General features: G+C 34.9%; 5 protein-coding genes across 6 annotated transcripts; 2 read left to right on the plus strand and 3 right to left on the minus strand.

The window, feature by feature from the left end:
• Positions 1-7812: 7812 nt before the first annotated feature.
• On the minus strand, positions 7813-23880 carry LOC149804915 (uncharacterized). The gene is made up of 2 exons (XM_089945872.1): positions 19296-23880; positions 7813-15127 (listed from the first exon to the last, which is right to left on the minus strand). The coding sequence occupies exon 2, from the start codon at positions 14472-14474 to the stop codon at positions 13377-13379; it is 1098 nt and encodes a 365-aa protein (XP_089801998.1). The 5' UTR covers positions 14475-15127; positions 19296-23880; the 3' UTR covers positions 7813-13376.
• A 149-nt stretch (positions 23881-24029) lies between these two features.
• On the minus strand, positions 24030-48345 carry LOC149804916 (uncharacterized). Of its 2 annotated transcripts, none has more exons than XM_089945855.1 (6): positions 48196-48345; positions 42402-42504; positions 34172-34334; positions 32384-32462; positions 27778-27971; positions 24030-25176 (listed from the first exon to the last, which is right to left on the minus strand). In XM_089945855.1, exons 1-6 carry the CDS (start codon positions 48337-48339, stop codon positions 24087-24089), a joined length of 1773 nt encoding a protein of 590 aa, XP_089801981.1. In that variant the 5' UTR covers positions 48340-48345; the 3' UTR covers positions 24030-24086. The 2 variants fall into 2 exon arrangements, with proteins under 2 accessions (XP_089801981.1, XP_089801989.1); XM_089945863.1 differs by having other exon boundaries at positions 48275-48314.
• Positions 48346-51102: 2757 nt separating this feature from the next.
• LOC149804917 (SRA stem-loop-interacting RNA-binding protein, mitochondrial-like) lies at positions 51103-71858 on the plus strand. The gene is made up of 4 exons (XM_089945896.1): positions 51103-51231; positions 60201-60259; positions 61684-61791; positions 71678-71858. Exons 1-4 carry the CDS (start codon positions 51147-51149, stop codon positions 71780-71782), a joined length of 357 nt encoding a protein of 118 aa, XP_089802022.1. The 5' UTR covers positions 51103-51146; the 3' UTR covers positions 71783-71858.
• A 5589-nt stretch (positions 71859-77447) lies between these two features.
• On the minus strand, positions 77448-95411 carry LOC149804918 (mediator of RNA polymerase II transcription subunit 29-like). The gene is made up of 4 exons (XM_089945892.1): positions 95252-95411; positions 87070-87128; positions 84618-84702; positions 77448-81169 (listed from the first exon to the last, which is right to left on the minus strand). Exons 1-4 carry the CDS (start codon positions 95387-95389, stop codon positions 80957-80959), a joined length of 495 nt encoding a protein of 164 aa, XP_089802018.1. The 5' UTR covers positions 95390-95411; the 3' UTR covers positions 77448-80956.
• Positions 95412-95563: 152 nt separating this feature from the next.
• LOC149804919 (RNA polymerase II-associated factor 1 homolog) lies at positions 95564-120887 on the plus strand. The gene is made up of 13 exons (XM_089945885.1): positions 95564-95720; positions 97948-98040; positions 98758-98879; positions 99956-100022; positions 100884-100985; positions 103160-103265; positions 105406-105474; positions 106917-107020; positions 110804-110920; positions 112096-112221; positions 115538-115643; positions 117287-117380; positions 118427-120887. The coding sequence occupies exons 1-13, from the start codon at positions 95659-95661 to the stop codon at positions 118828-118830; spliced, it is 1572 nt and encodes a 523-aa protein (XP_089802011.1). The 5' UTR covers positions 95564-95658; the 3' UTR covers positions 118831-120887.
• Positions 120888-144179: the final 23292 nt, after the last annotated feature.

The raw sequence follows: 144179 nt of genomic DNA on the forward strand, positions 1-144179 counted from the left end.
AGCTTTGCGAGGGGTCATTAGAAAATTCTCTTCAGACCAGCTTACGGACTACTCTCCTTCCTTTCGAGATAAAAGTCAAGATACTTGCTATATCTGTCAGAAGAAAGGGAATTGGTCTTCAGAGTGTCCAGACCGTCAAAAAAGAACAAAAACAGGGACTAAAAAAGACAAAAGTCAAGATACCTGTTATTATTGTCAAGAAAAAGGACATTGGTCTCCAGATTGCCCAAAAAAGAAACAAGAGGAGTCAGAAGAAAAGAAGGATTCTTCAGAAGAAGAGAGGGATTCTTCGGAAGAAGAGAGGGATTCTTCAGAGGAAGAAGAGGAAGAAAAAAGACAATTCTATTTACAAGAGGCAAAGAAACAGGAGAAGAAGAAAAGAAGAAGGGAAGAAAATGAGGAAAAGACGGTGAAGAAATTCAAAAAACTGAGAGACTAAAAAAGGAGAAAGAAGAAGTCAATGAACTTTTTATTAAAGTGTTGTGTTGTGAATTGTGAATTGGATTGTAAAAAATGGATAAAAGAATAAATGAATGATATAAGGTAAGAGTCTTTTAGTTCTGATTTTAAAATAAGAACGTACACTCACGCACTCATACACAGACACGTACTATAAGGGTAAAATGGGTGGGTTTTTTTTGAGTTATTGGCAAATTGAAATTGTATTTCTTCGAGAAATGTGGGTGGCCCTGAAAAGGGCCTTTTTCTTTATGGTGAAGGGGTGAGTTTAAGCAATCAACTTTAACTGCCTTAAGCCTTTGCCACGGCCAAGGCCTACTTCTGGACTGCGTAATGTTGATGATGATGATAATGATTGGGTTGAAATCACTAAGGGTGGTACGGTAGGCTTAGTCACAGGGTTGACGTGTTTAGCTCGGGAAGGTCGTATTCTCTTCGGTCGTGATAAAGAAGTCTGATACATTTGTTTCAGACTTCTTAACTCCGCTAAAATGTCCAACAGTACCGTGACCGTTTGATTTTCACCCTCTTGTTTCTTTGCTGCTACTTCTTCTTGCTGCTGTTGCTGTTGTTTTTTTCTTACCTCTTCTTCTTGCTGCTGTTGCTGTAGGAGAAAAGCCTGTTCCGCTTCCTTTTGTCGTTGTATAAATTTCTCCAATTCTTCTTTCTGTCTCTGTCTAAAATTCTCCACTTGCGGTAATGAAGAAGGTAACGAAGGTTCCGGAACAAATTCTTGCGAGGAGAGAAAATCCACAAAATCCCAATTCACCTCTTCTGAAAGTAAGTCCGGGTTCCCTTGGGCGGTCTCCCCTGCTGGTGCACCCCATTGGATCGTTTTCTGAGTTTCCGTCATGTTGAATCACTGTCGCATAGATTGACTGCACACAAGCGCTAGCGAATCTATATAGACTACGTGACGTCACAGACTGCTCTCTTCGAATTGGATGCGGGCTGACTGAATTCTGTAACGCGTGTTCGGATTGGTGAATGAACTCAATCCGTTTCAATCCTACCTATGCCTATAAATAAGCGCAGTTCAGTGCATTGATTCACCTGTTCTCGTCGCTTCAAGATGTGGACCACAGTTGAGTCATCCACCCTTGTGTCTTCCATGATGTTTAGGACAGACATGCTCATGTATGTCCGATCCAAGTGGACCGTTGTCCACAGGACAAACACCAGCCTGTGGATACGTAGGATCTACGTTGAAAGACAAGGATGCCTGAAAAGAGTGCTAGTTTACGGGCCAACAGTGAGACGCAGCCTAAGGACAAGAAGAAGACCAATGCGGTGCCCTTTATGTTAATGAATACATTAACATAAACCCAAAGGCCCTTTTCAGGGCCAGCCATATTTCTCGAAAAGAGATAGCCTTTCCATTGCCTACCCCTTTTTTTATTTTATTTTATTTTATTTTTTTTTAAAAAATCCCATGTTCAATTTCCCTTGACGCTATACAGTCCCACCCTGTTTAAATTCCTTTGACGCTATACAGTCCCAATTCCCATGTTCAATTCCTCTTGAGGCTATATCGTCCCACGATTTTTCTCTATGTTAAATTCCCATTGAAGCTATATGTTCCCACGATTTTTCTCTATGTTAAATTCCCATTGAGGCTATATGTTCCCACGATTTTTCTCCATGTTAAATTTCCATTGAGGCTATATGTTCCCAAGGGTGTTTTTAATGCTAATTCCCATTGAGCCTATAGTATCCCACTTCACTACTTACCTGCATTCAGTAATTTGTTTATTAACAAACTCAAATGTACCTGCATAGGGAAGATACAAGTACTCGTTGCGGGTGATTTGAATATCAGAACAAAATTCTTTTTTACACGCTTGAAAGGTGATTAAGTGTAAAAAGAATCTGTTATTTCGCTGTGTGCACATACGAAGATATTGGACAAATAAGAATAGTTCTTCTATTTAGAGTCCGTAGTTTATTTTAAGGGGCGAAGAGTAAGAAATTGACCACATCATTTTGGCCATACATTCTTTGCTATTTAAAAAAATACTGAACAGAATTTACAGAGTAACCTAAGAGGCTCCTAAGGATTGTCCATCAGTGTTATGTATATCTATATTTTTTTGTGCAACTCCTGGATCATGACTTTATATAAATTTTGTAACTTTTATTCCTGGCTGTAAATTGTACATAATATCTTTTCTTAGGTTTTTCCTACGTGCCCTGGGTCTGTTAAGAGCTTAAAATTACATATGTGTTGACAGTTACTTGGATTTTGGATTTTTAAACGTAGTTTTAACAATTTCCAGTCATATTGCTACGACGTCCGCAGTGTGACAGTTTATAGTGATGTCTAGCACTGGAACATGATGCCGCAGACATGTTGCATGATGTCCCACCCAGTCACATTATCCTGACACCAGGCCGACAAGTCCTAACACTAACCTCTTAATGCTGAGCGCCAAGCGAGGCAGCTGTTAATACCATTTTATAAGTCTTTGGTATGACTCGGCCGGGGTTCGATCCCGCGACATCCCGCATCCGAGGCAGACGCTCTAACCGCTCGGCCACCGGAGCGGTCTTGGCAGTTACTAATGATAATCTCAATAATAACACTTAACGACGACTTTGATTTAATTTCTCATTGGCTGATGGGGTTTGGACGGAAGAATTCAGTCGTTCTAGAAGAATTCAGCAACTTCCCATTGGTTAGGCTATGTCACATGAACAGGCAAGTTCGAGAAAAATTGAGTAGTAAGATCTGTCAAGTTGGGTGTGTTGTAAAATATAGTCGTAATAGGTGTGTATAAGGAGAGAACTGAGCAACTAAATTCATTCCGATTTTGATGTCGTCTTCATTTCTTGTGTTCCTGTTGTAAGTCTGCAAATGTATTTTATCTCTGTTATTCGAGAAAACAGTTGCGTGGACTGTGTTCAGTGGAAATGGAAAGTGCACATTATTTGGCATACACTATTAATTTGAAACTTTTTTGAATATTCAAAGGTGTTCTGGACAATGCCATTTTGATGACATGAATTTTTGCGGAGCAGCATATTTCCCGTTTTGAAATTTATCTGGAACTTTTCATTCTTTTGGACTTTCAGAATTATTTTGTATTGACTAAATAATGCTGTAAGTTCCTCTCACAGTTTCATTTTTAACTTTGATAATCAAATTATTTGTTAAGTTTTACAAAACTTGTTGGATTTGCTTCTTTGTTAGTTACTTCATGTCCATAGAGTCGCAACAATCAGGAAATTATCATTTATAATAATTATAGATATGTTTTACTAAAATGTATCTGATACATGTACGTGTTGCATACTGGTAAAAGATGCATGACTTAATAAAAGAAAAATACACATAATTGTACCTTCCTCATTACGCTAAATATCTTATAAAGATTACACGTAAGCTCCCAGCGCTACATGTTTAAAGCAACAGGTATTGTTCAATATATTTATATGGCAAAACATGAAAGTGAGCTATGATGCTAATATCTGTAAGTTCTCTTTTGTTTAAATCAACTTATTTCATGCAAAAAATAGGCACTTGTATCTATATACGTGTGACATAAAATAGGTAAATGAGTGACATCCAAATGTCAGAGAATGCTTGTCACTGCTTGTGTCATTGCTTGTGATGCTACAGTACATAAAAGTCATACCATGAAAATAGAGATAGTTCTCTGTCACGTTTAAATCAATGCCATACAGAATATTGATACAAACTTGTATGCTATGTTTCCAGTATTTTTAAAGTATAAGCTACAAAATAGGCTGTTATGATCTCTAATCACTTTTCATCATAATAAAATTGATTTAACTGAAAAATTTAAAATTAATGTTGCTTGATTAACTATGAAGTATAAACCCAGTAAAGTTGATTTACCTGTCAAAAGTTAGTCTTTTTGATTAACTTTGTAGTAAAAATCCAATAAAGTTGATTTACTAGGCAAAAGTAACAATTTTCTGCGTAACTCCCAAGTAATACCAAATAAAGTTGATTTACCAGGCAAAAGTAACGTCTTCTGCGTAACTCAGATGAAACACCAAATAAAGTTTGTTTACGGGCTACAAGTACCAGTCTTTTGAGTAGCAGTACTTTAGCATACCAGTCTTTTGAGTAGCAGTACTTTAGCATACCAGTCTTTTGAGTAGCAGCAAATTATCACTATTCTAAGCATGGCATATTAACCATAAATAGATGCTACCACCAAAGACTCACTTGTATTTCAATCATTTTTGACCTATCGTGTATTATATAGAAAATCCCGTAGCCCCTGTATGTACTTGATAAGAACCAATAATTTTAATCCGAGAATAAAAGTTGTTTACTTCACTAAAAACTATTTACAAGTCGAGGGTCAAGTATCCAACATGGCCTCTATCTCAACCTTGTTAATCCCACAATAAAAATAAATTAAAAATAACTTGTTCACGTGACTGTTACTAATTCTGAACTAAAGTCGGGAACCAGGTCAGCCTTATGTTGAAAAAAATGAACAGTCAAGGTCAAACTTTTTTTCTGGAAAAAAGTATGAGTTCCTAGTAAACGAAAATACATTATTTGACATATAATGAAATTAAAAAATAAAAAGATTTTAAAGCTTACAAACAATTTGGTCAGATATAAATTAAATCATGTATACACAGCACGTTTTTGTTTGAGTGCTCAACATAAAAGGAAGCCGACGCAGTCAGCAACACTGGGCCAATCGGTTATTAAAGTACATATGAATGGTCTCTTACTTAAACCACTGTCCATCAAGTTGCACCATCAGTACTTTCTGATGATCATGGCTTTAACACAGTGGCTTAAGAGTGGTAAAATTCAACTTAGACTCCCCTCGGTTCCTGGACTTCCTAACCCGTCAGAAACTGCGAACACGGCGCAGGCGCTTGCTTACCAGGCAGCTAATGTTTGTGCCAGCCTCTTGTACAGACCGACTTCAACAAGTAGACTTGACAGTAAATAAAGAGTACCAAAAAAAAATTAAAGTCACACTTCTACGAGTAATATGTTAAACCGGTCATGGACGCCATTACGGAAAAAGATGTTACTGGTGACGATCAGTTCAAAGTATTAGTAAACCTTGCAACCTCAATAATCAAGCCAATTCACACTGAATGGATAATTGCAGCTCACGTGACAATTAATGAAAGATCAGACGTAATTATCAGTGGTTTTGAGAAAGCTGGACTTATTTACATCAGCAATTTGAAGAATATTTACATGAAAAGCATTTGTGAGTACCATGAGACTAGTCCGATAAATCAACACCACAAATCTGTGTTGGTACTGATGGATGATGTTGTGGGTATGATGTCACCTGTTCATTAAAATATACAATTTTGCTGCATTCAGGAAATATAATCTACATGTCACCAAAAGAACCCTTCAGCCGATGGTAGCTGCACAGCCACGAGAAATACCAGTAAGAGTATCAAATATACATCGATGTGTGCAGCCAAATTTTGATGCAGATAACTGCAGCTTTTAATGAATAGGTGTTATCAGCCCCTCGCCGAAAAATCAATATCATCACGGGTGAAGGGCTGATATATCGGCCTACCATGAGACTTGATTGACACGATCTTGATACAGTGGTTTTGTCCAAAAATATGTGAAGTGTGAGTTTTAATACTCTACTGTAATTAGGTTATATACATAGTGTTTCATTAATAATTGTGTTTCAAGAAATAGTTATAGTATTTTACAGGATTGTTGTTATTTGGGATTAAAAATGCATGAACAAAATGAAGTCTGCTTTCAGAAGGATTTATACACATCAACAACAGTTGTACTCGAATGAAGGATCAATTTGAATAAGTATTAAGTTTAATCTTCATATACTGTTATTTTGCATTATTTTTGTCTTTCATTTTCAGTATTACTATTGTTTGAATACCCTATGCTTTATCTCTATTTTTTCTCTATCCTTACTTAGCTCACATATCGATTTAAGGCAGTGGGGGTAAAATTACAGCTATCAGATAATTTATGGAACGTGTGCATTGAAACAATATAAAATGATTTGTAATTCTTGTTTCAAAAGGTTAAAATAAAAAATAAAACACAGGTAAAAGCTAATATTTAATTACCCGATTACAGTACTGACCTTGATTTATCAAATACTATTAGCTGTGTTAATCTCAAGGAATGAAGCACTGTAATAAAACCGGGGGGGGGGGGGGGGGCATCATCCAGCGTGGCTCATTTTTTGTTGGGGATTTAAACTCGTGGTTTGGGGCAACAACAGAAATTGGCCACCCATGAAAACTGATGATACTACAGTATACGTTTGATAATTCTCCAATTAGACCAAAATGTACCCGGTCGTATCCGAGTACAACATCTGAAATAATCTTTAACAGACTATACTCCAGTAGAATGGATTCTTTATTACAATAAAAAAAGGTTACAAAGAATAACGCAATAAAATCGTTTAGATTTTGAATGATTGCATTTAACAAGACATTTGGTGTACATTTTGAAAACACATTTAACTTCATGTAACTCGTAGAAATAATCACTATGATTTGTAATACATTTATTCTAAGACATCGTATATTCAACAATATTCTAACGATAAAAAGATACTTTGTGCCATTTGATGACATTTACTTGCATCATCCAAGCATATTCATTATCATAATCCAGCAAAATCAATTATTCATTATCATCATTCAAGCATATAATTATCATCATTCAATATATACATTAACAACATTCAAGCATATTCATAATCGTCATTCAAGCATATATATATATATATATATATATATATATATATATATATATATATAATCATCATCCAAGCATATATAGTATCATCATTCAAGCATATCCATTATCATCATTCAAGCATATCCATTATCATCATTCAAGCATATATATTATCATCATTCAAGCATATATATTATCATCATTCAAGCATACCCATTATCATCATTCAAGCATATATATTATCATCATTCAAACATATATATTATCATCATTCAAACATATATATTATCATCATTCAAGCATATCCATTATCATCATTCAAGCACATCCATTATCATCATTCAAGCACATTCATTAACATCATTCAAGCATATACATTAACATCATTCAAGCATATCTATTAACATCATTCAAGCATATCTATTATCATCATTCAAGCATATCTATTATCATCATTCAAGCATATATATTATCATCATTCAAGCATATCCATTATCATCATTCAAGCATATCCATTATCATCATTCAAGCATATATATTATCATCATTCAAGCATATATATTATCATCATTCAAGCATATATATTATCATCATTCAAGCATATATATTATCATCATTCAAACGTATATATTATCATCATTCAAACATATATATTATCATCATTCAAGCATATATATTATCATCATTCAAGCATATCCATTATCATCATTCAAGCATATATATTATCATCATTCAAACATATATATTATCATCATTCAAACATATATATTATCATCATTCAAGCATATATATTATCATCATTCAAGCATATATATTATCATCATTCAAGCATATCCATTATCATCATTCAAGCATATATATTATCATCATTCAAATATATATATTATCATCATTCAAACATATATATTATCATCATTCAAGCATATCCATTATCATCATTCAAGCACATTCATTAACATCATTCAAGCACATACATTAACATCATTCAAGCATATCTATTATAATCATTCAAGCATATATATTATCATCATTCAAGCATAAACATTATCATAATCCAAGAATATACATTATCATCAGGCTGCTTCAGTAGCTCAAGTGGTTAGAGTGTCTGACTTAAATGTGACAGGTTGCAGGTTCGAACCCCGACCGAGTCATAACAAAGACTTATAAAAATGGTACTAACAGCTGCCTTGCTAGGCGCTCAGTATTAAGAAGTTGGTGTTAGGACTGGTCGGCCTGGTGTCAGGATAATGTGACTGGATGGGACATAACGTTACATGTCTGTGGCATGATGTGCCAGTGCTTGAGACCATAATAAACTTCCACACTGCAGACATCATAGCTATACCATTAAAACTGTTAAAGCTACATTAAAAATCCAAAAAGCACAAAACACATTACCATCATTCATTGTATTCATTATCATCATTTAAATGTATTCATTATTATCTTATTCATTATCATCATTCAAATAATTATCATCATTGAAATACAGTATATTCACTGTCATCATTCAAGTATAATCATTATCATCATTCAAATATATTCATTATCATCATCCATAAATATTCTTTATTATATGCTCATTTTTTTCTCCATTAACTTTGCATTGCCAGAATCATTCAATATTTTACGATACTGAACTCAAGCGCAACTTCATAATGCACTCATAAAGGAACTAATTTCTATTGTAAACAAAGAATGGATGCAGATGCTAGCACTTTTTTATTATTTGTAAACAAATCATGTACACTCGCATAGTAGGTGCTTTACATTTTGGCTGATTAAATTTGTTTCTGAATGAAGTAAAGCAGATGTTTCATGGACTGCCACATACCAGCTGTTTTGGCACATTCTGGGTTAACTTTTTTGATACAATGTTTCAGATTTGGGCTAGCTATATACAGTAGATGCCAGAAAGGGTCCTTACAAATAACATAACGAGTGACAAGGTATAAACTGTCTTCTTTAGCTGGTAATAAGAATGGCAAAAAATAACTAACAGTTTTTTATCCTGAATTTCCTCAAAATGTACTTTTTTAGTTCTGCAAATCCGAATTACATGAGCCATGTCATAGTTCTCAATTTTGGTTACACCTTTCGAAATTGTACTGTAATTTTGAATATAAGTGCAATTACATTCTCCTTACATCCTCCTTACTGCACTCAAAATCAATCAAGCATTAAATTCCATAGCGTCTTTTTGATAATTGCAATTGAAAGACTTCATATTTTTCGCCAACAATCAATGACAGAAACAGAAACACATTTGCAGATGTCAACACGCTTCTCCCTCACTTCTTCAATCCGATGTATTTCATGTGGAAGTGTCACATATAAATCAAGTCCATAATCACAAAATTTCGTAGAATCGACAAAAATACCAAAATCTATTCATTCCAGATCAAATGGAAAAGTTGTTGCAATGCGCATTCATTCACAATATGACTCCAAATTTTAATTTTTACCTAGACACACAATTTTCTTTCGAAAGTTATGACTAGTGCGCGAGTAAGTTCAAATTTATCTGGGCGGAGTTTCGTGCACAGTAATAATGTTGATGTTGTGTAATCATGAAGCTGCGCTTGTGTATTTAGTTTGGAATAAGGCATACATTCAGTTACTTTGTTTCTTGTAGTGTATTTTGTTAATATAATTAAGCATTAGGTAGAATAAGAAAATGAGCATATAATAAAAAGGTTAATGCATTTGTATGGGGAAATTCTGGATTTTATCACTGTGGTAACAAAGGGACATTCAAGACTCTTGTTACTTAGGGATGTTAAAAGCTGATGGTACTTCAGGACATTCAAAACTGTACATGTCTCTTAAATTTTCACTTTGCAACTAAGAAAAATAAATTATTTGTTGATTTTGCTAAACTTTTTGATTTTGCTTCTTTCTGTTACATAGTTTAAGACCTAGAGTCATAATACGCCTTTCAATTATATTCATTACTGTAATTCACATATACTAATTATTATCATTCTTCATCTTGAGACAGATAATACATAAATAAAATAATACTGTGTTTTATTAGGATCAGGTTCTAATACTAAACTGCAGATATTCTGAAACGGTTTGAATACAATTTCATACACATACAATGAAACTATATACCTGTCTAAACCAGTGAAACTGCAAACTATTTATATTTAAATGCACTGCAAAAGGTATTAAAGTAATTAACAGTTAGTACCCAAATTATTTAAAGAACTGCAACATTCACAATTGCTATAAGTAAGGTACAAGGTTGTGTCTTCCAAATATTCAAGACTCAGTTGGTAAATATACTGTTAGGTTTTGATGAAAAATAATAGGTTCTTGCTATTGATGCAATGGTACAAATGTATTGGAAAGAGAATTTAAACCATTTTATAATAACAAAAAGACTTTTATGTCATTTCTGTGTACTTTACTGAAATCATTTAATACAAAATATATGGAGGGTTTAAAAAATAAAATGGTTTCAAAAAATAATAAAACTATAAGAAAAACTTACATGGGAGACTAATATAAAAAATCGAAACCAGAAATTGTACAAACTGATGATAAACAATACAAGTTGTGAGAGAACTAATATGAAGACAGGGTAGTAAGGTCACACACTGGGCAGTAAGGTCATATATAGGGCAGTAAGGTCATATATAGGGCAGTAAGGTCATATATAGGGCAGTAAGGTCACACTAAGGACAATAAGGTCAGTGGCATGATTAAGCTGCTTACAAAATATAATGGACCTGTTTACAAAGAACCTTAAGTAATATCATGTAAACAAAATAATTTTGTGTAACAAGTGGACAATTAGAACATTGTGAAAATATAAGCAACACTGTGAAAATATAAGCATCATAATATATAATGTTCCAGAGTAACGAACAATTACCTGAAGTAGTTCATTCACTCTTTGTACATCTATGTTATTTACATGTAAATATTAAAGGTTGTATTATTGAGAAAACTTTGTTCGCCGATCTCGCACTAACATACATACATACATGCCTGATGAAAGAAACTGCATACTGTACATGTGACATGATCAAATGGCAGCTATAATATAAAATCAAAAGTAATGTCGAAATGAAGAGAGCTAAAAGGCAGCACAGAAAAATCTGTTGTTACAGAGGACCTTACAGACCAATGACATCCTATGATAAACAAGCTGTTGGAACTTAAGACTGCAAATAAGACTGAATCATTTTGGACCTGTGATTGTAGAATTTGCTACAAGTACATTACTTCTTGTGAAAGAAACGAAGTTAAAGATCCAATTATCATTCTGCACTTCATTCCACTATTCCAATAGTCATTTTGAATAGCAAGATGATACTACAGAGGTATAAACTGTCACCTTTTTCTAGAGTTTAACTTCTCTTTCTTTTCAAACTCTCTCACACTATCTTTCTCTCATTTCTTTAATTAACAAATATATAAGCTAATCATTTATTGGGATCAGTTAACTATGTGTTAAAATGGCCTGAATAAATCTGTGCATATATGTAGAGTTTTATTTTTATTTTGTGATCTTGATATAGTGTATTATTGACAGTCAGAATGGATGGAGTTATTGTCATGGTATTTTACATGAATTCATGTCCAAATTCACTAACTGTTATCCCTATTTTCACTAATTGTGAGCCTGGAAGGTTGGCAGTTATGTAGCAATCATGACACAATGACATTTTTTTACTTTCTAAATGAAGTTAACACAAATGCTAAACACAATGCTTACACCAGACAGAGTAATGATGAGGCAGCTAGAATAGAACCAACTTTGTACTAAAAGGGAGTTGCATTACAATCATACTTAAAGTGAAATCAAAGTCTCATACTTCTGTTTAATGTTAGTTTTGCAGCATTTACATTTCCCTCTAAGTTTTCATCTTCCAACGATTAATCTGATACATTATCCACAAAAGATAGTAACTGCTGCTGTGTGCAAAGTGACAAGCTGGTGTATGCTGACTGTTGTGCAACTCTCAGATCCAATACAATACAATAAGTTTATATCAAGTATTTGCCCTGTGCAACAATATTTCATTTTCAGACACTCTACATCATTAAACAGAAATCAATCTTCTTGAAAGAATTTACACAGGTATGTGCCACAATCAGTTAGATTGCATGATGAACCAATGTTAAGCATTTTAGGATGTGTTTCTAATAAATATTTGGTCACTTCTACATGACCCTTCTTGCATGTGCTGAACTGCAAGATCAATTCCTCAGATGACCTACATCATGGATCTTTTACACAATCAATTAGATAGTGCAATACAGCAATATCACTGATTTGTGAAGCATAACGAGCCGGTGTTCTCTTACAGTTGTCCACCTCGTCAATCATTTTAGGGTAAGTTTTTAACAAATATTTGATCATTTCAAACTGACACTTAGTGCATGCTCTATGTAGCAATGTCTCTTCCTCAGCAGTTCTACACCAAGGAGCTATGCCACGATCAATCAGATAGCACAATACAGTGACACTGCTGCTTTCTGCAGCATTATGAGCCGGTGTTCTCTTCACGTTGTCCACCTCATGGAATATTGTTACAGATAAGTTTGTACCAAGTACTTGCTTATCTCTAACTGACCCTTAATGCATGCAGTGTGCAAAAACATCTCCTCCTCTGAGGTTCTACACCAAGGATCTGTGCCACGATTAATTAGATAGCGTAATACAGTGACATTGCCACTTAAAGCAGCATGATGAGCTGATGTTCTCTTTCTACTATCCACCTCACATAGCATTTTTGGGCAAGTTTCTTTCAAATATTAGGTCATTTCTAACTGACCATTAATGCATGGAAAGCGCATTAATGTTTCTTCCTCAGCGGTTCTACACCATCAATCTGCACCACAATTAATTAGATAGCTTAATACAGCAACATTATCACTTGCTAAAGCATGATGATCCGTTGTCCTCTTATAATCTTCCACCCCATGAAGCAGTCTAGGATATGTTTCTACTAAATATTTTGTCATTTCTAACTAACCTCCTAGGCATGAAATATGCAATAATGTTTCTTGACTTTTTGGTTTTCACATCAGATAGTTTATGATTTTTTTCTATTTTCCTGTCTGTTATGTCATATAGTTTCTTGAACATATAAATATTTCCACTGAATGCAGCACAAAAAAATCTGTCTTTTGTTTTACTGCAGATGAAGTTGGGATATTTGTCCACTAAGCATACGGCCATATCTTTCTTCGCTTCCCATCAAGCATAATGTAGAAGATTCCAACCAGCTGAATCAGTATGGGAGGGATTTAAGCCAAATGGCAAAATATATTTCAGAATCTCTACATTACCCCCAACAGCAATGCAAAAACCAACACTTTGGTTATCATCATCGAAATCATTCACAAGATTTGCATTTATTAAATACAGCAATTTAACAATGTCAAGTCTGCCATGAAGACATGCAAAGTGAACCAGGTTTTCTTCATTTCTGGACTGATGGTTAACATCACCTCCACTCTGCATTGCTTTTACTGATTCATGTTGAATGGTAATTGGAAGAATGCCACTCACATATACACAACCATTTACACATATTTTCTCAAGTAAATATGCATCCTCATGAGTATATAAAGCTTTGGCAGGAAAATGAGCAACTTTTTTCTTTATATCCTCTGGAATATGAACCAATTCATGCAGAAGCTCATTGACAAGATCATGGTTGTTGACATTAGCAGCATCCACCAGAAGCAAATTTTCATTTTTGTCAGCTAAAAAATGTATTTCTTTACACTGGGCAAAAACATCTTTTCTAAAGTCTCCACAAGACCAAACACATGCCTCTGAAACTAGTGTAAAATCCTTTGGATTGCCTCCTCTCAAAGCTGTTATAAATCTATTGATCAAAATGGCTTGATAAGCAGGTTGTAATATTAGCGTGTTGTCTTGTGGTGTTGTCTCGAGATTTTTGGAGTCATACTTGATTGTGCGTTGTCTACGAATAAGTTGCAAGGAACTGTAAAGCAGTGTTTTTTCAGGAAAAAATTCTCCATAGGAAATAAATACAGCCTCCTCAATGGAATCATGGTAAAATGAAAATGATTCCTCATTTGCATCCAGCAAAAGGTATGTACCTTGTAAAGATTTGACAGTGTCTAAGATTTGAATGGGTATTACATCAGGAATACCACATGACCTGAAAACTGAGATGATTATGTTTTCTTTCTTTACACTGTCATATCTAAACTCCCTGACTGATTGCAGGTTTAGTTTTCCTCTGGACAACAGCACAAGAACTAGGCAACCATAGGTCATACTGTCATCCTGGCAGAAGTGCTTCATTTGTTCAAGTATCATTTCTTGAGGTTTAGAAAATTTACCAAATAATCATGACCTTTCTTTAATTATCTCTGTCATTCTGCAGAGCAGGGGAAATCCCACTGGAGGTTCATGTATTTCACATAAATCTGATACTTCAATGTTGTTTAAGCCAAACTCTTTGAGGTAAGTGTTTTCAAATTTCGCTTTTTCAACAAATTTCAATCTAATATTGTCTAAGTTCAGAATAATTTGTGTGGAAAACAGTGAGCAAGATTGTATAGTTGCCAATACTTTCTCATGGAAAAGTATTTCATTATAAGAATTACAACATGTTTTCCATTCTGTATAAGACCTGGCATACTTGCATATTCTTCTCTCCATTTCAATAATTCTCCTTCATTCAAGCAAACTTCCCACACATATCATCAACAATTATCCCATAGCTGATAGAAGAATCTACCAGTGTTTTCCATCGCTCAGCAGTGGACAGAATCATAGGCATATCTGGGTTATCTACGATTTCTTTCACGAGTTGACGGGCTAAGTATGATTTACCATGTCCAGATTTACCAGTTATTATCAGTCTCCTGTGTTGCCATAGAATTTCATTTGCAGCTCTGTATCATTAGTTTCAGTGAAATATTTCTCAGCATGAGATCTATGTTGTTCCAATATCATTTCACTTAAATCTGAAAAAAAGAATAAAGTTATAAATCTATCTAGAAAAATGTACTATACTGGTTATAGCTGATACACATTATACTTTTGTCACCTCTTCTTTTAATAAAAATTGCAGGGAGTATGGTGATATATATATATATATATATATATATATATATATATATATATATATATATATATATATATATATATATATATACGTGAAAATAACATGTCATTTAAAGTGTTGGTATACAGCAAATTAATATACCAATACTATTGGTATATCAAACTGTGATCTGCCCATGGTACAATAATATGAATATATAAACATTCTTTCAACTGAAGGCCTAAAGATCAATGATGAATTTCTATTCATTTATTAATCACAAATGACATGAAAATAACGACAAAAAGTATTAATAGTCCCTGTTTTCTAAATGATATTAAAATGGTACACAATTTCATTGGAATCCTTTCTTTTTTCAATTTCCCTCTCGTGTGTAAATGATAAAATATGTACAAATCTGGTTATTGTTGTTGTTGTTGCTGTTGTTGTAGGGTTTAATGCCATTTTTCAGAACATGATAGGCTATACATGTCGGCCAGTATTAATGGTGGAGGAAGAACCGGGGAAAACCCCAGAAAGAACCACTGACCCACGAGAAGCTACTGGCAAGCTTTCTCACATACCCACATTGGCTGAATCTGAGACTCAAACCCACGCAGACAGAGGTGAGATGGCAGTGATCCATAATGGAGAACGCTTTAGACCACTCGGCCATTATGACTTTACATTGCAGAAAAGCATCATTATTTTAGTTGCCAGTTGTGTGAGACATTCCTGAAAATCTGAATTTCATTATGATGTTAGTTGGCATCAAAAACACACTACACAGTGCCGTTATTTAGGCAGTAAGACCCTGACGGCCAAAATATAAATATCAGCATCGAGGTCTTACATGTAGGGCTAACCTAGTCCGATAAATCAACCCCACAAATTGATACTGTTGGACGATCTTGTAGGTATGATGTCACCTGTTCATTAAAATATGCAATTTTGTTGCATGCAAATCATTCCAGAACAAACCCGCGCACACTTTAGACACATACCGGTAATTGGTAACAGCCATATCAAGCGCAAAATTCAAATGGACCACAGGACAGATGGTTGTACTATTCCAGGTAGAGTTACAAGTCAACAAACATGATTTTTTTCAGGAAAGATAATCAACATAACACCAAAATAACCCTTCAGCCGATGGTAGTTGCACAGCCACGAGAAATACCGGTAAGTGTATAAAATATACACCAATGTATGCAGCCAAATTTGGATGCAGATAATTGAAGCTTTTAATGAATAGGTGATATCAGCTCCTCACCCGAAAATCAATATCATCACGGTTGAAATGGGTGGAGGGCTGATTTATCAGCCTAGGGCTAACCATGAACACTGTTGCATTACTTTCGACCTTGATTACCTACCTATTCATATATGGCAATGCCTCGAAAATTATAAATTTAAGCAGCAGGGAGGCCTCCAACTTACAGAGAGTTTCTTTAATAGGGTTAGTTTATTTTGTTACTTTATCTTTGTTGTTTGTTTTTTTTCTAAATTTGTATAGGCGTGATCAAATACACATCGAGCAGTACTGTGGGAAAATGATTTGGCATTCCTTAAAGGTATTAAGTCAAACTTGAAATGTGGCTTGAAATAACAGTGTTTATTCTTAAATGGGTCGCGTGAGAAAGGAGAGAAGTCTCCTACCTTGAAGTTATTATATAGTACATGTATAACAGGTCAATTTTAAGCAATGATACAAGCATCTGTGACCCTATCTACACCTTGGTGGATCAAATAAATCTATCGGTGCTTTATAGATAGGGTTATCACATTGGAACCTTGGCTAACAAAGATGGAACTTCAGCGACTCTTTGCATTAAAGACTATGTGTGTAAAGATTTAATATGACACTGACATTTTCGAATACTTTCACATCAAACTTTACTGATGCAGTCACAGCAGGAAGGCATATAAAATATATGTGTGACGGATTTTGCATTAAGACCCTTATAAAACTCTGCAAGCTGGATATGAATATACAGATGACTGGGTATAGACGGTGGAGTCCAGTATATAACATAAAGTGATGACTAAATTGATCTAGTCTACTGTAAAAGATAAATCCCTCTAAGTTAAGATTGCAACAGATAAAGATAACTTGTTATATGTCTTATATATCTATATATATATAGCTCCTCCTGTGGAAACACAGTTTCTTTTTGACTTATGTTATTCTTGTAATAGAGTACCACTTGTTTGCAACACGGTACATATCAGCAGATTAATGTATAAGCATCAAACAATAGATATAAATGTATCTATCTTTCTCTCTCAGACCCACACATCCATACAAACACACACACACACATATATGCGTGAAACATTTTACTCAAACAACATAATCTCTCTCTCACACACACAGAGATTAAGTTGGTTGAGTGTATATATATATGTGTGTGTGTGTGTGTGAGAGAGAGAGAGAGAGAGCGATTACGTTGGTTGAGTAAAATGTTTTTCATTTTCCATCAAAAGAAATCATCTGTTAGACCATCAGTTGATTAAGTACCAAACCCATTCTTTTCTCTTTTTAATTTTTAGTTTAGGTCTTGGTCATTGCCACTGGATAATTTATGTTTACATATTTTCCTTCCAAATGATAAAACTATCTAAGACGTTCAGTGTTTTATTTTGTGTCTTCTCTTTATTTCGTCAATATTTAGTAATCATTGAGGGTTCTGTCTTTTTACTTTACTGTAGAGACCGCTCCAGTGGCCTAGTGGTTAGAGCATCCACCTCGGATGTGGGAGGTCGTGGGTTCAATCCCCCAGCTGAGTCATACCAAAGACTTACAGGTTAGTGTTAGGACTGGTCGGCCTGGTGTCAGGATAATGTGACTGGGTGGGACATCATGTAACATGTCTGCGACATGATGCCCCAGTGCTAGGGATCACTATAAACTGCCACACTGCAGACATCACAGTGACATGACTGAAACATTGTTAAAGCTACCTTAAAAATCTAAATCACATACACACACACGCACTTTCCTGTAGCTAGCCAAGTGTTCTAAGGCACCGACTTTTACAAATCACTCACTTTATCTCACCTGTCTGCATGAGTTCGAGTCCAGACTCGACTAACATGGATATGTGGGAAAGCTTACCAGTAGCTTTCCGTGGACTGGGTCTGTGAAATTCACTGGATGCGGCGGCAAGGACAAAGCCATTAAATATCTGATTGATCAACCAAGGCGTAGATAGTGACAATCTGATTATAATCAGATCTCCATTGTTATACATGAAGATCTAACAGCGACCGTTTAGGGTTCATATTGTGGTAACCTATGTTACCATAATTGCTAATTTTATCATGACAATAAAAAAAAAATCAATATTGATATGAAACAAGTTGTGAACATAGAAAAAATGTAGTCTAACGCTATCAGCATAAAATGTTTTCATTTGAGTCATATATATGTTTGTGTGCATAGTGTGAACATTCATATCATTTTCTCTCTTTATACTTTAAGGTTATGAACATTATAAGGTAGATTGTGATATAAAGATTACAATGATACATATTTACCATTTAAGATCAAATGCCACATTCAAAATTTGTTATTCTAGAAAATCAAATAAATGTCTCAGCAGTCATCATTACCATAAAAGAGAGAGAGAGACCTCAAATATTTCATTGTTTTCAAAAATTTGTCAGATGCATGATCATTAATTGTATTTGTGATTTTAAAAAATTGTTATAGCTTTAAATTGCCTATAATTCTTTTATGTCCTAAATTAAGACTGGAAGATTTATTTCCCTTGGCAATTAAAAACCGCGGGGTAGGTGGAATACTGAACTTACTGGATAATTCAACAATGCAGGAATTGTACTAATTTTGTCAGCAAAAACTAGATATAATCATTTTTTTTATTTGATTGCATACATGTATCCTGGGCAGGTGAAGGTGTTGTGAGACAGGCGTGGGGTGTTTTCGGGTAGTCTTGGTGTCTTTGGATTGCCTATTTTGTTTATCACTGCTGCTCTTAAACGGATGGTCACATCATCATGTGGTTTTCACTAAAATATGATTTATGATGGTTATTTGGTCCTAAATTAATATAAATGGTACTAACCTGAAATTCAATATGGATGTCACAGCAGCCATCTTGAAAATGTTGTTTTTGCAAGTCCTCTTTAACGAAAAGTCATATCGACATGGAATTTTCATCATGGCTTTTTCATTGTGTCTAGTATTTCCTCCATCTTGAATATCTTATTACTATTCCTCCTAGAAGGAAAGTATTATTGACATTCGATTTTCACCAGAAGTCTTCATATGATCAAGTATTACTGCCATCTTTAAAATGGTCCTATTGGTAGCACTCCTAAATGTGAAGACATCATAATGGGGTTTTCTCCTAAAATCTATGATATCTAGTTGGTCCTGAATGAAAATTGTGCAGATCCAAACATAAAGATGGCTTCCACAATGAACATATTGAAAAACCTTGACACCATTTTGCCTGAGCAACATGTGGTCACCCAAAATCATGTTCACTTCCAGTATGACTGCCATGCTGGCTAATTTGGTCAGATGTTCAGCAGCACAGTGCCTCGACAACCACACTAGGTCATGAGACTGATGATGATGATGATGATTATGATGATGATGATGATGATTGCTCAAGAATATCAGGCATGTGTGAATACTTAGCAGTTGGAATGAATAAATGGTCTTGTATTCCTGAAAATACTTTTTGGCCAGTAGAGCATAAATCACTTTAAGGAATTCTTGATGAAAAATGGCACGTGTATAGGACGAAAAACTCTTGCAGTCAGGTATTTGTCCAACAGATAGATGAATTAGCCCCTGGTGACTGGCTATGTGATGTCTGCTGCCCTGTCATAATGCTATATAACAGTTAAAAGAACACTACTCTGTAGCGTGAAGAGAAGAAATAAATGTCTTTTTTAAAAAACAACATTCTGACCCATAAAGTATATGTAAAACATCTGGGCCTACATATATACTCAAAGTCAAAATTTCAGCTTTAAAAAGGTGGTGAAATCCTTTTTGAGTTCTATAAACAGCACACAGTAAATATACATATATATCTGCATATCTATGGCTGTTAATGTTGAAGCTGGTGAGTCCATATGAACACAAGTTTGACAAAGACCTTCTTTCCAGATGGAGAAATGTCCTGTGGAAAAACTATTTGTAGAGATGGAATTAGATTGATCATGTTGTTGCTGAATTAGTGTTTACAGCACTGCAATGCAAGCAGGTTATTCAGTGCTGCATCAATTGGAGTAATGTCCCTTGCCCAAAGACACAAATTGGCTGATCTTGGCTGATCCAATGGTAGGATCTGAACCCACACCATTTTGATCACAAGTCTGGCAGGCTGACCACTGCACTAATGCAGCCTCTTAAATCAATCAAAAAGACAGAGAAAGAAAAAAAAGCAGTCATCACAACAAATATAATAGAGCTAGATGGTTCTGCCCTAAGGAAAATGGCGTAAACAATGCTAACAAAACAGAAAAAGGGGAATCTCAAAACAGGAAACTAGGAATGATAGATTATTAAAGATATATTTTATACTTTCAAAACCCAATTTCCAACTGATGCTTGCAGCAACTTTAAATCGCAGTGACAACTTTTATATCCAGGAGTAACAGAGAAATGGATATGCATTCAGTTGGATAGATAAAGTTATTGTTGCTGGAAATAAATGTGGAGAGTGAAGGGAAAGTCATGGAACCTCTCTAATAAGACTTTTAATTGTCTGCATACTTTATCTACAAAACCAGAAACTGCTTTCTAATGCCATTAGCATTGTTTAATTCAGACTGCTCTCTCACTCTTACTTCACAAAATAACGATAAAATTAAATTCATGCATTTTAATGTCAAACATCGGAGAGAGAGATATGTGTAGTAATAAAATATTGTACTGTGCTGTATTACTTCAGACATTTGATACTAAATAAATTAGAATGCCAATAATTTAAACCTAAAAGAAAAGATAGCTTATTCCAAATAGTTAAATTAGAAAGAGAAAAATTCAAAATGTTTTAAGAAAAAAATCATTCATAACTGACAGCAACATCAGAAGATAATGTATGGTTATCACTATTATTATCATTATAGTAAACAAAAAATGTAAAAATTATTACTTTTAAATTGCATTAGAGTTGTTATACTCAACATTTCTTTTTTATGCTTTGTATGTACTTGCAGAGCATCATGCATACATAATGACTTTTACCTTTATTATACCAGTACACTACTACTTTACAATGCCTCCACTGAATTGTTTGTTTCTGTTTGAAAAATACATTTAAATGTGTATTCTTGGAAAGAGGAAAATAATACTTTGCATGAATGTTTGCAAAACAGTGTTCTGTGCAGCATCTCAATATAGACAGCAATTTCAACATCTTTTAAACTTTTCATCCAGTGAGAAGGAATCAAAATTTCTTCTTTCCAACTTCTTTACATTCTGAATCCCTAATACTTTGAGGAACTCTACCATACATCATTCACAATAATAATAAATAATTGTAATTTCTTTGTTACATCTTTCGCACTATCCATCTTTGCCAATAATGCTGAACATTGGTATACTGATGACAGCCCTGATTTCATCTTTACCATCAAAGATATGCAGGGCTTATCATGTGTTATTTTATGTGAGAGAGAGAATGTTACAATATAAACATTCATTTGGTAATACCCTGATATCCCATTACATAACCAATGGCTTATTTTATCTACAGCACTGACTTCATTATGAGATGAGTGGCGACAATACTGCTGTTGGAAGTGATATGAAATAGATCAAAATACTCCAGAGGCATTTACAACAACAGAGCTTGAAAGAGTGCTTTGTAACATCAAATCAAGCAATGCAGCAGGATATGGCAATATTCTGCCAGAGTTTCTGATGCATCTTGGCCCGATGGCAAAGGTATGGCATGCCACATTATACACCTGTGTTGTTAGGAAAAAGTGAATGCTGGCTTTGTGACACCAAAGATTATTGTGATCCCAAAGCTTGGCAAAGATCCTCATAATGAAAAAACTATCTGCCAATCTCCTTTCTTTCTGTCTGTTTCAGGGTATGGAGTGTCAGATTCTCTATCTGCAAAGGATTGGTCTGGACTTGGAGAACATTTAACCGTTGAGCAGGCTGGTTTCAGGTATGGCTGCAGCACTAACAATCATGCAAGGCTGTTGTTACAAATTTCCAGAGTATTGCCACACTGGATAGTTGAGACTATCAAAAACTACTGCTCCACGACAGGTGCTTCAGAGTGCACATCTGAGAGCTGCAGCTCATGGACATTAGACTAATGGACTCCCACAGGGGTCTGTTCTTTCACCAAGTCTGTTCAATGAATGAATTGCCTGAGAATCGGTCATGCAAGTTCATGTTTGCAGATGGTAATACCCTGAGATCCCATTATATAACTAATGGCTTGTCTTATTGACTGCTCTAAAAATATTTCATCCCATTCAAGTAAATGCAAATGCATCAAAGTACACTCTCATGAGGCCTACCTACCACTTGCACCTTAAATTACCATTTTGACCTGACACCTGGCCATATTATGCATATTTGATATGGAAACCCCAAAATAAGTTGAAATTTGGCCTTCATTAAATGTGATTTTCAGCATTTTTGAAAATGAACATTACCAGCTTAATTTTTAAAAAAATTTAACATTCTGAATCAAACAGAACAAATAAGATTTATTTGTAGTGGAGTTTGAGTGATTTGTCTTGAATGTGCTGTTTTTCTGCCCTTACATGGGCCTCTTCTTTTCATCTGGACTCCCAGTTTTTCTGTATGTACCCACTATTTCTGAAGAATGAGAGTTAAAAGTCCAACACTTATTTCTGAATAATACTAAGCTGCTGATGTCATGGTAGTTAAATAACAATGTTGTTGACATTTTTAGAGTAAAAGAAATGCTGCCAGAAAAAGAGGATCTTCACTGAATGTTGTACGGTACCACTGACTGCATGATTTTTACTGACTTTCAATACTGTGAAAGATTTTTGTTCCAGGGGAAAAAATGTTGTTGTTGTTGTTGTGGGGTTTAACGCCATTTTTCAGCACAAGATAGGCTATACATGGCGGCCAGTATTAATGGTGGAGGAAGAACCCGGGAAAACCCCTGGAAGAACCACAACCCACGAGAAGCTACTGGCAAGCTTTCTCACATACACACATAGGCCGAATCTGAGACTCGAATCCACACAGACAGGTGAGATGGCAGTGATCCGTAACGGTGAGCGCTTTAGACCACTCGGGGCCCCCGGGAAAAAATGTTCCTACAGTTAGTATCATTTATTTCCTTTGCAAGTCCTTATTTCCTGCAGAGGGCCAATAATTAAAAAAAACCAATCATATAGTAGCTGGTTCCATGTGTAGAATTATTTGCAGGCCATCTAGGAAAGTTTGCCTGTACATAAAATATATTTTTGCCCAATTATAACCCTATTTTTAAGAAAACAACAACAAAAAAGACAAAATCCAATTTCATCAAAGTAGAGGCACCAGAAGCAACAAAATGTGCTGAATTTCAAAACCAATGGGAAGCCTAGAAGGTAAGAAAAACTCTAAACAGTAGAGTTGTCAGAGTGAATTGAACTGACACCCTATTTTTCATCTGATGGCCCTTAATAACTCTGCTTTACAACCCAAAATTCTTAGTCCAATCTGTCAAAAGTAGGAGACATTTATTTAACAAAATAACAAGAATTTATATGAAATTCTCTAAAATGAACAGCAACTAAAACACTAAAATGATTAGCAAACATAATATAATATTAAAATATATTATCAGACAATGTTGAGATTCAAGTTTATTACAAATATTATCATCTATTCAATGGGGTGATAAAATATTTTATGCTGTCAACTTTCTTCCAAATGTCTGCCCTGGTTTAAAGACCTGTCTGACATTAATGTTGATTCTGGAGGATTGAAGATAGGCCATAAATGGTTCCCAGTCGGATATGGATAAGGTCTGTATTATATTCTCATGTACTTCTTTATACAGATAAGAATTATCTTTACTTTCATCTTCCAAATTTCCATGTAAATGTTCATGAGCTGTGGCCATCTTGATCTGATAACTTGTTTCATCCACTACTGACCGATTTTCTTCAATATTCCAAGATGACCAATTACTGTCCTGGATCTCCTCCTGAGTCCACACTTTTTGGTCAGATTTTGAATTCCTTATGTGCAGTGTAGAATTATTTGCTTTGTTTGCTTGAACTAAAGGATCATCACTAACCAGATCTTGTTCTATGCCTCCTTTAAAATATATCGTATGACTTGTTACTCCACCTCCACAAAAACTTTTCCCTTCTGATAATTGTTTCTCCTCTACACAGGCTCCTTCTTCCAACCTTTCACTAGTATTTTTCTTGGTAATCACATATTTTTCATTCTGTTCACTTGAGCCTTCACCATGAACAGAGGAAATTGTGGAATTTTCAAACATGTCACGTGATTCACAGTTATCTTTCCTTGCATTTGATAATGATACAGTCTCATTTGCATTGTTGCTTTCCACCTCAAGGTTCTTTTTCTTTTCATGATAATTTTGTTTCATCTGCTTTTCTGTGTTCAAAGGCGGCTGGGTCAAAGCCTCTACATTATCATCAGATTTCATAGTCAAATCTCCAAACTGCTGTCTCTGATGAACCTTCAGATAATCAGTTTTCCAAGTTGATTCAGACCTGCTGTCAGAACTATCACCTATTTTTCCACTATCTAATTTCCTTTTCTTGTTTCCAATCTTAACACCTTCCCAAAGGAAACAAGTAGTTAAATAGTCTGCCTCAGCTGGCCATATCCTGGGCACTGCATGATATGCCAGTCTGGCTGCACCACTCATAATACAGATGTCTCCACTGTGAAGAAACAATGCCTTTGGTTTAGTTGCCTTGGTTTGACCACCAATTAGAAATATGGCATCCTGTCCAAGACTGAAAGAAATAAAAAAAATTATGAAAATGCTGAAAATGTTGCTAAAAATTCATAAAGGATTACCTTGTATAAAAGTAGAATATCAATCAATGAAACCTTCAAGGTACTGAGTATGTTCAAGAAATCACCAGCTTGACGAAATGATGTCTAAAATAACAATCGACATTACATAATGAATTACCAGTTCAAGTGATCCAGAGTGTCAGAGTCATCTAGGCTCTACTATATAAAATAAAAGTTATAAGATAAATAAAAATAAAAAACACACTATTTTTCATTCGAGATCATAATTCTAGGGTGCCCGAGTTAGAATTAATCTAATTAGATCTGGCCAGTATCTTATTCATATTAAACCAGAAACAAGAGCTTTCTCGTTCTCAATCTAGAAATTAAAATTTTGAGGGGAAATTCCAATCTCAATTTTTTTTTTAAATGGGTACATTTTCAAAATATCTCATTAGAACATCATGGTAGGGTTTGAAAATAAGAACATTTTGTGTGAAAATTTTGAGAAATTAGTGTGGATTCTGCAATCACACATTTTATAATAGACCCATATTAAAGAGTGATAAATCCTGACAATCACATGATCTATAATAGACCCTGATTAAAGTGTGATAAATCCTGGTATAACATGGTCTATAATAGAACCTGATTATAGAGTGATAAATCCTAACAATCACATGACCTATAATAGACCCTGATTAAAGAGTGATAAATCCTGGTATCATATGATCTATAATAGACCCTGATTAAAGAGTGATAAATCCTGGTATCACATGATCTATAATAGACCCTGATTAAAGAGTGATAAATCCTGACAGTCACATGATCTATAATGGACCCTGATTAAAGTGTGATAAAAACTGGTTTCACATGATCTATAACAGACCCTGATTAAAGAGTAATAAATCCTGATTTACAATTTCAGATGAAAAGCAGTGGTTACATCAGTCTTAATCTTTGAGCACACAGTTACTCATCACTAGTATCAGGTGTGTGTGTGTGTGTGATTTGGACTTTTTAACGTAGCTTTAACAATTTTTCAGTCATATTGCTATAATGTCTGCAGTGTGGCATTTTATAGTGATGTCTAGCACTGGGGCATCATGCCAAAGACACATAGCATGATGTCCCACCCAGTCACATTATCCTGACACCAGGCCGACCAGTCCTAACACTAACCTCTTAATGCTGAGCGCCAAGCGAGGCAGCTGTTAGTACCATTTTTGTAAGTCTTTGGCATGACTCGGTCGAGGATGGAAGCCACGACCCTAGTATCAGGTAGCATCCACAATAACAAGGGTTCCATTCTCAATCTGAATACAACTATTTCAAAACTTTCATCATTTAAGCTATGGTACAGCTAAAGTTAAATCTCATAATCTGTATTTGTCATAATAGAGTCAAGTCACAATGAACCTGACCTTTGACCCCAAATTTACCTAAAATGCAAGCCAGCCATAGAATTTGATATTTGTAGATGATGGACAACTTGATAAATTATACAGAAACAATCTTTTTGGTCATAAAATGTTAGTGTGGCAGACGAACATCATCATAACATGTTCTGCCTTATGTAATGCATACAAAAATTGCAACAGTGCAGAAACTGAACATAGTAATTTTTTGCAAATTTGTAATAATTCAACAATACGGACATTTCCAGCACATGTATTTTGAACAGAAAATCAGTGTTTCAAGTGAAAGCATGAAAAATATGTGATAAAAGATGACTAGGTGTTGAACAACACTGACTCTCACAGTCAGACAAACTATATCAAGGTGCAATTACACAATCATTTAGTTCACATCCTGAAATAAGATTGGTCATCAGTCTGTTAGAACATGCCTGTGATATCTCACTACATGAGACAGAATTTTGCAGTTTCATGCAATCTTACAGTCTCTGTATGTATGGGGGACTCCTCACACAAAAATATATTGGTATACAGAAATTTCTGTTAACAATTTTGCATGTTTACAGTGGAGTGACTAAATAAGAGTATGCTGTAGTTGTTGTAGGGTTTAACGCCATTTTTCAGCACGCAATAGCTTATACATGGTGGCCAGTATTAATGGTGGAGGAAGAACCCGGGAAAACCCTGGAAAGAACCACCGACCCACGAGAAGTTACTGGCAAGCTTTCTCACATACCCACACTGGCTGAATCCAAGACTCAAACCCACGCAGAGGTGAGATGGCAGTGATCCATAATGGAGTGCGCTTTAAACCACTCGGCCACTCGGGGCCCCAAATAAGAGTATGTAAATCTAAGGAAAATCTAATAACCATGCCTTTCAAATGTTTATTCTGCAAGTTGCAGATCATTCTTTGGTTATATAAATGTGTGCTTTACTCCATGTCATATGTAATTTATTCATGTATGGTCAAAATTACTTCAAATAACACCTTTTTTGCATACTGCATCAATGAACATGAAACAGCTTTAAAAACAAATCTCACAAAAAATTGCTCTATTTCACAGAATATTAAACCAAATCTGACAGATGGTGTCTATAAAATATAAAGGAATCTCGGAATTTCAAATATGCAGTGAATGACTGCTGGTCAAAGAGGTGTAGAAATAGCAGCATTACCTGATGGATATAAGAGGTGCTTGGTGGTCCATCTCTGAGTGATCTGTGTGGGCAGCCAGGGTGGAATCCATGTGGTAGTAATTCACAATGGCTGCCTCTGCCTGAAATTCTGGATAACCCAATGCTGTCCCTATACATTTACATAGCAGCCCAAGATCATCAGGGAATGAGGTGTATCTGCCTTCATAGTATTCCTACAACAAAATAAAATATATATAATAAAAAAAAAATATATATCCTCCAATAACCTGTGTATATGTCAGGCATGTATGAGGGTAACAATACTTTGACCAACTCCAAAATTACTCCTGTCAGACATTCCTAGTATTTTTACATTAGCAACTCTAAAATCAAAACATTTCAAATCTCTAATCTGACAAACAAAGTATGGCAAATTTTGTATGACAAGTGTAAAATGGTCCTGAGCATCGATAATAAGCGCTCTTCAATCTTGGCTTTCCACTTGCATCAACAGAGCCAATTAATGTATGAAATGCCAGATCCCAAATATTGTCAAGCATCTCCACCTTAAATTGTTATCATTCTTTTAACAATAAACATTGTTGTTGCTTTGTTTCAAATAAAAATGATTACGCATAAAATGATAGGAAAGTAAAGATCACTCAAGCAAATAGAATACATTTCCAAGTTTGGTTAATTTGTTGTTCAACTGTAAAAAATTGACAATCAAATATGTTTGAATTGCCACTGATTAATATTTAACAATATTTAGTATCATTGGGAACAAACTGCACTGTAACTTTTGCCAGGGTTAGCAGATATAGAATTTTTACAGTGTTTCAAATTTCCAAGTGCCAACCCAAGCTGATCATGCAGGAAGTATTGAACACACACACACACACACACACACACACACATATATATATATATATATATATATATATATATATATATATATATACCAAAAGATGCAACTGAGCCAAAAGCAACCCTCTTATTGCTATGTTCAGTGATGTGCAAGACAAGGTAGATGAAGCTATGACAATGAGACTTTCAAATTCCTATCAATAATGTACCTTTTCTGCATTGAGCATTTGTTGTGAACCACTTACAGTTGCCAGAAGCTCATCATTCTAGAGAGAAAGTCCATGTCACATAGATGCAATACATGAGTCTGACATTTCTTGCATAAAAACAATGAAAACTTTATATCTAAACAATAGATATACAGGAAAACCTATCTGTACTATATAGTATAGATCCAGATACATGTATCTCATCTTTTTCTGAACTTTTCATCATTTATTATCCATAAAGTCCTGTTGATGTAATGATCTTAACTTCAGTTTTTCCAGTCAAAATATGATATTACCTAGTTGTTTGCACATTTATTTTAGCAATTTCTTGGCACCATTACGGATTTAAAAGCTTGCCAAATATATATATATATATATATATATATATATATATATATATATATATATATATATATATAGCAATGGATGCAGGAAACTTTAATATAGTTATGCTAGAGTGCCCTCCTCCCATTATCAATGATCAAATGTTCAATGTCTGTCTGTCTCTCTCTTGAGAGATAGAGGGAATCAGACAGACAGAGACTGACGGAGGTATAAATGTAGCACTGAACAGCACATCATGACTACTGTATGATGCCAATTAAAAGTGAAAGTAAACAAATATAAAGATTAAGAACTGCACAACAAATGAATAAACTCTAAATTCAAAATAGGTATAAACACGGGAAAAAACACACAACATAAAGCATAAATGGTAAAGATGCTAATATTATGTAAAAGATATATATAAAAAACAAAGTTAACGTATAGATAAATCCTTAAAAATGGTCTAGTGAGAAGAATTTGTTTCAGTTAAATAGAAAAATCAATAATATATCCATACTTTAAATCACACAGAAATATTACTGATATTCCAACTTAATGAATAATTGGTTCCTAATTTAGACCACCTACTAATGCTGTCAGGCATTTGATTCTGTTAGGCAATGATGAGGGAATATGGTTATGTAACAAAGCTGGAAAGGAAGTTGAGTTGTGGGGATAGAATCATTCTAGTGAAGTTTCCAGCCACTATTTACTTGTATATCTTTCATACAATGTTTGTAGCTCTTAATCAATGGTAATTTATATCAACTTATTTGATTTACCGATTTTAGTACTGAATAACAAACTAACCAAACTCAAATAGATGCTTTGCTTGCTTCCTTGCTTTACCTCTGCTTTCCTACTTTTCTCTTTGTCATTACTTTCATCTGAAAAAATTGTTATAGCAATGCTGCCGACTTGAAGTGGACATTCTGTTTAATGCACAGCAATATAGACAGAATGACTTGGGTATGTCAGCATGCATAGCAGTACTGACAGAATAAATCAGGCACGTCAGCATGCACAGCAGTACAGACAGAATGACCTAGGCTAAGGCATGTCAGCATGCACAGCAATATCGACAGAATGACTTGGGTATGTCAGCATGCATAGCAGTACTGACAGAATGAATCAGGCACGTCAACATGCACAGCAATATAGACAGAATGACCTAGGCATTTCAGCATGCACAGCAATATCGACAGAATGACTCAGGCATTTCAGCATGCACATCAATATAGACAGAATGACTCGGGTATGTCAGCATGCAGGGCAGTATGGACAGAATAACTTGGCATGTCAACATTCACAGCCATGTAGACAGAATGACTCAGGCATGTCAGCATGCATAGCGGTACAGAGCACAGCAGTACAGAAAGAATGACTTGCACATTCAATATGCCTAATAGTGTAGACAGAATCACTCAGGCATGTCAGCATGTACAGCAATAAAGACATAATGACTTGGGTAGGTCAGCATGCATAGCAGTATAGACAGAATGACTTGCACATTCAATATGCCTAATAGTGTAGACAGAATCACTCAGGCATGTCAGCATGCACAGCAATAAGGACAGAATGACTTAGGTAGGTCAGCATGCATAGCAGTATAGACAGAATGACTTGGCATGTCAGCATACATAGTAGTATAGATGAATGGCTCAGGCATGTCAGCATGCATAATAATACAGACAGAATGACTCAGGCATGTCAGCATACATAGTAGTATAGATGAATCACTTAGGCATGTCAGCATGCATAGTAATACAGACAGAATGACTCAGGCATGTCAGCATACACAACAGTATAGACAGAATGACTCAGGCATGCTAGCATTCACAGCAATATAGATGGAATGACTCAGGCATGTCAACATGCACAGCAGTATAGACAGAATGACTCATGCATGTCAGCATGCACAGCAGTATAGACAGAATGACTCAGGCATGTCAACATGCACATCAATATAGACAAAATGACTCAGGCATGTCAGCATACACAACAGTACAGACAGACTGACTCAGGCATGCTAGCATTCACAGCAATATAGATGGAATGACTCAGGCATGTCAGCATGCACAGCAGTATAGACAGAATGACTCAGGCATGTCAGCGTGCACAGCAATATAGACAGAATGACTCAGGCATGTCAGCATGCACAGCAATATGGACAGAATGGCTAGAGCATGTCAGTGTATATCTTAATCTTTGTTGGTGTAATTATGAAGTCAGGAATAGGAAACAATATGACTGACGCTCAAGGCAGTCTGACACCCGCCATGTCAAGATTTGCCATCCTGTGCTTGTTTTGTCAGGTATGGGGTCTGAAATAGAGGATCTAAAGCATACACCTTAGGAATAGAAATGTTAAAAAAAGGACTGTGTCTGGACAACCAGCTATGAAAATCTCGTTGCCCAGCAAATTTTTCACATGGCCCAGTAAATGACAACAGTTGCCCCATAAACAGCTTTAATCAATTTTATTCAACAACTTACACTGGTAAATGATGAACATTCACTTGTATTGTTTCTTTAAGGGTTCACCCTAAGGGGCTGATTGTATGGACTGTGATTACTTAATCAGAGAATTTGTAGTAGACACATAAATCAGTATGGCCTCTTTCTGACAGCAATAACTCAACACTATGAAATTATAAGGAAATAACCCATACATAGTGTTATAGGTACCCTGATGGACAATTCAATCATCAAACGTTTGTCACTGAAAAATTACAAAATTCCAGTATAATTTTTAATGTGATCATCTTTTAATATTTTCCAGCTGTTCAAATGGGCTTTCACTATGGAAAAAATGGCAGACTGGCAATAAATTTTAGTTGTCCTTGGTTCCCTGGCAATGGAAATTTCTACTCTGACTTTATATTAAAAGATGTGCATTGAAGTATACAACTGTACATGCATTACATTACATTATTTGCATTTATTAGAGAAAAGTCATGGCACATGTAGACAATAAGATTCATGAAGATATTTTAAACAGGTAAAGTTATATGCATGACATTTGATAAATGATTCAATAGCATGTAATTTTCAAGTTTTTTGCATCCAAACAAAAATACCAGTCAGAAAATTTTATAGTTTGTTACATCTGTAATTTTACAAAAGACATTTTTTTAGAAATTTGGTCATAAATATTGTAGTCGATTAAACTGGAGTCAGATAAATTGAGTCAAGTAGATTATCTGTGCATAAATGGAAGTTTGATGGTTAGACTGGTTTACCTTTGTATTCCAGTCATAGTGATATCCTAATGTTGCCCATCTTAGCTTCATCAAATTACTGTCTTTCTTCAAATCTGGACTGTAAAAAAAAAGCACTTCTAATTGCTCAACAATGCAAATTTCCAAGTTTTTCTAATATATATTACACCCCACCCCCATCATACTAATAATAATAATAATAATAATAATAATGTGGACTTAGTACAGTGTTCAATCTTTAGAACATCTAAGCACTGTAAAATAATAGGTAACACAAAAAACATAAACAAAGACAAGATTGCAAAAAACCAACACCATGAAAATTAGAAAATAAAATCATGCTGACAATAATTAAGGAAGTAAACATTACTAAGTCTTTAAGTCCATTCTTAAAGTGAAAACAGTTGAGTTTTGAAAGACTCTTGAATGAGATCAGAGTGTCCTTGCGTCTAAGATCTATGGGCAATTCATTCCACCTGGCTGGGACCTGGAACGCAAAAGAATGTTGCGTATATGACTTCTTTTTAATGGTGGGAACAATGAGATTGCAAGTGTTGGAAGAAGAGTGTGAGTTTCCAGATGGGGTGTACACATGGGTGAAGTCAGATATGCATATTGGATTAAAGATAATAATGAAAATGTAGCATAGTGATCAGATTTTGTGTTTGATTCTGAATAGAACAGGTAGCCAGTGAAGGTTACAGAGCAGGGGGGAGGTGTGCTCAGTTCTTCATACTCTAAAGATGATCAGAGCAGCTGTGTTTTGAACTTTTTGACGTTTTTTATAACAGATACTGAGATTAAACAGATGGAAGTGAATTACAATAGTCTGGTCTTGAAAGTACTAAGGAACATACAAGTGTTGTAGTGGCATCAACTGAAAGTGTGTGTGTGTGTGTGTGTGATTTGGATTTTTAACGTACCTTTAACAATTTTTCAGTCATATCGCTATGATATCTGCAGTGACAGTTTATAGTGATGTCTAGCACTGGGGCATCATGCCGCAGACATGTAACATGATGTCCCACCCAGTCACATTATTCTGACACCATGAAACAAAGACTTACAAAAATGGTACTAACAGCTACCTCGCTTGGCGCTCAGCATTAAGAGGTTAGTGTTAGGACTGGTCGGCCTGGTGTCAGGATAATGAGACTGGGTGGGACATCATGCTACATGTCTGCAGCATGATGCCCCAGTGCTAATATCACTATAAACTGCCACACTGCAGACATCATAGCGATATGACTGAAAAGTTGTTAAAACTACGTTAAAAATCCAATTCATACACACACACACAAACACAAACACACCTACCAAATTACTAATTTATTTGGTATTTGCAAAAAAATTATATAAATTTTTAGTGATCAATCATATTTAATATATGAAATGCATAAAATAACCCATATACATGTGATAATATTAAAAACAATAAATATTTCAGGCATTTTAATACATGTATTGCTATACCATTTGAATGAATTTAGTGGCTTTGGTTTGTTTTGTTTGGCAATGAGAGTAAAGTGTCTCACTGAAGGATACACGATTGCACATAGTCACCCATCCAAGTTAAATGTAGCTTGTTGCCTAAAGGTTTCCAACCTTTCTAAATATAAGAACACACTTCACACTACTTTCTGGGCTATTAGGAGAACCTCAAGTCTACAGACACTCATTACAAGGGACATTTTAAACTACTTTCTGGGTTATGGAAAACCATCAAGTCCAGAGTGTATTTTGAACTCTCTTCAAGTGGTAAGAATTTAGCTCGCTATCTACAAAAAGCAGATAAAGTTTAACGCATACCCTGTTTCTGTTTGAGAGGCCTCCCAGATATTTCCCAGCTGCTCTGTATCCAGGTGTGCATCCAGGTTGGTTATGTTGGGTTTACAGGGGTAACTCTGGAGGCATCTCATCACCCAATACCTCTGATAGCCAGCCTCAAATGGATTTTTAATCACTACCAGACCTAGATATACAATTATAAACTTACATATAAACAGACTCAAGGAAAAAAATGCACAGCAGTACAGAAGTCACTTCTCTGATGATACACTGAAATTTCCTTTAAGTCACATTTATGCTCATTTGCATAAAGAAATTTGTAGTAATGTATCTAAAAAATATGAAATTTCAAACATTTATAACTTTAAGTACAGAAAATCTTTATATTAAAGTAAGACCAATGCAATAGAGTCTGAGTAATTTTTGCTCAGTGTTGATACTGCATTCCCCTCTATATGGCCCTTCATTATAGCACAGTTTCTGTTTTAAGGTGAGTATGGTAATGTATCACTAATTATATGTATTACCTATTTCATTATAATGTTGTCACAGTATAGGGTGACCTACTCTATGGTTCTCACAGACAGTACATATTTTCTATAGGTAATTGTTTGTGATGTCAAGAGCTATTTCTTAGTTGTCTCCCTTACAAAGACAGCCTCATGCAATGGGGTGGATGACTTTATCTGTAAGGTTATAATCACCACAATTTTGGCAGAAATTCAAGTCACTATACATCACACATGTACTTAATTAATCTCCATGAGCATGCTGAAAGTTAATTCTTAAGAAAAGAACTTCAGCAAAGCAATTATGTAATTATTTTCACCATGTACAGCCTATCATGCACTGAAAAATAGCATTAAAACCATAACAACAACATAATTATTTAATGTATAAAAACAGCCAGTTCTGCAAGAAAAAAATCTTTAAAATTCAGTGATGACATGAAGAAAAAAAAAGGAATTAAGTTTTGATCTTGGCCAAAGGAGGGATCACTTTAAAGTACCCAGCAATATAAACTCCCACTTGTCCGACAAACTGACTTACTTCATATACTAGTAAATGAGTCAGATTCCACTGCCAACTGCATAGACCCATATCTGCCGCTGCATGATGTATATATATAGTTTGTTAGAAGCAATCAGTAGAACAAACACTACAGACCATGATCAGACATGGATGAAAATTCTAAACTGGCATACACTGTTACAGTTATAGCACATCAAATGAAATACATTTTACTGCCTAAGAAAAACTGGCAACACAAAAGTTATTTTATAGAATAATTTTAGCTGAAGAGACTTAAAGCATTAAATTAGCTATACAGGTGAAACTATCTAAACACCAATTTAATTGATGTGCTTTCATTTTAAAGCCATTTATAATGTAGAATTAACATTCAGTCTTCTTTCAATTTATACCAATTTTTGACTTGAGCCGTAACCTCAGGAATGTATCTATGGCATAAATTAATATCACCTGTAAATAACTCATAATAAATTACCAAGAATGGGTAAACTTCCATGTGGTTAAATTCTTTAAAATGTGTAAGTAGATATACATCAATGAATCACCATGGCAAATCTCTGTGAGCTTCTCAAGACATTTCTCACACATCCAGATCATGACCCAATAGTCGTAACCAAAAGTCATTCATGAATATGTATCTGCCTCTTACAAATGCATATATAAAGTTTTGTCTGAAAATGTTAAAAATGTCAGTGTAATTGCAGTTCTTGTCTGTTTGACCTTTGATTCCCACTATGTGACCCAAAAAGGTGGCATTCCTCTCACATATGGTCACCTAATAAACAACCTATATACAAAGTTTGGTGAATTTTCAAAAAGAATTTTACGACATGTGGTTAATGACAGATGGTCAGACAGACGATATTGAAACAATCCTGACTACCTGTCAACTTGTATTTTTATAAAGTGCATTTGCACATATCATTAATGTTGGAGATAATTTATAATCTCCATTTATTTTTTACATTCCCTTCATGTTAGAAAGTCGTACCTCTGTTTCCAATGCAAATAATAGTAACTGTAGTATCAGTTTTTGTAATATGACGCCTGGACAAAGGAAAAGTAATTTGATACAATATGTAAATCATATAACAATGATTTGTTTAAATATTTATCATCTGGGTAAATATTTCTGAAGCCCAGTGTGTACATGACAGGATTGTAAACTGTTATCACTTACCTTCTATTTTGTGAGAGAAATAGGTAATTGTATCCATTTTTCTCCAGGATTAAGGTAAGACTCGTATATGTTCATTATTTTTCGTCACCAGTGTCATGAAACCGTTCATCATCAATGTTGAATCTTTGTATAATTTATTGTGAAATAATTGCTATTTTTGTCGTTTACTACTGTGTGTATTGGACGCTCTGCTTTCCACTAGGAGGCGCTCAGGTTAATCTTTCCGAATTCGTCCATATTTAGTCATATTCGTGAAAACTTTGTCATGAATTTCCCGAGTGTGTCCCCAAAACCTATCAATAGGGGTGAGATCTGCCGTTTAGGCAGTTGTGGTTCTACTGGATTCCAGTAAAGGTCTCAAGACCAATCAAAAAGTCTCAACTGATAATTTCAAGCCTTAAAAGCAAGGTAGACTAGTTACTACCGACACATTAAATTTAGTACTCATAATGACTACTATAAAGTTTCTCTGAAATTGCTCATTATATCAGATAAAAACTCCCATAGAGGGATTTAGCTGACGACACTGTCACTGTGTCGTCATCAACACAGCCGTCTGCCATCCACTGGAAATTTAATATTCCGATTGGCATTATCAAATTTCCTACTCAATTTCATGTAACATTTTGAAATCACAAATCACAATCCATTTTGTAGTGGTTGTGTCATTTAGTTGTCGAAATAATATATCCGCCACAATGACACACTGTGTCACTCAAGGTATAACGGTACCAACTGCGCAAGTCCAAGTAGGTGGAGCTTAAGGTGTAGGGAACATTGTATTCAGAATTAAAGAACAACACTAGCTGTGATTGGTGCATTATGTAAGAGTTGTTCTTTCTTTTTGACTTAAAAAAAAGTTGAGCCTCTTGGCAACATGCGAGTTTGTGTTAATTTCTATCTAGATCATATTTTGTATTTTTTATGATTTTTTTAAAATATGGTACACATAGCTGAATATGTGCTTGTTGTGACTAGATAATTCTTACCCCGTCTAGTTCCAGTAGAGTTATCTTTCTTAAATGCAATGGAGTACCTGGTTATGTCATTGTCAAATTGACAATCTAGCATTGTTCTCTATGACAGTGTGTGACATGCATGCTCAAGTAGGATAGAAAGTATATTTATTTCACAAAACATTAGCACTGAGGTATATGGAAAAACAATTGGTACCGTGATACCTCAAAACGACACACATTGTCGCATTCAACTCAAGTGACACACCATTGACATCCGGTTTCAGACTGTGTCGCTCACCAGACTGTGGGGGCGCTCACCAGATAATACGTACTTTTGAGAGAGTGATGTATGTAAGGTGAAGTAGTTCGCATTTAAAACATGCACAATGGAGAGAATGTTGGCATACCTCTATGCTACATTAATGTAATGTGGATGATATTTCTTTTGAATATTGTACTTTTGGAAATTTTACATGATTTAAGCACACTGCTAACTAACATAACTGCTCCCTTGTGTTAAAAAATCAGCCTGAATTAGTCTAAAGTACACTATACATAGCAGCTATTAAAATAGGGAAAATGAATTTTGCCAGACTAGACAATACCAGCTTCTGAAAGTGCAATGAATGAATTACCAAATATATAAAATGTAAAAAAAGTTATTGGCTCTTTTTATACAATTTACCTCTGAAGTTCAGGAAGTGAAAATGACCAAGTAGAGCTAGCACTTTTTTGAAAGGTGCACATCTGAAGTAAGGCCAAGCTATATACTCTATAACCCATAGTACACCCATCAATCATACACTAAAATAAAGGGAATTAAAGGTTCTTTGCATTATACCCAAGATATACAAGGTCTTTTTTAAATAGCCAGTATAACCAGTGAGGAAAGCCGGGGAAATTCTTTTTCTTTAAAATCCTAACTCTATGCAAAATACAAAACTAGAGAGCCACCTTAAAACAAATATAAAAATGTTTGCAATTATTTTTTTTATTTTCATATAATTATGTATGATGTTCTGAATAAAATGGTACATTCATATTGATGTTAAACATGAAAATAAGCTAATTATGATCATTTTGCTCTTGCTTACATAATTTGCCATGAGGTACGTTTGTGTGAGTAGTGACCTTAATTATGGGGAAATTAGAAATCTTAGAATATATGAATAGAGTCAACTTAAATTTAAAACTGTTGCAATAAGTGACAGAAATATATGGTGAAAATGTTTCTTTTCATTGATTTGCAATGAAATAAAAAATAAATGAAGAGAAAGTGAATTCGCTTCTTCCATATTAAACAATAGGCAAATATTTTACACTTTGACCTTTGACCTTTATGAACCTAATGAGTTACCTCCCTTTTCAAATTGTAAAATTCATTGTTGATATCTCAGAAATAATTCTGGCTAGTTTCATGTTCCTGTCATTCTGCATAACATTGGTTGCTATGCTTACAAAATGTAATGTCCATTCTTAAAATAGCTCACTTTTTATTATGGGGGGGGGGGGCTGGACTTGTTAGACACTCTGACACTCATAAATACTGTTCTGTGGGGGGAAAGGCAGGAGAATTATTCAAAATGATTGTTTTGATGCTTGCGACTTAAATGTTTCAGCCATATAAACATAATTAAATCACACAAAAATAATACGTATATCCTCTTTATGGGGGCGCTCACCAGATAATATGTACTTTTGAGAGAGTGACATATGTAAGGTGAAGTAGTTTGCATTTAAAACATGCACAATGGAGAGAATGTTGACATACCTCTATGCTACATTAATGTAATGTGGATGATATTTCTTTTGGATATTGTACTTTTGGAAATTTTACATGATTTAAGCACACTGCTAACTAAAATGACTGCTCCCTTGTGTTAAAAAATCAGCCTGAATTAGTCTAAAGTACACTATACATAGCAGCTATTAAAATAGGGAAAATGAATTTTGCCAGACTAGACAATACCAGCTTCTGAAAGTGCAATGAATGAATTACCAAATATATAAAATGTAAAAAAAGTTATTGGCTCTTTTTATACAATTTACCTCTGAAGTTCAGGAAGTGAAAATGACCAAGTAGAGCTAGCACTTTTTTGAAAGGTGCACATCTGAAGTAAGGCCAAGCTGTATACTCTATAACCCACAGTACACCCATCAATCATACACCAAAATAAAGGGAATTAAAGGTTCTTTGCATTATACCTAAGATATACAAGGTCTTTTTTAAATAGCCAGTAGAACCAGTTAGGAAAGCCAGGGAAATTCTTTTTCTTTAAAATCCTAACCCTAAGCAAAATATGAAACTGTATAGCGCCACCTGTGTCTCAGCCAACAAACGCGACACACTATTAACATCCGGTTACAGACTGTGCCTCTAACATATTTACCACTGGACTCTAAAACACAAACCCGGGTCTGGTTCCGAACCTTGATTGGGTGCACAAAATTACCACTTCGGTGCGTTATATGAACAAATTTTGATATAATTAGTTTCTTTTTCTGTATAAGATTTGTTTGGGAATTGGGATTATCTGAGTTAGAGATGATGTGAATTAGGACAAATGGAACATTTATGCTGATTTTCACATGCAATTTAACACTGAAATTATTGTTGTCATTTCAACATGCTTTATGAAACAACTGTTCTGAAAATTGGCAAATCATATAATTCACTATTCTGAGCACTAGATTTTGTGAGAAAACACATTCAACCCTGGAAGACATATAATAAACTGTGTTGACTATTTATATTTGTTTTGTTCTGTGCTTTTATGACCTATATAAGAACGTTTGTAGTGAACACACATTTCTTGACACTACAATACACTGGAGAGGTCTAGTAACTGAAAAAGGCGTGAGCCGTCCATCTATTCCATTTTATTTGACCTTGACCCTTGGCACATTACAATATATCATAATATCCTTCCTCAAATGTGTGGGAATATTAATTTAACCTCATGAAAAGGAATACAGTACTTGTAAAATTGAAAAATCAAGAAAAGAAAAAAGTAAATAGTTCACACTTTGTCAAAATTATTTAATACTATAAGTTAAATGCTCTTTTGGTTCAAACCAAGTTTCCATTTGCTGAAACCTGAATCAGATCTGAAATAAGATCATCATCTTTCGGATTAATTTTACACTGTTGCCTTTCTGAAAGAAATGACTGAGACTAGTAGAATTTAAATAATATACTGTGTACAGGATATTTTTTCAAGAAAATGAAACAACTTTCTACTGCAATCCTATAGAAAAATCATCCATTATAAAGAAACTCATCTAACTCCACTTAGGTTTCTTTTTCTAATCTGTCACCTAGTTAAAAATCTATATTTTTATCAGCCAATAAAACACCAGGTCTGTAATGATTACCAAGAGAACCATTGATGGTTTGAGTATTAGTGGAAACCATATACAGAATTTGGTAACCAGTCAACCATCAACCACCCAAACCTCATAGCATCAAGCAAAATTCAGTTAGCTGAGAAAAGGTATAAACAAATTGAAAATGTGAAGAAAACCTCTGACTTTCAACCTTTTCTTAAACAGGCAAAGCTTTAAATATCAACCGAAACACAGCAGCACATCTATCCCAGATGCCGCCCAGTACTATATAATGTACCATAATTTTAACTCTAAGATATGATACAAATACATGCTAATACCATCTTTACTTATACTTTCTTATGCTTTGTTTTAACACAAGCAGCATTTAAGTTCAGTGCTTATTATTTTAGTGACCATGACAACTGGCCGGATTAGTACTGATTACTGCATGCAACAGCTGTGCCTAATGATCTGGAGATTGCATGTATTCTTGGAGCTCATGCATAAGGAAGTCTGTCAGCAAAAGTAACACACAAGTTACCATATATACTCACTTATAAGACTAGTCCAACTGCAAACTGCGCAACTCCCATTGGGTCATATGCAGTTTGTTGGGAGTAATCAGTAGAACAAACAACAAAGCAAACTTAACACGTTCTGTTCGTTTAGAAATCCGATCACTTTTATTTAGGCATAATGGGATTGCGAATCGCAAGCAGTACTGACTTACCTCCAAAACTGAAGGGTTTCACAATGAGCAAAATCTAAGCACATCCAAAAATGAAGCTATGAAAATGAAAGTGCTCCAATAAGCGAAAGCAATTTTACACTTTGCAAAAACATACTAACACACTTATTTTAAAGATATGTGCTGCATTTAAAATTACTTCCAAGAGATGTATTAGACTGACTTCAGTAAGTCATGAAAATTAACAAGTAGAGCCACATTTGGAACTAATTTGTTGCTCTTCACAAAGATATGTGACCTCAGAGTTGGTCAGTGTAGGGATAACTGGATAGTAAATTGCTAGATAGAACAACAGCTTATTTAGCGACTATGGGGCAGAGTGACAACACAGACCCTGATCTACAGGCACATCATGCTATGGCAGCTCAAGATATTTTTTGTTTGAAGTTTGACCCAACCTATGAATGCACATGGTACACAAAGTGGAAACTTAGATTATGCTGTAATTCTTACCAGTTCACACTTCATAAACGAAGTGTTCTGAATTTCATTAACTGTCAATGGTCTGTTTATGTATTAAGGTAACTGGGTATGGAAATTACTTACTGTTTAAGCCCTATAAAGTACTGTTTCTTTTCATTCTTTTAAAACCACTTACTACTTACTGACAGGCAATTTGTAAACAATTTATTCCTCTGAAAATAATGATGCAAATACTAAATCACATATGATTTATGATACCAATAATTCTCAATAAGTATAGACATACCTTGAAAACAACACGAACACCTATTTTCTTCCATTGTTTCAAAATATCTAGTGTTGATGCAAGCATTTGAAAACAGCTAATTGTGTAATGTTCCTATATAGATATATCTGTATTCTAGCATGCATTTGAACACAGCTAATTTTGAAAGATTCCTAAGTTTTAAAAAAATGTAGCATTCAAGCAAACATGGGTACAGCAAATTGTGTCCGATTCCATTATGAAAATATCTAGTGCTCTAAAAAATTTTTCAAGATGGTAAATGATCTCTTTATTGTACAGCAGCACACACGTACCTGGCACTTGATCCAAGGCGAATGCTTCCCACTGACAGATTGGTTTCAATCCCAACATGCACTCCACCTCTCTTGAATTTGTCTCGAGTTCAAGCTCTTGAATCTGATAAGAAAGCATTGAAAAGATGGCATGGAAATGGAAGAATATTCAATCAGATACATTCAACAATGAGATAACAACAATACTGATAAAGCATAAATAACAGCAAATTGAATGTAAACAGAAAATGTTTACATATGTTTTAATCTGATTTAAATTTTAATCCCAACATAGCCTTAGGAGTTTTATAGATTAGCTTTATTAACCCACACTTTACAACATCAAGGTTTATGTTCTGCCAACAATTGGAATTCCCCATCCACTTAATTTTAGTAACTTATTGGAGAGTGCTGCACTTCATGTTAGGGATAGTTATCATTAGAAATGGTACGTCCTGAGTTATGTGTTATTTTTATTACTTCATACATGAGTACCTGTAATTTCATTGGTGAATAACAAGGTTAACAAAATATGACCTCATATCAGTGTTTGTTATGCTGGAAATTTGTATTAAATCACACTCGCTCATCAGTATTCAACTACTCAGCAGTTTATTATTAGTGTAGACCTCAGCTCTGTTTGTCAGGGCTATTAAGACCATTTCAAGGTTGCAAGTCCTAACTTTCAAGATCCTAAGTTTTATTAAATCCAGGTATGATTATTTGCCATTTATTTAAAGATAGAACTTAATCTGAAGTAGGATGTATAGGTGCTGGGGGGATTGGTTTCATTTTCTGGAGCTTAATGTCATTTTTCAGCACATGAAACCACTTTACTTCATTCTGTCACAGTGACTTTGAACTTTGACCTTTTGACCCCCAATCAAATGGCTTCATCCTTATCCCAAATTCAAGCCATCCCAAAAACTAGTCCAGATATGTGATGTAGAACTAATATTGTTGTGCCAAAAATATATTTTGACTTTCAGTCAGTAACCTCAAAACTGACAGGTTTCTTCCTTACCCCATATGCAAGCATCCCCCAATGTTCACACCAGGTATGCGATTTATCACCTATTGTGCAGAAAATATTTTCTCTCTTTAAAGTCATAGTGACCTTTGACAGAACTCAGGTTATTATGCAGAAACAAATTTTCTTCTTTCAGTTACAATAACCCTGACCTTTTGAACTAATTCAATAGGGCTCGTCTAAACCCCAATGCAAGCAATCCACAAACTTTGGTATCGATAGAATTTGAAGAACCCAAGATAATGAGCAGAAACAACTTTTCTTCTTTCAGTTAAAATGACCATGATCTTTTGATCCCAATATCTAAAGATTCTTCCTTTCCCCAAGTGAAAGCCATCATATTAATGGAAAATTCAGCAAAGGAGAGAAAACATACATCTGTTTGTATTTCATTATCTCTAGCAATAAAACTTCACATTTTCAGTGCCTTTTTATGAAAATGATTTAATGTGAAACATTATCTTAACTCTAAATCATGATGCAAATGTAAGTAAACTGGATCTAATAATTTTTCATGTAAAAGTATAAAAGGTTCATACTGTGTTTGCTTATGTTTTTTACCCCCTAAGTAAATCCTTTGTAATTTCTACAGGCCCAATATAAATTACATGCATTTACATGATTTAAATTATAAACCTGTTATGTCTAATGAAAATAAGCACTGCATCACCTAAAAACTTTTGGTGTTTGTAAGGAATGCAGTACATGTACAATTTTCTCTCCCTTAAAATTCACCACAAAAAAACAAGAAAACAAATTATGCAGTAATTTACTATATTAGGTGACATTGCAGCTTACTGACTGAACTTTATTCACTACACAACAGAGAATAACTTTTCTATTCATGATAGAGACATCATGGAGGAGGATGACCTGCATGCAAGTGCTCGGGTTAGTAATCTTGTGTATCAGCAGCCCATGAAAGCCAATATTTTGTAATATGATTGGGTTCTGTCCACCTGTCCCTAATGGTAATTCCTGTGACAGCAGAAAAAATATAAGGTCTTTAATTTAAATTAAATCTCCTTTTTGATGCAGAAGAGATGCATACTAATTTATATGTTGACCTCTGACCTGGTTATTACATAACATGGCATAATGTGACTTATCCCATATCAGATTTTAATCAGATCTCCATAGTCTACATGGGGATCTGAAAGCCACCAATAAGAGGTCATGTTCTACTGGCTCACCAATAAAAAATCACAGCTTTCAAATTTCTGTTTAAGTGACATGCATTATTCAAAACATCTTGCTACTAACAATAACTCTCCCAATCAAGAAATGCAATGTTTTATCTGATAGGCTACTAAAAATAAGTGGACTGGGAATTCCAATAGGTCACCACACAAAATTGTTTTATCAGTGTCTGTCAGATCTCCAGGTAGGATTTTGCAAATCTTATTTTAATCTAGTTGGATTTATTTATTTACTGATTTTCAACAGAAAATGTTCATTGACATTTCAACTCATTTGCCAGTTGTTTTAACAGGACTGATCTATTATTGTCATGTTCACATTGGTGCATTCATATGTTAATTTCTATACTATTATTGCAGATTACAACTTCTATAGAAAAGATGTCTCTCATTCTCCAAAAAGAGTGTTATTTACATAAAACCTGATTTATGTTTTACTTTGATAATCAGGGATTGCGCTGGGGTTCGCCAATGTTACAATTTGTTATTTTTTTTCTTATTGGCAACAAAATATATCATCTGGCGATCTTTTTGGTGACAACATTTCTGCCTGTTCAAAATTGTATATACAGTCTTGGGTTTGGAGTGGATAAATTTGAAGACAGGAAGCTGTAAATTTGGATATAAAATTGCACTGGAATCTATTGTTACATAAAAAAAATCCTTTGAATAAAAAACACCCTAACAGTGCATTGTTATATTATAATCTGCTTATGCTGATGTCTGGCCTTAGTACTCTGTGCTGGAATATAACCCAAATAGTCAGGCTACCGGACTAGCTACAATTGACCATCTCTGAAGGCGGGACTGGGAATGACTACAATCTACCAGACATTGTCAATTCTTTTCCCTTTTTGAAAAATGTTGCTGAAACTTCAAAGAAAACTTATTACCTTTGATCATTCTGTATATATACTAAGCAAATTAAACAAAATTTCTGTCTCCATCAATGTTTTACAATTATCTGAAGCTGCAGCAATATGAAACGGACATTTATTTGGTCCTTCAAAGAGTGCCTTTAGCAGTGCCTTTGATAACACATGAACCTTCATCAAAGCAAGCCAAAGACCTTTGATCAAAGAAAGTTAGCAACAAACTTAAATAAAAGCATTGTTTCATTTTTCATAGTGATTGGAACATATTTTTATGACATGAAAGTTTCCTGTTTGTAACAAAAAAGTAAATGCTTAAGATCGCTACCAATGGCAGTTTAAAAATAAAATTAAAGTTCCAATAGTATGAAACAATAGATATCTGGCCATCAAGTTAAATGAAGGTGGGACATCTATGACGAATGTTAAACATTTTAATTTGTTCGTATGTTTTCATTTCCCTACAAAAAGCCTCATCCCCTTGGTAGCCTCTGCATCATGGTGCAGTAGTTGTCTCTGGCTGACCAAAATCTAGGTCAATTTAAGTACATGTACACGATGCATATAAACAACTAGACAACCAAGTGTTACTAGGACAATAAATATCAGAGTGAATTGTTTCTGAAAACATGTTGTTGACAATGAGATATAGATCACCGTTTTCTATATATACATTTTTGTTGTGTTTTCTAACAGGATTTAACTGATACATGAATTTTCTAACATATGATCAAATACTCTAATTCATGGATTTTTCAAATGCATGTATATTATTTAACACATTGTGGAGTGTTCTAAACAAATGTAAGTTGTCAATATACAAGTGTATTTCAGACTAGTTGTCTTCGTTTAATCAAAATTTCCATTTTTCCATTTTTTTTCTTTGCATAAATCATAGTCACTGATGACAGGTCATCTCTTAAAAATTTCTCTTGTGTGTAAAATTTCAATTTATTTTCAGCCCTCCCCCCTTACTTACCTAAACATGTTGACAATATTACCTTGGTCCCGAGGATGTTGAGATAAATGGATAGTACTGTAATATGAAAATGGTGAAAAAAAATTGAAAATTGGCGACAAAATATCGAGGTTGGTGATTTGTTCTGTGGCAACTTTTATAAAGCCAGTGCCATCCCTGAATAATTGTTTAGATTTTTCAGCAATTCTTGTATTATCAAATCACAGCTAACACTTTGCTTCATTCAGTAGAAAGCACTTCCATTTAACAGACCTAGATTAGACCTAGATTTAGAAAGGGATGATGGTAAATGGCTGCGACATAATTATCCTGGCAAATTTGATATTTGGCATGAAAAGCAGTCACAAACGTGAAGATAATATGTTACTGTTGATGATCTGGTATTGTCGCACACACTTTATTGAGACTGCAATAAATCCAAAATGTATAAATTACTCATGGGAAACCAAATATTTCAAAACAGCATTATCCTTACTTCAATAAAGCAATACTTGTTTGGAAAGAACACTGAAATATTGTGTATGTACAAATTTCTGATATTACACAACTTATGGTTCACAGTAACACATGCAGCATGGATAAAAGATCTCAAGAAAAAGCGCAACAAGTCGGGATTCCAAATTGCTTTAGTCCAAGCTGGAGCCCAACATATACAATGCTGTCGGACATTTCTGTGCACTTTAGGTTTTTGTCTCCAATATTGAAGCAAAACACATACCGAATTTGACCGATTGACGAAAATAAAATACAGCAATGTTTACCATTTGAAAGGAGACAATTGTCACCAGAATATTTTGTTCAAAATAATATTAATTTTGGACACAGGGGACACCACCCCCTTGTTTCCCTGACTTGCGATATGTCGGACTATTCGGCGCACAGCTTTGAAAAGATGTAATGTTTATTAATCAGGCAATAGAAATGAAATGCATTACTTTGGACTGTTTCTGTCAGCATTTCAGTCAAGTAATTAGGTCAGGTTTATAGCTACTTTTACAAAATTCATCATAATAATGCCAATAAATAGCAAGATATATTAAGCAAACAAAACAGATCTGATAAAAAAGTTAGTAAAGTTCAACATTTTATTAAAAAATAATCTATTATGTGGAAGAGAAACAACAATGAATAAGATGTAATGTGTTTACAACGTCTTGCTGATGGGGAAAAATTACAAAAGAATTGAGAAACAGACTATATGCTGGTGAATTTCTTGAGAATTTATATTGTAGTGGCAAGTTGACACATTGGGCAGCAGACGATTTTGTACATGTGGGACAACTTCCTGCAAAAATGGAAACTTGGATTAAAAACAAAAATGCAGTATTGTTTTAAGGTATACATTTCCATCGTTTATATAATGTATTTATTTGTATGATTCTAAGATACATAGTAAATCGGATTTTCTGGGTTAACTTTTCAAGAAGGCCATGGAATGGGTCTTCATGTTGACATTTAGAAATCACATTTTCATATGCATTTGGAGTTGAAATGCCGGATATTTTTGTACTTTATGAATATCACATTTCTTAATTAAATTGCGATCGTTCTTTCTTCATACAAAATGGATTTTTGACCCAAAATAATACGTGATTCAATGTTTACAGAAATGACGTATCGTTGCGCAGAATTACATGACGCGCAGAATTGTCCGACATGGTGGTACATCCTTCTTGGAAGTTTAAAACAATTACTGGACAGTACTATCTGAATAAAAAGAGAACATAATTTCTACCCAAAAAGGAATGGCGTTAAAGCAAGCTCTAAGATCTATAACTTCCGTGATATCAGGGGGAGGGAGACGGCGCTTATACTTCTTGAATTCAGCTTTAAAGTTATCTTGGTCGGATGAATTACATATGTTCATGGACGCATCCATATTGAAACGGCAGACTTCCACTTATTATGCAAACGGAACCGGCTTCTACCCAATGAATCGTCATCACTGCAAATATCCGGTACTTTGTCATTTTGGACAGCCTCAAAACTTTATCACAGGATAAAATCTGAAATCTCATAACCTATTGGCTCATTTTATGTGACAAACTTTATATATATAAAGTAGTGTCAATTTTGTAGATGTTCTCAAAACAAATTTTGCCACGATTAGTGTGACACATAACAATAAACTGACTAATGGGCTAAGTACCATATTAATTCACTAGAATGCAGTAGTTTTAACATTCCTGGTTTGGAGCATGACTCATTTTTAACCGGGATAACGGTCAGAGGGATGGAAAAGGCAAGGTGAATTTGGGTTTCAGTAGCAGAAAAAAATGACAAATTGGAGACTATCCAGAGACAATTTTGTTCAATTTTAACTAAGTGTCATAAAGTGAAATTTTCTGAGAATCAGTTTATTTAATAAGTGCAGAATAAAGAATATTTCTAACTTTGATGGGCATGTATTAATTTTTGGTAGTTAGATAAATTGAATTCTGTCTGGCTAAGCTAAATAAGGGTTATGTGTTTCACAAATCAAATTCAATGTTTTAAGTATTTTGCCTAAAAAAATTAGTCAAGTTACGTTTCTACTGGGAGGCAAGAAGTTCTCAGCTCCTGGGGGAGTAGAAAGTACTCTCTTGCTACAAATTATCCAATGAACAGGTGAAAGGAAGTTTGAAGGACATGGAACTTTAAGGTCAGAGAGATTCTGCCACAAAATCTCAAAAGCACAGGGTTTGTCTCTATTTCATGAAATATGTACTTTGAAAAGAGTTGGTAATTATTTTTATAATTTATTTGTTTTCAATTCATACATCGATTTTCCTATGATGAGTTTGGAAGATTATTGTTTGCATTCATTTGTCTTGAATGTCATATGACCCATTTATATTAAGAATTTCATGCATTACTTATTTGATAAGAGTTTGAGAGAATTGTGCGAATTCATGTCTTTAATGATATGAAGCAAATAGGCTAGGAATTGATATTACTATGTCTGGAAATGCAATGCCAGTGAAATGCTAGTTTGCACATATTGTCATTAAGACAGGAAGTGAATTTAATTAATTCTTTGTACAATTAAGATGTGAATTCTGTTAACTGAAAATCAATGATATTAGCAGTAGGAGTGACTGCTGGTTGATATTTAGCTACTTAGTGATTTAAAGTCCACAGCTGGGCATACTAATGGTTTATTAAGAGGTCTAGATTATATCATTGTTCAGTTAAGGATATTTAATATCTGTTAGGGAGATACATCAATCTTCTGTACTATGTTGCTGTTGTTGTAGGATTTAATGCCATTTTCAGCACATGATAGGCTATGCATAGCGGCCAGTATTAATGGTGGAGGAAGAACCTGGGAAGAACCACCATCCCATGAGAAGCTACTGGCAAGCTTTCTCACATACCCACATTGGCCAAATCCTAGAGTTGAACCAACACAGACAGAGGTGAGATGGCAGTGATCCATAACAGAGAGCGCTTTAGACCACTTGGCCACTCAGGGCCCCATCTTCTGTACTAAGGTTTGTGTATCAGCTGTCAGGCTGTGAACTGACCCATATTAGCCTTAGTTTCTGTTGAATTAAAGTAAGATGATATTGGATCTAATGAGAGAGTGGATAATGTTCAATCCCAGAAGAAAAAGTCCTGAAAACTATTTAGGATGTAACTAGTATCTACAGCATGTTTTATAGTTCAAAAAATCTATTTATAAGCATAGGTGAACTACAAGCCTTTTAAGCTCTTGTTCTTATACATGAAAATTAAAGCTTCAGTTTTAGTTTTTGATCTCATGCTTTCTTGTTTCCTGTGTTAAGTAAAATTCCATATTGAACAAATAAGTATTGGTATTATCATTGAAATGAATGTTATGAATACTTGTCTTTTCTTCATTCTTTTCTTTAATGGACATAACACATGAAGATCATAGTGTTGTATTGCACACATTTAGATTATCTAAGCAAATCTCTACTGAGCTGAGCTCATCTCAAGCTCTGCACAATAATAATAATAATAATAATAATGATAATAATAATAATAATAATAATAATAATAATAATAATAATGTGCTGTATGTATAATCATTTATATGATTGTTATGGTGATAAGAACAAAGATAGACACATGTTAACAATGATGATGATATTGATGACAACGATGAGGATGATGATATGAATGAGGATGAGAATGAGGATTAAGTGGCTAAAGTGTTTGTTATTCATCTGATGGTGATTTTACACAAAATAAATTTCTTTGATTAAAAAAGAATTTTAAGTGTAGACATTTGTAATAATAATAACTAGAGTACAAATCATTCTTCTTTCTTTCTTCTTTCTTCTTCTTCATCTTCTTCTTCTTTATTATTATTATTATTATTATTATCATCATCATTATCATCATCATCGTTATTATTATTATTATTATTATTATTATTATTATTATTATTATTATCATTATTATAAATTAAGCAGTTTTAGGAAGTGTTGCATTAAATACATACAAAATCAAAGTATTCAACAGAAGAGGTTTTGAAAATATCTCATATCTCTTTAAATGACTATTTTTGCGCACACGGCTGATACACCTTTATAATATATAATATAAGAAAGTTGGCTTCAGTAGACCATTACATTTACTAAGTGTCACTGTTCTTCAGACCTATCTGCAAATCACGAAACAGCCGGATCTAAATTTCACTTCAGCATTCCATTTGACTATTGGCACGATTGGTTGTTGATGGAAATGGCTTCAATCGCAAGACGGGGCGTTAGAGGATTTTACAAGCTTTATGTCGGGAATCTTCCATGGACAGTATCCAATAGTATGTTCTAAAATACAAGTTTTAAATGTGTACTTTATCATATACTTTACAAGAAAAATCATGGGGTCACAAATTCTTGGTTGACACATTGACCTTGCCGGTCGCATGTATCACATATTTTCGTTATAAATGAGGTGACTGCAACACGTTCCACACGGGGCCCGACGCAAGATTAACGTTAAACATTTTTTTTTTAAAAAAAGGAGCAGCCTGTAGAAAAAATCATACCGAGTGATAAAAGTTCCTCAGATCGTTTTGACACTGAACGAGACCTATCCATAAAGGTCGCAATAAAAAAAAACAGGGTTTTTATGCTTTGTTAGTGTGTATATAACTTTCGATCACTTTATTACTTGCATATGTTAACAGAATCTGATTTGCCAACTATTTGTTTCAACAATAAAATGGACAACATAATCTCAAATGGTTGTATTCATAGCCACTGGATTTTGTAAGTATAACTAGGGTAACTATTGACAATGCCTACTCCCCTTATACCAGTAAAGAGATGTGACTAACTTGAGAAGTTTGAACTGAGACCTCTCACCACATCCTTACAACTTTTCTGTGACTGCTTAATTCAGCCATTCCTAAACTGTATAATAACTGTTTAGTGCTTAGTCAGTGACAGTTTACACCAGCAAACCTATTTTATTGGCTGTTGCTACTAAAAGCAACAAAATAACAAAATTTGGAAAGGTGTTTGGTTGGCTTTATTGAATTTTAGCTGTACTGGCCATAGACCAGAAGAGTTGATGTGGTGGCCTTTTGTCCATTGTCCCATATCTGGTGTCCATCTTCCATTTGCAGAAGTTTGTTTATTGCTGCTGCATCTAAACTACTGGAAGGATTGACCCAACAATTACAAACACATTCTTCCCAAGGTCTGTGTTGTCCAAAAAGTAACAGCCAAGGTAACCAGTTTGAAAATAGGTTATGGCTATTACTCCTGAATAGTCACATTGGCATTTTCAATAAAAGACTTGTATGTCTAGTTGCAGAGGTCTCGGAAATGCTTAATCATGTGTATTTGGATGCCCATTTTTTGTATCTGTGATGCAGAGAAACACTGAGGCAGAAGTCCTTCATACGCATAGAATAGGAGTGCAGCTAAATTCAAAGACTTGCCAGTCCTGCTTCAGCCACCTGCTTTGTGGGAAAATGTGCTGATATTTACAATGACAGAATTCAGAGGCTGAAAGACCCCTTGATGTACATGTTGCCATTATAAGAATACATCAAAAGAACATGATGCAATAGCTGGGCGGCAAGTTCAAAGGCTTTGACTGGCATCTGGGTGGGAAAATGTACTGATATTTAGTGATTGAATTCAGAAGAAGAAAGACCCAGAGATGTGCTTGTTGTCAAATAAACAACTTTAGCTTTATTATTGTGTTCATTTCCGAATGTAGCGCATAGCTTCCAACCCTCACGATTTTGGCACGAATTTCATGACTTTTTCTGTGATTCATGGATTCACGCAGCATGCAGAAACATCACAAATGCACAATTCTCAATTATTTTAAATCTTTAGTAAAATAACTGATTTCCCGTTAAGTGCTAGTAATGATATCAGCTGATGCCGAAATGGCCTGGTACTGCCATTCAGGATATTAGTAGAACTATAGCTGATTGATAACGCTGGCCCAGTAGCAACCATTTTAGCTTATTTTAATCTGTATGTATAAGAATAGTTTTACAAATACTTTTGAGAGAAACTGGAGCCTAACTGGAATTTTGCTTTGCGTGTGTGTCACCAACACTGATTTAAATTACCATTTGGCATTGCATCTTGAAAATGTCTTCACCACCAAGGAAAAAGAAATGTATTGCACAAAAAGTGAAGTTTAGTTTGAAATATACCAAAATTGGCTGTGCATTCAGCCATCAAACACTGATATACATGATGCTTTTTGCACACCATGTGCCACAACTTTTAGCATTTGGCATGGTGGCAGAGATGATGTGAAGAAGCACACTGGTAGCAAAAAGCACATGGAGGTTGGGAAAATTAAGACATCGCAGCAGATTTCAGCTCTGGAATATTTTAAGCCATTGACAGAAGACCTGCAAGCTACCAACACTGAAGCATTATGTGTGAGTTTTCTTGTTGAACACAATCTACCTTTATCAGCTAGAGACCATGCTAAACATTTGTTCTGACAAATATTCCCGGACTCGAAGATCGCTTTACGAATTCCCTATTTTCACTAATTGTGAGCCTGGAGGGTTGGCAGCTATGGTAGCGGAATAAGCAGTACACATGACCTCAGAATCAAGACAATGTTGAGACTTAGACAAAATGACATTCGCAAATTTGGATAAGTATTTTGGGGTTAAACGGCAAACTTAGAAGATTATAACGAGATCCAGAAGTGCTATAGCTGCTAGAATTGATAGTTAAGATGGGTGGCTGAGTGGTCTAAAGCACTCTCCATTACAGATCACTGCCATCTCACCTCTGTCTGCATTGGTTCAAGTCTTGGATTCAGCCAATGTGGGTATGTGAGAAAGCTTGCCAGTAGCTTCTCGAGGTTCGGTGGTTCTTTCCAGGGTTTTCCCGGGTTCTTCCTCCACCATTAATACTGGCCACCATGTATATCGTGTGCTGAAAAATGGTGTTAAACCTAAGTGTAAGAAAGTGTGTGATGCCTAGCTTAGTGTGTAGAATAAGTCCTTACTTGGATTGACAAAATTCAGTCTCACTCTGATGGACAAACAAGAGCTAGGTTATAAAAAATGTAGAAATTAAACTTAATGGCAACCAATAGTTCTTCTAATTTTCATAGTTTTTTGGGAGGGCCAGGGGTCACACTACCAGGCAAAGTGGGCAACTAAGTCACTTAAAAAATGTAAACTTCACCTTCTTATGTTACAAAAGCGAAAATGACTTCGCCGTGTAATTATTTAAGAGGTACATTGACTGACCATACTTTTTGAGATGCCCCCTCACTGTAGCGTGGTTAGTTCTAGTGTCGTAGTGAAATGTATTCTTCAAGACATCAGTAGCTAGGCTTAGTTTTTGTATGGATTACATTGGCAAACAAACTCTTGCCCATTCACAAGCATGTCTTTTGATAGCTGATTGTCCATGTACCCTTACCCGAGCAAGGTAGCAACTATCACTGCCCAATTTCTGCATGCTATCCTTCGATGATAAAAACATACAAACTTGTTTTTCAAAACTTTAACAATAGTGTGTAAATAGCAATTTGTGTTTTAAGATCAGAATCAGTGATCTGGATATATATATATATACTTCTCCCCGTTCTGTCCAAAAGAAGAAGTCACTTCTCCCTAAAATTCAAGTCTAGCTTGACCCCAGGATTGGACTGCAACTTTTGCTGGTGGGACTCCTATATTTACCAAAATAGGAGTCCTGGGCTCCTAGTTTTAAAATCCTAGCGAGACCTCTGATTTGGTCCCAAAAGAAAATGGTGCCAGTCTGAGATCTAATATGGCTACCACAATGACTGTTTTGAAGGTTTTGTTATTCCTGCTTGTCGTGAATGAATAAGTGTATCAGACCCATAATCCCATAGGTGTGGGTTCAGTACATGCTCAGGCCAACCTGGGTTAGCAGCCTCAGTGTGAACTTGGTTAAGGCACTTATATCCTTATCTTTGGCATGATGTGGCCAAATAACGTGTTCAAAGTGCTGATTCCTCCATCAACATGCAATTATCACTGCTACTCCTGAATGGTCATATTGAACTGGGCTTTTCACTTAATGTCTTGTCTGCCCCAAAGGAAAATTGTGCTTATCAGACATGTTCTTAGTCATCCATTATGGCTGCCATGTCAGCCATCTTGAAAATCTTATCTCAGTTGATCCTGAATGGTACCAGTTGACATAGAATATGAATGCCATCAATATATTGTAATATTGCTATTCCCCCAAATGGATGGTCGTAGTGTCATGGGGATTTCACTTAAAGACTTCTTACGTTATCTACTTCATTCTGGATTAAAATGACACCCCTCAAACATAACAAAAATGGCTATCACCGAGGCACTTTAAAAAAAATTGATATCGCTACATATGATTGAATGCGTGTATTTGCATGGGGTTTTAACTGAAGGAGTAATGATGTGTATATGGTACTAAATTTTAATAAATGATGCTTGTCTGATCTCCTAACTGACAAGCAATTTTTTTTCTTGCAACTTTTCCTAAATGAATGGTCTTAGCTACAGGATGTTTACAGCAAAAAGACTTTGACCTTGATATTGATAGCACTCTTGGCAGAATTTCACCACCTCCCTAGGGTTTCAGTTGTGGGCACTTGACATGGAATCTGTATTTGGCAGCTTACTCCCTACAATGGCTTCCCAAGATCTTGTGGATCAACAACAATTGTTGTTGGCTAGAGCTGTAGGCCTTGTTAAGCCAGCTAAAAAGTGGTTTTAGTCCAAGAGATCTATGAGCTCTATGCCAAAACATTTTAAGCAGAGGTTCCAGCAGAATCACCAGACCCTATCTAAATCTTCTTCTCATCTGTTGTAAAACAAGGAAGCCAAAGGGCCAGGGTAGGAAGTCTATGGACTGTCCAATTATTCCTAGAGACGGAGCTATTTAGCCGGATGGAGTTGTATCCTCTTCTGCCAAGTTTCACTCTTCCCAGTGTGCATTGAGTGCCATATTGTCTGTTTTGAGAAGACTGTTAAGATCTAATGGACAATGTATGATTCCTCTCCACAAGTGCTGATGGTTCTGGTTCTGGGACCCTCCACCATTATAGACTTTCATTTGGTTCTCACCAGCCCAAATTGATATCTCTGATGGAGGAGGTATATATCTTTCTAAAGAATGGGTTAGTAGAAAGGGTACCATAATAAGCACTCAGTGTCCAAGATTCAATGAAAGGGGAAAAACTCTTCCTATTATTGATCTTTCTCCCAAAAAATTAATTTAGCAGGATGGAGATGTCAGTTTTAGTCAGAGATTCCAAAAGGATCAAACTGGGCATTGTCTCCAAACCTCCAGGAGTCATACCTGCTCATTCCCATCTTCCTGTCTCATAGGAAATTCCTGCAGTTTTGTCTGAGCAAGGAAGTTACTCAATTTCAGGCTTTTCCCTTTGGTCAAGCTTTCTCTCCCAGAGCCTTTACCATGGTGATTGGAGTAATGGCAGATCACATGGAAACTGTCCTTTATGCCAAGATAGGTAAAGAAGACTTCATTGTCTGCTTACCACTAATTCATTCTTTCCTAAGGACCCTGGATACAGCAGTAGAATTATGAGGCCTCACCACTTCCTGCTGCTAGTAAACTGGAGACCTCATAGTTTTAGTTCAGATTCCTTTGAGAATTAAATTTTATCACCATCAGAGTTGGTGGATAAATTAGAACAAATTTGGCTGGAGCTCAAATATACACCCCAGAACCTCAGTTTCTTGTACATTGAGACCTCAGATTCTGGCTAGATTGCTCACTTAGAGCCTCAGAAGGTATTAAGGGCATATTGTCTTGGGAGGAATCTTGTCTTCTTCACAAGACATATCTTTGTTATGATCACATTTACAGCACAGCTTTGCAGTTTGTTAGGTCTAATCAATAAACCACATAACATACACCCAGATCTGTTGGTATATTGTGCAATAGCAGACCTGGGTATGTGTTGTTTGCAGCTGAACCTAACTTATAAGCAGAACTGTACAGTAATGAATTATTAAAATAATCAATTAAGTAATTGATTACTTGAAATATAAATTTGAAATTGATTACAGATTCTGGAAATGTCATGCAAAGTTCTGATTACTTTTAAAGTTAATATTTGTCATAGTTAAAATTAGCTATGTACAATTTATTTTGTTACGTTTAGGCTCTTAATAACACAACAAGAAAAGTGAAGACAACAAACTTTGTAAAATTTTAACAAATAATTTATTTCCCTAGAAAAAACAGGTAAAAATGAGAAAAAAAACTAGAGGTTTTACAAATAAAATAAAAAAATAATCCAAGAATAATCCAGGGATTAAAAAATAGAAGTCCTAGAAATAAAATGTCCTAAATGAATCTGAGTTGGAGTCCTGATAAAATATCCAAGATGGAGGATGATGCCGTGGTCAGTGTTGTCCTGGTGTCAACAGTTCCTTGTTGAACCACAGTAAATAATATTCAAGTTTTGAATCCCAAATAAACTTTCAATAAATGTCTTTGTCCAAGAATTCTTTATGAGCACTTAAATTTGTTCTCTGTGCTACATTTCACTGTCGGACTCTAGTCCAACATACCTATCCGACCTCACCCATGTGTACACACCAGCAAGATACTTACGCTCCTCTTCTGACAATCGTATACTCATTATTCCAAGTATGAAAACAAAGTCATATGGACAGCATTCTTTTGCATACCAGGGCCCAGCAACGTGGAATGAATTGCCACTGAACTTAGACACAAAGACAGTGATCACATTTAAGAGGGCTCTCAAAACTCACTTATTTCGACAGCAAGAACAAACTTAAAGACCTAATAATGTTTCCTACCTGAAATATTCTCAGCATGTTTTCTATTTTTTTAATGTTTTTCTAATTTCATGTTGTTTGTTTTTGTAATAATATTATTATGTTTCTTATCTTATAGGTGTTGTCTAAAGTTGTAAAGCGCTAAGAGCTTCTAAAGATTAGGCGCTACACAAAGTCCTCATTATTATTATTATTATTATTATTATTATTATTAAATATTCCCAGGGAAAAGAATTATTTTCATAAAATAGAATTTAAACTCAAACTGGTTACTACAGAACACATTTAAGTGTTAATGGTTTATAGCCCAACTGACTAAATTCTCTGTAGAAAAAACGGTTATACACTAAGACGCAAAACAGATTCCCATATGAGGGTCACATGATCATGTTTCTAGAACCACATAGAAGCTTTACAGGCCGAACATCATGTACTCCACATATGGCCTTGGTTTCATACTATGAATCTTACACAAAGAAAGGGGGCCCCGAGTGGCCGAATGGTCTAAAGTGCTCTCCGTTACGGATCACTGCCATCTCACCTCGGTCTACGTGGGTTTGAGTCCAGGATTCGGCCAATCTGGGTATGTGAGAAAGCTTGCCAGTCGCTTTTTGTGGGTCAGTGGTTCTTCCTGGGGTTTTCCCGGGTTCTTCCTCCACCATTAATACTGGCCGCCATGCATAGCCTTTCATGTGCTGAAAAATGGCGTTAAACCCCACAACAACAACAACACAAAGAAAGAATAATATAAAGAAAGTTGTTTGCTTGTACTCACTGATTTCTGAATCAAGGTTAGGAACTAGGTCAGCAGTTAGATACAAAGTTTCTATTATTAGGTGTTTATATAAAAAAAAAACCAGGTCAAACTAATTTCTGGAAAATGTCAAATTCCAGCAAAATTTTTTTTATTTCAATAGCATGTAATGGAGACCAAAAAGAGTAAAACTAACAAACAAACAAACAAATAAATTAAATATAAATTAAATTAAATATACATAACAATTTAAAAACTTGTTATTTTGTTAAAAAAATAACTGCTTACAAATTTTGTGAAAATAGTTTTTCTGTGTGTTAGGTTGAACATTGTTCAGAGCAAAACATTAACCAGCGAGAACTATGAGTTGTGACAGACTGAACAGAAGGAATGTAATCATGCTCTAATTACCTGAATAAAAAAGTAGTCGTAACTGATTACTTCAGTGTGACTGTAATTGTAATCAACTACTAATTTTTTTACAGTAATTGTAATTTGAATTCATTACCTTTAGAACAGTAATCTAAACAACACTGCTTAAAGTATATATGGTATTTTTTTCAACCAGGGTTCATTATCTTATGTCTGACATGTTGGAGGGTGTGATACTATGTCCATTTTTGGCACGATCACTTACACACTGAACCATGTACTTATGGATGGCATGTATCTGGTGCAAAATAAAAATCCATTCAGTAAGTTTGGTTCTAGATCACATATCTTGACCAAACTCTTGGGTGATTTGCATGTCTGGGCAAGAAAGACATGTATTGAGTCGAGGGCCGAAAGGTGGAATGGTCATAGTGACATGGAGGAGGGACCTGTGCCATGGGTCAGTGTTGTCCAGGATCAGCCATGCCCCATTTATTTCTACATATACCTCCTAAAACATATATATGACCTCACAAAAAAAAAATTTGCATTGCAGAAAGCATGCAGCAGAAAAATAATTTTTTTTTAACATTATGACACAATTCTTGTTTCAGGTACATATACATTATTAAAGTCCTTATCACCTGTTAATATCAAGATCACAAAAGGCTTAATTTGATACTTCAAAAAGGTCATGGGGCCCCGAGTGGCAGAGTGTTCTAAAGCGCTGTCTGTTACGGATCACTGCCATCTCACCTCTGTCTGCATGGGTTTGAGTCTAGGATTCGGCCAATGTGGGTATGTGAGAAAGCTTGCCAGTAGCTTCTTGGTTGGTTGGTGGTTCTTTCTGGGATTTTCCCGGGTTCTTCCTCCACCATTAATACTGGCTGCCAAGCATAGCCTATCGTGTGCTGAGAAATGGCATTAAACCCCACAAGAACAGAAACAACAAAAAGGTCACATTACAGTCATTTTTCCTAATATTTCAAATGCAGTGTTACTGCTTCTTAAAATATTAGTTGTGTTTCAATCCTTGTGGTAAAATTACAAGTTCATTTTGAAAAAATGCAGTCATGAAACACATTTTATCATGGGCAGTATAACTTCTGACTATTCAGACCAAACTGGAAATGATAATTTTGTCTGACAAACAATTCATCGGGACATTTTTTATTGTTACATTAGCAGTTTAAATTTTCAGGGAATATGTCACAAGTCTGAATGGATAATCAGGGTCAAGATAACCAATGCTTTAGTGTAACATGTCTAACTACGGCATTATTATCATGCTAATGATTAGTTAATATGTACAGAAAACCAAATGTGATACAAATATCGCAATGTTGTTACCAAAGATATGTGTGTTTCTTTTCAGATGAATTAAGACAATACTTTGAAAAGTTTGGACCAGTTAAATCTGCTGTTGTGAAATTTGTAAGTAATTTTTATTTTTGTCATTTTTCTTTTATTTAAATCCCACATACACCATTTTATCATTTTTCCATCAGAACACCATTTGTGACAAATTTAATTTGGAATCTTTTGAAAATGTTATTCGCTACTCTTTGTACTGACATTTTAATTATCATTGAAATGTGTGTTGGGGGATTATGTGATTCTTTCAGTGTGAGCATATCTAATGGATGTAAGTTGATTGTTCAAGGTGCAGACTTGAAACTTTGGGTTATTATCAGGTTTGGTCTGTTGATGTGTATGGTGGTTTCAGAATTTCAGTCCACCAACCAGGTTGGTTGATTGGGGTGGGACATAAGTATATACATGTATGCTGTATATAAAATATAAAGTGATTTCAGTTGTTATATAGCAAATCTCTTGCTACACTGTTTATGATAGAGGCTGGACATAAAGCTGTACTAATGTCACTTTTTGCCAATTATGCCAATACTGCGTATAGCCGATTATTAAAACTGCCGATACCAGTGGATTTATGTTAACAGTTCAAATGTGGTCTCAAGCTACCATACATGTGATAACTATTTCCCACACTTTATGTAGCCGATTATTAAAATTGCCGATACCAGTTATGAGACCAATTATTTCAAGAAACCGCCTGTTCTACAGTTAGTGAAAAACTAGCATTTGATTGACAAGTAAACCATGCAATATTTTTGTTATAACTAACAATGCCTAAGATATATACAGATTTATGTTAACAGTTCAGATGTGGTCTCAAGCTACCATACATGTGATAACTATTTCCCACATTTTATATCGCGCCATATTTCTTATTGTTAACTTATATATGCAAATGAAACTCTTTACTAAATAACACATTTATTCTGAATTAGATTTTTTGGAGCACATACGCTCTTTGATATGTTTCTTCATTCCTTCTTTTAATTTAATAATGGTAATCAATGCTTATATATATGTTACAGTAATGCCAGGTCAAGTTGACCCATGCAAGTTTCATTGGTGGGAATGGAGATCATAATATGCTTGTTGAGAAAAAACTACTGACCCTCAAGAAACTACTGGCAAGCTTTCTCACATACCCACATTGGCTGAATCCGAGACGCGAACCCATGCAGACAGAGGTGAGATGGCAGTGATTCGTAACGGAGAGTGCTTTAGAAGACTTGGCCACTCGGGGCACCCTTGTTAAAGTAAATGGGTACCCAATGGCTCATTTTGTTATCTGGGTAATTATGAATGGGCAGGTACCCAAGTACATGTACCTGTCGACAGCTTTATATGAAATGGAATCAGAGTATTTACTATGTATTGCTGCAAATTTAATATTTATCTTGGCATTTTGTCAGTAAAACTTTGCTTTTATTTTGAAATTCATAGCTATATATATTAAACCTATTTCAGTGGATTTTTTTTATTTTCAGGACAGCAGCTCAGGTCTAAGTAAACATTTTGGATTTGTGCATTTCTTTGAACGTGATACTTACATAGCAGTACAGGCAGAAGAGAATCACTTACTGGAAAATGTCAAGGTATGTATGATTATAAATATGTATTTTTTTCTACGCACAGAATTGAGCAACATATGCTTAAATGTTAAAACATAATTTTCTGAACATTAAAAACTTTATATACGACTCGAGATGTAAATACAATTCCTCTGTTCAACTTGTAAAAAGGTCAGATTCAAAGACTTCATTTTAGATGTTCAAAAGATGGAATGAATTTTCAATCTTGCTTTTAATGCATATAATGTAACTCAAATGTTGCTAAACATTTTGTGAACATTGTGATAGTACTCATCAAATACACCTCGGGTGAAAAAGGGAGAATTCTTTATGTGTAAAAATTGCACAAGAAACAAAAATCATCAGATCAATGAAGATAAAATAGAGTATATATGGGTTTGACTGTCCCTGATTGGTTGATAATGAAAGTAAGATTTAAGTAAAAAGAATCTTTTGAGAGCTTGTCCTACTTGTAACTGAAAAAAGTGAGGGACATTGTTTTATTAACATAATTTCCATCACTTTACAGACCCGAGTTTGGAAGACTCATTACTGAAATCAGCAGCTGACTCTTTGGTGCAATATTGAAAGCACACATTTGAAATTTATGTAGGTCCAGAAAATGGTGCAGCTGTTACGGTTTTGTTTTCATAAAAGCTCTCATCATAGATGTGTCTATACTGATACAAATTTGATCATGAGCACTCAAAATTTTAAGTTATTGAATTCTAATATCATGGTGTTTGCACAGGTTTACAGTGGGAACTGAATTAGTACAGCCAGTTCTGAATTCTTTAGTTTTGTGCAAAAACATGGAATCCAAGCAGAATAGATCCATAAATGTAGAGATTTTCAGTCTTGGATTTAGTCTCCCTGTTGCATTACACATTGATATGCATATTCACAGACAATTAATATAGTAGTAGGAAAAGAAAGTCACAAATTTAGATACATATTATAAACAAGACAAACAGTATGTGGGGGGGGACAAGAACATAAGAACAGGCTGGAATGGAGAAGTATAATAAAAACAATAATGAGTAGAAGTGTGCCTCTTTTTTATGTGTGCAACGTTATTTTCTCAATTTCAGTAAGAAATTACATCAAAGAGAAGACAATAAAGGGTGTACAGTTAACTAAACCAGTGTGAATTTAGCGACTTAAAAGATGTATCAAATCGATTTTAACCATCTGGTTATATCTGTTATGGTCTGTTTCTGTCCATTCTGGTGATTATGTCCGCTAAATCAGTACTGTTGGGAAAAAAATTGGCAGATTATGATTACCGGTATACACTGTACTTCTGCCTGAGAGATGTGAATAATTTTATTTATTGGTTTGTTGATTCTGGTTGATGCTCAATTCAAATGTATCATTGAAAAACATTGATACATTCTCATACTTTGTTACAAATATTTATTACAGATGCATATCTCCAGTTATTGGTGAATATAGCTTGAATAAGTTATAACAGTTCTAGTTGGAACAATGGACATTGTTAGAGAAACTTTAAGTGAACAATAATGTAAACTTTTCGGCAGTGTGTGATGCAGGATTGCTTAAGAGTTCTCCATCTCATATGTTCACCATGAAAAATCCATTTGTACCAACTGATGATGACTTCTTGCTAACTGTCGGAAAGGCATAATTGATGATATTCAAAGGTCTACAAAAATTACTGAGTCAAAATTTATAAACTCATACAGCTGTGACAAAAATAATGGACTAGTACCTTTGCTGCTGTTGTTGCCACAGTGGATTAGTTGGTTGATTTAGTTTGATCTGGAGGGGGCGGGGTTGGGGGGGAGGTAACAATATATTAGGTGGAGGAAGAACCCTGAAAGACTACCAACCCAAATTGGTTGGTATGTGGCAAAAACTCTGTGAGATGTGCAAGTGATGTAAAGCAAGCACCTTAGCACACTTGGGCACATGGAGCCTGTTGATTTGATGTTTATCTCCAACAGCCAAAGTCATTTAGACATGAGATCTCGGGTTTCGGTAGATCATTATGGCCTTTACACCATTTTTAGATGAAGAGAATCTATATATGGCAGCCAGTTTTACTGCTTAAGAAAATCCAAGTCCTTTTGAGACACCAAACACCATTTATGTAGAACCACTGACCTTCCACAAGTAACTGATAACATTCTCATTTACACATTGGAAGCAAGTAATCACATGACAAGCATCTTGTACCACTGCCATGGAAGTCCCTCAGATCTGTATCACAAGACAAGCATCTTATACCACTCTGCCATGAAAGTTCCTCAGGCCATAGGTATAAGTCTCATATGAAAGACTAGAAGTGGGAGATAGAACCTGTGACAACTGGATTGAAAGTGCAGAATGTTACTGCTAGGCCATCAGTGATGATGATAATGCTGTTGATAATACAGTTAACTGCAATGACATTGATTTTACGAGTACTCTAGGAAAAATGATTCCTTGACTTTCATCCATTTTTAAAAATCTAATTAATGATATAAAAATGTTTACTTGCTATTTTTCTTGTTTTTTAATCTTGTTTTAAAACTTTATATTAGTCTTGCAACAAGCATAAAAATAACTGAAATATATGTTCTTACAAGAAATGATTTTGTGCAAAAGTAGGCAGCAGGCATTAAAAAAATTTTTTTGGACAAATCATGTATTATAAGTTTACCAAAACATTTATTGAAAAAATATCATTGCATCTGACCACACATTTAAAGCAATACAAGATTTAACTATTATTCTAATCAAAAGCAGCATGCCTGAGAACAAAGAAAAATAGCAAAACATAGTGGTCACTTTAGTAAACACACAGGTTAGTAATGATACAAAGTCATGATGTCTGTATTAGAATAGAAATCCCTATTATAAAATCTGTATTCATGGACATTAAATTAGTAGGTATTAAAGGACTGATCAATGACATCTACAAATAATAAGCCACCATGAAAATTTGTGATTTCACAGTATCTGAGACATACATGGCTGACAGACAAACAAATAAAAGGACAAAAGATTGATTATAATGAATGAATACAAATAAAAATACAAATACAACTAAAAATAATACACTAGATTATATAATCTATAAGAATTCAGTAGATTACCTCCAGCCAGCTGTCATTTAAATTGCTTGTCCCCAACCCAATATTAAATTCACTTCTATTGCCCACTAACCCATAGCCAGAAATTATGTTTAGAAAATATGCTTCTGTAGCGGGCAGTGTTTTTCGATTTAAACATATATGTGACGGTGGATCATAATTTTTTTAAATTGCTTCTGTTGTGGGTTGGTTGAATTTGAAAGTGCCTTCCCCCCAGGGGGTATATGTTTTACTGGAACAGCCCTAAGTCTAGCCTTTAGTGATCCTGCAAATTGGCCATAGCTGAAAAGAGGGAGCATCATGGGGGAAACTGAAGCAAGTCACAAGGACACTCACGGGTGAAATGGTGCATTCTTTGAGACTTTCACGAGTATTTTACCCCGAATTTGGATCCCTGACTTCCTTATATCCAAACTGTTCATGAATATTGAAATAATAAATGAAGAAAATATCTGTATTTGTTTGCTTATAAATTCTAGGTGACTGAATTCCCAGGTTTCTGCATTTTGTTGTTGAGGTGATATTGTGGTGGGTTTATTGTCACAGAGTAGTCATTTAATATACATTAACTAGGTGGGTTTATTGTCACAGAGTAGTCATTTAATATACATTAACTAGGTCAGATTAAACTTGGCTGGATATGGAAATTTGATTCTTGCTCTGGGAATTCCCAGGTTTCTGCATTTTGTTGTTGAGGTGATATTGTGGTGGGTTTATTGTCACAGAGTAGTCATTTAATATACATTAACTAGGTGGGTTTATTGTCACAGAGTAGTCATTTAATATACATTAACTAGGTCAGATTAAACTTGGCTGGATATGGAAATTTGATTCTTGCTCTGGGATCATTGTAGAATCATTAGAGCCTTAAGAACTGTCACGTCTATTTTGAGGAAGCAGGTTTTGTGATTTTTTTTTTAGCAGGTTAATTTTTTTCTTTTTACAGCAAAATAATTTATTTAAAAAAATTAATATAATGGATGTAATAGTTCCTTGGTTGTTTCTATAAATTATCTTTTTTGTTAAAGCTATTATATTTGAGAGCTGGAAATTGTTATTTTTTTCAATAGCAGTGTCTTTTTAAATAACAATGCCCTTTTTTAACTTGAAGATAGACTGTGTCCTGTTCATACTAGATTCACCTTCCCTGAATATCCTGTACAAAAGATAGATGAAACTTGTATGAGTGGTGCTTCTCTACAGTGCTTATCTTTTATAACAAGAAAAAAATGACAAAAGGCTATCAGACTTGTCATTTTTGTGATCTTTTATCAGATTTGTTTCATTGCTGGTAATAAGTAATATACAGATAGAATCTTCTTTTTCTTAAGTATTTCTGACAGCATATATACCACAGCTTTGCAGTCAGTTTAACGGATAAACTCATTTCTGCTGGGGAAACAGCACAGCATAATGAACAGAAACTAGCTTAAGTTTTATATACTTGCTTTAAAGGGACTCTTTGATGCAGGATGTGAATCACTCAATAAACCTCGAAAAGACCAATACAGTCATCATCATGCATACACGAGATGTTATTCAAAATTAATATAAAACGATTTTTGTCATCGTTATCAGGATACAGACTTGGCTCCATTTTCTGATCTCTTTTAATCATTCTCTGACTGGAAGTTAAAAAATCATCAGTAAAAGTCATCTTAAGAGGGAAAAAATTCCCTTTGTATATCATGTAAATTACAATAATCAGTATGGATAGGTACTCTTAGATTTCATGCTGTAGAATGATTTGATTCAACATCATCTTTTTCTTTGCCATGGAATAGTGGCATAGAACTGTTAAAAACTACCTCTTTTTATGTTTTTTGCCTTTTGTATGAAATCACACAAAGAGGTGTTGAAAGAAATGCTCTAATGTGGTATAGTTTCATCATTACAGTTACAAAACTTCATACGCTATTGTTTTAGTGCACCTGGAGAAACTGTAATGCAGAGGTAGATGTAGTTGTATTTTTTTATATAAAAAGGCCGCGGTGGCCTAGTGGTTAGAGCATCTGCCTCGGATACAGGAGGTTGCAGGTTCAAACCCCGGCCAAGTCATACCAAAGACTTATAAAAATGGTACTTATAGCTGCCTTGCTAGGTGCTCAGCATTAAGAGGTTAGTGTTAGGACTGGTAGGCTTGGTGTTGGGATCATGTGACTGGGTGGAACATCATGATACAAGTCTGTGGTATGATGTCACAGTGCTAGACATCACTGTAAACTGTCACAATGCAGACATTGTAGCAATATTACTGAAAAATTGTTAAAGCTATGTTAAAAATCCAACACACACACACACACACACACACACACTTATAAAAAGGCCGAATAAAAATGAAATTGTGATCCAAAGTGATACAGGAAACCATGATACACTGCTCGTTTTATTGTTGAAATTGGCAGTTAGTACAGGGGCATTTCATTTAAAATCATGAAACGTATTATTTTTTTAAAGTCATATATTTTGTTAAATTATCCTTTAAAATAACCATTCTCTGTACTGTTACACTACAAATAACAATATCAGAAAGAACAGTCAATTATAATGTTGGCAGTGTTGTTGTTGTAGGGTTTAACGCCATTTTTCAGCACACGATAAGCTATATATGGCGGCCGGTATTGATGTTGGAGGAAGAACCTGGGAAAACCCCGTAAAGAACCACTGACCCATGAGAAGCTACTTGAAAGCTTTCTCACATACCCACATAACGAATCAGAGACTCTAACCCATGCAGACAGGTGAGATGGCAATGATCTGTAATGGAGTGTGCCTTAGTCCACTCGGTCACTCAGGGCCCCTATGTTGGCAGTGTCTTCTGGTGTCAATACTTTAAGAATAAATACCAATTAAATAAGTCTGGTCAAGTGAAATTTGTGTTTCAGCTTTATCTTTCGATTTTGGTTTCATTGTAATCACCATAAGTGTGACATGCCCTCTGGAATTAAAACGGTGAAAACTGTCACTTGACCATCACAGCAATGCCCATGAGCATTTCCGTGAGAAACTAAGTACTTGACCATCACAGCAATGCCCATGAGCATTTCCGTGAGAAACTAAGTACTTGACCATCACAGCAATGCCCATGAGCATTTCCGTGAGAAACTAAGTACTTGCTGTATTTTATCACAGACTCGCAGAGAAGTGTTGGTTGCATTGTTACAATCAACTAAAAGTTGAATTGCTTTGTAAGGTATGTTAATTGGTCCTTTGTATCGAATCTAGAAATGGTGGTAGAATAAAAGAAGTTTCATGTCATACAAATAAATGGCTGTGTTTTGATCACTGACTTGCAGAGAAGTGTTGGTTGCATTGTTACAATCAACTAAAAGTTGAATTGCTTTGTAAGATATTTTATTTGGTCCTTTGTATCAAATCTAGAAATGGTGGTAGAATAAAAGAAGTTTCATGGCATACAAATAACTAGTTGTATAAGAGCAGTGGTCAGTCACGCATTATGTCAACTTAGCTGACAGTAGTATTCACAGTTATGTTTGTATCCCTGTATCAAATTTAACAATGAAAGGCATCAAGAATATAAAAAATGCACAAAACTTAGTCGTTTCATTCATCATTTTATAATCCTTAACCTGGTTCTCACCTGGAGGGTCCTGAACACAAAATCAGTATGGGAGGTACAAACAGACGAGGATGTGTAAATACTATAATTGAATCCTTGAAACAAGTACATGTAACTTATTACAGTACACTGCTCGCTTGACAACTTATGCACACTTGTAAGCAAGGGCACATGTTACCGAGAGACCTATAGAAAAAATGAAGGGGTGGAAATTGATGGAAAGAGGTGAAATATGGGGGTGGCAGGTTGCCTTGTTGAGTACTCATTTTATAATTGTTTTGAAATGTTCTTTGAAGAAATATTTCTTTAAAATGGTGTTTTTTTTCTTCTTAGGATTAAAGAGATCATTACAGACATTATTCCACATGGTTTTTGTACATTTAACACGTGTATCGTTAAACACTGTTTTTTGTGTTGTATTCTAGTTTTACTGATCATAACAAAATTAAACAATATTTCTTTTTGGGGGGGAAAGATTATTATTCATTTCAAGAAACTTGTATTCTCTTTTTTCTTTCTTTCTCAGATAAACAGATTTAGTTACAGTTAAAATTAAAAAAATAAATTCACGAAGGTTAATCATTTCCAGAATTTAATGAGTAATTTTAAAAAAAAAAAAAAAAATAGGAACACAATAATATATGCAGTTTGTGACACTCTTGACAAATATCACTTCAGATTTCACTGCAATTTTGCTGAGAGTATCTCTCCTGACCCTGGCACTGGATTACCAAAAATCATCAATGGCTTGCCATAAAATCGGAATCATTATCCATACTTTTTGTCATTTTCTCTGCCTTAGCCTTGGCAATAGTTTCCGAGATAGGAACACCTTGTTCACGTTGTTGTGTGAACCAGGTGTACGCCTATTCTTCCAATTTCATATCATTTGCAGTCAGTGCCCATTTTCAGATGAATCCATGATTAGAATCAACATCATGCAAGTAATCCCAAACTTTCTGCTCATCCTTGAGCCAACCTCTGAGTATTGACTCGGCTATTTTGAGTTCATTACAAACTTTCAACCTTGCTTCAAAATTATAACTCATGATACAAAGCACTTCATTCAACAAGTACACCTTTCATTTGATTACATTACTGTCCATGATCACATTTACAAATGATTAGTTTACATTACTGATTAATACATATATATCTTAATGATATAAGTACATAATATTTGATTTTGAGATACGATATTAGCTACAAGAACTTATGTAGATAGGATTTGCATGCCTTATTGTGCCCCTTTTCTTGATTTGATACAAAAGATATAATAAAACAATCCAGGTTTCTTTTAACCAATTTTAATAATGCAAAAAAACACTTCTGCAAGTCATAGATCAAAACACAACTGGCACTTAATTAGCTTCTGACAGATTTCAGTGTGATAGTTGATTGACTCTATTTGATGTTTTAATAGAACGGAATATGAAATGATTAAACTGATTACATTAAAACAGAATTAAAAGATCAAAACATGAATTTCACCTGACAAGACATATTTAATTGGTATTTACTTTTTCAAATGTTGCCACCTGTTAGCATTTACCAAAATTTTTCATTGATTGCTATTGTTACAAATTTTTTCCATTGAGAAATATCTTTCAAAATGAATCGATCAAAATATGCAATTTTTTTCTCTCACAAGGTTGGCGCTGACATTTCAGACACTAACTGCCATTTTTGACAGTAAAACAAGTGGCATATCAATTTTTTATTTGCTAATTCTGATGACTAATTTCTTCACACTCAATATATAGGGGACAAATTTTTAAAATATTTTCTTTCAAAAATGGGATCCATGCCAAACTCCACATTATAAGCAGGTCTGCAAGTTTTCAATTAATTCACAAAGTTAATCAGTGGAATTAGCACATAGTGATTATTATTCACATATTTTTCTGTTGTTCATTTCTCTGACTTTGAGTATTTATGAAAAACACGTTTTGAAAAGAAAATTAATTAGATGTAAAACTTTAAAAGAAATCATCATTTTAACAATGTCAGTTTCTATAATGAAACAAAATACCCGTAACTATTGCATTGTTAGTCAGTATATCCACAACTTTTAACAAAAAATTCACATAATGTGGACAATTCCCTGCATGTGATCAGCCTGCCTGCAAATTGAATTGATCAGGACCCACCTGTCAGTCTGAACAGTTCTCATAGGCAGATATGGTAGAACTTTGTCTTCCAATGCAATTTTGTGACTGAAGATTTTATTCCTTACCATTCATGGTCCTATTAATATTATAAAAAAGAAGGTACTTTTTTGTACCATTTATTCATTTCTCCATCATTTAGGCCTACTAAGAGGCTGTCCATTTGGCATGTATGCATGGAGGGGGTTTAACCCAAATGCATATGCTTGCAGGTGGGGGAGGGTCACCTACTGATAATGTACATACGCATATGAAACGGGGGTGGTGGCGTGGGGTGAAACCTTGGTAATAATTTGTCTAATACATAATCTGTTCTGCATTTGAATTTTAGGGGACACTAGACAAACTTTTTAAAGTTACTCAGCTTATTTCTTTTGATGCAGCCAGATATTCAACGTCGGTGGACTATCTGTTTTATTGAACACGTTAATATTATTAATCCTAATTGTTTCTGCGTGGATTAAACATATGCTGTTCTATAGAATTCGGGGATTGGGGGTGCATCAAGTGTACGTATGCATGTAGGGGGTGTAAAAAAAAAAGTGTGTACAGGGAGGGGTCAAGCTTTGCCAGATCTTTGCATACTTACTAAATGAATGGCCCCTAATACAACTTGTGTCTTTGCAACATACAAAGTAAAATAATGTTTATTGCACTTAGCTTTAAGTATGAAAGTTGGTCACAATTTCCCACTTGGAAGGTTGAACATGATTGCGTTGCTTTTTTACAAGTTTGATGTGTGTGGAAAGACTTCGTTGGAAAATTGAAGAAAACTTGCACAGCCAACCTTGAAGGAACAGTAGAATTATCACAAAAATGTTATATGAATACTATCTGAAAAAAATTAATGGGAATAAATACAGCATATAGTTGCTTATAAGTCAACTCCAGCTACAAACATAGACTCTGATCTGCCATAACATAATGCACCAGCAGATGAGGTTCTGTGTTGTTTGTTCTGCTGATTAGTTGTAACAAACTGCATTGACCCTGGGCATCAGATGCATAAGCCACACTTCCATTTACAACACATCTAATTCATCTTTTACTGGTTTTCGTTGCAGTTGATCGTCTCGACAGTTAATGTTGGTATTCAGACTCCACAATCTGAGCAGCCTAATAAAGATTCTTCAAGAAGACGGCGGCAAGCCATTTCTGATGAGGATTAACATAGATAATCATCATTCAAATCACAAGTCTGTTCATTGTTCTTTTAATTATGTACATTAAAGGTCATTTCATATAGGTCCTGTTCGACTTGTAATTGTATAAGTTATATATAAGTAGTGATTACCTTTGGAAATGTTCATTGTGCAACTTGTTATTTCAGTTGACTTTATCATCATAGACTATTTCCAATTTTCAGTTCTGTTGGTCATAGACCAGCGGAACTTATAGGATTATTTTTTGTCCATCACTTGGTGCACGTTCATGTTCACAAGTTCATTATTATTACTCCTAATCTACTTGGAAGATTGTTGTGAAACATTCATCCCATGGTTTAGTTGGTCCTGAATGGAAATGGTGCCACTCAGACTTCCAATATGGCCACTACAACAGCCATTTCGAAAATTGTTACTCTTCCTGAATGGATGTTCATATCAACTTGGGTGTTTTCACTGAAAGATTTCTTGTGATATCTAGCTGGCCCTAAATGCAAATGGAGTCAGTCTGATGTCTAACATGGCAGCCACAGCGGCCATCTTGAAAGTCTTGTTGCTGCTCCATTTTAATGGGTGGTCACATCAATGCAAGGTTTTCATAAAAACGCTTGTGATGTTTAGTTGGTACTTGACGAAAATGGTGCCAGTATGATATCTAGTACAGTCATACAGCAGCCATCTTGAAAATCTTGTTATGGCTACTCCACCAGAGCAGAAGAGGAAGTAATATTGACAAGGGTTTTCACCAGGAAACTTTTCATAAAGTGTAATTGGTTCTAAATGAAATTGTTGCTGATATGTCATATGGCCGCTACAGCAGCAAACATGAAAATTGTTTATCACTACTCTCTTGAATGGATATTTGTATATCAATATAAGGTTTTCACTGAAAAACTTCTATTGACATTTAGTGGATCCTAAATGAAAATGGTGCCAATCTGATGTTCAGTGTGGCACCTTGTGAACAAAAAGTCATATTGTCATGGGTTTTTTACCATAAAACTTCTTAAGATGTCTAGCTGGACCTAAATGAAAATGGTGCCACTCACACATCCAATATGGCTGCCATCTTGAGAATCCTTTTTATTGCTACTAATCCCGACTGGTCATATCAAAATGGGGATTTTACTAAAGAAAATTCTTATTATGTCTAGTTGGTCCTAAATGAAAATGGTGCAATTAAGTTATCCAGTATGGTCGCTAAAGTCACCATTTTGAAAATCCTCAATGAATGAAAATATCAGCTTGTCTTTTCACTTAATGACTTCTTACAATGTTTACTTGGTCGAAAATGAAAATTATGCCAATCTTACCAATAATATAGCAACCACAATGGCCATTGGAGAATCCTAATATTGCTTCCCTTACTAAATGGCTGGTCATCTTGACATTGTGCTTTCACCAGAAAACTTTTTATGATATTGGTTTTAAATGTGAATGTTGTGCATCTGATATCCAATATGACCACCATGGCAGCCATCTTGAAAATCTTGTAACTGTTTATTCCTCCAAAATGGAAAGTCATATCACCATTCCACCAGAAGACTTTTTATAATGTCTTGTTGGTCCTAAATTAAAAATGTGCTGATCTGATATCAAATATGGCCACCAGGGTGGACATGTTCAAAATCTTGCTATTGCTGCTCCTCTTAAATGGAACAGCACATGTCAGATGGTTCTTATGGTGTCTACTGGGACCTAGATGAAAATATTGTAAATTTGCCCATCTTTAAAATACTATTATCTCTACTCTTCCCAAATTGATGGTTTTCTCAGAATTAGACATCTTATGATACATAGTTGGTCTTAAATGAAAACGGTGCTAATTGTATTCCACTGTAGCCATCTTGAAAATCTTGCTGTTCCTGCTACACCTGAATAGATGATCATACCGACATAAGGTTGTCACCAAAATACTTAGGGGCCCCAGGTGGTTGAGTGGTCCAAGTTGCTTGCCATTGGTAGATCACTGACATCTCACCTCTGTCCATGTGTATTTGAGTCTCAACTTGGCCAAGGTGGGTATGTGAGATAGCTTACCAATAGCTACATTTGGGTTGGTGGTTCTTTCCAGGGTTTACCCCCCGATTCTTCCTCCACCAAATATACTGGCCACTATGCACAGCCTATCATGTAATGAAAATGCCGTTAAACCCATACTAACCAACCAACCAACCAAAAAGACTTTATGTCCTGAATGTAAATAGTGCCAATCTGACACCCAATATGTCTACCACAAGAGCTAATTTGAAAATTTTGCTATCACTGAAGAATATTTGAGATGGCTTCAATGCTCAGCAGCTAAAAGGAAGAAATTTAATTACTGAAAATTTTTTTTGCCCAGTAGAGCACAAGTTCCTTCAAGGGACTCTTGTTCATATTTCAAAGTTCCAGACTTCTATATTTGATAATTTTAAAGTCCTCTACCTTAAGATTTAAGTCCCATTACTGTACTTGAACAGAACCTCAAATAAATTTAGTGGAACTTCAGTAATCTTTATGTTATATATGACTTAATGGAAAAATCATTATAATTGCATTCACAGTTAAACTTCCCTTTAATATCATCTTTACTAAATTTCCATAGACCATGATATTACTTTTTGTCTAAATACAAATTATTACACTTTTCTTTAAGACGGATACAGTAAAACTAAATCTTATGCAGGCTATAACAAGAGGAAAATTTTCACAGGACGAAAAAGATACTCTGCATAGATGTTTTCGTTGAAAATTTCCTTCTAGGTACCTACTGTAGAAATCCATTCTAATGAGATCTTCATGTTTACATCCAGTAGTACCTGTGTGATGATTGTGATAAAAATGGTTTTAGGTTCAAGCCTTCTATATCATAGCTGTATGTACTCATTTATAATTTGGGTCAAACTGCAAACAACAAAGATTTTGATCTGCCATAGCAATAATGCACCTGCAGGTCAGGGTCTGTGTTGTTTGTTCTACTTATTACTATTAACATACTGCACAGACCAAGATCTGTTAATAATTATCAAAAGAATATATTTCCCTGACGAACTGCATACCCAAGAGAGAGGTCCACCTGTAATAACATCAGACACTTGAGAAAACAGATGATAATTCTGGAGAAGTCAAAGAATTTTGTTTATAAATTAACTGCCATTATAGAAGGAAGATAAAAACTTAACATAGTGATAATGTAACCTCATTTAGTGTCCTGTTTTGTCGGCCTCATTAGGCCAGATAAGTGGGCTCCTACCAGGTAATTTTTCATCATTTTACAACTTTCCTTTTGGATAGATCATTTATAGGATGTAAGCATAATTTGGCAGTCTTACTGTGAAAGTATAGTAATTTTGCCATACAGTATCCTTATAGTCTACGGAACTGAATTATTTGTCCGTGATCATCAAACAACAAATGACCTTAAAAGGACATCATTTACACTTCCCATTTAAACAATTGAAATTCCACTACACAAATTCTTTACATATTTATGTGGAAGAAAATAATTTGATTACCAAAGAATATATTTCTTGTAAAATCCATGTCCAAGTTTATAAATTTATTGTGTAAAGAATTGTAGTTAAAAACTTGACCACATAATAATTCTTGAATATTCTGAAGCAAGTTTGATAAGTTTGGTTAAATAATGTTGGACTTGCAATTATTGTCTGAAACATTTGTTGTTTATATGTTAAGGCACATTAAGATATTTTATATATACATTACTTTTACTTGCAGATTTCTGTTAAGTGTAGATTTGGTATTTTTGTAGCTTTTAATTAAAACAATATAGTAAACCAATGTGTTTTCTGCCGGATAGTCGGCAAACACTTCCTAATTGCTCCTCAATTCTCGGAAGACTTGGGAGTTGCACTCTGAAGTAGTCAGTTAATGAGCAACATCATGGCTGGAAAAAAACACTCCGAATAACAATCCCTGTTGCATCTACCACACATGGAGTGTGTAGTTCCTATGAGCAAACAAACACATGACCTTTTTAAAAATTCTGAGAAATATGGCAGTTTGATCAAATGGTGGACTTGAAACCTGCAATTTTCTGGTCACTTGTCTTAATTGCCAAGCCACTGCAGTTTCTTTGGGAGCAGTTCTAAAAAAAAATTCATTTTATGGCTCCAAGTACACATACAGGAGGACAAAGACAAGCCAGAGAATTCATGCTAACTGCATAGATTAAATCCCATTGCAACTGCTCCGGTGACCAAAGAGGGTAGAGCATCTGCTTTGAAGGTTCAAACCCTGGCCAAGTCATATCAAAGACATAAAAATGGTACTTGCAGCTGCCTTGCTGGGTGCTTGGCATTAAGAGGTCCTCATAAGGACTGGTCCACCTGGTGTCGGGATAATGTGACTGGGTGGGATATGATGCCTCAGTGCTAGACATCACTGTAACTGCCACGCTGCAGACGTCATAGCGATATGACTCAGATTTTTAAAGCTGAATTAAAAATACACTCACAAAATTCCCACTGTAATGTCAGGTTAACGTATATAATCTAAAGTTAGGGGCTATGACTAGGTTCTAAATTATGAATTGGAATGAACTGGCAGAAATCAATGGTGCTTATTTGACAGGGCATCATTGTCGCCATCTTGAAAACCATTATTGCACAAATGCTGGCATTGACTTTATTTTTGCTAAAACACTTATATAAATGATGCAAATCTTTCCACCAACATAGCTGCACTGTAGTGAAGGAGACTGAAAGCTACAACTTAACTTATGGGCCAGGTCAAAGGTCATTGCTTGTATTTTTGTTGTTCACAGTTTATCAACATAATAACTTGTACATATACACATAAATTTTGACTAGACCTTGTACTTAGATACATTCCAGTAAACTGATAGCAATTGGACATTGATTTCAAGGTCAAAAGCCTTGATTTGTGGGATAGCTGTATTGGCCCTTCAGCAGTACGACATAAACAGGTATCAACAGATTTTTATCCAACCCATTTTGAGCATATATAATCGCTTATAAGTAAAGGCAAACTGCAATTAGCAAAGATCCTAATCTTCCATAGCATAATGGACATACAAATCAGGGTTTATGTTTGTTCTACTGATTACTACTAACAAAGTGCACAAACCCAGATCTGCTGGCACATTATGCAACTGTAGATCTGAGACTGTGCAGTTCACAAGTGGACTCAACTTGTAAGCGAGTACAGAAAGTGCCAGTTTAATAACCTAGTACGTTTTTTTTACCCCAAAAATAATTACAGATTTAACCAAACTTAGTGTGTGGATATATACCAACAATGTCGGAGAAAATTTAGTGAATCAGTTATCTGACCATAGTATCAGGCTGAAGGTAAAAGGCTATGACAGCATTTTGTACTGCACTTGAAAGATATCTTGTTTACAGGTTAACTCAGGCATGTAACAAAAGTATCTATGGTATCAAATTTTGTATTAAGAGTTTCTATAAGAATATCAGATATGGTTTCAAACAAAAGACAGCCTGTCAGTATTAATCTATGTATTTAAAAACATTTATAAATCCTCATCAAAACACCAAACCCTTAATTTCACAACAGCATTTAGGACTTGGAATTTTTTTTTTGTGTTTTCCAATCAGTGAAGTATAATTGGAATAACACTTGTTGAATAAACTAAATACTGAGACAAGAGTTTTTTTTTACTTGACAAATCTCTCAAGACCATACATATGATACCTTATAAAGTTCTTTATTAATCAGAGCAACATCACCATATATGTATTGTGTAGTGTTATGAAATTGATAAATCTATACTTTTCTAGCTGAACAAGGAAGTAATATGGGGCTCATCCAATATAGCAGCTGTACAATTATTTCCTTGTTCAATATAGCAGCACATTTGAAAATATGTATAATTATTTCATCATTGAATATAGAAGCACATTTGAAAAGCTGTACAATTATTTCCTATCCAATATAGCAGCACATTTGAAAATCTGGACAATGTTTTCCTCATACAGCTTGAAAAGTATGGATATATCTGTTACTGCTGCATTTTTTGGTGATGCTATATGAACATTAACATTCTGAATTGTATATTGTTCCTTACTCCCCGTGAGAGATAATGGACCTTTCTCATGTGTTATGTGTGCTGGTTCATGCAATCACAAGACCAAGCAAACATGACTATACATGACAAACATAAAATATTAAATGTTGTCAAAATTCATTTGACTGCCCTCTTCAGTGGACAAAGATCCATATTATAATGAATGCCTTCAATGAAATGTAGACTTATGGATATTTCATCAATCTTGTGGAGTTTTTTGAAATCATTCAGGACCCACCTTGTGTATTTACAATGTGGATACATGGATGGAGAGAAAAAAGGACAAAGAGAAGAAATAGCTGGTGCTCTTGATTAGACATGTGCAACTTCATTTGAGTTTCGGCCAGATGAGCAAGTTTTAAAGCCACACGATATGATATAAAACAGATAACACAGGCTGCACATGCCTGCTCTGGATATTTCATTTACATAAATGATTTAGGCAGTTTTGTTTCCTAGGCCATAATGAAAAAGAAAATAGTATTGAATATTGTTTGATAAATATGCATCAGTCTTGTGAAATATATTTAAATCACTTGTATGACTAGTCCAATAAATAAGCACCCGAATGTGTGCTGATAATGAATGACAGTTTTTGTCTATCAGTATTGACACAGGGGTCTACTTTATTAGATTACTGCAGGACCTACCTAATGATCCTTGTATAGATGGATTGAAAAAATGTTGATAAAAATTGACACTCTGTAGAGATTTGCATTTAACATACAAGTGACTTTGGAATAAGTAAATTGCTCTTTGCAGAATAAACTTGTTTTCTTAAGATGTTTTAAAATAGAATAGAATTTTAAATTTCAATATCCATTTTGCTTTCAAGAATAAAATTATTGTACTCAGCTTCACTTTGACCACTGCTTCATGTTAAACCCATTATATGTTGGGCTAAATATAATATGTGTACAAATATAAATGTATGCCATTTATTTCTGTATCATTATTATTACACTCTTTTTGCAAGTGGGCTGTGGGTGTATAATACTGAGGATTGTGCCAATATGCCATCAAACCCAATAACACATACAAACGTACATACACTCGAAATGGAGTACTCCTCGGTTCCTTGCTGTGCTAGCCTGGTAGCTAACAGTACAATTATCATAGGCTGCTACAGTTATCAAAAAACAAATGATTGTACTGAAACCCTAAAAGCACCTGTGGATTAAGAATATATATGCTATTTTCAGGGCAATGTGGAAAGGTCTATTTAATTTGTTCATCACAAGTTGCTGCAGTTTTGTCATTTGTCACCCATTCTTGTGAAAGAGACATTTTTAGTTGCCAGCACTCAGTGTCAAAAGAAGACCAGGAAGAAAAAGGACAAAGCGGAAGAAAGATCTTCCTCCCCTCATACATGGAGTGATCTTTTTGCCAAGTCCCACAATTATTCACTCCAAGGACACCTATCCGTATGTGCACACACACTGCATGCAGGGCATGAGGTGTGAGAGTCTCTAGGGGACTTCTTACGCCTCCCCCCATTCCCCCACTTTGGAATATTTTAGGTGTGAGAGTCTTAAGGGGCCTTCTCATGTCCCCACTTATCCACACCCTGGAACATTTGAGATGTTAGAGTCTCTTGGGGCCTTATGACGGGGATTTTTTGAAGAGCTAATTTGCATGCATCTACCATGTACAATCATCCAAGGAATAGAGGAAGAGGATTCTGTACGAGCCTATGACATAAGAGTCAGATTGGGATCATGTTTCCTCTGCTCTAGAACATTCCATGTTAACTGTAGGTTGGAATTTTTAGCTTGAATGTGGGAACTTGCATCCCAGAAATGGAAAGCAATGCAACAGTGGCATGTTTTGTATTAGTGCTATTAAAATTCATTTATTTTCACAAGTTATCTCTCTCTTGCTATCAAACAAATCTTACACTTTTTGTACTAGTACATATATGATTTTTCACATATTACATAGTGTCATTTTCCCACAGATGCAAATTTAGTGATAATGTCCAAATCTTGGGGTAACTAGTTACAACGATGACTACAGATCGATCTAAGGGAATTGTAATGAAAATCATTTTGTTAATCACACATCTGACTACCAAATAGCTAGAACTTCTTCACTGCTACAGTTAACATATGTAAGATCTAACATTAAAACAGAATGTAAGCTTTTTGTGTATAGAGAAACACAAAAATCTTTCAATGATAGATCATTTACAAATTGGTGAAATATGTTTAATGCTCTTAAAAGTTTCTCAAAATGTTTCCATATCAACAAAATAAGCATGGTGATGAGTATTACCATGTAGAATATGATTAGCTTTTTTATGCTGATGGCTGCAAATACTTTATATTTTAAGGTTGAAAACATGATTTTGATTATCTAACTCCTGCAGCTTCCAACCCACCTAGTAATATATCTGAATAAAATTGAGATGATTTTAAAAAAAAGGACAAAATTTGGAATTAATAATCACAAGATACATGACGTTACATAGCTTTTCTCAAAAGCTGCTGTATATACTTGCTTGTAAGTTGGGTCCAACTGCAAACAACAAAGACTCCCATCTGTCATCGCATAATGTGCTAGCAGGCAGATCAGTTTCTATGCTGTTTGTTTCACTGATCATGATTAACAAACTGTGCAGACACACATCTGCCAGCACGCTGACCAATGGCAGATCTTGGTCTGTGAAGCCTGTATGTTGGTTTCAACCTATAATCAAGCATATATGGTAATTCACTTATCGAAGTCTCATTCTAAAAAAAAACACAGCCTACCATTGCAGATGATATGTTATTATTTTTATCAGAACTGGGCTTGTGCAATAATTGCAATGTTTCTCCCATATTATACAAAGTCTGCTAAAAACTTCTTAAGCTGACCCAGAACACACATGCCTCTAAACGTTTCTTTCATGAGATGAATGTTTTGAAGAACACTTCTTTTGTTTCTCAAATCTTCCAAGCAATTTTAGAACCTTTCATCAGAACAAGATTCAATTTAAGATTGTCTGCTTTGTGTCCATGTTTGAAGCTTCAGTGCACACAAATTTCACGCAAAGCACCCATGACAGACTTTTGGCAGGATGCACGTGGTTAACATAGGGTACACCCAAGTATTTCAAGTCCTGCAAGGTATGTCTTGCAGCTTCACTATCTTTCTAATAATTTCTTAGCAGTTTCAGAAAAGAGCTCATGCAATTCTTTGGCACAGACAATCTGCTGTTTCAATGTGGTAAGGAATTGTGGGTAAGGAACAGTCTGGCCTTCCTGTACTTGACTACCATCAGACTTTGGTATGGCAGCCGACACTGGAGTATACTTCATGCTGTCAAGCATCTGTGTGTTTGTCTCTAGAGCCAATCTCTGAAATTATATATACATATATATATATATATATATATATATATATATATATATATATATATAAAACCTAATACCATGAAGAAAATTCTGAAAGATAAAGTGACTGCTAGATCTGACTCAGAATAAAAAGCAAACATCTAAAGTATGATGTATAAATACAATATACAGAAATCAAATATTGAATTTCTATGTTAAATTAATATTCTGAGCTGGTATGAATTAAATAAATTCTTCCAGTCGAAGATTTATTATGCATAATATAGCAATATGCACCAAAGAGTAAAAAATGTCTACTCAAATAAATTCGAAAGGGGAATCAGTACTTATGCTAATTCAAATCCTGGTATGGAAGGCTTATGGCAGGGGAGGCTAAAAATGAAATGTGTGGAATAACAAGAAACAGGTACAAAAATTTGTGCATGTTTTTCCTAAATGAACCAACTTTTTGACCTAGATGGGGCCTCCAAGCTCCACATTTTCCATTCCTCATATGAACACTGCTGTTTTATGTAAGATAATCAGCTGGTTTGAAATGTTCAAGCAAATGCAAGGTCAAAGTTTGCAAGGACACATAACTTTGGACAAATATGACATATATCTGCTGTAAGTCATAAGTCCCAGCTAGAGTATTTAGACAACATGGGATCAATGTACATAACACAAACCATACAACTCTTTAAGACAAAAATTTAAACGTGAAGGGCAAAACAGAAAATTTAAATAATGTGGTGTGGTTTATTATATCAAATACAATGATTGTGAGAATGACTACATGGAAATGATTGAGTGAACATGGTACCAATTTGGGACATTCCAATGTTCCCAATCAGATCAAGGTCATAACATCTCAGGACAACATATGGAAAAGGAAGGTGAAGGAGGTGATTGAAATATGGCATTGGACAAGAGACTTGAATTACTACCCATCTACACCAGTCTCCTTGCATCACATGACCATTGTCACATGATCAATATTAGATGAAGGCAGTGTGGTATTGCAGAAATTTTAAATTCTTAAGATATTTATGCTCTGAGTATGGGAAATTACTAATAATCATGAATTATCCAGAGCAAAGAATCAAATTTAGCTTTTGGTTAGGACAAACACTTTATAGTAAATACATGAAGGAAAGTGTTTCCACTTGAAAGGCATCATACTTCTTTGAACCAAGGTGACATGTCATTCAGCAGGATGTTCTTGTTGTTGTAGGGTTTAATGCCATTTTTCAGCACAAGATAGGCTATACATGGCAGCCAGTATAAATGGTGGAGGAAGAACCTGGGAAACCCCCCAAAAGAACCACCGAGCCACGAGAAGCTACTGGCAAGCTTTCTCACATAACCACATTAGCTGAATCTGAGACTTGAATCGACGCAGACAGAGGTGAGATGGCAGTGATCCATGATGGTGGGCGCTTTAGACCACTCAGCCACTTGGGGCCCCTCAACAGGTGTGTAAACACTGTACATGCAAACTGGGAGTAAACTTTCAAATGTGTGAGTTCAGGAAAAATTCCTTGAAAAATGGTGAATCATTCTCTAAAGAACAGGAAAAGATAAATAAGATAAACCCAGTATTTACTGAAACATTTTTTTTATAACTATGACTTTGCTTCACTGCAGAGCAAAAAGCAGGGAGTAGAATTTTTTATTATATTAGCCAATCCCTCTACTACTATAATTTAAATGGTTTTGTTCCAATCTAATACTGTTTCCTGTGTAAATGAAAATGATTTAGAACATAAAATGGGTTAAGATGAGGGTTGGGTTAACATAGGTGTGACGATGACCAAAACTGCTGACAATCCAGTCCATGACTTTCTTTCAGCAGATACTTGTGATGGTTGATAAAGCAGACATCAATAATCTATTGCATTCCCTTAAAATCATAGGTAAATGTATTGTCATCAATAATCTATTGTATTTCCTAAAAATCATAGGTAAATGTATTGACATCAATAATCTACTGTATTTCCTTAAAATCAGAGGTAAATGGCCTGACATCAATAATCAATTGTATTCCCTTAAAATCATAGGTAAATGTACTGACATCAATAATCTATTGTATTCTCTTAAAATCATAGGTAAATGTACTGACATCAATAATCTATTGTATTCCCATAAAATCATAGGTAAATGTATTGACATCAATAATCTATTGTATTCCCATAAAATCATAAGTAAATGTATTGACTTATAAATTTGGGTAAGAAGCTCTTTTAGACCACCACACTGTTTGCTTGACTTGTGAATGCTAATTTCAAAGCTAACTGCATTTGTTTAACTCTGGACTTAGTCCTGGCCAGGGATTCAAACTTGAACAGTAAAAGCTTTACGTTTCTCTATCCCGTTATCCGTTGTAAACTTCCCCTCATTAGGACTTCGACCTCTATTAGTTTGAGCTAATACAGCAAGAAAATTTTCATTTTTATAGGAAATGCAGAATAGTATTCATTGATCAGATGATTGCCAGATGATTGATTACATGACAAAGTCATGTGCATATATTGGAAGCTTTCTCTCTCTCTCCAATTTTTGTTTTATAAATTGTTGTCCCATAATTAGAACAACCTTTAGAGTGAGATTAACTTTGATGGATAGTAATTACTGAAATTATCTGATTTATAATTCTGGATGAGAACCATTTATTTCCTTTAAGCAAAACATGTGTACTACATAGAATGCACTGAAGATAAAGAGAGAAGACTTGTTATTGTTCATAGTTCAGTAATAATAAGATTAACTTTCTTTCAAAACTAAGCTAAGCTTAGAGGGCCATGACTGACTACTGATACATTTGAAATAAATATTAACAAACATAATCTCTGAACACCTTTATACCTATCAAGAAATATGCAGTGATAAAGCAAATTTTCTTTAAGAAACATCACATCTTGTCAAATTATTACACCCAACTCTTGCTTATTGTGGCACAAAACTAGTCACTTCTTTAAGAAACTAGTGAAATTATTGTAAAATCTCATGAGCCATGCTATGATCATATTACATATGAATTCATACACAATCTCTTCCCCAAAATGATAATTAACATTTTTCACACTAGTTTTCATCCTTAAAAAATCTGTTTTCACCAACAAAAAAAGATAACAAATGTTTAGGAGCCATGATGTAATCATACTATGTTTGAATTCATATTTGATCTCTTCTTCAAAATGATAATAAACTTTTTATATATTATTTCTCATACTCTGAAAATAATATTTATTTTTTCATGTTTGAAAAAATAAATGACCTTCTGAGAGCCACGCCACAAGATTTATCTAAATTCATATTATAACGAAGCATGCTATAGCGGGGTTACACTGTATTATCATATTATTAATAATAATCTTCAGTGCATGACATTTGTTCAAGAACTAAGTTTGAAAGGTGACTGAATTCAGAGGTGACCTGTTTGGAAAGGTCATTAGAGACTGCTGAGGTATACCAAGTTAACTTCAATCTGGTCACAAATGGAGTAGAATTCTTCTAAGCTCCTTTCAAACTTCTGCTGCAATCCATCTGCTGGTTTACTGAAATAAGAAAGAATAAATACATACATACATATATATATATATATATATATATATATATATATATATATATATATATATATATATATATATATATATATGCTGATTTTTTCTCCGTTAACTTTACATTATCAGAATCATGCAATATTACCCAATACTGAACTCGTGTGCAAATAAACATATTGCATTCATGTGCATAAAGGAACTACATTCTATTGTAAACAAACAATGGATGCAGATGCCAGCACTTTTGATTTGTAAACAAATCATGTATACTATCGCGTAGTAGGCGTTTTATGTTGTGGCTGTTTAAATGTGTTTCTGAATGAAGTAAAGCAGATGTTTCATGGACTGCCACATACCAGCTGTTTTGGAACATTCCGCATTAACTTTTTTAATACAATGTTTCGGATTTAGACTAGCTATACAAGAGATGCAAGAAAGGGTCCTTACTAATAACATACAAGTGACATGGCATATACTGTCTTCTTTAGCTGGTGAGAATGGCAAAAAATACACTTACAGTTTTACATCCTAAATTTCTTCAAAATGTACTTTTTTAGTTCTGCAAATCCAAATTATGAACCATGTCACAGGTTCTCAATCTTGATTACACATTTTGAAATTGTACTGTAATTTCAAATATAAGTGCAATTACATCCTCCTTACTGCACTCAAAATGAAATAAGCATTAAATTCCATAGCATCTTTTTGATAATTGTAATTGAAAGACTTCATATTGTTCCCATATTAAGATTTCAAACATTCAATGACAGAAACAGAAACACATTTGCAGAAGTCAACAGGTTTCTCTCTCACTTCTTCAATCCAATGCATTTCATGTGGAATTGTCATACATAAATCCAGTCCATAATCACGAAATTTCATAGAATCGAAAAAATACCAAAATCTATTTATTGCAGATCAATTGGAAAAGTTGTTGCAATGCACGTTCATTCACATTATGACTCCACATTTCAATTTTAACTAGATAAGCCATTATCTTTCGAAAGTTATGTTGAGCATGTGACTAAGTTCAAATTATCTGGGCGGAGTTATGTGCACAGTAATAATGTTGTTGTGTAATGATGAATCTGCGCTGGTGTATTTAGTTTCGAATATGGCATACATTCAGTTACTTTGTTGTAGTGTATTTTGTTAATAAAATTAAGCATTAGGTAGAATTAAAAAAATGAGCATATAATAAAGAGGTTACTGCATTTGTATGAGAAAATATGAACTCATTTTGTCATATGGATATACTGCACTCCCAAGGTCGTGCAGTATTTCCATTCGAAAAACTCGTTCATACTTTCCCATACAAATACAGTAACCTATAAATATTATGCCAACTTATATATGCCCATTTTCAAACATATAACTGTTATGCCCTTATTCTATCTACCCCTCCAAGTGATGGATCAATTTTTTGAAACCACCTTCCACATGTACATTCATAACATCGTAAAGTATTAATAATCTTTCCATAAGTCTGTCGAGACAACTGTGCTAAGTCTGATATACAAAAAAGGGCACACAAAACATGAATTTGGTATTCTAAGTTTGAATATCTTTCTTCTAGAATGATGTATGTATTGCATATCAAGCATTTCTTGGGAATAAAAGTGTTGGGGGGGCTGGACAACAGTACATTAAAACCTCAATCACTATAACATCAATCATCATTATAAATTATTCCATCACCACTCAAAAGTCCTGCTTTGACCCAAACAATTTATTTTTTAGCTTGCAATCTTGAAAAATTGAAACAAAAATAATTTGGGCCCACAATACTTGTTAATTTTGATATTCTACAGTACTTTTGTTTACTATAAATCAGTTCAAAGATTTTATTAAAGTTGAGGAATTCCATCACTCTGTAAATAAAAGGATTCCTCTTTGTAAAACATCAACTTTAAATGTTTTTTCTTCAATTTTCTTTGATTTTAATTCAACCTTTGACAAATATTCTAATAACTTAATAAATTATGATAAATTATTTATAGTTTCATGAAGAAATCTCAACTTGTTCAAAATTAGTCCACGATGTGTTCTGTGTACCACACGAACAATGGCACTGAATAATCATCTCAATGGCTTTAATGCTGACAAACAACAGCAAATATATATTCAGGTTTGTACTCAACCACTCAAAACTCAGTTCAGGATTTATAAGTTGCTACCAGGTAGTGTTCCTTATCCCATTCAAATAATACAGTACATGTATTTGCATACTTTTATTTTAAACAAATGTGGAGAAATTTTAAAACTTAAAGACTGTCACATCCCCCAACCAGGCCTCCTAATATTTAGAATTCTGCTTGACTGAATTGATTATAACTTTAATGTGTATTCCCTAACTCCTACCTGCTATCCACAGACTGAGCATTCTGGTATAGACACTGCCCAGCAATCTTCATCAGATTCTGAAACAAACAATGCAGTTAATTAGGATTACATAAGAAGCTGTATTAGTGGACACCTCCATATCAAATGCACATGTTTATTAAGGCAACATGTTTAAAACCTTTTTATTATTTCACAGTCTTATTCAACATCTAGGACACCTGACCACAATGGCCAAGTTCGATGTTGCCTTGGGTCTCCTTTATAGAACAGTTTCATGTATTTAACTGTTCAATTATTAATATTACCAGACCACTCCGGTGGCCTAGTGGTTAGAGCGTCCGCCTCGGATGCGGGAGGTCATGGATTCGATCCCCGGCCAAGTCATACCAAAGACTTTAAAAAATAGTACTAACGGCAGCCTTGTTTGGCACTCTGCATTAAGAGGTTAGTGTTAGGACTGGTCGGCCTGGTGTCAGGATAATGTGACTGGGTGGGACATCATGCTACATGTCTGCGGCATGATGCCCCAATGCTAGACACCACTTTAAACTGCCACACTGCCAACATTGTAGCGATATGACTGGAAAATTGTTAAAGTACCTTTTAAAAATCTAAGTCATACACACACACACATTAATATTACCTGATCTCATAGTACACTGACTACAAAGAAACAGAACTCTAGATAAGATTTTAATAAATTGGGTATTACTCCCCGTTTTAGAACCAAAGAAATTAGAACAGAAAATCATTGATTGAGGAATTGATTGCAAGTACCATGTTTTTTCTTCTCTTTATCTCTTATCAGATAACTAAATTTTCACAATTCATAAAATATTCTGAGAAAAGATTTAAGCAACTAGCTTTGATGAGCATTTTGAGTGCAATGATTCGTAACTGTCTGATTCTTAATCATCTGAATTGGAAAACTGACAAACTACAGCATTCTCCATAGGATTTTGAAAGTCAGAGTCCAGGATTCCTTTGGGAAAAAATGTCGAGTCACAGCCCTAAAAATAAGTCACAATTACAATGCCTTTCTTCTCTTGCATTAATTCAGGGCATTATGTGCACATTGCTGTGACACCAATATTTAATGCCATCAGACTAGTAATGCTTAATCACTGTGATAATATAAATGTTATTATAAATGATGAAATTCTATGGAAATTTTGTAATAAATGTTATGGTAATCTTAAAACAACATGTAATAATTTTCAATTGCTTTACCTATTTTCATTTTTGTGTACATCTAGAAAGAATGAACAAACATAAAAGTTTCTTTTCCATATTATTTATTTTAATTTGCTTAAGTCCATTTTTAATAAAGAAACCAGCAAAGACACTGGAAGAAGAAACAAATGACAATATTCCATTAACTTTTTTTTGTTGCATCAGATCACACAACAATGACTCTTTCTTAAATAAATTTTAACAAACTTCTCCACATCAGGATCATTATTCTTAAATTCAGATTCATCCTCCGTCACCATCCTCAATTTTCTTACAGTTTATTGTGTAAATATCCACAGACCGAATGTCTTGATACAATTATGTGACAAAAAACATGAAGAATTAATGCAGGCATGTGCAACTTCCTCCACAGTGCAGTCCAGATACTCAGTTTTTACAGCCTATGAGATAAACATGTCGATAAAACCAAGTCAGAGGTAGTGGATTTAGCCCAAGGGCCATTCACTACAAATGCCCGAATTTAAATGTGCTAAATTAGGCTTACTGAAGTGAGTTGTCAAAACAAATGTGTAATTAGTCTTTTGATCAGAAAGATTATAAAAAAGCAGCAATCAATTAAAAGTTGTCTTAATTTCCTTATTTACTAAGATCAGGTCAATGCAACTTCACCTAATATCTTCCAATCTGTTGGACTTGGATAACTTGAAAACTATATAACTGATACTCCGTGTGTAGAAACAGATTAAATGAATGAGTTCACCACAAAAAATTTTGTATACCAATGATTCATCTTTTTGGAATTTTCACACATCCATATTTTAAAATACTGATATGTGTATTTTCACATGACTTGTGTTGTGAAATTATATCAAAGTAGATGATTTCTCTAACTATTTCCCGTAATTGGAATTGGAGATACATTCCTTTACATATCTTGACTGGCCTTTCAAAATCAAAAGGCCAGAGTAGCTGAGTATAGAAAAGTGGTATTAGAAACAAAAACTATTCTTAATAAGAAACAGTGGACAGCATGCCATAGGCTTTGAGGGATGACATCAACCTAAGCCAAAACAAAATACTCATAAGGTAAGAGTACACAGATCTAACAGAACTGTCAATTAACAAAACCCATCTGACTGAACCTTATGTCAATGAAATTCACCTATGGAGAAATTCTAAACCATCTTTCTACAATACTACCTGGTCTCAGATTTGCCAGATCTGTGTTATGGAAGCAGGACTCTGATTCATTTTTACTGGACAATTATTATTACTGGGTATTATTAATGAAAACTTGATTATCACATCTGGGTACATATTATTAATGAGAACTTGATTATCACATCTGGGTACATATTATTAATGAGAATTTCATTATCACATCTGGGTACATATTATTAATGAGAACTTGATTATCACATCTGGGTATTATTAATGATAACTTTATTATCACATCTGGGTACATATTATTAATGAGAACTTGATTATCACATCTGGGAACATATTACTAATGAGAACTTCATTTAAAAAAGCTCAGAGGCTCAGCCATCATCCTTATGAGATTACAAAGTTAAAAGATCATAAAATTGATCACAAATCAATTTATGTTATAAACCAGACTGTGGCAAATGTTGCTAATTTATTATATCTTATTTTCTGTAGCTTTGCTGCTTCTAATCATGAGCAATCAGAACAAAATGGGAGTATCACCTATTACCAAACTTAAGCCAAATTGGACTGAATCAAAGGTATGGAAACCTGATTAAATGTGGCAAAATGACACAAAATACCATAAGCTAACTTGGATTTACAACTGTGTTACTGAAAATTAAGAATCCCTTGATGGCACTAATGCTCTACTATCAGAAAAGAATTCCCATGAATTAAAGATATGACCATTTCCTCTTCTTCACCATTTTCATTCAGAATGATCTAAATATCACAAGAAGTCTTTTGATGAAAACACCATCTTTGATATGACCATCTATTTTGGAGAAGAGTGGTAAGATTTTCAAGATGGCCAGCATGGTGGTCATAATGGATGTCAGACCTCCATCATTTTTATTCAGAACCCAACTAGATACCATAAGAAGTCTTTCGGTGAAAACACCATTTTGATATGACTTTCCATTCAGGAGGTGTAGTGACAAGATTTTCAAGATGGCTCTCATGGCAGCCATATTTGAGGTTAGATCTGCATCATTTTTATTCTGGCCAGCTAGATGTCATAATTATATGTAATCTTTTGGAGAAAACCTCACACTGATATGATTTTCATTTCAGGAGTAGCAATAATACGATTTTCAAGATGGCTGCCATAATAGGCATATGCCTTTCCATCTAGGAGAATTAGCATAAGATTTTCAAGCTGGCTACTGCTGCAGCCATATCAGAATCAGACTGGCACACATTTTATTTAAAAACAACTAGACACCATAAGAAGTCTACTAGTGAAAACTCCATGCTGATGTGACTTTCCATTTGCAAGGAATAGCAATAACAAGATTTTCAAGATGGCAGCTGTAGTGGCCATAACTGATGTCACATTGACACCATTTTCATCCAGGGCCAACTAGATATCATAATAGTCTTGTAGTGAAAACGCAATGTTGATACATCCATTCGTTCAAGTGGATTTGCAATAAAAAGTTTTTCAAGAGGACTGATGTTGTGGCATTATTGGATCTCCAGGCAACACCATTTCATTTAGGACCAACCAGACATCATTATGTCTTCTGGTGAAAATCCTATGCCAATATGACCTTCTGTTCAAAAGGAGTAGTAATAGCAGATTTTTTTAAGATCGCTACCAAGGATTTCTTAAAACAGCACCATTTTCATTGAAGACTAACTAAGCATCATAAAATTTCTCCTAGTGAAAACATTATGTTGATATGACCAACCAATCAGAAAGAACAACAATTACAAGTTAGAAAAAACAGCAATTGCTGTAACCTTCAACATATTAAAGGATTCATTTGTATAACTTCACGCTAAATCATTACAGTAAACTATCAACAATGTGCACATTCTGTCACAGAAATGATTACCATAAAAGGTAAAGGTAACCAAAGATAACAACCACCATTCCACAGAGAACAAATTACTTAACTGACTGACAAGAGCCAGGGTGATTTTATACTGTCTAGTCCTTACAGCATTGCTGTAGGAGAGTCCATTAAGCTAATTTGAATAGGTAAAATACACAAGTGGAACAAACCAATTTGAAGTTAGGTAAATCAGAAATGGGTGTCAAAGAAACATATTACTTTATTGCCTTGAATGAGAATTTTTAAGCTAACTTAATTTAAGATCATATGCAAGTTCAAGATAGCAGCAATGTTTTCTGAAACAAAATGTTACTCTGTGCATAAAATGCAAAACATGTTTATTTTGGTAGTTGGAACAGTAGACCAAGAAGTTGTTCACCACATATTGTAATACTACAATATACTGGGATAGATACAGAAAGATCATTTTCAAAGCTGATATAAATTCAACAAGAACTTCAAGGAAGTTGGAACAACATTACCACCCAGTCTCTAATGAGTGCAAAGATGACAACTAACAACATCTGCACCACATTCTACACTTCCAATTAATTATTGTGGGCATCAAGATCAGCATCTACAAGTCAATATGGTATTCAAGAGTCCAATGGATTTTACGGACAGAAACTCTGCACATTTGTTTAAAATTAACTGTGTGATTTGTGATAATGTGTGCACATATTTGCAGGTGGGCGTTATTGACATACAACAATGCAAAGTCTACCAGGTATAGTTTGTTTGAATGTCTTATAAAGGTTTCACAGAAAATACATCTTTATTCAGATTTAATTTTAAAGTCATTTTCTTTATGGCTATACTGTCAATAACTTATTCTCATGTAGGATCATCTATTTGGGTCACACAGTACTGACAACCTTTGAAACCACAAAACACTTTTGGAATGTCCTCCATCTTACATTATAAAACACATCACATGTTATTTATGTTTTGGTACTACGTCTTACTGCCTAAATAATGGTCTTGTGTAGCATGTTCCCATGTCGACTGCCTAAATAATGAGAGGTGAAAGTTTCAGGAATATCTCACATTTGGAAGCCTATACAGTAAAACCTGTTATGAAAGAACAGTCCTTCTGCCAAGAAAAAATGGTCTCTCAAGACAGGTGATCTCTTATAACAGATTTGTACACAAAATAAAAAAAAAAACAGTTTCCAAGGTCCAGTTTAAAAAAAAAAAACACAGTCATTGTACATATATTCTATTCTATATTAATAGTTCTTGCTAAAATATTGTATGCATTCATCTGAACACAAAATTATATAGCAATAAAGATATAACTCCTTTTCCTTTATAACACCCTAAATTTGTTTTATCAATGCTTAAACCACTATTATGTGATTGGTCTGCTCTTTTTCACTTCTTTCTGTTACAATAATTATTAATTCCAGCTTTAAAATCAGACGGTGTTACAAATGATTACATAAAGGTCAGTGGTCTCCATCTGTTCTCACGATACAGTCATTCATAGAGCTGGATACTGGGTCCTACTTGTACATATTGGCGGTAGCTATGATAAGGCTGGGAAAGAAACTGTGCTGGTATAATCTACATGTGCTTTAGTCTGGTTTATAAAAGAAAATATAAAACACTATAAGTATACCTGCAAAATTTCAGATATCGGTAGCCAGCCTATTTCTTTTTTAGAATAATATAAGCAGTCATTGTTACTGGGATTAAACAAAGGTGGATAGAGTTTATCCCTGGTTTTGCAATGCGGTCATTCACAGAAGTGTCTAAATGCATATTTTGCTCATACATCGTGGTTGCTGGTTGCATTCAGGTGACAGGTGGTCACTTACAGCAGAGGTTGCTCATAACAGGTTTTACTATATCGACACTCTTCCAAAAATTTAAATCTGATTATACTTACTTTGCTATCTTAAATCTGACAATAGCAAATGGATGCATAGTCATGTTCCATTCATCTGGTTAGAATGCAATGGAAGTTGGGAATGTCAATATTAGATCAGGCTAAAGAATGTTTCTTTAATGAAATAAATAAAAATATAAAAATACTGAAGAAAGTGTCAGCTTCGATTCAAGACATTTATAATCTGATTTCAGCATTCCCCTCTTCCTTCACATTCTAACCATCGGAAATGTAGGTCAACACAACTTGTAAATATGACCATTTGCTTGTGTGAAAATTTTAATTTATCAGAAAAAAGACATCAGAGAAATTTAAGTCTGCATAAATCAACAAGACTTTAATTTCGGGAAAAGCTTCAGTATATGCTGCCAAGTGTGAGATATTTTTGAAAATTTGGTCTCTCGTTCCGATGTCAGTCAACATCGGAACACTCTACATAGGCCATTATTTAGGCAGTAAGACAAACATAAAAGCAAATATATCATGTGATGCATTTTAAGTTGTAGGACTATCCCCTGCATTAGTCCTACATGTAAGACCTCGACGCTGATATTTATGTTTTGGGCGTCAAGGTCTTACAGCCTAACTAACCACGCTGTGTAGCATGTTTTCATGTCGACTAACAGCATTACAAAAGTCAAATTTGCAGGAATATTTACACAACTGACAACTAAAATAACAATAACAACGCTTTTCTACAAAGTAAAGTCATAATGTTTTAGTCAAACTTTACTTACTCTGATGTCTTTTCTCTAATAAATTCAAATTCTCATAAAAGAAATGGACCTGTTTTCAAGTTTCAATGGCCTACATTACAGTTGGCTGGAAAGCGATGAAAACCGGGAATGCCGAAATCAGGTTAAGTTGAAATAAATAAAATATATTATGCCTATTGAAACTGTAAGCAATGGATATTTTTGTTAATAAACATATCTCCAACATGTACCTACTTCAGCATACCTCGACTACCATCATATTGCAACAAATTCAAATGTATGTCAATGGAACGTGAAAATGCATCCATTTGCTAGTATCATATTTTCATTCCGTCAGGATAAAGACAGCACAGTAAGTATATTAATTACACATAAATTAGTGGAAGAGTGTCAATAGTGGCTGCAAAGTGTGAGAGATGTTCCTGAAACTTTGATTACTCATTCCCATGTCAACGACATCGGAACACGCTATACAAGGCCATTATTTGGGTAGTAAAACATAGCACTAAAACAAAAACAACATGTGCTATGTCTTACATTGTAGGACTATAGTATGATAATACAAACCCATTTGTTTGTACCCCCCTACCGATCTAAATAATGGAAATCTTTAATGTGATAAAAAGTGCAAGGAACTTAGTCAATTCATTCATTGATTTATAGTTTCTAACCTGACTCTGAGTAGAGTGGCCCAAACACCATCATCGTATGCGCGTTTCATGCTTAAGTTTTCAGTGTAATAGACGGACATGCTCGGATCCATTTCCAGTTTCTGGACAAGTCCATTTTCAGCAAAGGGGTGTATCACGACTACAGATGTACATACATAAGTCATCTGCTTCTGATATTTACAATGTGGAATTAAGCAAAGGAAAATAATGACAACTACAAATTTGCTTTTTATGCGGATTTAACAAGAGGTTTAATTTCTATGTTCATATATGCAGAGGGATATAATTCCAAATTCTCAACATTATGTAATTTACGCAATTATTCAGCAGTTACCGAACAGGATGAACTACGTCATTACGTCGTCTGATGGAAATAAACTAGCCTATAGTATACGCAATATGGCGCCGTGTTAGTATGGAAAGTCTGTTATGCATGAAATGATGCAGATGATGCTAGCATTAGTGCCATTCTGGTCACAGGTAGAAATTATAAATCAATGATTCAATTGACTTAGTTCTGTGCACTTTTTATCACAAAAAACATTCTCATTTGTGAAATGGTGGGGGGGGGGGGTACAAACAAACAAAAATGTAGAGTCAGACTACAGGACTAGACTATCCCCCACGCCTGCTCGGTTGGCAGGTATAATTGATGAATTTTGTTTAGCCAATTTATACCACTAATGACTCTTTCAATCGAGGCAAAAGGAACTGTTTAAACTTGGTGACTGGATCAACATCTTGTGCTTGCGACTGTGCTGCTTGAGATGGGTTTGCAACTGGCTGAGTTTGTTGTGTTGCACTGGGCGCAGCCATTTTGGAACTTTTGTGATAGAAACTACTTTGTTTATGAGCACGTACAATTTAATTACACATTGTAACTTAATTTTTTCCTCAAAATAAAGATTCAGTAAAATCTGAGATAATAATATGAATTTATGGTAAAAATTTAACAATTCTAAACTAGTCACCAAATTAACTTATGCGATGTACATTACGTTTCGCTTTCTAATTCTTTTGTAATTTTAGGATGTGCCTTCCGTCGTGCATTTAGTCTTTTCCACCAGATTAGCTTGTCAGTAATCATGCCGCCAACAATCCAGACTGCTCCTAGAGAAGACAGAGAAAGGAAAAGCAGAGACAGGAGGTGATGATTCGTTTTATTCAAAGAGCTACAATGTTAGGTTCGATGCATCTGCAGCTTAGATGATGGTGAACACCCAATTTTCGATAACACAAGCAATCGTATCACAGTAACAAAAATTTTTACAAATAATTTTACGGCTCATATTCTCTAATAAATTGCAGAATGTAGATTTATAAGTGAAAACATCATCATCTGTCCATGACAGTGTTTAAACACACGATCGGAACTGTGTGTGCAAAGCAGAACGAATATTATTTTCTATTCTCAGAAAAGTTGTAAATTCACAATTTTTTTTATATCGCCCACTGATTGGGCTTACATTACTGGTCATTTTCCCAGGAAGCAAGTCAATCAAAATTGTTTGTTAATTTTCCAGCTGCCAGATAAAACTAAAATAAAATGGAGGTTGCATTTTACAACCAGTGACTTGTAACAGAGATTGGCAAGGAGTAAATTAATAGATAACGAACATACATTATTGGACACTGTTATGTGCGGAACAAACACAAGATTCACTTTTTCCAGCTTAAAAATTCTGAAAACATTTTATTATTTAATCTGGTCTGCACCATTTGCCAGCATATAACTTGGACACTGAATCCGAGCTACAATGGCAAATGATCTATAAGTATTAAAATAAATTAAAACATTACATATCATGCTGGAAAATCCATAACTTCGTTTAAAAAAATGTGAATAAAAGCAAAATAAATAAATGGGTGGAGAGAAGATATGGTGATATGTCAAATGGTTCTGCATATAACTAGAGATAACATAGAGATAATGAACTTTCGTGTCTTAGTTATTTGCGTTACCAAAAGCGATAATCCAGAATATATAGTTAAAGTAGCTTAGTACTTGCTGCATGTTACAAATTTTGTTGCATTAAGTACAGGTACAAAAGCCGATACTAATCGAAAGTTAAATGCAGGTCTTATATGCAAAAACTGTAATATTTTATGTTGGTCAAGAAATGTGGCCAGCCATATAGCCAACATTTTTACAGATTCAACCAAGAATACATAAATCTATGTGAAAGAACATCCCTTCTTCAAAAACACCAATTCTAACTTTAAAATTACTACAACCAATGAGATAATTTAACTTTGTTACCTTTGATTCAGACAAAACTTCTGCTACATAAACAAAATTTGGTGCTCATCTGATCATAGTCTCATTTAATTTGCCATATAACAACTTCAGAATTCTGCAGACATGAACAGTATGCAAGTGATTATAGTCAGATGGCAATCTCTGCACATGTCTTAATGATGTACGGTAGTTTCATGTGCTGCAGTCGTGATATTTTACATATAGCATTGCGGACTCAAAATTCAGTACATTGAATTAAGAGTTGTAGCTTCAGAACATGAACATTTACTATGGGCTTTATCTGTGTAATAGGTTTTATTATCTGTGGGCTATTATTATGATACATAATGGTATTACTCATAGATATACATACATACATACATATACTACCGGTACTAGTATTACTAGATATTGATGCATTGATAAAGTTCAATATTTTCTATGGCGTTAGTGGCTCACAAACACATTGTACAGAATGATATTAGAATGAAGTATGAACTGATTAATTAAAAGTCAGAAATGAACATTTTTATGTATTCTTTCATTATCTTGAATGAAATAGGCCATTTATACCAACTATAAAACTATATAGCTACTATGTCTCTATTACAAATACTCTTTGTAAGCCTGTCACAAGATAAAATCCTTTTAGTGCAGCTAAATAATGTTCAATGAACATATAAAAGACAGACAAGAAGAAAAGAGAAACTTTCTTCAGTTCACTCTTCGATAAATGGTGATTCTTTTATATGCAAGGCCTCGCTTGTATATTTTGCAGCTAATTGCATGGGTGTTAAAGGTAAATTATTTAATGCTGCTAAAATTATTTAAGCAAATGAGCATACTATGGAAAAATGCAGAAAAATACGAAAAAATATCTAAAAGCATGCGTTGAACATTGAAAATAAAATCTATCTGCACATAAAACGTTTGCATATTCAGGGCTGTTCCAACTTTTAATTAAAATTCATAGAATCATGAAAAGAAGCAGCTGTTTTAGCACTGTTTAGTTCCATGAAAAGGTTGCAGCTGAGCTAAAATGTCCTGGCTGCCCTGGATCTTAGAATTTCTACCATGTTTAGATAATACATTTATCTTCATTTTTCCTAAATTTATATTATGTTTCTTTATTTAGATCTGAATTGGTTTGCCGAGTGAAGTACAACAACACTCTGCCAGATATACCATTTGACCCAAAGTTCATTACATACCCATTTGAGTCCTCAAGGTATTCTTTTTTTATTCTCTTGGCTTGCAGATCATAGCATTTTGGGCTTGGTGTTGAGATTTAGAAGATTCAGCCAATCCAAAGTAACTTCATAAATGTGAAGACTTTACAGTTGGTTGACATAAAATTTCAAGCTCAAATATTGTAAGATCATTAAGCCTATGTACATTTTATGTGATATGTGAGTGTGCGCAGATATATAAATATAGTTTTAAGAGACCAGTCAGATTCTGAATACACAAATTATTACTTATATGTTTTTACAATGTGTCTTGAGAAGGCATGATTTGTTGACAGCAGGGATGGGATTTCATCTATAAGAATCATTTACATTTTAAAGATTGTTTTCTTTGACTTAATTGAAAGTTTGTCTCATCATTGATGTCGAAGAATTAGTTACCTTAAATTTTGTTTCTAAATTATAAAGATATCTTGTTTTGAAAAAAAGAGGTTTTTTGGCTTGTTACACTTAATGCATAGTTTGATAGACATCAGCAACATGCAGACCCATCTCAGATTGTGGGTGTGGAATTTTCTGAGCTAGATTTATTGTTACAATTTCTGATATTGAATATTTTAGGAGCTGTGTTTTCAAAGAATGACAATCTTATTTGTCATAACCTGAAGTAGTTCTAATTGTTTTATTACCAAGCATTATGTTGTGGGGGAAAAAAGACTTATGCAATTGTATTTTATATTTGATTCGTTTTCACCCAGATTCATCCAGTATAAACCCACATCATTAGAGAGGACATACAAGTATGACCTGCTGACAGAACATGACCTTGGAGTAACCATAGACCTCATCAACCCAGAAACATATAAAGTTAATCCAAATGGTGAGTGTCATGTAGAATCATTGGTATTTCTGTATATACTTGCATGCAAGTAATGGCCCTCTGCAAACTGCTTTGACCCATAATGCACAGACAGATCTGAGTCTTTGTAGTTTGCTGTGTTTCCCTTTACCCTCATTTGTGCTTCAGAGACCCCCAAATTTTAATTTGACCTCAGTTTTGATACCAAATTTTGTTTTTTACTCAGTCTGACCCCCAGTTTTGACACCAAGGAGATTTTTGACTCTCAGTCTTGCACCCCTACGGGATACACTAAGTTTTCAAGGCGTAATCGGTAGAACTAAAAATATACACTTTGATCTGCTGGTGCATATGCAATAACAGATCATGGTCTATGTTGTTCATAGATATATCTGACATTTAAGCGAGTACATACAGTATTTATTGTGGGATTGCAAAAAAATTACATCTACAGTGTGTGATGCATGCAGATGTGAAAATTACAGAGGGAGATTGGATCAATTTACATTGGATATATGAAGCTTTGGTGTGTAGCAACTGCAGAATCCAATCAAACCAATGACCAGAAAAACTGAAACCACTGTACTTTAATGTTTTTACATTTTCTCCACAATTTTATGGGTTTTTTTTCTTCATTTGTAAGTACATATGTGTCTGTATGTATGATAAAGTTTTGATACAGTGTGGAATGTGTGACAGTTTAGGATGGAGATAATGAGTTGAAGTATTGAAAAATTCACAAAGTAGTATTTTCAGAAATGATGCTATGCAAAATATTCTGATGACCAATTGTAGGAAACCAGAGTACTGATCCACATCTCCTCCATTCATATTTGCACAATAAATTATAAATGAGCAACTTTAAAGCTTGTATATAGCAGCACATGGATTCCAACTATGCTCTTAAAAGACACAAAGGAAGTTTATCACTGAACCACCACATATAATATTCAGATTTTATTATTAGGCAAAATGTTAACAGTATATTACATATTTTTAAAAATTTGTTAAATTGTATGATGTCTCCCTTGCCTACCTTACTCCTTCGGCAATTGTTTTACAGTCATTGACTATAAATTGTTCTTCTGTTTTTACAGCCTATCCTGACCCAGAGGATGAGAAGTTATTGGAGGAAGATCTTAACAACCTTACAGATGCCAAAAGGTATATGAGAAATCTATTTCTTTTTCTTCCTGCATAACATGGGTGTTACTTTTTTATCATCTACATAGCACAGTATAAACTAAGTGCCACCTTTACTGGCACAATTATTGTAATTTCCCAGTCGAACGGTCAGTGTTTTATGTATCAATAAAACTGTTGCAGATGCAATCATAAAACTTGATGGGACATCTTCTTCTGGACTACACCTCACCAGGAACACAAGTAGGACATTGTGACCTATTATTTACACTTACGTGATTGCATTAAGCTTCGGTATTTAGCTTTATAATCATGAAACTTAATCAGTTTTAGTCAATAGCAACAGTAACTATTTGCATATAGTATTATTTTTCCAATTCATTAAAGTTGTTTTACATGGATTACTGCTCATCACCATCAAAAGTAGACCATAATGACCTTTTCATGATTTAGAGATGATGTCATTATACTTTATGATCACACAGAATGTAAGCAGGTGAGATGATGGGACTCATTAGAATTCTTTTTTCTCTCAGTGAGAAATATTGCTACAGAAACAATCTGCACATGCTGTTGTTTCTGCAAGCCCAGTTCCTCAAGTATGGTTGGCCACAGAATAATGTTACTTTGTAAGTGGTTACATTTAGATGTTTACAACACAAATCTACCAAACATTTTAGGGTGGTCTGGACATGCCGGCTTTGTCTGGATTCATGTTTTAAGAGAGTGATTTAGTGAGTTACATATCAATCTACCTACGTTATTACAGACATCTAAGTACTCATTATTGACCACTTTGATCACCATATATATGAACAAAATATGTGACTCTGGATAATTTATGTTTATTGTATGTATATATTAATATATGTTTTTCTGCAGATCACGTCATCACAACATGAATGTATCATGGCTGAGAAGAACAGAATACATCTCCACAGAGTATAACAGATTTGCTCAGCGAGCAGACAAGTCAGAAACTAAGTAAGTATGACACATTATTGATGGTTACAAACAAATTGCTTACAAAAACAAGCTCTTCAAAATCACTGATTATGCGATAACATATGTATGTATAATGTACTATATGTCCATCTGTAGTAAGCCTTGTGAACATCAGTTTTTTTTAAGCAAAAACTTCAGGCCAGTTGGTTTTGAGATTAAGTTCAGGGTCACAGTTATAATGGATGATTGTCCTGCTAGGACTAACTTTGCATGGGAACCATGGCAATTTTCAAAGAAGGTAATTTGGCAGAAAAACGGTCTGTTTGTGGTCCACATTGATTGCATGCCTGCATATTTTAGTCCTCCTTAATAAGGCTTTACTACTGTAATTTGCACTATTTTGTTTGGTATTAATCTGTGATGATGGAGGATAGGTGGGTGTGAAAATAAATGGGTGAAATCACCTGAGGAAATATTTGTCCTGCAAAATTATATTTATTTGCAAAGTTTATTCATCCACTTACAATTATAAAAACATGTACATATTGATGATTGCATTGTAATACAGCCTTCTCATTATCATCCAACCACCAGCTAAATTACCATCTACTTTTCCAGCTGAGCCCTCTTCCTTTACAACAGTGCACCATTTTTGTTATATTTTGCATTGTATTAGTCTTGCACTTGTAATTCTGCCCTGGTTACTTTAAAAGATTATGTGAAGGCTGTAATGTATTATGATGGCTGTATTTTCAATTGAAACGGAGTGTGCAGGCATATAGACCTTGCCCAATACTATCTTGTGGCACTTAATAGATGACCCCTTTGCAGAAATTTTGATCCTCTATTGTGGCATTTACATTTTGAAACATTTTGCTCTAATGCTTATAAGTCGAGTCAAACTGCAAAATGTTATCCTGATCTGTAGCATAATGCAGGTCATGGTCTTTGTTGTTTGTTCTACTAATTACACCTAACTAACTGTACATACCCAGATCTGCCGACACATTATGTTACAGCATATCTGGGTCTGTGCAGTTTGCAGTTGGACTAGTCCTATAAACAAGTATAGATTTAAAACTAGGGGATATGATTAGGAGTGGCTTGTAAATGTGCAGAAGGTTTTGCTTCGAACAATGGGATGGGAATGGAAGGAAGCTATAAAGAATTGAGAGAAAAATCAGGGACTAACAGCATATTCCCATGCAAATGATGAAATTTGTTCCAATTCTTTTTAAAACATCTTATTTTGACTTTCCATCAGTGTTTGTGTGTATGCATTAATATTGTTTGAGGTATCATTTAACTTTTAAGATAAAGAGTGTAGGATTTCATTTTACTGTTTTTTTCCAGATGTTAACTATTATCTCAGAATTGTGTCTCTATTTATGGGGTAGGGACCTATGAACTGTTTTGGTTTATTTCATTGCTTACCATTTTTTGTATGTATGTGTGTATGGTATCAGTAATCTTTCCAATCACTTATATGGACTCCTCTAATGTTAATGTCATTAGGATTATTTCATCTTGTCAAGCATTAGTCGCATTAGGTGAATTTAACAATTAATCAATTACGATTTCAGTGATAAATGTTTGTCTTAATTCAGTTTTATGCCACATTCACTATTTCAGAAGAGTCTCAGTTTTGGCGAAACATTACATGGACAAATTAATCTATTATTAATCAATCATCAGTTAACTGAAACTTATGTTTGTTGATAAAATGTTATATGATTCCCAACACTTTACGTAATGCATTAAAATGATCAACAATATAAGCATACTTATGTAGCTGTACAATAAAATACTGACCATATGCTGCTTCATATTTTGACATGAACCGTACATAACATGTATTTATATTTTGACATGAACAGTACATAATGTGTATTTATATTTTGACATGAACAGTATATAATGTGTATTTATATTTTGACATGAACAGTAAATAATGTGTATTTATATTTTGACATGAACAGTACATAACGTGTATTTATATTTTGACATGAACAGGATATAATGTGTATTTATATTTTGACATGAACAGTACACAATGTGTATTTATATTTTGACATGAACAGTACATAATGTGTATTTATATTTGACATGAACAGTACATAATGTGTATTTATATTTTGACATGAACAGTACATAATGTGTATTTATATTTTGACCTAAACAGTAAATAATATGTATTTTTAATTTACTTACAGAGTTGGATACAAAATCAAGCAGATTATGAAAAATGAAGATTTCTACAAAGACAGAGAAAGCCAGATTGAAGCAATAGAAAAAACCTTCAACAAGGCTAAGGAAACTGTAAATTTTTCTTCATTAAGCAGCCATTTATTTTATATAACTAATGTCATTGACATCCAACAGTATTTGAAATACACCTGTGTTGAGCAAGCTATTGAATCAAACAATGCATAAAGCTTGTGTCTAGGATTGCCATGAAATTCAGGCTTCAAAGTCAATGCAATTTAAGCGTCTTTGCTTGAAAAAGCTGTGAAAAGTTGTTATTGGTCCATTATTTTGAAATAATGTATATGAAAATAAGAGAACTGTCAAACAATAAGTATCTAAATAATTTTTTGCTAGCAAGGAAAATAAACTTGTGTGAAAAGTTCCAGATGATTTTAACAAATAATTGTTACATTAACATTACTGTTGGCTTTCTTCTAAAGCTATAAACTGGACATTAAATTGGCATAATCATTTAATTTGGGGTTAAATATAAATATTAATTGAAAAAGATATGCTGGTAATTCAGCAATTTCAGAAATCCTCATACAGGTCAAAGCTGTATTTGATACAAATGCCGAGGTTCACATTTCTATTTAATATGCTTATGTCAGAGCATGTTATGTTTACATATGCATCCATTTGTTTGTCTGTCTGTGCCCTATTTGATTTCTGCACAATAACTTAAGTTTCCCACCATTTACTATCATTAGATATTGTATATGGATTGCATTTAGGGCGGGGATGAAAATCCTATAAATTTCATACCCAAAAGGTAAAAGATTGTGGTCACATGGACTGAAAGAATGAAAATTGTTTCTACAGAATAACTGTACAGTCCTATCTGTTCATGTCGACATCCTTGGGCCCGAGGAAATATTGTTGACATAGGCGGTTGTCGAGATAAGTGTTGGGGGTGGGGTCTGAAAAAAGATACAAGTTAAATTCATCAGTAAGGGGTGACCTGTCATAAGAGAGTAACATTTACACTTTAAGAAAACAAACAATGGAAATTTTGAGTACGTGAAGACAAAACCAGTGTGAAATACACTTGTATATTGACAAATTGCATTTTGGTTACCTTTGTGTAATAAAATCCACAATAAAATATTGTATCGGTCGCATCCTGATATGAAAAACATTCACTACGATATTCAGTGTCGATATTCAATGTCTGCATTAGCACATGCTTGCATAGTTGTTATTTGCATGCTTCAAGTACATGTACTTAAATTGGCCTAGATTTTGGTCAGTCTGTTCCCATCTTATTGAGGCTACCAAGGGGATTCACAGATAAATAAAAACATAAGTTGGTTTAAACAGTACATGTATTTAGTTACAGAAGTCATCGTGAAAAGTACATAAAAGTGAACAAGAGATATGCAGCTGATATGATTAATGAAGGCATAATATTGTATACATTGACCCATGCTAAATAAAGTTAAAAAGGAAACTGTCACATCGCAATAAACTTGTTTTAATCACTGATCACTTTGGAAAATGCGAGAATCAGATTTCATTGCTTTAATTTAAGACGCTATGGGAGGCCAACTTTATATGAACAAACAAAAGCTTGATTTTTTATCTGACCACGATGTTAAAGCCTGGCAACAAGATCACCTAATTGCTGAATACAGTACAGGTTGGAACTGGCCGCTTGGCGACATAAATGATTAGGCGGGAAAATTAAAGCCTGTCGGCAAGATTAACTAATTGTTGAACAAAGTATGGGTCGGAACTGGCAGCTTGTCAACATAAATGATTAGAAAATAAAGGATTTGTTTAAGCTGGGACCAAGGACTTCTGTCGACATGTTTATTTATTTTTATCTCGACGTCGACATAAGCATGACAATTTTGGTAGTAATATTAGACCAAGGGATTGGGACTTTGCTTTTTTGGCAAAATAGGCGGCTTGTTGACATAAGTGATGTCAATATAAGTGGGTAGGACTGTATTAGTACTATTTATTACATGGCCACATATAACGTATAGTTTACCATTTACAGTACTCACGTGATTGCTTGACAGAGAGATCCAATTTTACTAAGCTTATTTCATATAGTACTAACATGTTAAGACTTGATGCCCACTTTTTTTTAACTTTTGCTAAATTCCTCTTGAGTTAATCTCAATATCCACTGAAAATCAGTGGATGAACTTGCAGTACCCTGCAGCTTTTATTTGGTATGATTAATTTTGTTTTTGTTTTTTAGATTACAAAGCATTACAGTAAACCTGGTGTTACTCCTTTGGAAGTTTTACAAGTATTCCCAGACTTTGAGGTAATTTCATTATTTGCATGAATACAAAATATTATATATACTTTGCATACAAGTCAAGTTCAACTGCAGATAAAATAGACCTGATCTGCCATTACATAATGTGCCAGCAGATCAGGATCTGTATTTTTCCTCTTACAGGTTACTCTTAACAAATGCATAGACCCAGACCATTATGCAGTGACAGATCAGTTTATCTGCAGGTTGTAGTGGGATTCAACTTATAAGCAAGTATAAATTGTACCAAACTAAAAAATATGTTTTCATGGGGTTTTTTTTCTCACCAGTTTTATTATTGTGAGACATATGTGTCACTGTTCACCAGTGGCAAAGGCATGAATGATGTTAAAGTTTTGTGTTAAAGTTTTGCAAATTAGAAAAGGTAGTGGTGAGGCACCAGCTTCAGCTGAACACTTTTGTATCATTTGCCAAGTGATATACCTTAATGTGCCACATAATAATGCTTACTTGTAATATACAACAAAATTCTGTGTCATAAAAAAATGTAATGGAGCATAGCTGAGACAATAAATGGACTAGGCAGTTTTCTTCTTTGTATTCATATGTCTGTTCTTTGGAAATGTTTGTACTAAGATATATTAAACTATTATGTTCAAGTTGTTGTCATAAAAAAACACATAGGTTTTTACATCAACATTTATAATATGTTTCTTTGGCAGATAAGTGAAGTAAGACTCTAAGTTAAGAAAACCCAGATTAAATTCCTTATAGAAAAAAATGTCTTTTTTTACATGCAGTTAGCTTGGGCATTTTTGTCTCACCAGTGTAAGTACTGTAAGAATAATAGAATCCATTATATGCATTGGTGTGGGATAGAAAATCCCACCTGACGGTCAGATTTGCTTGCCCATCAATTTTCATCTTAAGGGTGGGATTCTCCTGTTCTGCATCAACATATATGGATTATTTTTATCCCATTTCTCACTGGGAAATAGTGTTATAAAAGAAGGCTGGCAGATCATCATTATGGTTATACATGACCACTTTACATAGAACATAAACAGTTTAATTACAGCAACAGTTGGTTGTAAACAAGAATTACTTTTTCTCACCTGGCAATATTTTTGTTTCCACTACTAAAAAAGCAAGAGACATGCATTCATGATATCATCGACAATGCCAGTGAGTGCTCTCAAGTGATAAGCACACCTCACATGCTTTTCTCACATTAGCAAACTATCATAAATGTATAGGTATCAGAGAAATAGGTGTAACTTTCCTGCAGCTGGAAAACCTTTGGTGAGAAAAATTATGTGTCCCATATCCTCAGTAGATGCATTCATTTAAGGGGCATTTGTATTTGTATTTTATATAAGTATTTCCAAACTTTTCCTTTATAGATAGCTTTCCTTTACTTAGAATATTTTTAAACTAGTTTCACTGTAACCAGTTATTCATATGGTAAAATTTTCCTATGATTTCAGCTTTGGCGTCATCCATTTGCTCAGGTCATTTTTGATTCAGATCCTGCACCTAAGGGTAGATCACTCCCAGCACAAATGGAGGAAATGTCTCAGGCCATGATCAGGTTAATACATTTTTAAAGCTGTTTCATATAAACACATATCTCCCACTGTGGACTGTTTTTCTTCCTGTGCATGTGTAATGTGCATGAAAGATGGGGTACTTTGTGTACACCTGATACAGACATAGAACATTGCATGGTCTTAATTGTATCCATGTGTAACTGACCAAGCAGCATCACCCCAAGGCAAGATCGTGTCTTAACCTTTTAACAAAGCTTATATCACCAGGAACTTGGTACGGTTATGGCGCTTTGCTTTTGTCTTGGGGTGATGCTACTTTCCAAAGGAAATGCTGTTTTGATGCTAGCAGACATCCTTTAAAAAAGTTTCTTGAAAATAGCACCCATTTCAGTTCTAGTTTAGTTTATATTTGTAATGGTATCCAGCACAGCACAGGCAAGAGCAGCAGTTAATTCGTATTAGAATAAGATATGCAGCGCAGGCAAGAGCAGTTGTTAATTCGTATAGAATAAGATATGCAGCGCAGGCAAGAGCAGTTGTTAATTCATATAGAATAAGATATGCAGCACAGGCAAGAGCAGTTGTTAATTTGTATAGAATAAGATATGAAGCGCAGGCAAGAGCAATTGTTAATTCGTATAGAATAAGATAGGCAGCACAGGCAGGAGCAGTTGTTAATTCGTATAGAATAAGATATGCAGCACAGGCAAGAGCAGTTGTTAATTCGTATAGAATAAGATATGCAGCACAGGCAAGAGCAGTTGTTAATTCGTATAGAATAAGATATGCAGCACAGGCAAGAGCAGTTGTTAATTCGTATTAGAATAAGATATGCAGCACAGGCAAGAGCAGTTGTTAATTCGTATTAGAATAAGATATGCAGCACAGGCAAGAGCAGTTGTTAATTCGCATTAGAATAAGATATGTAGCACAGGCAAGAGCAGTTGTTAATTCATATAGAATAAGATATGCAGCACAGGCAAGAGCAGTTGTTAATTTGTATTAGAATAAGATATGCAGCACAGGCAAGAGCAATTGTTAATTCATATAGAATAAGATATGCAGCACAGGCAAGAGCAGTTGTTAATTCATATAGAATAAGATATGCAGCACAGGCAAGAGCAGTTGTTAATTCGTATAGAATAAGATATGCAGCACAGGCAAGAGCAGTTGTTAATTCGTATAGAATAAGATATGCAGCACAGGCAAGAGCAGTTGTTAATTCATATAGAATAAGATATGCAGCGTGGGCAAGAGCAGTTGTTAATTCATATAGAATAAGATATGCAGCACAGGCAAGAGCAGTTGTTAATTCGTATTAGAATAAGATATGCAGCACAGGCAAGAGCAGTTGTTAATTCGTATTAGAATAAGATATGCAGCACAGGCAAGAGCAGTTGTTAATTCATATAGAATAAGATATGCAGCACAGGCAAGAGCAGTTGTTAATTCGTATTAGAATAAGATATGCAGCACAGGCAAGAGCAGTTGTTAATTCATATAGAATAAGATATGCAGCACAGGCAAGGGCAGTTGTTAATTCGTATTAGAATAAGATATGCAGCACAGGCAAGAGCAGTTGTTAATTCATATAGAATAAGATATGCAGCACAGGCAAGAGCAGTTGTTAATTCGTATTAGAATAAGATATGCAGCACAGGCAAGAGCAGTTGTTAATTTGTATAGAATAAGATATGCAGCACAGGCAAGAGCAGTTGTTAATTCATATAGAATAAGATATGCAGCACAGGCAAGAGCAGTTGTTAATTCGTATTAGAATAAGATATGCAGCACAGGCAAGAGCAGTTGTTAATTCGTATAGAATAAAATATGCAGCACAGGCAAGAGCAGTTGTTAATTCGTATAGAATAAGATATGCAGCACAGGCAAGAGCAGTTGTTAATTCATATAGAATAAGATATGCAGCGCGGGCAAGAGCAGTTGTTAATTCGTATTAGAATAAGATATGCAGCACAGGCAAGAGCAGTTGTTGATTCATATAGAATAAGATATGCAGCACAATCAAGAGCAGTTGTTAATTCGTATTAGAATAAGATATGCAGCACAGGCAAGAGCAGTTGTTAATTCGTATTAGAATAAGATATGCAGCACAGGCAAGAGCAGTTGTTAATTCATATAGAATAAGATATGCAGCACAGGCAAGAGCAGTTGTTAATTCGTATTAGAATAAGATATGCAGCACAGGCAAGAGCAGTTGTTAATTCATATAGAATAAGATATGCAGCACAGGCAAGGGCAGTTGTTAATTCGTATTAGAATAAGATATGCAGCACAGGCAAGAGCAGTTGTTAATTCATATAGAATAAGATATGCAGCACAGGCAAGAGCAGTTGTTAATTCATATAGAATAAGATATGGAACACTGGCAAGAGCAGTTGTTAATTTGTATAGAATAAGATATGCAGCACAGGCAAGAGCAGTTGTTAATTCATATAGAATAAGATATGCAGCACAGGCAAGAGCAGTTGTTAATTCGTATTAGAATAAGATATGCAGCACTGGCAAGAGCAGTTGTTAATTCGTATAGAATAAGATATGCAGCACAGGCAAGAGCAGTTGTTAATTCGTATAGAATAAGATATGCAGCACAGGCAAGAGCAGTTGTTAATTCATATAGAATAAGATATGCAGCGCGGGCAAGAGCAGTTGTTAATTCGTACAGAATAAGATATGCAGCACAGGCAAGAGCAGTTGTTGATTCATATAGAATAAGATATGCAGCACAATCAAGAGCAGTTGTTAATTCGTATTAGAATAAGATATGCAGCACAGGCAAGAGCAGTTGTTAATTCGTATAGAATAAGATATGCAGCACAGGCAAGAGCAGTTGTTAATTCATATAGAATAAGATATGCAGCACAGGCAAGAGCAGTTGTTAATTTGTATAGAATAAGATATGCAGCACAGGCAAGAGCAGTTGTTAATTCGTATTAGAACAAGATATGCAGCACAGGCAAGAGCAGTTGTTAATTCGTATAGAATAAGATATGGAACACTGGCAAGAGCAGTTGTTAATTCATATAGAATAAGATATGCAGCACTGGCAAGAGCAGTTGTTAATTCGTATTAGAACAAGATATGCAGCACAGGCAAGAGCAGTTGTTAATTCATATAGAATAAGATATGCAGCACAGGCAAGAGCAGTTGTTAATTCGTATAGAATAAGATATGCAGCACTGGCAAGAGCAGTTGTTAATTCGTATAGAATAAGATATGCAGCACAGGCAAGAGCAGTTGTTAATTCGTATTAGAATAAGATATGCAGCACAGGCAAGAGCAGTTGTTAATTCGTATAGAATAAGATATGCAGCACTGGCAAGAACAGTTGTTAATTCGTATTAGAACAAGATATGCAGCACAGGCAAGAGCAGTTGTTAATTCGTATAGAATAAGATATGCAGCACTGGCAAGAGCAGTTGTTAATTCGTATTAGAACAAGATATGCAGCACAGGCAAGAGCAGTTGTTAATTCGTATTAGAACAAGATGTGCAGTGCAGGCAAGAGCAGTTGTTAATTCGTATTAGAATAAGATATGCAGCGCAGGCAAGAGCAGTTGTTAATTTGTATTAGAATAAGATATGCAGCACATGCTAGAGTAGTTGCTAATTCATATAGAGTAAGATATGCAGTGCATTAATTAAGCATAGCTTATACTTGTACCGATTTGAATCCATGTCTTATAAGTTTTCTTTTGCCAGTTGTAAATTATGAATACACATGTATGGTTGAGTGGTAGTTGTATACATACTCTTGTCAAATGATCAATAAATTTGACATAAATTTGTGAATTCTTGCATTGTAGAGGAGCCGTAGATGAGAGTGGGGAGCAGTTTGTGGCATATTTCTTACCCACAGAAGAGACACTGCTTAAACGTAAAAGGGACCAAGAAGACAATGTTGACTATGTTGCAGAGAAAGAGTAAGTTGCTTGTGATTTGAAAGTTAATTTTACAGTGCTTAGGCAAGAGCAGTTGTTAATTTGTATAGAATAAGATACACTTTATTAAATGATGTTCAGGAAGATCTGTGGTGTAATAAATTATCAGAATTTAGCATTGTTACATTTTGTACATTTCTGTTTTCAGTTCAGACAAATATGTTAGGTGTAAAGGATATTTAAATATCAGTTACATAAGATTTGTAGAACATCACAAGTATTTGGAGTGGGTGGTGGATGACGATGTTTTATTGAAGAGCTTTTTGTCACCAAATCTACTTAAAAGTTACTGTATATACTCGCTTATAAGACAGGTCCAGCTGTAAACTACACAGACCCAGATCTGCCAACACATAATCTGTGCAGGTTGTCAGGAATAATCAGTAGAACAAACAACAAAGATCCATATCTGCAGTCAAATTATGCTACAGCATATCAGGATGTATGTTGTTTGCAGTTGGACTCCACTAATAATACAGTAGAATCTCTTAGAAAAACTGTTCTTTTCTTTCCAAACAAATAAAATTCTAGCAAGCTCTTTTATACTCTTACATGTGCAAACTGATGATAGTTACTGATAAAACCTATTGGTTCTGCTGTCCTCTATGCTCCAAAGTGTGGAAAGATACTAAGGTATCAGTCTAATATGGCAACATCCAATTTCTACATTTGGAGGTACCATCTATACTTGCTTATAAGACAAGTATACTTGCAAACAAAGATCCTGATCTTCCATAGAATAATTTGCCTGCTAATCAGGGTCAATTTTGTCTGTTCTACTGATTACACCTAGCAAACTGCACAGACCCAGACCTGCCAGTGCATTATGCTAAAGCAGATCAGTTTGCAGTTGAACTAATCTTATAAGCAAGTATATACAGTAGCTCCTTTCTGATATAGAACTGTAAGAAGATTCTTTATTATTTGATAGGATTAAGGTGTCCTTTGCTGTCAAAACATATCAATTTTATCTGTTTCTACATGTAATGAACACTAACCTGGATACCAAATGAATACTTTATTGTACAGTTAAAGTAATTAATTATAGCGAATCGCTGTTTACGACAAACTGTATGGACCCAGAATCTTTCCCAATAGCAAAAAACTGCTGGGCTTTCATGCATTTTTTATAGTATATTTTTAATTTTTTTATATAGATATGAGTACCTGCTGGCCAGAGAGTACAACTGGAATGTGAAGAACAAACTGTCTCGAGGATATGAGGAAACCTATTTCTTTGTCTTTAGGGATGGAGGAGTGTTCTATGATGAGTTAGAGACTAGGTATTATATTTTACACTTTTTTTACTTGCTGGTGCTAGACATCACTATAAACTGTCACACTACAGACATCATAGCAATATGACTGAAAAATTGTTAAAGCTACGTAAAAAATCCAAATCACACACACTTGCTAGTGTAACACCTGACATTTAATATGACCACAATAGTTGCTGCTAGCCATTCCTACTCATCCTGAAAGTTTAACATGAAATACAGTTTCTTCCTGCAGCCTAGTTGGTTCTAAATGAAATTGATCCCACTCTGAAATCAATTTGTCAACTTAGCAAAAAAAAAAATCTTATTATTGCCACTCCACATGGATGGTTGATAGGGAATTTCAATAATTCTTTGCAATTATGTTCTTAGTTGTAAATGAAATGTGTGTGTTCCTGACATAAATGGGAATCAATTGTTAAAGAATACTCAATGTGCCCTTTCTGGATAGGTATCCTTTATGTAATTAAAAATGATTATAAATATAAAAGAGATCCATAAATATTATATAGAGATCAAAATGATCATAAATATATGAGGTGAGATACATAACTGTTACATAGAGATCAGAATGATCATAAATATAGAAGAGACCCATAAATATTTTGAATTATGAAAATGATTATAAATGTATGAGAAGATACTAATAAAAGAGATCAAAATTATCATAAAAATGTATGAGAAGAGATTCATGATGTTTTACAGAGGTCATTATGATCAAAATTGAAAATAAAAGCAATGTTATGTAGCATGTGTAAATCACCCAACATGAGCAATCACTGTTCAGCTACAGCAATCACTACTCACCTACAGCAATCACTACTCACCTACAGCAATTACTGTTCACCTACAGCAATCACTATTCACCTACAGCAATCACTATTCACCTACAGCAATCACTACTCAGCTACAGCAATCACTACTCACCTACAGCAATCACTACTCACCTACAGCAATCACTACTCATCTACAGCAATCACTATTCAGCTACACGGTACCAACGAAGGCAAAAGGTAAACTGCACATGCACAATTCAAGTTTATAATGAGTTGAAAAAACCAAACTAAACTGTCAAAAATACATGCCATAGTTACCAAGGCAGACTTGACTGCAGTACAAGTGCTCGGGGAAAATTGACACATTGATAAAACAAAAGTATATACATGACAGATATCTGAATCCTACCTGGATAAAATAATCAACCTTAGTATCCTTTCTGGTAAATTTCCAGAATCATGAAAATTAGTTAAAGTATTTGCAATTCATAAATGAAAATAATGATCCATCTAACTATTGACCCATATCTGTTTTGGCTGTACCATGGGGAAACACAAAATTATAAATCTATTAGAACTGATAAACTCCTGAAGTAGGCCATGTGAATAAATCTGAAACTTTCTAAACCCCCCCCCCATCAATATGTAATTCCAATTCCCTTGCTTCATTTAAAAGCTCGTTAAGTCAGTTCTTTCATAATCAGCTTGAATGTTAAATTAAAGCCTCTCATTGAAAAATTCTATCACATTATCACTTTATCCAGAGATAATCAGTGTAAGATTTATATATCTGCATATAGTATATTGTTCATGTATCATATATGTACCTTTTGACCACTATAGTTACATATAATGATCCATTTTCAATTGGAGTGCTTATTCATGTATACCTGCATGTGTGTGTAAGTGACTTTTAATAACATAACCAAATGTGTTATCCTTAGATAAAAATTATTATTATTATTACAATCAAAATGATGATAAAAGACACATAGTTATTATGCAGAAGTCAAAATAATTATAAATATAAAAGAGGCACATAAATGTTATCCTGTATGAAAAGGTGTCCCATATTTGCAGGTGTCCAAAAAGGGAGACTTCACTTTAAGTGAAACTTAAATATGAAAGACATGATTCATTTCAGTAATTGACACAACTTGAATGATTTTGACCAATCTAGCTGTAAAGTCATCATCTGCCAAATGTAACTCTTAGTCTAAAATCTCAAATACCCAAAAGTCAATCATAAAGTTACGGTCAGCAGTACTTAAAGATTTTGAGTTTCATTGTGTGTGGCTGTCAGTGGGGCATAAACATGCAACATGAATGAGCTCAAGCCTGTCTGCCAATAATCAGAAGACAGCATTAAAATATTACATATTCATGAATGATATTCATCGACCAAATCACCTATTCTGACATTATGTATAATCTCAATACTTACTGAGGACAGTCATTGATTGAGGGGATTTCTTTTTGCCAAAACATTCAAATATGTGTCTTTTCAAGTTTTAATAAATTGCATAAGTTGCTTTAAATTGTAGAAGTAATTTCTGAACATTGTTTTTTTTTTTTTTTTTTTTTTTTTTAGTACAGTACTGTTTTATATGTATTACTTAATCATTTGATTGAATTATCTGCCATTTTCATGTTTTGGAAAGTTTCCCATTTTGTTACTGTATGACCGTATTGAAGTATTCTGAGATGGGTCCTGGCACAAAATCTATGAGGTGTTCTGACTGGGGGCTTACGGTTGCTTATACCAACCCCATTCAACCCCATATTGTTACAAAAGCCAAGCATGAAAATTCGCTATGCTGTCTGTTTTATCCTTTGTTGCTACTTTTACTCCAAAGCTGACAGGATGGTATTTAAATATGATTGAAACATTAATATTAAAGGCACTGTCATGATATTTTAAGCAGCTGATGGTTGCACTGGTTTGTTGTCTTTCTTTGTTTTCTACTAGTTTAGCATTTCCGGAAGTGAATGAACAACCACAAGTCACATTTGCAATAAATGTGACGTTAAATTTGTCAACCATTTCAATTCAGTTGAACTTTCTTTTGAATCCCATGTGATGCAGTCAGTCAAGTCTAGTCTGGGACAGTCCAACTCAGAATACATTTTAGTATTTCCCACAGCAGTTCTGTCATAACCTAGTGTGTGTATGTGTGTATGTATGTATGTATGTATGGATGCATGGATGTATGTGTGTATGTGTGTATGTATGTATGTATGTATGTGTGTATGTATGTGTGTATGTATGTATGTGTGTATGTATGTATGGATGTATGTATGTATGCATGCACTCACACACATACAAAATCCAAAATGTGTGAATGATTGTGTTATTTAGCTTCTTTCTGATCAGTTATATACAAACTTGCTGGCATTTTTGCATCTCATTTATGTATGCTTGAGTTTTGCATTTTAACAATTTTCTTAAATACTTCTTTTTAAAGTTTCTTACATACTTATCTATATCTACCGACTTAACTGCCTGCCTGCCTACCTACCTACCTACCTATTTTGTATCTCTTTAGAGTTCGACTAAGTAAGAGGCGAAAGGTTGGAGGAGGTGCCCAGGTTGCAAAGTCAAGACTGGTTGTCAAGCACAGAGAACTTAATGAAAAAGAGGTTAAAGCACAGGTAATGTTCAGAATGAAAAAGAGGTTAAAGCACAGGTAATGTCAAACATGATAGCACATTATTTTCTTTTAACTATCTTATCATTTATAAATACATTGATACAGCTGTTTAAATTTTGTCAGTTACTACTGATTATCAATATTTCTTAAAATGTCCTTGTTTTTTGTTATATACCCTAATCCTTTTGTCCATCCATCTGTGTCCAGCCAGCCAGCCAGCCAGCCAGCCATCTGTCCAGCACTCACTAGCACAGCTAGTCCCAGTTTTTTAATGGATTGCCATGAAATGTAGTAAATATTAAGATCATTATCTGAAGAATCACTTTGCTTCTACATCACCAACCCAGACCAAACTTTGCAGATGAGTGACACTTGGGGTTGGGAAGAATCCTATTGATTTTGGGGTCAAGAGGCCAAAGGTCTGGGTCACTGTGACTAAAGAAGAAGAAAAGTGGTTTCTGTGCACTAATTTCAGTTGTTTATGTAGATGACAATTGAATATGAGATGGGATTATAGTGTGCCATTCATGGTACTTAATTAATGCAGTATATGACAAAATCTCTTTAACACAACTGATTTTGCCATTTTTGATGGATTGCAGCAATAAAATATGGTAAATTGTATGGTCATCACCTTAAGCTGTGCCTATCAACAAATCATGTTGCTCCTGCAATTCTTTTTAGAGTTAATAACCTTTTTGTCATGTAGATTAATGTATGGTATGACACGACCTCATTTGTGCCACTAGTCCCTGTTTTTGATGGATTTGCATTGTTAGTTTTCAGGTCATCATTAGAATGTTTTCTAGTCAGAATATTTGCATGTCAGCTAACCACTTTATTCTTCCCAACTTTCTTTCAAGTTATTACCTTATTTTTCTTCTTGTAGCTGAGAGTTGTGTATATCACATATTATTATTAATAATAGTTGTTCATTAGCTGAAGATGGTGTTATGGATAATTCACTTTTTTTGTTAGAGCTATTGCTCTTTTAATATGACATTATTGTGTGAGTCTTGCAATTTTAGTTTGTTATCTTGAAACCTAATACATATTATGTTCATCCTCAAAAGATATGTGTATTGACAAATCTTTTGTAGTCACTGTATTTATAGATGGGTTCTGCATTTGATTTATGTCCATCGTGGGTTAGGGGTGGGATGCAGGAAAGGTGGAGGTACATTTACATGAGCGAATTGCTTAATATTCCACTAGTTTCATCTAAAAGATTGGACACACTTTTCACATAAAGCTATTAGGGATATAGAAGATTCCTTCCTTTAAAGAGCAAAAAGATAATATATTTATTTCAGTTGAAATATTAAGCCATTATTTTGAAATTAATTGTTATAAATGTTCTAAATACCTTTTAAATCCTCGACAGGTAAGGTCCAGTAAGACTACCTCTACCAACTATGCTTCCACAGACAGTAGGAAAAATGATGATCACTGCCTACTCCTATGACAGTGACATAACTTTATTTTATTTGTCACATTAAAATCATTTGTATTCGGCTTTTTTTAAGAATCTAATAGTAAAGCAGCTGAATTTAGGCTTGATATTTTTTACAGTTCATTTTAATTGTAGACTTACAGATACACGACAAACAACTTTAAAAATTTTCCTCTCTTTTTTTGTTGTAGGACATTCGTCTACAGATGTTGGAGCCTCCACAAGAGGAAGAGGAGGAGGAGGATGAGCAAGAGCAACTACCAGCAAATGATCAAGGAGATGATGGTCAGTTGGTTATTCCGAATCACTTATAAGTCCAGCATGCCTGAGCTAATAGCTCTCAGTATCAAGCAATTCATCCCATCTTGGACAAGAAATCTTTTTCTTCTTCATAAAGTCATTAGTTACATGACCTGGCAATAAAATTTGTACTCTAGCAAATATTGCCTTCACAATCAGAATATAAATCCAAGTGACCCCGGAAAATCCCATATGGAGTCGATAACAAACTGTGCAACTAATAGTATGACGTAAATGAGGTATTCTTATTAACATAAATGAATCGGACAAAAATTTGATATTGTTTACCACTGTTTACATTTGAACATTTTTGCCAGACCACACAGCAGTTAATGGTCAGTAGATTGATGATGTGTTGGCATCAGTTCATAACACTGACCATCCTGGAATCCATTCATCTGGTGTCAACTGTTAAGGTTTGTGGTCAACCATGTTTTTCAGACACTATTGCTTGCAGACTCGTGTAACTTGGTATAATGGTCTAATTTGAATAAAAATGTGTGGTCACTGTGAAATATTTTGCATGCTCCAGTGATCAGCAGTGACCTTTTTGTTTTAGCTGTTTTTTTTGTATACTTTTTTAATCTAACCATGTCACCAATATAGTTTTCTTGTTAAATATCTTAGTCTGTTTGTAAAAGTCTTTAGCCTAAACAATAAAACAAGTTCAAATATGCATGCATAACATAAAAATAGCAAAATTAGGTTAACTTTGTGTACCTAGGTCCATATATCATGCACATGATTACTTGCAGTTATAGGTTTATGTTTTCATACTAAGCATACTCCATAATCTTTCCAATGATTTGCAGTTGTGACTTATTTTTTAGGATATTGCCTGTGATTATTGAGATTTTAAGTTTTATTTAGAAATTGAGATGTTCCACTGATAGCTAATTGCACATTCATTTGTATTCAGACAGTTGATTTTACGTAAAACAGCCCATAAAAATGGTAAATTATTGAAAGTAATTGGCATTTAACTATCTGTTTCTTTGTTTGTTCTATTCTTATATTTTTTCTGTTTTCAGAAGAGTTTGTAAGTCTCAAGGGCAGTGATGATGAGAACAGAGCAAGTCATCGTTCCAGAAGTCCAGCAAGCAGTGGCAGCAGGAGCAGAAGTGGCAGCCGCAGTGGCAGTGGTAGTCGCAGTGGCTCCCGATCCCGATCTCGCAGTGGAAGCCGTAGCCGGAGTGTTAGCAGAAGCCGCAGCCGAAGCAGAAGTGCTAGTGGAAGTCGCAGTCGCAGCAGAAGTGGAAGTGGAAGTCCACGTGCAAGCAGAAGCCCAAGTCGATCTCGTAGCTATAGTGGAAGTGGGAGCCCAAGTCAGAGTGGCTCTGACAAGGGAAGTGAGAGTGAAGCAGAGAGTGACAAAGGAAAGAAAGATGAAGAGGAGATTTTCGGTTCTGCAAGCAGTTCAGAGGAAAGTGACTGATCTGGTACATAAACAGAGACATCTTGACCCATATTTACATGTACATCTTTTGCTTTCAGCTCATGCTTCTGTCTCTTCATCCAATGTGACTTCTCCTTAGGACTTAAAGTCACAAGTATGAAGGCAATAATCAAGACTTTGCTTTGAATTTGCTGAAATCAAAAATGAGGTTTAATTTGTAAACCTCTGTAAATAATAAGTGAATATGTTCAGACATATCCCTAAATGTACAACTATATATCTTATGGTTGAGCTTACATTTGTGGAAGGAAGAGATAACAGTCACTTTTCCCATGTCAGCAGTAGCTAGCATCGACAGTTTACTGAAGTTTTATTTGAAGTTTTCTATTTGCATATATTTCTTAAACCCCATGATAGGTTCTTGACATTCTTAGTATGAACCATTGTCAAGCTAAGACAATTCATTTTGCAACGTTCTCTTGCTTTGGGCATAGGTCTCAGTCATAGATAATTCACAATGGGGTTTGGTTGAAGTTTTTTTTTTGCTAATATTTTCTAAACCCCTTGATTGATTCACATCAAACTTGGTATGACTGATTATAAACCTAAGACAATTTGTTATATGACATACTTGCTTATCCCTCTGATTTGGGTTCAAGATCAGTCATAGAAAACTCGTGTTATAGTTTTGATTAAATTATTTTCAATTTCTTAAATTTCCTAAACCCCTTGATGGATTTTCTTCATAGGGGCCATCCATTTAGTACGTTGTACACATGGGGGGGGGTAACACAGATGCATACGCTTGCATATAGGGGGTCTGCTGATAATGTATGTATGCATAGGAAATGGGGATAATAATTTGTCTAATATATAACCTGTTAGACTGGGTTCAGTTGGTGTTTGAATTTTAGTGGACACTAGACAAACTTTTTAAAGTTACGCAGGTTATTTCTTTGATGCAGCCAGACATTCAGCGTCGGTGGAACTATGTTTTATTAAACACATTAATATTATTAATCCTTGATCGTTTCTGCGTGGATTAAATATAGGACATTCTGTAGAATTCAGGAGGGGTGTCAAGGATATGTAGAAAGGTGGGGGGTTGTAAAAATAGTATGCGTGTGTACGGGGGGGGGGGGTCAAGCTTTGCCACATTTTTGCATATATACTAAATGGATTGTCCCATACTTATAATGAAAGATTAAAAAGGTAAGACAAATCATTGATTGACAGGTAGACTTGACCGTTTTACTGTGGGATTAAAGTCACAGTCATAGAAAATCTGCATTAAGGTTTTGGTTACATTTCTTTTGTTTGCTTATATTTCTTAAACACCATGATGGATTTTTGTCATACTTGGCATGAATGATCATGAAGTTAAGACAAGTCGTTCTGTCACACAGTTGATGCCTTTTTTATCACGAGGTCACAATCAGTCAGAAAGTTTGCTTTTATGCTTTTGGTGTACATTTTATGAATGAAGGGCAATCTCTTTTTGTATAAGGCTATATTTATGCATTTAACTGGTGCATGTAACAATATTTGCAGTGGATGTGAAAAATTAGGTGACTGCTGCCGAGTTATGTCCAAAATGTACATGTACCATGTTGCCATATACATTGTATTAAGTCTCATTGGATTAGATAGATGACCCCCAAGTCAGGCTGGGCACACCCATGAGACGGAAGAATGCAGCTCTCTTCTAAAGCAGGCATGGGACAACACTTGATAGTACATGTTTCTTAATAAGGGTGGCCACTTTAAAGACTGACTTCATGAAAAGAGACCACTGTATATACTGGAATGGCCATAATGCAAGACCAAAAATTTATAATTTTTTTTTACCTATTTCAGTAAATTCAGCAAATTAACATTGTCACTGATGTTTATAATATATCAAGTCAAAGTTTCACAGGCAGCAAGATTGAATGAAAATTAAACAGGCCTAGTGAATTTTAATTGATGCAAGTTGATATGTGAGTCCTTATTCCACATTAAACTCTTCAGTTTGGATAGTTAACATTGTACATTACCTGTCACACTTAGGATTTGTGATCATTCATAATTTAGTAATAAAAGTTTTCATGCATACATATAGGTATGTTGTTTTTCTGTACTTGGTTTTATGGCCAGACAAACTCTCATGTATGATTTTACACCGTACTTGGTCTTAGGGCCAGAAAAATGTATTGCCATCCTCAAGCATTCATCTTGTATCCATTGTCTGTCAGTTGACTGTCCATCCACCTTAACATGGTTTACTATTTCTTACATCTCAACAACAGAGAGGATTGTTGTTCAAATTCATATACAGTCATTCACATTAATGTCAAATAATAGACCTGTGCATCATCTTGAAATCAAAGACCTGATTGTCATCACAATACATAGTAAATGAAATAATATGTATTACAAGATGTATTGCCTTTAAGACTTTGACATGATACACATAGCAGTATTGAACTTGCAATGCAATATGCGTCTTGATGCACTAATTTTTATTCTGCAAGAATGGTAAATTTAAATTTCCAGACACCAGACTGGTACAAAATCTTCAGGAGCAGGCCATTCCCCACCCACACACCATGATTTTTAAGACACTAGACTGGTAAATAAACTTAAGGAACAGGATGTACCCCCACCCCTGGGATTTTTAAGACACTAGACTGTTACATAAACTTCTGGAGCTGGCCCTATTCCACACAGTAACATACTCTCATGACATGTTTAATTTTATTTGGATATGTTTACTTTTTATCTTTGTTCAGATTATTCTTCATAGGTTGTTGTTGTTGTAATGGGCTTTAATGCCATTTTTCAGCACAAGATAGGCTATACATGGCGGCCAGCATTAATGGTGGAGGAAGAACCCAGGAAAACCCTGGAAAGAACCACCAACCCACGAGAAGCTACTGGCAAGCTTTCTCTCATATCCACATTAGCCAAGCAGACAGGTGAGATGGCAGTGATCCTTAACTGTGAGCGCTTTAGAGCACTCAACCACTCGGGGCCCCCTCTCTTCGTAGATTAAGAGGAGAGAAAAAATTAAGTTTTTTAATCTTGCCATTTCTATTATTATTTCATATATTATCATCAAGCATGATATAGTATTAGTTGTATCGATAATTGTCACAGTTATATTGCATCAGAGTGAATCTGAAATTACTACAGCCAGTCCATGTGTAATTGGAAAGAAATGATACATATGCGCAGCAATGAATAAATACACCTGCCAAGGTGGAGTCCAGACTTGCATTGTCACAACTTGAATAAAGTAATTAGTGCCAAGTCCTCTCAGTCATCAGTTACGGCTTCCACTTTTGCTTGGAAGCAAACTCACTTCAATGCTGCACAAATATTGAATTCACTTTGTCTTTTCATCAGTTGAGCAATTTTTTTGGGAAGATTTATCATATCAGGGAACTATTCACCAGCTACCACTCTGGTGACCTAGTGGTTAGAGCGTCCACCTTGGATGAAGGAGGTTGTGGGTTCGATACCCAGCTGAGTCATACCAAAGACTTTAACAAATGGTACTAACAGCTACCTCGCTTGGTGCTCAGCATTAAGAGGTTAGTGTTGGGACTGGTCGACCTGGAGTTAGGATAATGTGACTGGGTGGGACATCGTGCTACATGTCTGCGGCATGATGCCCCAGTGCTCGACATCACTATAAACTGTCACACTGCAGACATCGTAGCGATATGACTGAAAAATTGTTACGGCTGCGTTAAAAATCCATAACACACACACACATATTCCCCAGCTATTTTTTTGGTCTATTTTTCACTCTTTCTTCATTGTAGACCAGTCTTTTGGAGATCAGTGGTCTAGATTATAGGTTCCATCTTAATTATCACCTCTGTGGTCTATTATACTAGCTGTAAAATTCTTTACACTGATTTGCATATTAATTCTGCCAAGTAATTGATCTTATTACATGTAGTAAGATGATTCTGATAATTTCCCTTGACATGTTTCTTTATTCATTTCATCTCCTTCATGGCAAGTTTAATGCAGGTATTTTCACCATTTTGTACAATTTTTCTGCCTTTACTGTTTTCTTTTGTCAGCACAATGGACAGGATTAAGTGCATTAAGTTCAAGCCAGCTGAAGATAATCACTTACCTGTATATATTATATAAGGTGCATTTTTTGGCCATAAATGCAAAAAGTGTTTATGCTGATCTAGAGATGTATGGGCAGCCACAGCTAACTTGGGGATATGAGAGGTATAAAGAGCAAGGTAAATTATATGGATGCCATCAGTCTAGATGGCTTTCCTTGCCCATACAACATCAGCCCTATCATCACCCTCATTGCTACAAACAGAACAAATAGACTTTAGCAATATCTACTGGCCCAGTACTTACATGGTGGAGTTTCTTGTCTAGATCAGTAGTAAATATGCCATCACTACAGACAAACTACAGACAAACCGGGGGGCCCCGAGTGGTCTAAAGCGCTTACCGTTCCGGATCACTGCCATCTCACCTCTGTCTGCGTGGGTTCGAGTCCAAGGCTCGGCTAGCATGGATATGTGGGAAAGCTTGCCAGTAGCTTCTCGTGGGTCGGTGGTTCTTCCCTGGGTTTTCCAAGGTTCTTCCTCCACCAGTTATACTGGCCGCCATGTATAGCCTATCATGTGCTAAAAGATGGCGTTAAACTCTAGAACAACAACAACAACAGACAAACCCTGGTACTGGCTAGTGATTTCTCCCATAATAGCAAGTATTGGAATTGGCACCACACATGAACTAGTTGAAAGACCACACAAGCACCACAAAAGACTACATCATTGACTAACAGGACTGTGTTACAATTGTCTTTTTTCACCTTTGAAAACATACCCTGATTACATTAACACTAGGATTATAAGCCTGCTACCTCCCAAATACAGCCCTGCTAAAAAGGCAAAAATTCATCATTTTTGTTTATAACATGTACACCAAAAACAGGCAGTAACTCTTGTCCATTACTTCCCCTTGCTAGCACAAGATATCAGTTTTTATGCTTTGCAGCCATACAGAGCATCACACAAAATAAGCCTCCTATTAACCCATGTCTTTCTGAGTCAGATTCAAGCCATCCATTCAAAGTTTGAAATTAATTTGACTAGTATAGATTATGAACAGGTGGTATATAGATATATATATATATATATATATATATATATATATATATATATATATATATATATATATATATATATATATAATAAACATGTCTTCTAAATGGTTAAATGCTAGAAATATAAGGCAATATGTTGCCCAAAAAGACACCTGGTTGGCTGTTCTGCAAAAATCAGTTGCAGGTCTGGTGTGGGACACTTCTGCCTACCCCCCCAAATCCAAAGAACAGATCAGAAGGACAATGCCTTCCACTATGGCATCAGCATATTTGGGGGAATCAAATGCAGTTATGTTGCAGTCACATTTGGAGATGTCATCCTTTCAACAACACATATGTTACCTGGTACAGGAGATGGCAATGCAGTTCCTAACTTCAGGCCAAATTTTATCTCTTTCCATCTTGCAGATGATTTGGATACAATGGGGGTTTGTTCTCCAGTTTTTAAGTATCCCAGAGGGTTTAAGTCTCCAGCAAGGCCTTTATGCCTGTAAGACCGGATACATGGGGGTATTTTTCAGACCCAGTCGATCCAATATATATTATCATCTCACTGTCTGAAGCTATTCCAGCCATCCCACCCAGACTTGTTTACAGGGATCTTAATAATAGTATTGACCATTTAGCCATACATTTATAAGGATGGGAATTTTACTGAAAGATTGACAAATAGTTCACATGCAGTTGGGGATGTAGATGGTAGTGGAAAATTCATATGTCTGGCCATGATGCTGGCATAACTTGTACCAAAGCCAACCAGTCTGGTTTACACGTCTGATAACAGGGCAGACCAATCTCTCAGCTAACTAGCCATCTGTGGAGGTATGACAGAATCTGTCTTTTCCTATTTTCACTGCAGACCCACGGAATATTAGTAGTGGTTTCTTTAAAGATGATGGCATTGATTCATTTTTACCTCAGGATACGGTTTATTCTGAAATAGAAGCAGATGAAGACCAAGAATATTCGTACAGTCGTTCTCTGATGCAACCTTGGAGAGAGTGGTGTTTAGTTTTAAGGTTATCATCGAAGAGATATACAGGATATTGTCAACTTTAGAATGACCTCCACCATCTACCACCACACATGACTATAAAGTCAGAGCTTCAGTCGATGTTGACAATGAGGATAAGTGACTTTCTTCCGTCTGCTTCCCCAGTCATCAAAACTCGAGTAAGTTATTGAATAATTGTCTGAACATGTCTATGATCTGGCGAATGCTAAAGCCTTCTTTTTGTGAATCATGTACAAGCCACATTCTCCTCATGCTGGTACAAAATACATTACACCACACACCATATTGAACTCGTAGCATTTGATAACAATGTAATGGCAGCATGTGTGACCCACCATTTTATAAGGTACAAGTGTATTTCTTGCCACAGAGAAGATGGTTAGAAACATTGTTGCCACGTCTTAAATGCTGGATCTGCTTCATTACTGATTTTCCATCTGGCAGAAAAATTTGCAAACCAACACGCATGGGAGTTGACGGCCTAAATTGCCCTGTTCGTTAACGGAGCAGCTCACCATACAATGGCTAATGCATTGACTGCCTCAGGCAAACTTGACATCACTAAAACCACATCACACTCTTTAAGAATGATCCCATCTGGCTCACTATTTGAGGGCAAAATTAAAGAAGTTTGGAGGCAGGCAGCTCAAGAACTACCCCTCCTGCTTCATGGTGCTGACTAATCGCCCATAGACTGCTTACCAATGGGTGCAATACTCATGCAGTACTGATGACATGTGGTCACCCAATTTCTGAAAAATGGATGGGTAACCCAAATCATGTAGGAGTGGATTCAGATTTCGTTGATCCAACCTCCTCCCATTTCTTCCTGTCCCCTTCTAACGGATGTGCCATTGGATTAGGAGAAGGACCATGTTCTTAAACAGGAGACACAGTCACTCATCGACAAATGGGCAATGGATATTATACGAAAGGAACAATCTCCAGGGTTTTATTCGCAGCTGATCCTTATCAAAAGGACAGTGGCAAGTTGAGGCCAATCATCGATGTTAGGAAGAGTCTTCTTTTTTCCGTGTGCTTCCCGATTCAGCTAAAACCATCGTTTCGGAAATCCTGGTATCAACCACATTCTCGATATGCTGGTACAAGACACATTTCACCGCATACCATATTGAACACCGGCATTGGAGAATAATATAAGGGCAGTTAACATGTCTTCATCGTCGTTTCATAAGATGGATACCAACGTATTTCTTGCGCACAGATGACCACCAGACCTAACTGAATAAACGCATGGCTTCGCTGGATTCACCAGTGAATTTTGACGGTAAGAAAATGCAATAATTATCTTCTTAACCTGATAGAGCGGTCACTGGTCACCTGACAATATGATGTGTTGCTTTAAGCAGAAGAACGAGTTTTCGTTCTTGTTGGGTCTCCAGTCTTTCTTCCTTAAAAGGATACCCAAGGTATAGGTAGGATGCTCAGCATTCCCTCGATATATTACCAAGTTTCGAAATGATAACGTATTTGGGGAATGTATTCAAAGGAGAAAGCAAAATTTGTAGTAAATTATGTTTTTTCGAGAATACTTACTCGATCACATTACTTGAAGACCCTCCCAACCACTCCGCCATGTAAGCATCCTCGTTAGTAGTTCACTTTAAGACTGATGACGCTTAGTGGTGGCAAAGTGATGTAATGGTCAAGAGTTACTGCCCTTTATGAATATGATGCAGACAGAAAAGACGAATTTTCATCTTTTAGTAAGGATGCATTCGGGATATACAATATTGTATTGTAAATATTAAGATTATCCGGTAAGTATTCTCGAAGGAACAATCTACTTCTGAATCTGATTTCCCAGGATACCTAGTCCGTGATTCATTAAAGACCCACTCAGTGTTGACATGATATGCTAGCCCAGCTAAACCATTCCTGGTCGTTCCATCACCCGATACAGACCCTGTTCTGAGTATGGTCATCATTCCCTCGATAGCCGGTATTGGGCTTAGGCGCCAGGAGTCAACTGGCACCAAACCACGTCACCAACTCCGGCACAGCCTTAACCTATTCCATCTACCACTGGAAATGGTACAGTGATCGATTTTCCTGGTATACCCAGTACACAGTGCCACAATTAAATCCTTCTATCATGGCACAGACTACTGGGCCAGTACTAGCATGGTACAGCAGTCCACCTTAACCATTCCTGGACATTTCAGTCATCTCTTACAGACCTGGTACTGGCTATAGTAATCATTTTCTAAAAACCAGTACCGGACTTGGGCATCAGAAATCTGCTGGTTGCATATCCAGCTCCATCACTGCTTCATTATATGTATCTACCACTCGGACTTGGTACAGTGGTTTAAACCGTTCGCCGTTACTGAATTTTGCCATCTCAACCTTGTCTGTGTGGATTCGAGTCTCGGGTTCGGCCAGTGCGGGTATGTGAGAAAACTTGCCAGTCTCGTGGGTCGGTGGTTCTTTCTGGGTTTTCCCGGTTTCTTCCTCCACCATTTAGCCTATCTTGTGCTGAACATGGCGTTAAACCCTACAACAACAACAACAACAACAACAACAACAACTTGGTATAGTGATCTGTCTTCTTAGTATGCCCTTTCCCAAATTACAGAGAGCATACAGCACGGTGCTGCACCCAGCATGCCTTGTCCAGCCCAAGCTCTGTCATATATATCTGTGCACCAGATTTGGTGAACCTTTCTCGCATACTGTCCAGCATCTGACCCATTGAATCACCAGACAAGTTCACCGCCAATCCCGATTCCATCATGGCCGAGTACCCGCTATGGTAACTCGAGATTCCGGATCACCTGTTACGTACCTCAATCCCTTTAGCAGCACTCTAGGAGACGCTTGTATATCACTGCATGGATGGATTCATAGCATCACCATTCATGATATTGCCCATGCGAGGTACGTCGTCACAAGCTACACAAGAGGCTTCAATGCCATCCTACTATGAGTTGGAATAGGTGCTCACAAGGAGCATGTTTCTTTCTTAATCCGACGTCGTGGGAAAATTCAACGTTTAAAGCCAGCACTGAAATAGTCTTCCAACCTTTATCTCCCCTTGCTCTGTCTATTACATCTTACAAAATTCCTGCATCCATTTATCTTGTAAAAAATAAAATACCAGCCTTTTCCTAAATAGCTTCAACATTATGTGTGCGTTGCTAATATTCTGCTCTGCTCTGAAATGCAACGTCAAGACAAAATCAGTTCGAACATTGCAGCAACGTGTCTCATACTGGTCTTGGTCTTGAGTGCTTTGCTTCAACAGTATAAATATAGCCTAGACTCCGTCCACACCTTGGAGTCAGTTTCACATATGGCAGGTAAACGCACTCTCTGAAGCTAATGACTTGCTTTTAATCTCAAGAACACGGAATCAGGTGCATTCATATTAATGTTTGTGCTGCTTAAAGACCATCACAAGTCCATCGGCAGAACGTACTCTCTATCTGCCAGCTTCTTATATCATGACCAGATTGATGAGGCCAGAAAACAGGCCAACGTTGTGCTGGTCCAGTAACTCAAGCTTTTCAATGGGGGAGAGAAAGTATATTTTTGACCCAGCTTCTATTCACAACAGCCAACTCACATAAAGTTATTCCATGCCCGCTTTGCCCTTTTTCTGAAATCCTGGGTGGGTGAAGTCTTCATGGAATTAGAGACATCCTCCCCCAACATCAACTTGCTCTCTTTAGAATATACAATAAATATCCTCATGAAAAAATGGCCAAGTTCCTTCACAACACAATCCCACCATTTCTCCTTGTATTTTCAGAAATGTAGATATTTCAACCAAAACATTTGGAAAAGAGACCCTACATGTCAAAAGCACATTTGTAGATTGTTCTGGATTTATTGTCAACAAGGACAAATCCTATTACATTCAGTCCCAGCTCTTCGTTAATCTACATAAAAAGAAGGGGAAGAAGAAAAAAAGAAATCGCTTAAACGGATGATAAGAATCTTGAACGAAACGAAGCTATCTATTCGTTTCATTAAAGAAATATACTTCAGCTATTCCCGATTTAGGCATTCCCGGGTTCCATCACATTCTAGCCAACATAAATGTAGGATAACGAAAAGAAAACACAGGTCTATTTTCTTGTGTGAGAATTTAAATTTATTAGAAAAAACTACATCAGAGTAAGTTAAGTCTGACTAAAACATTAGGACTTAAATTTGTAACAGCGCGTCTCTATGGGCTGCCAAGGGTGCAAGATATTCTAGAAAATTTGACTTTCGTTACGATGTTAGTCGACATCAAACACGCTACACAGCGCCGTTATCCAGACATTAAGACCTCGACGCCCAACACATAAATATCAGGGTCGAGGTCTTACATTGTAGGACTACACTGTGTCCGTGCATAAACTACGTGCTAGCTCTAGTCCATATTTCAGACCGAACTCCAAGCTGTTTCGCGTAAGTTAGGAGACTGGAGAAAGTGAAAACTCCTGGGTAATGGAACGTAACACCATCCTTTTCGTACCTATTGTTCAAACATATTAACATTGTGTGTCATATTTGAACAAGAAAAACATTGTTGTTGAGTCCACATTAGATGGAGGAAAAAAACATAGCAGTAACTTTATAGACAATGCCATCAGGGATGACCATATTCCGATAAATCAACCCCACAAATCTGTGTTGATACTGATGGACAATGTTTTGGGTCTGATGTCACCTGTTCATTAAAATATGAAATTGTTTTCTGCATGCAAATCATTTCAGAACAAACCCGCGTGCACTTTAGACACATACCAGTAATTGGTAACAGCATATCAAGCGCGAAATTCAAATTGGCCACATGGCAGATGGTTGTGCTATTCCAGGTGGATTTACAAGTCACCAAACATATGATTTACTCAGGAAATATAACGTACATGTCACCAAAAGAACCCTTCAGCCGACAGTAGCTGCACGGCCACGAGAAATACCGGTAAGTGAATAAAATATAAATCGATGTGTGCAGACAAATTTGACTGCAGATAATTGGAGCTTTTAATCATGAATAGGTGATATCAACCTTCACCCGAAAATCAGTATCATCACGGGTGAAGGGCTGATTTTACGGCCAAGGATGACCACAGTTAAGAGTTTGGTTAAGTTTTTCGTGTGCATATATTTCTTAAACCTCCGATAGAATCCAGTAATTATTCATTGTGGAATTAAGACGATTCATTCTACGATTTTCCCCTTTTTTGGCGTCATGTTTAATGTTTTCTTTTGTTTATTTATTTCAGAAAAACATGGATAGATTTTCATCATGCTCCCGATGAATTGTGTGGTTAAGCTAAGCTATGCACGCTCACTCATTTCATCATCGTGTCCGGGTCGTCACAGTTACACAACATTGTTTAACGATTTTTTGTTGTTTTTATTTTCACTTGCATATATGCCATAAACCCAATGATAGATTGTCTTAACGTTTTCGTGAAAAATTTTGAAATTCATTCAACGATGTACTCGCTCACATCATTGACCTTGTTGTCAATGTCATAGTCATAGAAAATTTGCATTACAGTTTTGGTTCCTATATGTACTAAAATCCATAGGTGGATTTTGTTTTTACGTGTCTTGAATCATTATGAAGGTAAGAAAATTCATTCTACAACACGCTTACTCGCCACTTTTACATTGGATTCAAGGGCACATTCATAGAAAATTGGATTTAACGTTTCATATATAGCTTTTCCCATTGCTTATATTACCTAAACTATTCGATACCAGCTTGGTATAAATCATTATGAAGCAACGGCCACTCAGCCGACAACATACTCTCCCTCCTTAAACTCTCAGGTCAAGATCACTGAAAAAATGTCAAGGTTTGGCGTGTATTTTAGTTGCTTATATCTTACCAACCCCCAGGTATATTTTCTTCATACTCTGGATGAACAGTTATGAAGTAAAGCCGAATCATTCTACGACATACAGTTTTTTCCTTTTTGAAATTCATGTCGCTGTCACGGACATATATTTGCGTTTGGTTTTTTTTGTTTTTTTGTATTTTTTTTTTTTTTGTTCTTTTTGTTAAAGTGTGATTTTTTTAATTGAATATGTTTATTAAACCCCTTGATAGATTCTAATTAAACTTTATGTGACTTATTATGAAGGTAATTCGATTCCTTCTACGACGCGCTTGTTGTGCTTTTTCGCCATGAAGGTCACAATCACAGAAAATAGACATTACGGCTTGAAGTTTTTTTTTATTTTGATTTATTTCCAAAACCATTTATGGACTTTCATCATTCTTTGCACTAATCATTTAGCTAAGCTAAGGCAATTCGTTTTACGACATGCTTGCTGTCATTTCGCTTTGGCGTCAAGGTCATTGCCATCGCAAATTTGCAATAAGGTTTTGGTTCTCATTTTCTCGTAAGCTTATATCACCACAAATCAATAATGGACTTTTTTTTTCCTGATTAGGTTTAAACAATATGAACCTAAGACCTGTCTATCTATAATATGCTTGCTTGTCCATTGAGCCAAGGTTTTAAGATCACGGTCATAGAAAATGTCTTGTGGTTTTCTATTTACTTTTACTTTCCCAAGTACTTGATGGATTGTCTTCATAATTTAGAATAATTATTATGAGACTTAAGTAATCAGTTAAGCAATATTCTTGCAGAACCTTTTGACCTTGGAGTGAATTTCACACGTTTTGCGACAGGGCTTTGACCATAGCCTCAACATGCTGGTCCTGGCTTTCTTGCTGAAGATATGTTTCTTCAATAATACTTACCCTTTCATAATACGGTTATACCCTCCAAAACCAATTGCTTAAATTCGGAATTAAATGGTTATCTTGTCAAACGGCTGATTTGCTAAGCTAAGACAACTAATATGCATGGCGACCTCAACATGACGTTACATCGTGTCTCGAAATTACAGAACGATCATGAGTTTGAACGCTTGTAGCGAGAAAACCAGTCTGATATTTGAAACCATTACTCGCATCATTAAACAGAAAAATTGTTACTAAAGTCAAATTTTGGTTTTAAACAAATTATTTGAAAGCTAATTGGCAAAATGCAGATTAAACAACGAAAATGGTGGCATCACATTGCATTTCCCTTAGATTTCTGTGCAATTTATAGCTAATTCACCTTATATCCCAGGCACCTACGAAACAAAATTAAACTTGTACATTTTCAAGTTTTCAGAAGTGTGTGCGTGTGTGTTCGTGTAGAGAGGGGGACAGCTACTATAAACTCCATCATTACAATCAAATGTTGTTGTAATTTGTAATAATAAATGATTTATATTCACGTCCGTAAGTCCGTCTAGCACTTGTTAGGGCAATTAGTCCTCGATTTTTGATGGACTGACATACAGCTTGGTAAATATTATGGCCATTATATACAGATGGACACGTGAACAAATGACTTTGCTTCTGCGATTTTTGTTTTCGACCTTTTTTCTTATAACAGCGTAAAGACACAATCCCGCTAGAACAACTAGTTCTTCAGTTTTTGATGGATTTGCCATAAAAAATTAACAGGTATAGTAATCACCTGCAGAGGAGCAAATCGACAATCACTTTGTTCCAGAAATCAGTTATTACCATTTTTGTCTTGTAGCTGAATGCATTGCATGGTTGAAGCTTGTTAGCGCAACTATTCCTCGATTTTTTGAGAGATTGAAATGAAAATATATAGTCGTCACCTGCATTTACGTGTATCGATAAATCACTTTGCTCCCGCACGTTCTGCCTTGTAGCCTAATGCATTGTATGACATAGTCTCATTAGCGCAACTTGCCCCGCCGATTGTCTTGCAGTTTTATATGCATGGTTTTAAAACTTAGTGCATATTATGGTCATCATCTAAACATGTTCACAAACCTTTGTACCCACGTAATTTATGTAAGAGTTGCAGCCTTTTTGACTTGCAACTGGATACAATGTATGACAGAAGTTTGTAAATGCAATTACGTTATATGGTTGCAGTGAAATTCGATGCGTTTAATGGTCATCATCCCGAAAATAGGCATGTCGACAAAACATATTATTCATATTAGTTTCTAAAGAGTTATACTCTTTTTGGCATATATATATATATATATATATATATATATATATATATATATATATATATATATACACACACACACACACACACTCGTTTAAAAGACCAACCTAACTGTACATTGCACAGACCGCATAATACGCCTGCAGATGAAGATTTTGGTGTGAGCAGTTTGTTAGGAGTAATCTGTCGAACTAACAACATAGACCTTGATCTGCAGGCGCATTATGCTACGGCAGATCAGGATTCGTCGAAAAATTCTCTGATTTCTTCTTCTTCTTCCCTCTCTCTCCCTCTCTCTCCCTCTCTCTCTCTCTCTCTCTCATGCGTAAAGGAGATATTACGGGAATGTGGAGTGAGGGAGAATAACGGAAAACAACTTGCACCAAGTAATCTATAAAGAACATGTGACTTCGTAATAGATGTAAACGTTCCTTGAAATTTGAATACAGTATTTACAGTAAGAATGATAAAAAGTTACAACAGCCAATGCAGTGTTTACAGTGCCAATGATACAAAGTTACAACAGCCAATGCAATGTTTACAGTGCAAATGATACAAAGTTACAACAGCAAATGCAATGTTTACAGTGCAAATGATACAAAGTTACAAAAGCAAAAGCAATGTTTACAGTGCAACTGATACAAAGTTACAACAGCAAATACAATGTTTACATTGCAAATGATACAAAGTAACAACAGCAAATGCAATGTTTACAGTGCAAGTGATACAAAGTTACAACAGCCTATGCAATGTTTACAGTGCAAATGATACAAAGTTACAACAGCAAATGCAATGTTTACATTGCAAATGATACAAAGTTACAACAGCCAATGCAATATTTACAGTGCAAATGATACAAAGTTACAACAGCAAATGCAGTGCTTACGCTGCCAATGATACAAAGTTACAACAGCAAATGCAATGTTTACAGTGCAAATGATACAAAGTTACAACAGCCAATGCAATGTTTACAGTGCAAATGATACAAAGTTACAACAGCAAATGCAATGTTTACAGTGCCAATGATACAAAGTTACAACAGCAAATGCAATGTTTACAGTGCAAATGATACAAAGTTACAAAAGCAAAAGCAATGTTTACAGTGCAACTGATACAAAGTTACAACAGCAAATACAATGTTTACATTGCAAATGATACAAAGTAACAACAGCAAATGCAATGTTTACAGTGCAAATGATACAAAGTTACAACAGCAAATGCAATGTTTAGAGTGCAAGTGATACAAAGTTACAACAGCCTATGCAATGTTTACAGTGCAAATGTGATACAAAGTTACAACAGCAAATGCAATGTTTACATTGCAAATGATACAAAGTTACAACAGCCAGTGCAATATTTACAGTGCAAATGATACAAAGTTACAACAGCAAATGCAGTGCTTACGCTGCCAATGATACAAAGTTACAACAGCAAATGCAATGTTTACAGTGCAAATGATACAAAGTTACAACAGCCAATGCAATGTTTACAGTGCAAATGATACAAAGTTACAACAGCAAATGCAATGTTTACAGTGCAAATGATACAAAGTTACAAAAGCAAATGCAATGTTTACAGTGCAAATGATACAAAGTTACAACAGCAAATGCAATGTTTACAGTGCAAATGATACAAAGTTACAACAGCAAACGCAGTGCTTACGCTGCCAATGATACAAAGTTACAATAGTCAATGCAGTGTTTACAGTGTCAATGACACAAATTTACAATAGTTAATGCAGTGTTTACAGTACCAATGATACAAACGTTGCAATAGTAAATGTAGTGTTTACAGTACCAATGATACAAAGTTACAATAGTCAATGCAGTGTTTACAGTAACAGTGATACAAAGTTACAATAGCCTGTCAAAATTTATTCGATACATATACATGTAAGGATGAATACACGAAGTGTAATCTATTCAATGTTGTGTTTATTTTTATTTCTTTCTTCATCTTTTATACAAACCTATTAAAAAGTATCTAAAAAACATTATTTAATATTAAAATGTCCGAAAGCCACTCTACCCTCCCTCAACCTTTTTCTATCACTTTGTGGGTTAGCAAGGCGGCAGACTAATCGACCAATGAGGAAACATAGGCATAGGCAACTCTCTCTCTCTCTCTCTCTCTCTCTCCGGACCTTCTTATAAAGATACCAGCAAAAATCCGTTCAAAAACGAGCGTAGCGGATTTTTTTCATTGTCATGCTACGATGACTTTGGAAATATGAATAATGCACAAATGTAGTCACACGAAGCAACGGAAAAGGGACAGTTAGAAATCGGGGATAGAAACAGTTGTATGGTTGGTAGTAACGTTAATTAAGTAGCAGTAATAACTGTTAAATGTTTGAATTACTTCCTGCTGGTTCCTCGTTTCGCTTAGTTTATATTTCCAACTCGTTTAAATATATTCAGTGTTCCTGTAGTTAACCATGCTGTGTTTGTATTACTGTACTTTCTTCATTTAAATTGTCTTTCATTTTTAAATCATAAATGTATCTTATATTTATTGAATCAATATGAATGAAAATAGAAGTTTAAAAACTAAACGAATCAACTTATCAATATGCACAGGAGATTGAGATAATTTGCAAAAGGTTAAGAACTGCTACACTGGACATTGTTGTGCAGAGTTCATTCATTCCGTCAACACATAGTTGCTTGTAGTCAATGTTAACTGCATTAGAATGCAAGTGTGTATTTGTATGTGATATAAATAAAATATATGTATAGTATGTACGCCATATTTTGATACACCACTCGTTGAATAAACAGATTGGGATGGGGTGGGGAGAGGTGGGTATTTATTTATGTCAGCTCACAATTACATTTGGTTGGGGGGGGGTTGGGTTCAAACGTTCCAACCTAGGACTCACGCATTAGATCAACAATCTTGTGTTCAGTTAGATTTCTGGACTTCGGTCTATAAGAGTCGGTACTTGGAAATTATTGATCAATTATGAGAACACAATAAAAAATCTTTAGTTGGCAGGTCTTACTTTAAAAGTTGCAGAATCTAAACGAGATGTGAAAATGTGTGTGCGTATTTGTGTGTGGAGAGAGAAAACATTTATGAATAAACAAGATGACGGGAATAAATTATTTGAGCTATCATCTGTCTATGAACTCGTATTCTTGATGAAATATTACCTAATAATTGGAAATATGATAAAATTTATATTGTCCAGAGCTTTAATTTGTGTCCCATCGTTTATTATACGCCATACGGAGCCATAACCATTATCGCTTCATGCGTTATTGGACATTTTTACATCAACAATTGTTTATGCTCAAATAAAGCAGCCATTAAGCAACAAGCGAACCACATCACTCTGACTCATGGGCGCCCGCACATAGGGGCAAGGGGAGTGGGGCATCTCTTAACATGTTTTGGCCTACATCCGTAGAACTTAATAGCAGACCACTACATGCTTGCCCCCCCCCCCACCCCCAAATAATAAATAAATAAATAATACGTGCACCATTGCTCTGTCTGATATAGCAAGCCACATCTATGGTTGGGGTGCAAATACTTCTAACAGGGGACATTGGACCTAGTCATATTTTAATACTTCATGATGATAAGAAAGAAAATAATGTTATAAATCATAAAAACTCCGCAATGTTTATTGTTACTTATGTACTGGTCGATGGAAATTATGAAACTGCCCCTCGGGTAATAATGTGTACACCTAAGTATTTGTATTTGTGCTTACCTGTTTCCTGCGTACTTATTTCGTGTGTACTTATTTCTTGTACAATGGAAAGTATTTATTTATTTACCTGACAAGTTACATTTTGTATTTACAATACCAGTCTTCTTCCTGCTGACGTGCTCAGTCGGATGATATATGTGATATACATCCAGAAACGATCGATACATTGGAAACAATTTATAGCTGATAAATTCAGACATAAAATTTCTCTAAAGGTGATTAGATTGATGAAAATTCTGTATCTTGGATATAGTTGATTTGTCTTCCAATAAATCAATAACCAGTTGATCGATTGAAAATGCAATCAATCAAAATCAATCGTTCGGTCAATTTTGAATTAAAAAAAATGAATAGACCACATGCATTACTGATATTGAGAAGAGATGCTGTTCTCAGAAACCGTGAAAAGTTTACATTTTATGAAACACCCCCTTCTTTGGCACTAAAATACTAAATGACGGACTCGATGACGCATACTGGACTCGACGCAGAATTTTGTTTACAGACTACAGACCTACATAATTCAAACTCATTATTGGTCGTATGAACTCGTAATAACGCATTTTTTTTTCACTTTAATTTTCGTTAGCTTTTCAGCAAATTACATTGTTATTTCAGCACATGGCAAAATAAGACTATTACTGGTGTAAAAAATACTGTCTGTTTTTAGGAGAAATGCGTCCGTTGCCTTGTTACAACGCACCATACATCGATAAAGATTATACTATAATATCTAGATTTATTTCCATTCAGATCAAGTTTTGCTAAGTATACAAAGTTGATGTCAAGTCAAAGGAGTCTGAGGCCATTGTTGTACATAACTTATTCGAACACAAAACCTTAGCGAGCTAAAGTCATAAAAAGCCGATTTTGTACATTTTGGAACTTGTCGATTTGAATAGGTTTAGATTTCAGAGTAGATTTGGATTACTTATTTACATGCTTATTTTTGCATGTTCAGGTGCTAGTAATGCGAAAACTACTAAACTAGTCACCTTAAGTGATTAATTAAAAGGAAAAATGCAACAATATAACACCAAAAATACTTTTAAAAATGTCATGAAAAGCATAAATAAATTTATTTTCTTGATTTTCGTAATTGTAGTCAAAATGCTCCTCACATTAACTTGAGATTTAGACTCAATACATAATTTCTGAGTAAACCGAATGTTTTCACTACCGGAAGCAGGTCGTGACCGTGTGGTAGAAATATGTATATCATTTAGAAGTTTTCTGAAAAATGCGTCCAAAGACAACTTTTGAATGTCCATTTGTCTGACATTGGCTGGTTACACTCCCGGCTGAATTTTACTCCACTTAAATTGGTTACACTCGCGACAGAATTCCAGTGAGCCACTCCATCGATATCGATTCCACTCCCGAATAAATTCCACCCCACTGACAATGATTCCACTCCCGACTGAATTCTACTCCACTTATATTTTCCTTATGCAAGATGAACTCACGACTCTTCTGCATACTTAATGTTTTGTTTCCTCGAGGATCGTGAATTGTTAGAACAATGATTTCCAAACAGAATTTAAAGAAAAACACTTTTTAATTATTGGAATTTCTTTTAATTATTGTAATTTGTCATTGATCGTGATTTTTTTTCAGAACGGTGCATTCAGTCAAATTTTCTCAGTAAATGAAAAAAATAAAACACTGGAAACTTTGCTACCAAAGCACATTGATAGGACATGAAACACATTTAAAATAAATCAAGTGCAAGTAAATGTAATTTGTTTTAAAGCATACCATTGCTGGTGTTGTTTAACGTTCAAATCAGTTTAACGTACAATCTTAACTATTATGCGTATAAAAAAGATAAAGACAATGAAACAATTTCCTCTCTAGAAGTGCTGACGATATCTGCATGTGGATGGTGAATCACACATCCATCAAAGCGATCTTAATTAATCTTCTTAATTAATTTGCCCTCCTGAATTTCTAACGGTATCTGCAAGTGAATGCTAAATGATACACCCACCAAAGCGATTTTTATTACTTTACAAAAACATATTAACCAAAACTATGTGCAGCCCTATCAACATTGTTACGATTAATACGATACTGATGTTTCCAATAATAACTGCATGGGAAATCTGAAGTCACTTTTGGGCCTATTGATCAATAAATTGAAATGAACTTCCTCTACCACATATCAATTGTAATACAACAAACTTCAGTTCCTAACGTATCTGATGGTACAGTCTCAAGATGAAGCTGATAGGACGATACCGTACCAGATGTAATAGCAATTCTGTAATGTTTTGTAAATGCATTCCGATTTAGCCCATGATCATTGGTACTTTTCATACAATCACTAACCTTTTCACCGACGTCATCTGTGGCATCTATCCATCGATTAGTCTTGTTCAACCAGACTTGGATTTGGCTCTGAGAGATGTTCGACATATGAATAGCAAATATTGCAGGGAGTTAGGTGATAGCTTGTTTGAACGGAACAACCCAATAATAAGTCGGGTTTCTCTCATTTGATGGGACAATTTAATATATATTTTACCACAATTATAACCTAGCTTACTTTGATCTTCAATTCAACATGAAATGGAAACATCATTACCTTTTGGGGTGGGGGTGACACACTAGTTTGATATTACAAATTTGACGGTTGCATTTCGAGGACGTCCAATCCCGGTCCCGAGCACGTTCATTTCCGTTCCCGCGTTTCATCTGGCCTTTAATTCGCTGTTATTCTGTATTTTTTATTTTTATTTTGAAAAGAAACAAACCCTCTCAAAAATACGATTAAAACTAAAATAAAATAATACACAAAAAATAACTTACAGAATGCTTTTAACAAATTTAAAATAAAGACAATTGTATAACAAGAAACACTATTTAGCCAAAATCTACCTCTGAGAGTTGTTAGAGCTTTATTTGCAATTAAATTGCTGCGAGAAAAACGAATAAAACCGGCAAAATAAATGTGATATGTTTTATGTACTTACGCAACGATCGGAACAGTCGTAATTTACGAACTGGCTGCACAACGAGGTTTACAATAGTCACATTGTTTCTGTTCATCGTACTTACGTCCGATTGTCACTAGGCTGATAAATTTAAATATTAGTATATTATTGTGTATTGATTGCATGGTGCGTCGTCAGATATTTTTAAAATGCGTAAAATGATATGATACATATTTTTTCCTTTAAATGACATTTTATCTATAAACACACCAGTTTTATAGAACCATGTAGTTAGCTTTATACACCATTCAGAGATCAGAGTGTAGTCGTCATTATCATGACTTTTTTTTCTAAAGTCGATCAAGAATTATAATTTTTTTCATTATTTATTAAAGTTTTATCAATATCGATTATAATTGAAGAACCTAAACGAAATGTTGCCTCTTACATGAGGCCATGTCAAGTTCTATATGCGTTTATAGTTTGTGGGCTTGATGGAATTGGACGACGAATAAGACATATGAAGAATTTTCCTGCCAAAATTAATTTAAAACTAGTAATTTTCTTTTAATGTCCCAACGAGTTGGATTATTTGTTCCTGTAAAAGCGTATATGGTTAGAAATGATCTGGTATTTTATATTTTCCCCCAATTTAGCATTCTTACGGAACACTAGCAACAGTTTCTCCGTATCAATAAAATATGAATACTTGAGCATAAACACAGAATGGACCCCACTTAAGCAATGGACATACACCTCTTACCCGAGACTCTGTCCGCCAGTAGCTTACCATGGGTCGGTGGTTCTTGCCGGGGGATTCCTGTATTCTTCCTCCAACATTTATACTAGCCACCATGTAGAACATATTATGTGCTGAAAACGGCGTTAAACCCACAAACACTATCAACAACAACAAAACTATGTCCATAATAAGTTTGTGTATGTGTTTTTATGACGAAACTTTCATACACACACACACACACACACACACACACACACACACACACACACATATATATATATATATATATATATATATATATATATATATATATATATATATATATATATATACTACGAGACAGATGTCTCATAAACTCTTAGTCAAGCTGTTTCCATGACCAGAGAGAGAGAGAAAGAAAGAAAGAAGTTCAAGCTCTCTTGAAAGAGGTGTCAATTTGACAACGAAGATATGGCTACATCTTGGGGAATTGGGCGAGCGGAGGTACGAGATGCTGTAAAGACAGAAGTCTCTTTGAGTTTCTGACAAGTAAACTGTTTATTGAAATACTAAACATATAAAATTACATTCCAATATCAATCTACATAAACTTAAATTACGGATATAAGAGATACATATAAAACTACGATATTCCTTCACTTACCAACATCATACATTTGTATAATTTCTGCCTTTTAGAATATAATACAGATAATTAAATATCGAATAAATTCACGATAGCTAAATAATCTAAATTTCAATATTTCAGACTAATACCGTAATTGAAATATATTTTACTGAATTTAATATAAAATGTCAACATATGAAACTCTATTATTTAAAGAGCATTTTATTTCTAAATTAACTATTATTAAATATGAAGTTGGTAACGAAATTTTTTATACTATAATCAATAATATTATTACAAGCAGATATAAGTTCTTCAAACAATTAAACTTTCCAATACGTTATATTAAAGAATAGTAAAGAAATATTAAAATAATCTAATGTTGCAACGTACTGATGTTAGATTAACATCTTAACACTAAAAATCCTTATACTATATGAAAAATTGTACATAGACGATAATCTTACCTGTAAAGACAGAAGTCTCTTTGAGTTTCTGACGAGTAAACTGGCGTGTCCGTGGACTGACGCTTTTTATATCAGTTTCTTAGGACAAAGCCAAATATGGTTATACGTCTAGTTTTTGTGGTTCGCCAGAATCTCAAAGTGAGACTTCATAGTTTCTTTCAGACTATCGTCTGGGTCAATGTACGTCATTAGGTAGACAATTCTGCTAGATCAGCTCATTTACTCAGCTAGAAAGAAATCCTTGGAATTCGTCTAGTTCATCTATCTACACAACTTACCGAGTGTAGTTTCTTGCTGACTTATGATGCAAGGGAAATGTATGTACAAGAGGGTTTTGCCTTTTCGCTCATAAGGGCGCAATCTTTATTAAATAGTATATAATTTTAATACCGAAATAAATGGATTTAATCTCAATATATTTTAACAGAAAATTACTTTCAATATAATTTAATCAAAAATTACTTTTAATACAATTTAGAGAAAATTTCAATCTTTCATTACTTTTACTAAAAAATGATGTCCTAATATATATATATATATATATATATATATATATATATATATATATATATATATATATATATATATATATATATATATATAATCAGATAGAAACGTGCACGTGACATTGCCAACTTCTCAGAGAAAAGCCTCGTAAGAAACACCTAAGTTTATGTTGCTGATGAGACTCAGTTTTGCACATTTTGTAATTTCACAGAAACACTAAGTACGCAACCAATCTTAAAGCCAACGTAGTTGTTAATGCCTTAATTAAAAAAATTATCCATATTTAGCCTATACCATCGATTGCGTGGCTATATATTTGGTTATCATTCATACATTCGGGTTATCTGATCTCATTTTTTATTGAACTTTCTTTAGCACAGTAGCTGGTTTTAGTCTGTGACATGAGACTGGATTATTGTTTCTAAGATGAATTAAATAAACAATCCGCAATTTGTAAACGTTGTTGTTGTTTGTGCTTTGTAATATCTTGATTCCTCTAACACGGTCCAACTCTTTATAAATCGTCCATAAACACAAAATAATGTTATTCGAGTGGTAATGTATCGTAGTATGCTTACTTTGCTTTCGTAATCTTCTCGCAAAATGTCTTGTCTGAAATTATGTAATACGACATACAAGAAGGCGTTCTACATTACGTAAGTAGTGAATGGGGGTGATATAACCTAACTTAATCCCTAGACCCAATACCGCTCCCATTCACTAAAGACGTAGCCACTCACAGTGGCTTAAGGATTTTGTTTATATACGAAAATGTCAAAATGTGCAAAAATGTATCTGATCAGTAAGGTAAATTCGCGTTCTATAAAGATGTGACATTCTTGAGAAGTTGGCTATAGTTGTTCTGACCTAACGTTGTCAGTGACACATTTCTATCAGAATTTAAACAACAAAACTGATCCCCGAAAAATAAGTACAATTACATATTTGACTGAGTTAGACACATGATGGACACGCAACCGTGATTAATCAGATGCGTTCGGGAAGCAAGCGATTTTATGTGCAAAATTATTTTCAATTTACAGCACTCCTCCAACCTTACAAAGTGACCGTTACCTGATCGCTCGCATAAGCTGACTTATTATATACTCATTTATTTCCCCGTTAACTTTACATTGTCAGAATCGTTCAGTATTACCCGATACTGAACTCTCGCGACAATACCCATATAGAATTCACGTGCATAAGGGAATTACTTTCTATTGCAAACAAACAATGGACGCAGACGCCAGCACTTTTGATTTGTACACAAATCATGTACACTCGCGTAAGATGCTCTTTACGTTGTGATTGTTTAAATTTGTTTCAGAATGAACTAAAACATATTTCGTGGACTGCCACATACCAGCTGCTTTGGCACATTCCGCGTTGATACAATGTTTCGGATTTAGGCTAGCTACATTACATAACAAACGCAAGAAAAGGTCCTTACAAATAACATACAAGTGACAAGACATATACTCTCTTCTCTAGCTGGTGATAAAAATGGCAAAATAAAATATACTTACAGTTTTACATACTGAATTTCCTCAAAATGTATTTTCTTAATTCAGCAAATCCGAATTGCATGAGCCATGTCATATGTTCTCAATCTGGATTACACATTTGGAAATTGTACTGTAATTTCGATGATAAGTGCAATTACATCCTCCTTACTGCACTCAAAATGAAATAAGTATTAAATTCCATAGCGTCTTTTTGATAATTGCAATTGAAAGACTTCATATTTTGTCCACATTATGAGTTCAAACATTCAATGACAGAAACAGAATTATATTTGCAGATGTCAACACGCTTCTCCCTAGCTTCAGTCTCATGTATTTCATGCGGAATCGTCACATACAAATCCAGTCCATAATCACGAAATTTCCTAGAATCGAGAAAAATACCAAAATCTATTCATTCCAGATCAAATGGAAAATGCACATTCATTCACAATATGACTCCAAATTTCAATTTAACTAGACAGGCCATTTTCTTTCGAAAGTTATGTCGAGCGCGCGACTAAGTTCAAATTGATCTGGGCGGAGTTATGTGCGCAGTAATAATGTTGATTTGTGTAATAGTAGTGAAAGGGGTGAGATTAGCGTCAATGGGAATTAGCATTACAAACACCCCCTGGGCGAGATTAGCGTCAATGGAAATTTAACATTAACCACCCTGGGCGAGATTAGCGTCAATGGAAATTTAACATGGGCAAAAAACCCTGGG

Source organism: Sinohyriopsis cumingii, chromosome 2, assembly GCF_028554795.1.
Source record: "Sinohyriopsis cumingii isolate HCF-2022 chromosome 2, ASM2855479v2, whole genome shotgun sequence".
Lineage (NCBI taxonomy): Eukaryota > Metazoa > Mollusca > Bivalvia > Unionida > Unionidae > Sinohyriopsis > Sinohyriopsis cumingii.

Excerpts from the sequence above, each read along its gene's own strand:
- LOC149804917 (XM_089945896.1), top strand. The coding sequence starts at position 51,147 with ATGGAAATGGCTTCAATCGCAAGACGGGGCGTTAGAGGATTTTACAAG. Across the intron at positions 51,232-60,200 it reads TCCATGGACAGTATCCAATA|ATGAATTAAGACAATACTTT; the intron begins GTATGTTCTAAA and ends GTTTCTTTTCAG. Across the intron at positions 61,792-71,677 it reads ACTTACTGGAAAATGTCAAG|TTGATCGTCTCGACAGTTAA; the intron begins GTATGTATGATT and ends TTTTCGTTGCAG.
- LOC149804918 (XM_089945892.1), bottom strand. The coding sequence starts at position 95,389 with ATGGCTGCGCCCAGTGCAACACAACAAACTCAGCCAGTTGCAAACCCA. Across the intron at positions 87,129-95,251 it reads GATTGAAAGAGTCATTAGTG|AATCTGATGAAGATTGCTGG; the intron begins GTATAAATTGGC and ends TGTTTGTTTCAG. Across the intron at positions 81,170-84,617 it reads ACCAGATTGAAGTTAACTTG|AGATTGGCTCTAGAGACAAA; the intron begins GTATACCTCAGC and ends ATATAATTTCAG.
- LOC149804919 (XM_089945885.1), top strand. The coding sequence starts at position 95,659 with ATGCCGCCAACAATCCAGACTGCTCCTAGAGAAGACAGAGAAAGGAAA. Across the intron at positions 100,023-100,883 it reads AACCTTACAGATGCCAAAAG|ATCACGTCATCACAACATGA; the intron begins GTATATGAGAAA and ends GTTTTTCTGCAG. Across the intron at positions 112,222-115,537 it reads TATGATGAGTTAGAGACTAG|AGTTCGACTAAGTAAGAGGC; the intron begins GTATTATATTTT and ends GTATCTCTTTAG.
- LOC149804916 (XM_089945855.1), bottom strand. The coding sequence starts at position 48,339 with ATGGATGCGTCCATGAACATATGTAATTCATCCGACCAAGATAACTTT. Across the intron at positions 27,972-32,383 it reads ACTATGACTGGAATACAAAG|GAATACTATGAAGGCAGATA; the intron begins GTAAACCAGTCT and ends ATTTTGTTGTAG. Across the intron at positions 25,177-27,777 it reads GCACCTCTTATATCCATCAG|TCTTGGACAGGATGCCATAT; the intron begins GTAATGCTGCTA and ends TATTTCTTTCAG.
- LOC149804915 (XM_089945872.1), bottom strand. The coding sequence starts at position 14,474 with ATGATACTTGAACAAATGAAGCACTTCTGCCAGGATGACAGTATGACC.